The sequence below is a fragment of the Ursus americanus genome, chromosome 33 (genome assembly GCF_024610735.1).
Source record: "Ursus americanus isolate L20-20 chromosome 33, mUrsAme1.1.p, whole genome shotgun sequence".
Taxonomy (NCBI): Eukaryota; Metazoa; Chordata; class Mammalia; order Carnivora; family Ursidae; genus Ursus; species Ursus americanus.
The window spans coordinates 24084486-24197275 of NC_142159.1; the positions used below are offsets into that span (position 1 = coordinate 24084486).

The following is a 112790-nucleotide window of genomic DNA, read 5'->3' on the forward strand; positions in this document are numbered from 1 at the left end:
CAAAAAATCAAGGAAAGCCTCTTCCAGTATTCGAACACGATTATCCAGTTCCGCCAGAAAGTGAAGTCCCAGTAAACATCTTCAGCGCCTCACTTTTCCTTAGTCTTTCGTTGAAATGGAAACATCGGTTAAGCTTCAGGTCAGAATCCCACTCACTCTTCAATCTCATGAACTAGTTCTTCTGCTGAGCTGGGTGGTAATCAAGCATTTGTTTGTAGTAAGATTGATTGACCAATTGATTGATTACTATTTTTTTTTAAGTAGGCTCCGTGCCCAGCGGGGCTTGAACTCAGGACCCTCAGACCGAGACCCGAGCTGAGACCGAGAGTCAGACGCTTCACTGACTGAGCCACCCAGGCACCCTTATTTGTAGTAAGACTTATAATGAACTTACGCACATATATTTATGAGGTCATTGCCCCCCAGAGAACCGGTTGTTAGATATCTAGCAGCACAGCATGGAATGTGAGCCTGGATGTGGACATTCTTCATGCAGGGAGAAGCTTCCAGAGGGTCAGCACAGCCAACAGCCCTGCAGCTGGAGCTCTGCGTGTCTAAGCTGAGGTGGGGACTGGTTCTTACCACCCTGGCCTGGAGGGTCTACTCTCCCTGCCCACCAAGACACCCTGGGTGGGCATCCTTGGGGCTACATGACACACACAGAGGCTGTGTCCTGGGCACAGGTGAGCACTGAGAACCCAAGGTGGGAGCCTCCTGGTTTGGGCGGGTCCAGTGCCTACCCAGTTTGGAAGATGGCCCAGAAGCCCCAGGTTCACCTGGCTGGAGCTGTTGGAACGGGAAAGTGTGAGCGTGGGTGGCCTCTTGGGGTAGGGTGGGGTGGGGGAGGCCTTGAGGGGCACACTCAGAGTCAGTCCAGTCCAGCCGGCAAAATACTGGGCACCAGGTCATTTGTACTGAGTCACTCAGTCATTCAGACAGCATTCAAAAAGTATCTTGTCTCGGGGCGCCTGGGTGGCTCAGTCGGTTAAGCGTCTGCCTTCGGCTCAGGTCATGGTCTCAGGGTCCTGGGATCGAGCCCTGAGTCGGGGTCCCTACTCATCGGGGTGTCTGCTTCTCCCTCTTCCTTTGCTCTTCCCCCTGCTTATGCTCTCTCTCTCTCAAATAAATAAATAAAATCTTAAAAAAATAAAAGTATCCTATCATCTAGCTCATTCATCTTTCTTTCTCTTGGAGAGAAAGTGTTCTGAAGCAGGACAGCCCCAGCGGCTGGCGAGCATGGCTGGCATGGGGGGTGGGGTGATGCCAGCATGGCTAGCTGGGGAAGATGTGTCGCAGTGGCCATTGTAAATAGTAAACTCTAAGTCCAGCGCGCACTTTGCTGCATTACTAGCAAAGCTCATAAGCAAATGTTGGTGGAATGGAAACCATTAGAAGATGGGAAGCTCACACCTGAACTTGTGGGGGGAAGGGGGGAAGACCCTTGAACGTCTGAGAAGCTTCACAAGCTTCATTCTTGGAGGATAAGCCACGTGCGAATTTCAGTGTCTACAAGGATCCCCACCCACCGGCAGAAGCTACAAGGACAATGGCTGGTGCAGGGGGAGTCTTTTCTGAAGACCGTGCACTTCCCGCCTGGCAGGCTGGCATGCGGGTACCCTCGGGGTCAGCAGCACAGCTGAGGGAAACCCCTCACGTTTCACACACCCCCCCCAACGGAGCCAGACTGAGCAAGTAAAATAGGACTCCCAGTTACATTTCAACTTCAGATAAGTGACAAATCGCTTTTTCATCTAAGTATGTCCCCTGCCGTGTTTGTCAACTCTATACCCCCGAGCCTACCTGAACCGGTCTCTGGGCCAGCACCCTTCCCCCCGAGCCCTCCCCTCCGTGCGGGCTGGCTGCTGAGCAAGGTGGGCCGAGCCAGCCCCGAAGCAGGGAGCCAGGGTCATCGGGTCCAGATGCGAGGAGGAGCCCTGGATCCGGAGGACACAGAGAAGCAGAGGGGTCAGGCCAAACCTGTGAGGGCCAAGCTGGACCTGAGCCAGGATCGGGTCTCAAACTCCTTAACTCTCACCTGCTGACGGGTGTGCTGGCACCTAGCTTCTGGGAGCCCTGGTTGTCCCGTCTGTCAGATGCGGAGGACAATACTGCACGCAGGTGCTCGTGAGGCTCCAGGGGAGGGGGGGCACTCAGCACCGCGCCTGGCCTATCCTGAGTGCTCCATCAGTGGTAGGCGTGGCCATACGCTTACCCATTACTATATATATCCTATCATGTCCTTATCAGTCATTATTTACCACAGTAATAAACTACGATTGTTCTAGATTGGACTTTGGTTTTGCTCACTGTTCTACTGCCAGCATCTAGAATGGTGCCTGGAACATGGCAGGTGCTCAACAACTATCATAGGAATGAAAGCTTTGACTCCAGGTGGCCAGGAAGGGACCAGGCCCCCAGCACCCCACCCGACCAAGCCACCCAGCATTGCCCGAATGATAAATAAACTAGACACATGGGAACGTAGAAAACCCAGGCTGAAATGTGCGGCTCCATTTCCTCCGAGTTCTGGGAAGTCAGACCTTTCTGACCCGGGACAGGAGGTGGGAACCCTGGCTCATCATTGCCCTGTGGGGACGGAGCAGGGGGTGATCCCAGCCCTACCCGTCCCTCCGGCAGATGGAGAGGGACCTGGGCAAACAAACACAGGATAGACAGCCAGAGTTTCTGTTCCAGACGTCCCCCCATCTGCCCTGGCCCTCGCCAGGGCCCCACCTCCGTGGCGCCCAGCATGCCGGGCCGGTGCTGCCGAAGGACACGGCAGCCCCCAGCTCAGGTCTGAGCTCAGCGTTCTGGTCTCCTGGTTATTTGGGCGAAGGCACTTGCAAATTCCCGGAGCCCTGAGACACCCCACAAGCTCCAAACTCAGCATGTCTGAAACTGAGCTCCTGACCCATCACTTGGAAGCTGCTTCTCCCCCAGTCTCCATCTCTGATGGTAGCCCCTCCACCCTCTTGGATCTCATGCCAGAAACTAGAAGCTCTCTTATCCCCTCCTTGCACACCGTCTCTCCCCGCATCCAAGTCAGCACCAAGCCCTGTGAGCTCTGCCTCCCAAGTATCTCCTGATTCTTTCCACACCCCCTGCCACCATCCTTGGCCTCCTGCGTCTTGTCATCCGGGGCTCAGCCCAGCCAAGTAATTCCTGCCACCCCCACCCCCGGACCTCCTGGCCCCAGCTTGCTCTCCGTGCAGCAATCCCTGAGCACGAGCCTCTGTCCTGTGTACCCTCTCCCCTGCTTTGCTTAGTACCATACTCCTGCTCAGCCTCCTCGAGGAACACGTAAATATTCAAGTCAATCCCAGACGCAATGACACCTCACTCCTGAATATTTCAACAAGTGCCTGCTAAGATCTTTGGTGTGTCCTGCACAATCAAAATTCCCTTTTCTTTTCTTTTTAAAATATTTTATTTATTTATTTGAGAGAGAGAGAGAGAGACAGCACAAGCAGGGGGAGCGGCAGGCAGAGGGAGAAGCAGGCTTCCCGCTGAGCAGGGAGCCCGACCTGGGACTCGATCCCAGGACGCTGGCATCATAACCTGAACCGAAGGCAGCCGCTTAACCGACTGAGCCACCCCAGTGCCCCAAATTCCATTTTCATACCAATTTAACTTCGATGTGGGAAGAGCGTATAAGGTGCAATGCATGATCTCGTTCTGCAATAGTCCCTGAAACGAATTGCTGTCCTTACTTTGCTTTGATCCAGGGCCCAACCAAGAATCACACAGGATGTCTGGTCGCCCGTTGCACTCACTCGTCTCCGTCACCCCTCAGGCAGCGCCCGAACTTGCCCACCAAAGCCCTCACCCCGCTGCGCGGAGCGGCTTTGGCGATGATCTGCTTTACCTTCTGAGCACGAGCTCCCCGAGTGCAGGACCGAGCCTGGCCCGGGCCTGGAGGTGTCCCCCCTCTCCCCGGAGCTCCTGGCGCACGACAGCGTTCAGCCAGTTTTCTGAAGTTGAATCGAAGAGATGACACCCATGCTGGGTGTCCCTCCGCTGTGGAACCCGCCTCCTGTAGAGGGGGCGCCGCTGAGCACACGCTCTGAACTCAGACTCCCCCGCGGTCTAAGCCTACGGCTGCGAGGGCAGCTCAGTCTTCGCTTGCACGGTGTCCTTGTCTGGCACAGAGGGAGGCGAAAGGGGACACCCAGGTGGGGATGTGGGCAGAAGGGCCAACTGGAGGATCTTTCTGAGGATCTTTTATTTGCACCCAGGGCCATGAGTGCCCGGGAGGCCCAGGAGTGCCTGGTAAACGAGGACTGGCTGCAAGGACCCAGCAAATGCTTCCTGGACGATGGGCTCACTGGGTCACTCTCTCTCCAAGGCCCTCGAACTGGCAGGGAGAGTGACACGCTGGCTAGAATAACAATGGCCCGGACTGGGTCTTTGGAGGGGCAGGAAGGCCTTAATGGCCCTGCGAGACGGAGAGGTCATTCGGAGTCACCCATATTTATTGACACAGCCGTGACTGTTCCTGGGACAGCTGTGAATCAGAGGAACTGCTGGGAATAGCACTCAAAGGCCAGACTCACACTGTCTGACCAGCGGCCGGCCACGTCCCTCCCTCACCCCTGCCCCCAGCAGCGGGGCAGGGACCTCGCTGGGGCCCGTCTTGCCCAGACTCGGGCACGGCCCCTGCGGGCTGGACACAGCAGGACGCCTGCTTCCCTAGCCTCCTGCCCCGTGCCAGGGCGAACATCGTGCCTTTGCTTGCTCCATGCATCATATAGAGCGCCTACTGTATGCCAGACAGGCTTCTAAGCACTGAATTTGGTTATTCGGTCCACATGCTTGAGCGCCTACTGTGTGCTAGGCATGGTCTAGATACTGGGTTCCTGTCATTGGTCTTTTTGTGCACCTACTATGTGTGTGCCAGGCGTGGTATCAGAATGCTTGCCCAGGGCAACTCAAAGCAGTAAAGCCCAGATCCAGGCCCTGCCCTCGCTTCCTTTGGGTCCCAACAGTGCTGCCTGGGGCTGGGGGGAAGCAGTTTTCCCTCAGCCCAGTGGGGATCCATGAGCCCCAAGGTCAGCTTGCTGGGGGGGGCAACCCCTTAAGGGGGCGGCAGGAGTGCGTGGCCCAACTCCAGCTGGGACGGGCATCGTGCCCTGGCCGCTCACAAGACTGTGGCCGCGGCTCTCACCGGAGTGGCCCCCGTTGCTGGGAGACACCGCACAAAACAGTGCTGGCTGTTCTGCAAACCTGGCGTCACCCCCAGCCCCGAGGCCACTGCAAGGAGCCCAATCCCCTAATTAGAACCTGCCGGCTTGGCCCTCAGCCTCTCCAGGCCTGAGCTGACTTCAGTGGCCGTAAAACTTGCAAACTCTTTCCTGTGTGCTCTCTTGGGATACAGCCTGCAGGAGCTTTGGAGGCCAGTCACTTCCCCTGGCCAGGGACGGGGCAGGTGCAGCTGCAGCCTCTGGCCTCCCGGATGGTGGAGGCTGTGGCTCCCGGCTGTGGGACTGGCCCACTGGCCCACGCCTCTAAGGGCCTGGCACTCGGGGGGCACTGGGAAGGGACCACCGCACAAGTGAGCACACCCCTCCCCAAGCCCTGGGAGAGGCCTCCCTCCAGCACGCTCACTGCCCCAGCCCAGCTCCCTGGCCTTTGGGGGTTGGCCCTGGGGCACTCCCTGGGCTCTTCTCTGGGCTTCCATGCCCTCTCTCCAGACATACTGTGTTGCCCGGAATTACTCGAAACTGGGAGACAAAGTTTCACCCGTCTCTGCATCTCAGCACCCACCTCTTGGGTCCTGGCTCCCGCGGGGAGGAGCCACCCCTCTCCTCCAGGGCTCAGAGATATCAAAGCCCAACTTCTCCCTACAGACCCCCAGAGGCTGGAGCAGCCTGGGCCATCAGTGTCTCCAGCCAGGTGGATCGGACTGGTTCCAGCTCAGAGGCAACTTGTGTCCAAGCCCGGGCCGAGGTTTCTACTTGGAGAAGGTCCCCATGGTTGGGCTGGCTGAGGACCAATTCGGAATTTCTGACTAATCCCAGCTGTCCGACCTCTAGTCCCCGAGTGCAAGGGAGCGGCTGGCACTAACCTTCCTCCCCCAGGTTCTCCTCGGCCCTGCCTGTGTGAGAGGTGGCCAGGACCGGGTCAGGGCTTGGCACCCTGCGGTCTTCTGCTTCCCCCTTTTGCACCCCACAGCCCATGTCAGTTTGCAGAAAGCCAGGGTTCCAGCCTCCAAGAACTGTGTGCAGGGGTTTCCAGCAGGGCCAAGCCTGGCTGCAGGGTTTCTGGAAAGATGGCTGCTCTTTTCTGAGCTCTAAGAGGTGTTGGTCCACACCTGTGGGATTCCCTGGTGGGAGGCCCGAGCGAAGGGTGGTCAGCCAAGCTGGGGACTTCAAAGGGCTCCTCTGGACCCCCTGCTTGGGCCTCCAGCTGCAGAATGGGCCGAGCTGCCAGGGGGCAGCTGGCAAAACATGGCTTGTCTTGCTGGAAGCACCAAATCGCAAACAAGGATGGGGCCCTGAGGCGGCTTTCTGATCAGAGTGGCTGTAGGCTCCTCCCGGGGTGTGGGGGACTGAGGGTAGCTGCAGGCTGCAGGCATAGGTGGCATCTCCCTGGGGCCGAGTAGGTGGGATCTGCATTCTCTCCGTGTGTGTGACCCTGGCTGGTCCTTGGCCACGTCTCCCCGGGGGCGGGCAATGATGATTACTCATTCGTGAGGAACCCTATGGGGTCCAAGTGGGAACTCGATGGACTGTGGTCATGACACATAAGGAGGAGAGGGAACTAGAATTTATTAAGCACCAAATGCATACCTGGCTTGGTGCTTGATGTTGGGGATGGAACGAAGGAGACACAGCTCACAGGAGAGAGAGAGGGGAGGATGTGAGTCCAGGCCGTGGGCTGCCTGGGATCAGCTGGGAAGGGGGAGGCCAGGCCCCTGTCCCTGTGGGTGGAGCCGGCCAGTGTGTCCAGAGAATGAGGTCTTCGGTGGGCCGTGGCCCTGGAAGGAGGGAGGGGTGGAGGGGAGGAAGTGGTGTCTGGGCCAGGCTGCAGCTGTACCCTCCTCCCAGCCTCTTTCCAGCTTTCCCTCGAGGCTCCCGGCCCCCTCTCCTCCTGTCCATGTTCCTAGCAGAGGCTGTGGGGGCCCTCCCTCCTCCCTCCAGGCCACCTGCCCCCTGGTGTCAGGCGTTCCTGGGTGACTCAGGAGGGTGGAGAAGCAGCCTGGACGCGTCTCAGGATCCTCGTCCATCTCCTCCCGGCAGGCGGCCAGAATTCCCCACCTTTTCTGTGGGACCCGGATGGCCTGCCCGGCTCCTCGGTCCCACGGAGCACATGGGATTTGAACCCTGTTTCCACTCAGGAAAAACCTGGTACATTCCACTCAGGAAAAACCTGGCTTGTCCATGGGTGTGGCCAGCTGGCCTTGGCCAGGGGCCCGTGCCCGCTGAGCTCCCGTGCCCGGGCTCATGCACCCCCAAAGGGACTGCTGCTCGGCCGCGCTGACTTAACTGAAAAGTCATTTAAAATCTCTCCAGGGGCGCCCGGCTGGCTCTGTCGGGGGGGGGCGAGCGACTCTTGATCTCGGTGTTGTGGGTTCCAGCCCCAGGCTGGGTGTGGGGATTACTATTATTTTTTTAATTTAAAAATAAAATCTTAAAAAAAATAAAATAAATACAATAAAACCTCTCCAGTTGCTGGGTCACTGAGGCCTGGATGGAGGATTCCAGGCTCTGGAATCCGTCCAGGGGCCAGGCCTGCAGGGCTCAGGAGACATCCTCTAGCTCCTGGCCCCCCTGCCCCGGAACCTGTTCCTCCCAGAGGATAGGAGTGGGACAGGCCCTGGCCAAGCCTGGTGATGAGGCTTGCTGGATGCTTCCATCCCCTGCTGTCCAGTGTGACGGCACTCAGGGAGGCCCTGGGCTCGTATGGCGTGGCCCTCAAGGATGGCAGAAGGTCGCACAGCTCTGGGCCTCGGGGCACTGGGACGGGCGGACACTGTAGAGAAGCACCTTCCTTTCCTTCTCTGCTCCCCCCACCGCCGGGGATGGCTAAGACCCTCCCAGGACATGGCCGGTGAGGTCAGCTCCTCGCCAACAAGACCACGGCTAGGCCCTCCAGGCCATGCGGGGGCCTCCGGGATTCTCCTATTATACCAGGCAGCCCTATAGGTGCCAAGCCAGGGGAAAAAAGCTGGAACCCACCCCTCCCGCCCCTTCGTAAATCATTTACCTCTTTTCTTTTTATAAATCTCAGAGGAGGTCTTTATTGGGTCTGAAGTTCTTCCCTGCGTAGGTGGCTATGAGAAAGTGTAGAAAGTGCCTGAGTTCTCTCCCTCCTTGCAGGGACTTCCGGAGAGGAGGGACAGTGACACTCCAGGTCACTTGACTCTCACCACCCACTAGGCTTTTGCTTCTCTGCAACCCCCCCGCCCCCGCCCCGGGTGTTTTTTGGAGAAAGCTCTCCGTGGGCACGGGGCTGAGCGCTGGGCCTGGGTGCAGAGGTCAAAGGTCAGGGGCAGCATGGTCAACTGCAGGACCTACTAGGCTGGCCGAGTCTGCTGTAAGTTAGGGTGGGAAGGTAAGGGCGTTAGGATGAAGGCGAATCCGTGTAGGGGATGTGCTAAATGGACGCCTCTGCCCCCCAGAGCCTGTGACTATGACACTTAGCGTAGCCAAAGGGACTTTACGGATGTGATTAAATCAAGGACCTCGAGGTGGGGAGATTATCCTGGATTATCACAAGGGTCCTTCCAAGAGGGAGGCAGGAGGGTCAGAAAGGGCCGAAATGATATGAATGTGTGTGTCCCTTCAAAACCCCTGCGTTGAAGCCCCAGTGTGGCTGTATTTGGAGATGGGGCCGCTAAGGACATAACGAAGGTGAAATGAGGTCATGGGGTGGGGCCCTGATCCTGTGGAGTCCATGTCCTTTTTTTTTTTTTTTAAGATTTTATTCATTAATTTGAGAGAGAGAGAGACAGTGCATGAGCAGGGGAGTGGGGCAGAGGGAGAGGGAGAAACAGACTCCCCACTGAGCAAAGAGTCTGACGCGGGGCTCGATCCCGGCACCCTGAGATCATGACCAGAGCTGAAGGCAGACGCTTCACCGACTGAGCCACCCAAACCCCCAGTTTGTGTCTTTATAAGAAGGGACACTAGGGAAGCTGTTCTCTCTCCCTCTCTCCCTCCTTCCCTCTCTCCCTCTCTCCCTCCCTCCCTCCTTCCCTCTCCCTCCCTGCTTCCCTCTCCCTCCCTCCTCTTCCCCTTCTCCACCCCCCCCCCCCAGGGCTGTTACCAGGAACTGAATGGGCCAGCTCAGTCCTTGATCTTGGACTTCCCAGCCTCCAGAACTGTGAGAAATAAAATGCTGTCGTTTCAGTCATCCAGTGAATGATATTTTGTACGGCAGCCTGAGGACAAGAGAGGGGGAGGTGCGGGGCGGGATGGAAAAGGGCCCATGAACCATGAACCAGAGAATGCAGGCAGCTTCTAGGAGCTGGAAAAGGCCAGGAATTGGATTCTTCCCTAGAGCCTCCAGAAGTCAGCCCTGCCGACACCCTGATTGTAAGACCTCTGGCCCCCAGAACTGTAAGATAATAAATGTGTGTTGTTTTCAGCCATTTTGTGGTAGTTTGGGACAGGAGCGGCAGGACGCGAACACAGAGGCCGTGAGGTCTGGCCTGCCCTGTCTGGCCTGGCTTCCCCTTCCCCTTCCCCTAGTGACAGCCCCCGGCCCTTCCCCCGGGAACCTCCCACCCTGCTCCCAGCCCATCCCTGAGTTTGGTGTTTGGGTGCAGCTGGTGACCGGAGCAGGGAAATGTCAGAACCGTTCCTCTCCCAGGCCGCAGGGCAGGTGGCCTGGAGTCCGGGACTCTTACGGACACCACGGGCGCAAGAGAGAACGGCTCTTTCCACCGAGGTGGCTGAGGTCATACGAACGTGAGCCTGAAGCCATTGTCTGCCGTCCAGCCACTGCGGTGGAGGCCACACCGGAAATCGGGAACGCAGAACGGAGGGAGGACACCCTAGTCAAGCCCCGAGTGACTTGGACCTTCTGACATAGGAACCACTAGATGCCCTGTTTGGCGTAAACAGGTGGCATTCTGTCCCTTGCAACCTGAAGCATCCGATAATCATGTCACTCACTCCCCACCATCCAAAAGGAGCTCTCTTTTCTCAGCTGGGACAGAAAGGGCTGGAATCACAGCCAGCCCCGTGGGAATCATCCCCACTCGGGTGTGCTTATCTCAACCGCGACCACGTTAGTGTTTGTGGGGGGTAATTACGAACTACCACGCTGGTCCTTGAACAATTTCATTCGGCTTCTATGAAAACCTGAGTCCTGCCTGCTTGAATGTCTTCTACTCGTCATGGTATTGCACGGGTCGGGGTGGGGGAGCAGCCTCTCCCCAGGGGAGCACCTGCTTCCGTTATCCTGGGCGCCCCACTGCACACGGAACCCTCTGTTCCAATGTTTTTTTGTTATTCATTCATTCATTCATTCATTCATTCATTCATTCATTCATTCACTTATTTATGTGAAGGCTCCACACCCAGTGCGGAGCCCAACTCAGGGCTTGAACTGATGACCCAGAGCTCAAGACCTGAGCTGAGATCAGGAGTCGGACGCTTAACCGATGGAGCCACCCAGGCACCCCCTTTTCCAGTGTTTTATTCCATGACAGTCTAGAACAGAGTACATGGGGTGTGGGGAAGAAAGCGCATGTGACTCTGGAGAAAACTCGTGGGTGCACGTGTGACGATGGGCGGAGTAAATGTGCACGCAGGCCAGGGCGATCACTATCAGTGGCAGCACAGAAACGGGGCGGGCTGGGCTCTGTCGAGGTCTCCGTGGCTTCCGTTCTCACAGCCTTGGGACAGAAGAGTCACCGCTTTTGCTTTGGGGTCTGGGTGTGAGGCCACCGTTACACTATTATTTAGTATCTTCCACGGGCCCCTCAGATCTTGGCTCCACTTTCCCCCGCTTCCCGCCTCGAGGCTGCCCTGTGTGCACAAGGGGCTCCATGCCCTCCACCTTCTGGCTGGGAAGCCCCACAGCAGGCTAGAGAGAGGGAGGAGGCTGAGGGCAGGGGATCCACTCTTCCTGGCTCTTTCCATTCTGAGCCTGTGTGAGTGTCCTGGGGTAGCCATCACAAAGCACCCGAGACTGGGGGCTTAAACACATAAATTTGTTCTCTCACAGTTTGGGGGTCATCAAGTCCGAAATCAAGACATGGGCAAGGCCACGCCTCCCTGGAGGCTCTGGGAGCATCCTTCCGGGCCTCTCCCGGTTCCGGGCTGCTTAGGACCACTCACTTGGCCTTCCTCTCTGTGTCTCTCTGTCTCCTCTCCTTCTCTTACAGGGTCACCAGTCAGTTAGGAACCACCCTAAATCCAGGGTGATCTCTTCAGTTCAGGATCCTTAAATAATTCTACCCGAAAAGGACTTATTTCCAAATAAGGTCACATTCCGAGGTCCCAGATGGACGTGAATTTTGGAGGACACTGTTCAACCCGCTGCAAGGCCCTCTGGGACTGGCTGTGTCCTCTGATCGAAGGTCACTGTCCCCCTCAAGGTGTCCTGATGTGCTTGACTCTTTTATTCTGGGCTCGGGTCCTTCAGTGCCTTTGGTGGTAACTGCTGTGCTGTGGCACCAGCCCTGGGGTCCCACGTTCTCTTTACTCCAGGTCCCCCTACACCCCGCTAGCAAATGAAATGGACTCTCCTTGAACGACCTTGAAGTGCCAGCTGCCTCCGGGTGGGATGCTGATGGGCAGACCGACCAGCGCTGGGCACTCGGGCCATCTCCTTCCATCGTCAGGATAGTGTCACTCCCTCCCGAATGAAGAGAGGGACGGTGAGGCTGAGTTCCCGCCCGAAGTTGAGATGGGGCTCAGGTCTGACTCCAGACCTCTGCTCACAACCATTACTCCCTGCCCCGAGTAATGCCCTCCTTCTCTCAGGATCCCCCGAGCAGCCAGTTCTGCCTCTGAGAGGCGTCCTTTGGGGCGTGGCGAGGTGGGGACAGTCTTGTCGCTGCAGGTGAATGGAAACCCCACTCCAGCTGGCTTCAAGCAAAAGAGAGAAACTATTGGCTCATGTGCATGAAAAGTCTGGGGTGGCGGCCTCGCCCGAGGCACCTCTGGATTCGGGTGTGTAAACGATGGCTGAAGAAGGCACGTGTCCCTCCTGTCAGCTCCGTGTCTCTGTGCCAGCTCCATTCTTGGGTGGCTCTGCCTGGGCAGGGTGGGGGACAGGATGGCTCCTGACCGCCCAGCTTCAGGTTACCGGCAGAAAGGGAACTTCCGCCTCAGTGATGCCTGCAGACGTCCCAGGGAAGACCCTGGTGGATTGGGTCACATGTCGGGCAGATGGGGAAGGTGCGCGGAGGTCTTATCTGTCCCCTGCAGCGGTGGCAGAAAGGAGGGGCGGCAGGTGTGGGACTGGGGCTTCTTTCGCCTTAGCAGAGGCCTCGTCTCTAGCCAGAGATTGGGAAGGAAGAGGTGGGTAGTCTGTCTGGGGAGGGGGATGAAGACACTTGGGTGCGGAAGGGCACCCTACCTGGCCCCAGGACTTCACACCATAAGCCCTCCCTAGGGCGGGGGCTGCTGCCTCGGTCTGCCTGGGCTTGGCTGTCCCCAGCCGCTCTCCAGGAAGGCTCCGATAGAGTGAATGAGCAGGATGGAGCCCCACCTGCCACATCCTTGCTGTGTGACCTTGGACCAGCACCATTGCCCTCTGGGCCTCTGTTTCCCTGCTGTAAAAAGGGGGCCTGTTCCCCCTTGTCGAGAGGACCAAAGGAGGACGCGCAGGCATCTGACAAGCGTCCTGTGTGGATCTAGGAGCCCGACCTCCGAGTCTCAACTTCAGGCCCGGCAGTGAGGCCAGCGCGCCTTAGTGTGTTTTCCGGGTCCCCTTCATGTCCCGTCTGGTCATCTTGTGGCCAGGCAGCTTGGGGGCCCACAGAGGCTGGCCGCTGGTGGCCTGCTGTCCTTATCGCCCTCCGTCTCCTCAGTCACCGCTCGCCAAAGACTGACGTGAGTCACGAGAGGCACGGGGCGGGGGGGCGGGGGGCTCCGCCTCCTCCAGGCCGCCCGTGAGGACCAGGTCTGGTGCCAACTTGGTGGCAGGCCAGCACAGGCCACAGAGGAGAAGGGACTCAGAGCATCTCTAGCTGAACCCAGGCCCTGCCTCCTCCCAGCCAGAATCACACTTGGGGCCAGCCTGTCCCTGCGGTGCCTCCGTCTCGGCCTCTGAAGGGAGGACAAACTACCAATCCCAGGGCAGCGTGTCCAGAGCTGAGGGAGGTGGGGCGTGTGTGCGCCTTGCGCGGGGCCCGGTCACTAGGTCGAAGGCGTGGTGGCTAGCTGATCGAGCAGCCGGTGTGGTTTGACTCTGCTCCAGTCACTTGGTCCCCAGCTGTGCTGTCAAACTGTTCTTTCCTTGACTTACAGAATTTCCTTCACTTTCAGTTTTAACAAGCAGAGGCCTGGGTGTTCTGATTCTCTGGTCTCTCTCTTCACTCTCCCCTCTGCCCTGGCTTTGCTCTTCCTGTGTGTTGGGTAGGGGTCGAGGTGTATGGCTTCGATCGCCCTGGTCCCTGCTGTCTCTCTTTGGAACCTTGGCGGGGGAGGGGAGGGGCATCATCTCCCCCATCCTTGCCCTCTGCTCCTGTCCCTGGTGAGATGCACCCTTGATCCCAGACTCCCTCCCTGGGTGTACGATTAGAAAGGACAACCTTTCACTTCCTGTGTCATTTGTTTGACCCCAGTGGGGCCCATGCCCGCCCCAACACCTCTCTTTGACTCTTCCTCTTCTGAGAGGTCCATCTCAAAGTATCAGCCTCTTGGTTCTGTGTAAATCTCCTTCTTTTGCTTGACCACTGACCCCCTGGGATTCTCCAGCCCATACTAGAGGGTGAAATGAAGATTTTACTGATCAAGGAGGGGCCAGGTTTTCTGTTCCAGAGACTCAATCCAGCTGGGCCTGGGGGAAGGGAGGGGAGGTGACACAGGGCTGCCTTGTACAGGTGTTCAGGCTGTGTACTGCACAAGGGGGCCTCAACCTATGAGGACACTGTTGTCAGTGTACACATAAACTGACCTATATGAGGTGTGTGGGTAAGTGTGGGCATGCAGGCCTGTGTTTCTGGGTAGCTGAGGCAAGCCTCCTTTATGTGAACCCCGCATTTTCCTGGACACACTCAGGGAGGCATCTGTACACTTCTGGCGTGTGTGCACACATACACAAATACACACACACACACGTGTGTGTGTGCAGCTGTGCTGTCCCCTGCTGAGCTCGGAGGATGCCTTGAGCTCCCTCCACCTGCTTGCTGCTCTCGCACCCAATCCACACCCTCACTGGGCTCCTCGGGGGCAGTCTGGAGACAGGGTTCAAGGAATAAGTAGAGGCCAAATAAATGCATGAATGAAGGAAGGGACGAGTGACAGGGAGAAAAAGGAGAGGACAAGCCGCTAAGCGTCTGCGCATGTGCCTTTCCTTCCTGGGTTGAACCGCGCTCTGGCCCCTGGCCAGCGTCAGGCTCTATGCTGGGTTCAGGGACAGACTTTCTGCCAGCTTAACCCCAAGCAGCTCTGGGCCTGGGTCTGCAGCCTCTCCTAGACCAGACCCAGGCCTTGGGACCGGTGGGTGGAGCACTGCCCTTGGAGTCTGAAGTGAAAATCCCCTGGCCACCTGGGTGTCCACGGTCCTGCAGCAGCGACGGTGAGCCACGGAGAAAGGGCAGCCCCCACAAAAGGGTAGATGCTTTACCAGGGCCCCAGTGGGCCTCCTTTCTTCCTCCCACATGCAGCATGGGCTGGCTGGCCCCCCTGGGAATGGGGCTGGGGACTGGGGGCAGGGAGCCGGGTGAGCTCTGTCCCAGCCAGCCCTCGGGGAGTCTGCTGGCCCCTCCCTGGGCTCTGGTGAGAGACTGGAACACAAAGCTATTTTTATTTATGATAGTGTCAGTGGGCTGGCCTCCGTCTAGACAGCTGGTGTTATCATTCGAGGCCATCCTGGAATGCTCAGCCCCATTTATTGAGAACAGAAGACAGTGTGCAGATTAAACAGCTCATAAAAATAAGCGAGGAACTGACACTGGGCCGGGCAAACCAAGGTAACCGGCTAGGTCAACTGTCCACGTTGGTTTTGGACCCTGGGATGTTTTCAGAGCAAACAAGCCTTGATGTGGCCTCGGGGGAGCCAGCAGGCTCTGCTGATGTCCCTCAGCAGAGATACACACGGGGAGGCTGCGGGGTCTCCGGAGTCCCCCCGAGGAGCTGGCTGGCAGGCAGGGATGAAGGAGAAGCCGTCTCGCTCAGGACAGGCCTTCTGGGACAGCTGGGACTCTGTCAGCCTCCCCAGGGCCACCAAACACCCAGACCCCCCCTCCGCTGGGGCTTCTGGCCTCAGCCCAGAGGACAGTGCTGGTCCCCCAGTTATCCACCTTCACGGGGAGCCAAGCCCTGGGTGACTGATGGAGGGGACATGTGTGCTGATGCCAGGCTGGCCACTCGCTCACTCGCGCTCACCTGTTTACCACTTCATTGGTTCCTGGGCTCAATCCATCCAGATATGTCCTGGGCGCTTACAAGGTGCCAGGCAGTGACTCAGGTCTTGTGTTCAGGAGGTGTCCAGACAGGCATGGGGGAGACAGACACGAAAACACAGCCTCACATCCTGGAGTTCTGTGCTGGGGACTCACATGATCTGATCCTATCACTACCTCGGTTAAAGGACCACCGACTCTGCCTCTGTGGGAGGCGGCAGCCCGGCCTCATCGCTTGCCAGTCCCAAGCCTGGTCCTGTCTGTGTGTACCCTCCTGCCCAGTGACGATGTCCACCCTCCCCAGGGGCCTGCTTTGCCTCGGAGCCTCTCTTTGGGCTGCTTGCTCTGTTCTGGAAGGTGCTTCCTTGGTCCCCACCTAGGAAAACCCATTTCAGATGCCCCCACCTTGGAGAAGCCCTGGTACTCCCCGCCACCACCACCCAGGCAAGGGTCCTCACAGCTGCATCTGTGGGCGGTAAAGCCTCAACCCCTCCCTCAGCCCTCGGGCGTCCTGGGAGGTTCCCAGAGGCAGCATCTGGGAGCTGAGCACAGGGTGCGTGTGAGCCCGGTGGACATGGCCTGAACCTACCAGTCCCCTCTGGATGGCGCACCTAGCTGCCCCGGCCTCAGTGTCCTCATCTGTAAAATGGGGATGAGGGGCGCCTGGGTGGCACAGTCGTTAAGCGTCTGCCTTCGGCTCAGGGCGTGATCCCGGCGTTCCGGGATCGAGTCCCACATCGGGCTCCTCCGCTGGGAGCCTGCTTCTTCCTCTCCCACTCCCCTGCTGTGTTCCCTCTCTCGCTGGCTGTCTCTCTGTCACATAAATAAATACAATTTAAAAAAATAATAATAAAATAAAATGGGGATGAACACAGAATCTCCATCTCAGGACGAGGACTACGTGGATCAGGGGGAGAGAGAGCTTAGGAGGTGAAAGCTTCGCCAGGTCCCTGCGTCTTTAGCTCAGTTGTAACCACTTTTCCCTTCACGCGTGGAGCCCGGCCACGAGGCTGCCTGGGGAGCTCCCCTCTCTGTTATCATCGTGGGGATCTATGCCTAAGCTCCAAACAGAAATGTCAGTTCCTGGAAAAGGGAAGGGAAAGCAGCAAGAGTGGCCTTGACCCAGCCCTTCCGAAGGGGCAAGGCAGCTGTGGTTGAGGCTCTGATGTGGACACGGTGGGGCCGAGCTGGAGGGGCCCAGGCCTGGGCGGGAGAGAGCTCCAGTGCAGACGAAAAAGGCAGGGACCCAGCTCTGCCCCAGCGTACGATCCCAGCACCCCTCTGAGCCTCGGTTTCTGCTTTTGAGAAATGGGGGAGCTAGTGGGTCCCTTGCAGGCTTGCCTGGGACGGAGCGTGCCCAGTGCTCGGGGAGCCATGGTCGCTTGTGGACACCTGGCTTCTCGTGTGAACAGAGGGCCAGGTACCGACAGAGCGCACACCAGGTAAACCCTGCATGTGGGGTCCTTTGGGTGGGGGCAGAAAGTAAGGGAGCTTCTCCTGCCGTCTGCTGCGTCCCAAGCATGTCCCACCCTCCCGCTCCCACCCTGGCTCTGGGGAAAGTACATGTTTGCTCTCTTGTGTCGCTCCGGAGTCCCCGGCCATTTGACATCAAGGCCTCTCCCTGCGCCTGGAGCCTGTCTGGTCAGAGAGGCCTGTCCTCCTTTCCTTCAGCTTCAGAAAGCCCACTGTTTCTCCTGCTCACCCTTTGAACTTAGTGGGCACCCCGACCTTCAAGAGCGGAGCCTCCGGCCCAGCCTCTTCTTTGCTCAGCCCACACGTGTCTATCGAGCGGCTCCTATGTGCCGGGATCAAGGAGGGAGTCAGACACGGTGCTTGCCCCGCCTCCCCCGTTCCTGTGGCAGAAGAACATCTGGGCCGGGGCCACCCTGTCCCCAGGGGCCACACCCAGGGCCCACTGCACGACTGAGAACCAAGTTCTGCAAAGCCCGCAACCACCTGAAGACAGCCAGCAGGGCGTCAGAGCCCGAGGTGTGGTGCCGGCGAGGGGCTTTGAGTTCCAACTTCCCCACTTCAGCTGTGTGACCTTGTGTGTCGGGGGGTGGGGTGGGGGTGGTCTGAGCAACCAGCGGTGCCCCCCACGGAGGGCCGCCGAGGGCCTAGCTCGCATGAACGTGCGCACGGTGGGTGCTTCGGCTGGGACGTGGAGAGTTCTCAGGCCTGGGGTGTTGACTCGAGGTAGACTTTAAGATCATGCCCACTTTGGAGGGTGGCCGTGGAGGCTCACGGAGGTGGTTTCCTTCTCCCAGGACCACTAATGAGTCTCAGAGCTGCAGCTGGAGCCCGGATCTTTTACCCCGAGTCTTTTTTCGAATCTACTGTCCCCAGGAGGAAGAGGCCCCAGTTCCTGCTGGGCTCCCGCCCAGGAATAACTGAGGAGGAAGGCAGCCTCGATTTCCCGGGATGCGCTGGGGTTCTGTGCATGCCCCAGCAGGCCCCTCGGCCTGGCCGCAGCGTCACCAGGCTGACCGGCTGACACCGTGGAGTGCCTGAGGGACCCGCCACCATGCACGGTGGGCGCGGAGTAGACACCAGAGGGCGGGGCTCAAGGAGCCCCAGGGACCAGCTCAGACCCTTCTCCAGCGCAGGGACTGCTGGTGGGTTTCAAGGATGGAGCCCCGGGGAATTCAGAACCGCAGCCTGGACCAGGAGCTACCTAGAGATGAAAGAACTTCTGGATGTGAGCAGAATACACGAGTCGGGTACTCGAAGTTCTGGGTTTAAGGCTCCTTCATGGGGCAACCTGGGGGAGGCGCTGAGGCTGTGAGGTCAGATGGTACTATGGTCACTGTGACTATATCCACCCAGTCCCTTAAGGGTTCTCACTGTGTGCCAGACACTGTTTCTAGCACCTTATAAAGAGCCACTCAACGAGCAAGTTCTATCCCCAGCTCCATTTCACAGAGGAACCAACACAAATGGGCTCAATTCCCTCCCCTCCGCTGGAAAACTCCCACTTTTCTTTCAAAACCCTGGTCAGGCATCCCTACCCTGATCTCCCGGTGGGGTCCGTCCAGGCCTCACCTGCATCACCTGGAACCCTCTTTTCTGCCCCTGCTGCTCCATGCCTGTCCACCGTGCTCCTTGCTCAGAAGCCTGCTTTTCTTTTTTCTTTTAAGATTTATTTATTCATTTATTTTTTGGAAAGATTTTATTTATTTAAGAGAGAGAGCGCATGAGCAGGGTGAGAGGCAGAGAGAGAGGCAGACTCCCCACTGAACAGGGAGCCAGATGCGGGGCTCGATCCCAGGACCCTGGGATCATGACCTGAACTGAAGGCAGCCACTTAAGCGACGAAGCCACCCAGGTGTCCCTACTTATTCATTTATTTTAGAGAGAGAGAGAGAGACAGAGAGAGAGGAGCCCCAGCAGGGGGAGGGACAGAGGGAGAAGGAAATGATCGCAAGCAGACTCCACACTGAGCTTGGAGCCCGATGTGGGACTCGATCTTATGACCCCGAGATCATGACCTGAGCTGAAATCAAGGGTGGGTCGCTCAACTGACTGAGCCCCTCAGGCACCCCAGAAGCCTGCTTTTCTGAGCCTGAATCCCTGGCGTCTCCATGTGTCTGGCACAGACAGGGGGTCAAGATACGGACAAATGAGACAACAGGGACTGTGGTCCCTCTTCTCTTCATTCCCACAGGCCCTCCTGGAGGAAAAGGTTGCTTGTCTCCCTCACAGGTGGCCAGGATGCCCTAAAGAGCCTGTCTTCCCACGGTGCGTCTGGGCTGGTCTACGGCCCCAGCTCATCCCCAGCTCATCTTTCCAGGAAGCTAAGGGTGGGTGATCCCCGGAGGGGGCCCCCAGCTTCCAGGGACGGCTGCAGGATGCCCGAGGAGAAGCCATGGGACCGGAGGGAGGGGTGTTCCCTTGGAGGGGCAGGCATATCCAAGATGCTTCTCTTTCCCACTTCCTCCTGTGCGGATGTTACAGGACCTTTGGCATGTGTGGCCTTTGCCATCTTTGGAGGCGTTGGCCCCATACCCAGCCCTCATTCAGCCTTTGCAACACCAGGAACCTGGCTGGAAGGTATTGTTATTCCCACTTCACAGAAGGGGAAATCGAGGCTCCCCAAGGTGATATCCAGAGTCACAGACCAGTGACCGGTATTCTGAAGTTCAAACCCCAGCCCTCCTGTCCCCTCGCCTGGGTCTGTCGGCCCTTCTGCAGACGACTGCCGGCTTCACCCTGCAGCGGGCCGGCCGGGGACCTTCTTAAATTCCACCACCATTTCTGGTTCAGGGGTGAGGGCTCCCAGCCTGTGATCTTTGCTCTTTCCGGTTCTCTGGAGCACTCAGAGGTGAGAGGGGGCGCAGGGGCTGGGGCTCGGTGGCAGGGAGGAGTCGGGCTCCGTCGGAGGTTGGGAAAGGCGGGCTGGAGGCGTCCCCTTGCTCCCCGGGGGGCAGGGTCCTGGGGCCCACGCGCTGTTCCTTCTGGGCCGCAGCCTCAGGCCCGGCTCCTCCCGGCGCGGTCCCCGGAGGCAGGTCCTTGGAGGCAGAGCCAAATCCAGCGCGTTAGCAAAGGATGTTTTCCTGCCCAGTGGACAAAACATTTCTGGCGCTTTCAGTTGGGGACTGAACACTCTGTCCACTTTGGCGGCGTTCGGGGTTCCTGGACGGACACGAGTGTGTTTCACATGCAACAAGATTAATCACACACCCTCCCTCCCTCCCGGCTCCTCACCTGCCCCGCCCCTTCCCTTGTCACCGCTCTGCTCCAGAGCAAACTTCTGAGAAGTCATTCCAAGTGGCCTCAGGAAGTGAACACTTGAATCATGTGTCTCCCGCCACAGGCCTCCTCGATGGGGGGAGGGGCTGAGGAGCACCCCCCACACACCGCCCTGAACCCTGCGAACCCCAACCGTGTCACGTTGGGCACATCCCATCGCAACTGGCAGGGCTGGCCTCTGACCTGACACTGGCCTGGATCCAAAGGTTGGTCCTACTGGTGCCTCCCTGGAACGTGCCTGATTCATTTGAATTTCCAGAGGCTTGAGAACCTTCCAGAACCCCCTGGATGAACTGTGGTCCCAACCCTGGTCCCCCGTGTCCTTCCATGCTCCATTGAGAAAGGCTGGCCTCAAGCGGCCGCAGTGAAATCAGTGGGTGGGACCAGGACGGAAGATCAGGCGAGAAAGGAGAGGTCCGTGACCAGTCCTCCCAGGCCACGCCCAGGGCTCGGGGGACAGCCCTGGCTTGGAGGGCCTGCTCCAGGGGATGCCTCATTGCAAAGCTGTTCTCAAAGTCTCAAGGTCTGTTTTAGACCCTGCCTCTCTCCCAGAGGGCCCAGAAGTAAACATCAGATGGAACATTCCACAAGCTCAGGGTGCTGGCAAGACACCCCGAAGTCGGGGCCTCACTGCCACCCCAGGAAGGCCTGATGCTTGGGAAATCAGGCTCCTACCCTGGCTCCGCTTGAGGGAGAACAGGCTCGGGCTGCGCGGGAGGGAGTGGCCGCGCCGCTCTGCAAAGGCCCGTGGGCCGCTGCCAGGGCCCTGAACCCGCTGGGGCAAGCTGAACTCCGGCGGGAGGCAGGCTGCTAACCAGTAAGCAAGCTGTAAAAACCCAGCTCAGACACAACATCTGGCAGCTGCTTCAAATAGTTCTCTGTCTGAAGCTGGAGTTGCTCGCGGCCCTCCAGTAAATCAAACCATGTGCAAAGAGGAGCCCGCCGACCTGAAGCACCCTGCTTGGCCGGGGCCCCAGCCGTGCCTCCAGTCCCTCTCGCTCTTTAAATAGCCTGGGGTTCACATTCCATTTCCTTGTACGATCAATTCGGAGCTGGCCCGGCGGGAGAGGCTGCAGGACGCGAGCTAGCACCCTCGGTCCCAAAGAGAGATGGAGGGAGATGGCACCGCGACTCCATCCTACCCTGGGGCTCAGCCTCTGTCCCTGATGACCTCTGAGCACTGCCCGCCTCTTCCTCGACCCTGGCACCCCTCACTGTGGCTGGCCAGAGGGAGACCCAGGGAGCGCCCAAGAGCTCCAGCCACTGACCAGTTTCACGTTCTCCTCACACCCTGGCCTGAGCCTGGCCCCGCGGCTTCCATGTGCAGCCTGGGTGCCCACCCCGTGGAAGAACGGCCACTAGTCCTAGAGCAGATCTGCTCTGGTGGGACTGGCCGTGAGAGGCGGGGGCAGAAGGGAAATGCTGGGTTAGCTAATGACATGGGCAAGCCTTCCCTTGTGGCCAGCACCCACCCCGGGCCGGGCACTGGGGTATGTTCTCCATACTCCTCATTTCCTACATCCGCATGGTTGGTCTAACAGCGCGTACTCTTATGAGCCCTGTTCTTTTTTTTTTTTTTAAGACTTTTTATTTTTTATGTAATCTCTACACCCACCGCGGGGCTCGAACCCACAATCCCCAGATCAAGAGTCGCACGCCCCACCGACTGAGCTGGCCAGGCGTCCCTATGAGCCCTGTTCTAAAGATTTGTGTAGAGGATCGGACGATGGGCCTCGGAAAGATATAGTCCACATCCTAACCCCAGAACTTGAGAGTATGACCTTATTTGAATAAAGGGTCTTCGCAGATGCCATTGAGTTAAGGATCTCAAGAGGACTTCGTCCTGGGCGGGCCCTAAACCCAATGGTGAGTGTCCTTACAGGACAGACACAGAGACACAGAAGGGACCACAGATGCAGAGGTTGGAGTGACGTGATCGCAAGCCAAGCACCGCCAGGGGCCGCCAGAAGCTGGAAGGGGCAGGAAGGATTCTCACCCTGGAGTGTCTGGAGGGAGGATGGCTCTGTCCACACCTTGATTTTGGGCTTCCGAGCCCCAGAACTAGAAGAAAATAAATGTGTGTTGTTTGAAGCCACCCCGTGCCTGGTGTTTTATTAAGCAGCCATAGGAACCCCATGCAATGTGGAAACTGGGGGTCAGAGAGCCGGAGCGAGTACACATAGCTCTTCCCTGCTTCCTACTCTGCCTCCCTGATGACGAGGCTGGGTTTTAGAACACTGACCTCCTTTCCATGCAGCGGGACAGAGGCGCCGGGGCCCAGGCCATTTCCCTGCAAGATGCCTTCCTGGGAAAGGCTTGTTCACCGACCCCTGAGCACACAAGGGTCTGGGGGAGCCCCGGGCAGTGTGGGAGGTGTCCCACTAGCTGCTGTCCCTGACCGCTCATTCTGGGCCAGGCTTCGATCTAAGCTCTTCCCGGACATGGGCTCCCTGAATCTTCACGGTAACCTCAGGGAGGACATCTCTCTCCGTTTTACAAACGAGGGAAGCAAGGCAAAGGGAAGCCACGGGGGAGGGTGTCGGGAACACCCCCTTGGAAAGCCAATCGGAAGTGAGAGAAGAGGGTCATGGGAGGTCGCATGGCGTATGATGCCCCGATGTGAACAGCGCACGACCTGCGAGTCCACAGTCCGAGGGCAGATTGGCGGCTGCCAGGGGCTGGGGCGGGAGGAGTGGAGAGGGATTGCCAACGGACACAGCGTCTCCCCTGGGGGGATAAAAATGTTCTGGAAGCAGATAGAGGGGTGGTTGCCCGACATCACGAATGTGCTAATGGTGACTGTGATGTTATTTGAGTTTGACCGCGATTTTTTAAAAAGCCGGTCGGAAAAGGGTGAGATAGGAGGGCCTGCACCGAGTGCCTCGATGCACCCCGCTGTAAGCTTCTAGTGTCTCAGCGGCCCCGGGGAGGCCAGTGGGGCTGCCTTGTCACAGACGGGCACAGCAAGGCTCCTGAGATCCTTGCTAGAAATTACCGTCCTGGGTGGGCTGGGGAGCTGGGCGGACCCCCAGGCTGTCCTGGCTCCAGAGCCCGGACACTCTCCGGGGTCCCACAGACCAGCTCCGGGGTGAAGGTCTTTGCTGTTCAGCTGAAGTTTGTTCTCCCTGTGGTTATCACAACCCCGATGGTGGCTTTAACAGGATCAGTGGGAAGGAACTTTCCAAAGTGCTTTGGTTGAAAAGTCTATCAAAAAGTGGGGCCTGGGGTACGGGTGGAACGGAGAATGGTTCGTCTGCTCCTCACGCCATAAAGAGGGGAGACACGGCGGGGGAGAGACATGGTCCTGGGTGGTGCTGAGGTCGTGGGACTATCCGGGGCCCCTCCCGGTGGAAGCCCTGCCGGACGGCGCCGTGGCTTCAAGACCTGCATGGTGGCTCTGACCCGCTGGGTCAGTTTCCCAGCACTCATTTCCTTGGGGAAACTGAGGCTCAGGGGACGATTCCAAGGCTGAGGTTTCCTGACTCCACTCTGGTATTTTTATTTTTTATTTATTTATATTTTTTTGAGAGACGCAGAGAGAGGGAGCACAAGTGAGGGGAGGGGCAGAGGGAGAGGGAGAAGCAGACTCCTTGCTGAGCAGGGAGCCCAACGCGGGGCTGGATCCCAGGACCCTGAGATTGTGACCTGAGCTGAAGGCAGATGCTTCACCGAATGAACAACCCAGGCGCCCCCACTCTGGTATTTTTCTCAGACTGCCTGGCTCACTCTTCTAAGACAAGTGCTTCCTGGCCCAGGGAAGGTGCTGGGGGTGCAGCCCCCGCTCCGCAGGACGTCGGCATGCGCTCTGAAACGCAGGGTAGCGAGAGCTAATTTCCAGGGAATCTCCAGGCTTGTCTGAGTCATGGCCCCCATGAGCCTCCGAAGGGAATGGGAAAGGCCAGGGGTCTGCATGGGTCCAACTCTGTGTCCACCCCAGGGCCATGCAGCAGGCCCCCTCCAGTGTTGCACGAAGCAGGTTCCTGGGCTCTACCTACTGCATCGAAGTTTCTGGGATTTTGCTTTGTCCCCAACATGCCCTAGTGACTCCGATGCAGGAGGTACCTGTGAACTTCAGCCTAGGGTCCCCATGGCAGCTCCTGCTCTCCGTGTGCTTCTGTAAGATACAATCTCAGGGGCGGCTGTAAGGCCCACCCTCATTAGAGTCAGGGGAGGGATAAACAAGGCCTTTGCCTTTCCTGCCTACAAAGGAGACCCTGAAGGGGCTGCAGCTGGGTCGGGTGGGAAGACAGGCCCAGGGTAAGTCAATGCCACCTTCCATCTAGCCAGCTGCCCTTGGCCCCGGCTTTTCCACCAGGAACATTTCCTCTGCTCAGCAAAATCATTATCAGACCGGCAGCAGCAGCTGTGCTCTGGGCCAGGAAGAAAGGTTCCAAAGAAGTGTTAGCTTTTGGTTTTTTTAAAGAAAAAAAAGAAAGAAAGAAAAAAGAAAGAAAGAAAGAAAGAAAGAAAGAAAGAAAGAAAAGAAAGAAAAAGGAAGGAAGGAAGAAAGAAAGAAGAAAAAAAGAAAAGAAAAGAAAAGAAAGAAAAGAAGAGAAGAGAAGAGAAAAAACCAAAGAGAAACAGAGAAAGGTCAGAGCCCCGCAGAGGACACGGAGGTCCGAGGCTGGGGCAGGACTGCGCTGAGCGCACCAGGAGGACCGTAAGGCCAGCCCGCCTGCCAGCGGCTGAGCCCTAAGAAGCCCTCGGAGAGCCATGAGCGGCTTCCTCCGGGCTTGCTAGGCCAGGACATCATTTGTTGATTCTAGAGCCCAATCCCTAGCTCATGATTTCCTCCCTGGTTGCCATGGCCCCGTACAGAAAACACAGCAAACTCCTGGCCCCAGGCAGCTCGTTTATTTCAAATATCCCTTGCAGCTGGACTCCAACCATGTTTGGGTGTCTGGGTTGGAGCATGAACTAATTGCTCTGTCTTCGGCCCCCTCCCCAGCTCCCCCGGCATACTTTATGGTTCAGTAAAGTCCACATTCCTCATCTCGCCGCCGAGGAGGCGCGGGAGGAAGGGTGGGAGTGAAGCCTGGTGCAGGAGAAGGAGGGAGGGCTCTTCCCATCTATGGCCAAGCCCCAGGCCGGCTACCTGCTCGAAGGCAGGGTATTAATTACAGCCACATGGGCCGGTCTGCAAGATGGTTTTATTAAGACTGCTCCCTTCAACGCGAAAGCCCGCTCCCCGAGAAGTCTCCGGGCAGTACAAAGGGCCTTATTTTCCTTCGGTTTCCACACCGCCCCCCCCACCCCCCGCCTGACCCCCTTCCTCCCCCTGCCACCTCTTTCAAAGCCAGCAGAGTTCCCGCTGCAACCCAGACATGAACTCCAACCGAAAAATAATTTCAGGCCACCCCTTTCCTCCCAACGCATCTGGGGAAGGCATCCAGGGCTCCCTTTTCCCCCCTACCCACCTTGATCTTTGGAGACTTTACCCAAGAAGAAAGAACATTTGTCGGGAAGTTGGTTTAGGGGTGTTTGGACCATTCTCAAAGACCAATTCCAGGACCGGAGCGGCTGTTTTCCAGAACAGAAGTGCATGAGCTTTAAAAGCATTCGTTTGCACACTTGCTTGTATGCCGGGCCCTGTTCTAAAGCCTCATTTCACCCTTGCTGCCCTCCCAAGAGATGGGCACAGCGAGGATGGCCATTTGATGGAGGCTCGTCCCAGAGCACACAGGGGGTCAGAGCCAATATTTGAACCCAGGTCTGACTCAAGAGTCCCTGTGCTCGTCGCTGGGCCAACCCACCAACACACTGAAAGAATTTCCCTTTCCTCAGCAACTTGTCCGGAAAAAGAGCTGACACAGTCGCAAACAGTGGTCTCCAAACTCTCTTAGGCAAGGTCACTCGGGGAGTTTGAGAAAACTGCAGATCCCTGGCCTGGCCCCAGAAACGTTGATTCGGTTCATGTCAGGCAGGCCTCTGAAAAAACGTCCATTTTAGCCCATACCTCTCATGGGATGTCAGAGCAGGTGGCCTGAGGAAAGCTGGCTAGGAGGCGGGCAGAGCAAGGGACACGGGACTTTGGTCCGAGGGGTCTTGGGCCCTGAGACCAGGGCACTTTTCGCAGCACCGTGAGATCCTGATGGGCCCACAGGGAGCTGAACCGCATTCTTGCCGATTCTTTGGAAACTAGTCATGACACGCAATCGTATCTAGTAAATGTCTTGACTAGTCACGTATCACTCACCGTTCCTCTGAATAAGCCTGATTTTCCTGTCTTCTCTGCTAGGGGATGGGGGGAACCCTGCCCACAGCAGCGGGCAGAACGGGTTCCCCGGGAAGGCTCACCCGCATCACTGCACGCTTGGCACTGGGAACACGGAGGTGAGTGAAGGACCAGCTCCTTCCACCGAGTGTGCAGAGCCTGGACTCTGAGTGTGCTCCAACGGGCTTCTCCCCTGCCTCTAAAAAGCCGAAGGTCAACTGAAGCTGTAGGACACCGATGAGCCGAAAGCTTTCACCGATGTGCGGAATCCTTTCTATTGGGCTCAGAAAGTCTTAGTCTGGGCTGCAGGCTCACGAACTTCTGTAAAGGGATGGGGACATTCTCGGATCTCCTCTCTCTAGGATTCTCCTCCTCACTAGGGCTCTGGCTGGCCTCCCACCCGCTGCCATGGGCTCCCAGGGGAGCACTGCTTTATCTAGTGAAAACTGGACCCAGGGAGGGCTTGGCCACACCCATTTCCCTTCCCCCCAAGGCACAGAGAGGGACTCAAAGAGGTTTTGTATTTTAATAAACTTTCCTTTATTAGGTTACTGACTATTATTAACCATCATAAAATAGAACGGGAGTTTCAAAACTGTACAGGTCACAAGGTTCTGGGGGGAGAGGAAAGAAGGGTGGGGCTGAGGTTTGGGAAGCCAGGGACAGAGGTGCAGAGAGACGAGCAAGAGCCCACAATCCATCCATCCAGCGTCGGTGGGAGAACGCTGGGTCAAGGCGGTAAGGCTGGGATCTGTGTAAGTAAAACTCTCTCGTGTGCAACATTCATGAGAACATGACCCACCCTGAAACAGGAGTGAGGAAAAGTCTTTAAAAGTCTTACAGGTAAGGTTTCTCCCCCCTCCTTGGAAAAAAACTCAAAATAATAAGGGGGTAATTTACATTCCTCACCCAGACTTGGCACCAATTTTGTGCTTTAAAAAATATACTCCACTGGAAGACTTTTTTTTTTAAAGGTACCCTACAGCAGCTGTTTAAAACATAATTCTTACGGACAAATATATATGTATATATATTAAACATTTAAACAAATAAAGTCATCTATTGTACCTGTACAGAAATGAACAGAAGTCAGATTCTAAGTGAGTTGACTTCAAGATCAAAGAAGTGGTGAGTGCGGCGGCAGGGGCTGGGGTCTGCTACGTGGGGGGGCTGTGGCAGGGCGCGAGGGGCCCTCTTCTGCCGGCCGCCCCGCCCCACCCCGCCCTGCTCCTTGTGTGGCTCTGGGGGGTCGTGATGAGCCGAGGCTGCTCCCCCTGGGCTCAGAGCCTGGACGAGGGCACCAAGTGGAGGCCTGAGCTGGCTTCCTAGGGGCACGACCTCACTCTGGTCTCCCCACCCCGCCGCGCCCCTGGCTTCCCTGGGGCTGGAGACCCACTCGTCCTCCCTTCTTAGTTGAGGCTCTAGGAAGCCAGAGCTTCTGAGGATGCACATGGGAGATCTCAGCTAGGAAAGCAAAAGCAAAAGCAAACCCCCCACAGAAGACTAAAGAAGGAAAACCACGTGCAAAGATAGACGTACGTCTCCTGCCTGGAGACACAGGGAATGCCGCAGCCCTTGCAGGCGGGTCCCCCAAGACTCTCATATTGCCTGTGCTCAGGAACCCAGAGCAGAGCCCCCTGGAAACGGCAGGTCCAGGGACCCACACAGAGACCTCCTTGTGCTCACATGAGGACACACCACAGCCACAGCCCAACGGGAGGGGCAGGTGGAAGCCAAGCCACAGAATGCTCCAGAGAGTGGGGGATGAAACGAGGTTTCCTTTCTACATGGAATAAATAAATGGCTTTTGTTATTGTTAAAAGAATAAATACAGGGTACCGGGGGGGCTGACAGCCGGGGCTGATGCTGGGCGCCCATGTGCCTGTGGAAGGTCCCATCTTGGCTTCTGCCTCGGTGTCCGTGATGAGTTTCTGACGCCCTGAGTGTTGGCTGCTGTGGCGGGGCCCCACTGGCCTCAGCACCGGCCCTCATCCGAGCACCTCTTAGCGCCCCTGGGGTCTGCTCTTGGTGCCGGGGCACCACCTCCCGGGACCTGGCAGGTCGGGGGGATCCCCACGCCACCCCGAGGGCAGATCGGAGCTCAGTATAGGGCTTCCCAGGAGTCTGTTCTCCATGTGTTTTTCCAAAGAGGGACTGGGACGCGGTATGCAGGGGGGCTTCTGCCAATGTCGGGACACGGAACAGAGGAGCCTGTGTCGCGCGGTCGGAGGCCGGCAGGGGCAGCGGGGAGGACGGGGAGGAAGAGCAGGGACTTCCCCCCCGTGGCCGGATGCCAGTCCGAGGCGCAGGGCGCGGCGACAGGCTGGTGAGGTGGCACCAGGTGGCTGGCGAGCTGGTGATGCAGGGGTGGAGTCACTGGTAGAGGAGGTAGGCCTTGAGGGAGGCCGGCAGCGGCAGCGTGTGGATGTCACCCAGACGCTCCTTCCCCAAGGCCAGGCGCACGGAGCGGCGGCAGAGATCCATGAGCGGCAGGGGCTCGGCTGGGGGCAGAGGGGAGAGCGAGGACAGGTTAGCACAGCTCGGGACGGCTCGAGAACGGACAACGCTAACAACAGCCGTCGTAGCGGAATTATAATGTATTGTCATGTCAACACACAATCAGCAGTGAGGCAACTTGACGTTTTAAGTCAACTGTGAATACCTAGCACGGAGAACCCGCTCTGGGCCGGGCACCTCTGTGAGCCCTCCGGAGACGCAAACTCCTTTGACAGTTCGTTATGGTTTGTTCTGAGGGACTTAATCCCAGGGAGGCATCCTTATTATCATCCACATTTTACAGATGAGGACGCTGAGGGACGGAGAGTCCAAATGTCTTGCCCACGGTCACAGAAGGAGAAGGAGCTGGATCTGAACCCAGGCCGTCCCTGCTCTCACCCACCGCACAAGCCTTCACTGCGCGTCTGACCGGGCGCGTGGAAGCCAGCCCGTCCCAGCACAGGCCCCACGCCGGCATTCAGTGTTCGTGGGTCCTGCAGCCGTCCCCCCCTCACTGGTGAGGGCGCTAAAGCCAACGGGGCCTGATGGGTCAAGGTTACACGCTAGGGTCTGAATCCAGGCAGCCCGGGCTCAGCAACCACATCCTTAGCCACCAATGAAGATGGAAGAAATGCTGGTCCAGAGACACACTCTGTAGGAGGCAGGCCCAGCCACCCCGTGGCCTGAAGGCATAGTGTCTAGAGAAAGCCTAGGTCCTTGGGCTTCTTCCCACCTGACAGAGCGAAGCTGAGGGGGCCAGACAAGGGAAAGTGGAAATGCCAGCCCAGCCTCCGCAGCCGGGACCCTCGAGGCTGCCCCAGCCACTGCCAGAGCATCTCACAGCCAGGGAAACGGAGGCCAGGGCTCACGGCGGGGCTGCCTCGGACACCTGAATGTGAGAGGGACTTCCAGCCGCAGCCTGCAAGAACGCTTCTGTCCTTATGTCCCCAGACGGCGCGGACCTGTCTTCCCCCAAGGGAGGCTCCAGGCAGCCCGAGTCTCAGATAGACCCTGCCAGGCCCTGGAGGCCGGCGGGCAGAGTGGGCCTCGCCCTCCCTGCCTCCCTGCAACTGACTCTTCCTGGCTGTCTTCCCAGAAGCAAGGTGCCGGTGAGCACGCCCGGAGATGCTCGGGGCCGCACCACGGCATCACGGGTCTGCAAAGAGCTGAAGGGAGCACATCTGTGGCTTCAGCCAGGATCTCCCTTTGACACGGAGACTCTCCTGTGACCAAAAAACCGAGGAAAAAACCAACCCCAGCATTTCCCTCAAGACCCCATTCCCCCAATGAGAAGTGGATCAAAGTGTGTCTCCGAATATTAAAAATAACATTAAAAAACCTCAATTATTGATGAGCAAACGCTACAGCTGGAGGCGTGGGGGGGGGGGAGACTGCTGAGGAGTGCAGGTTTCTTTGGGGAGCATGAAAGTGTCCTAAAACCGATCGTGGTGATGGCAGCACAGCCGTCATGCGCTTTAAATGAGGAACTAGCGGCCTGTGAATTACATCTCAACAGAGCTGTTATTAGAGGAATAAATCTCAGGCTTGGTAACACATTTACTAAATTCCTGGCTTGAAAAGAAGGCAAGCAACTGCTCTTCATCTCCCACGGGCAGTTAGCCACAGAGAGACGGGAAAAGGAACTGAAATGGTCGATGTTTTTCATGAAAAGCTTTGAAACGGGGCCGTTCCTGGACAGCGCAGGACGATGAAGGGGAGCCCTGCAGGACAATGAAGGGGAGCCCTGCCTGGAGGCAGGAGGATGAGCTAAATGACCTTCTGCCCTTTGGGGGCCAAGCATTCCGGACTCCTGGTGAGCAGGGACGGGTTTCTCCGCCTGCAAGCCCACAGAGCCTGGGTCTCCCTCATCGCAAAGCGCCCTGCACGCGCGGCCCCACATCTGGCTCCTCACTTCCTCCCTGCACAGCAGCCTGACCTCGAGCAGCCCCCTCCCTCTGCCTGGGCCTCAGTTTCCCCCTCTATAAGATGAGGAATCCGGACCAGATGCTTCAGTCTCCTCCCGCTGAGATCCTGAAGGCCAGAAATGCCTCCCAGTGGCTCTCGGCCTGGACACGCTGAGTGGCCCTTCAGCGGATCAAGTGGGGGTTTCGGTGGCCCTTCCTCTCCTCCACTCAGGAGCTCTCTCCATCTGCCACACTGGGCCAGCCCCTTCTCCCTCCAGAATGTGGCTCGGCCCCACGGGGAGGCAGAGGGGCTTCCCCTGGTGGCTGGGGACACTTGAGAAAGTACCAAGAGTCATTGAATGTGGCCAGAGTGCCATGCAGGGCTGCGGAGGGAAGGTTACGAGGGCGTTCCCATCACACCCTCTTAGCTTAATGGTTTCCCAGGCATCCCATGGGGACCCTCACTAAGAAATGTTTCTGAACGGCAGAGCCCTGCACACCCTGCCACTCCAACCCCCGTATTTTGGGTGACAGCCGACCTGAAATTAACATCACAGCACCGGCAGCAGCTCATGGAGCACGAATCGTGTGCTTAGAGGGGACTGTGGCCCCCCTGCAATCTACAGATGGGGCTAGAACACGGATATACACCCGGGGGCAGCCAATTCCATAGTCTGGCTCTTTCTATGCCAACATGAGGAGGAAGCCCCCTGCAGTTTACCCCAAGGGACGAGGACCTGTGGCTACCTCCTTCCACCCCCGCTGAAAGCAGCTGTGTAAGGGGGGGGGGAGTTTCCTCTGTCTGACCATCTTTGGGCCACACTGAATAATCCAGTTAGGGAGCGGGTGGGAACCCAAACGTGTCCTTCAGACATCCCAGATGGGCCAGAACCAGCTGCAGAAGCAGCAGCCAGCAGAAGCAGTGATGCACCATGAGCCGAAGATACGACCAGTCACGTGAGCCTCCCGTGGATGGGTCTGTTCTTGGGGGCCGCAAAGACACAAATAGGTCATGCTCCCCCTGGATCTTGTAGGGGGCAAACGATGATGCACAGGGTCGTGGTCTGCCTGCTTTCCAAAGGCTGGGCAGAGACCAAGAGTGCACTGGCCACGGAACTGGACGTGGGCACCGGGCCTTGGACGATGTCTGTGCTGATTTCCATTAGTCACTAACAGAACCCAAGAAGGCCTCCCCACCTCAACGCTTTTGACAGGCACCCGAAGGCTCTGTATCCAGCTCCACCCACAAAGCCAGGTCCCCACTGAAGTTCCGCTGAAGAAGTTCCCAAACAGGGAAGGCCAAAGTTGATTTGATGACCCATGAGAGGCGCGTCGGCCGCTAGACCTGCCTCCAGGAAGCTGGGGTGCTCGTCCTAAACTTTACATAGTTTATATGAATGGGAGATGGGGGGGAAAGACATGGAGTCCAGCACAGAAATTGGGAAGTGAATCAGGTGCTATTCATGGGAGCTGAGGGACGCGGGACTGCATGGGTCTGTGCGCTAACTTCCACATTTCTAGGAGGACTGATTGCCTGGTGGCCTGTCTCACCATGCACGGCCCAGCTCGCCACCTTGGCTGTCCCGCACTTCTCAGAGAGACGACAACCCAGCTCATGCCTCCAGAGCCTGATGCTGTGCTAGTTGACGGGCTCAGGGAAGGAACTTGGGTCTGTGAGGTCAAGGACAGATGTCTCACGTCATAAGTGCCCCTGATCAGCCACGTTCCCAGTCTCACCCACTGCCCACACGGGTCCTGAGCCTGACCTCACGCTTACTCCTGCAAGTAGCTTACAGTGAAAATGCTCTATGAAATGGATTCTAGAAAGTCCTGGGCGGAAGAGAGCCATTTTGGAGGACCATCAGGATACGTGTGCGTTTCCCCCTTGACATGAAGCGATTCTTACAAAAAAGAACAAAAGGAAACACCGACCCCTTGTCCTCGGCAACCAGGGAAAGATGCCTGACACCCACTGAACCTCTGGCTCCCTGTCCCCCCGACTCTGAGAGCCTGTTGTCTTCATATGATCAGCCTTTTGGGGGATGGGGGTCTAGAATGACCCCTTCCCTCCTAAGTGGCCTCTCTCTCCCCGGAAGGAAGCCCTTGCAGGTTGGGGTGATTAGTGTCCCTGCCTAGACGCTTCCCTGGAGCCCGGCTGGAACGGAGGTGCAGGTAGGAGCCACCGGGTGAGGCGCCCTGGGAGGGCATCCAGGGAGGCCAGGGTGACACCAGGAGGGGTCATCACGTCGAAAGTCTTCTGAGGAAAACAGCTGAGCCCTTTCCTATCCCACAATCAGGAAAAACCTCACCAAATTGATCTGGGATCCGTAAAAGGGAGAATGTGAAAACGGAGGGATGCAGAGAAAAGCCTTGCTTCGTGGGAGACGCAGTCACAAGCGGGGGTGGGGGGGGCGGCAGGGAGGACCCATGGGGCAGGGACTCTCCCTTCTGTGACGGCCAGTCTGCAGCTTGCAAGTAGGTTTTTTCTTTTTGCATCTCCAGGGCGGGAGCACACCCCACCACAGCCGTCTCCACCCCTTTACCCTGGGAAAGAGGAAGGTGACACCACAGTCCCTCCAGCTGCAGCTTCAGCCCCAGAAGGTGTCAAGGCCTGAGGAGTCAGAGCAAGTGGCCTGTGGTCAGAGCTGGCTGGACGGTGGTGGTGGTGGGGTCACACAGGGACACACTGATCACGCTCTGCTCTGCACGGGGGTGGGGGGGGCAGGGGCTCTGCTGGGGAGGGGCTGCCCGGCGCACCGGGAAGGGGGCAGGGGAGCAAACTGCTCCCTGTGGTGAGCACTGTAGCAGCCGGGGAGTGCCGCGCTCAGCGACCTCGGCTGAGCAGCTCTGCAAACCGCTGCTCCCTGCTGAGGTCAGGACCTGGTGGCTGGGGTGGGCTGGGGGTGGGGGTGGGAGGAGGGCGCAGACGACTTCCCAGACAGCCCAGGGAGGGCTCACAGGTCAGACCGTCTCCAAGGCTGTGGCGCCAAGACGATGTCTCTAGCCAGCCCTGGCCAGACTCTCTGCCTGTCATACTGCTCCCCGGGTGGACCACGAACCTGGTCTTGCCCGGACATTCCCCCTTCCTCAGCTACCTTGGAAGGTAAGATAAACCCTCCTGGGCAGAAGACTTAGGCGCCCTTCGACCTCACTCGATGGGTACCCCATCTGACTGCCGTCTCACCTTCCCCTCAGGGGCTGGTTTGGGGGTCTCGTGGGAATGGTCTAGAGTCACTGTCTCCACCTCTATAACGAGGGGGGGGGTTGTGTCCCCCCGTCTAAATTCAGAACCGCCTGGATCCTCAGAACGTGGCCCTCTTGGAAATAGCATCTTTGCAGATGTAATTACTTAAGATGAGGTCATGCTGGAGGAGGGTGGGCCCTGAATCCAATGGCTGGTGTCCCAATCAGATGAGGACAGACACAGGTGGCCATGTGGTGATGGAGGCAGAGACAGGGTAATGTATCCACCAGCTAGAACTGCTGGCCACCAGCGGGAGCCAGGAGGGAGGCCTGGGGAGGATTCCCCTCAGAGCCCTCAGGAGGAACCAACCCTGCTGACACCCCGATTTTGGACATCTGGCCTCCGGGACGGTGAGAGAATGCACTCTGTTTTAAGCACCCAGCTTCTGTCATCTGTTCCAGCAGCCCAGGAATCGAACACACACACCCTTCTGTTCCTCTGTAAACCCACTGCTCTGTCAGGCTTCTGACCCCACCCAACCCTGACGACTTCTGTCAAGGTCACCAGTGATGGCCTTGTTGCCAAAGTTGATGGACAACTCTCAGCCCTCACCGTGCTTGACCTGGCATCGCCTTGTCCTTCTGGAAGTCCTCTCTTCATTTGTTGTCCAGGCCACGACTCTCCCCCCAAAGCCCCACGGCCACTCTGCCTCTTCTCCCCTTCATCCGCCTGACCCCGAAACGTGGACACGCCCCGGCGCTCAGCCTCAGCTCTGTCCCCTCCCTCCCTAGGTGATCTCGCCCAGGGGCTCAGCCATCGGTGGCTACCCCACTGATCTTATCTCCAGATCTGCAGAGCCACCTAAATGTGTGGAGTGCGCATCTCAAACTTACGTCCCCCACCCTGGCCCAAGCCCGGGTCAGGTCACCTCTCCCCTGGACAACTGTCAGGGCTCCTCCCTGGCTTCCCAGCGGCCACTCTCGCCCCCACCGTTCATTTCTACACAGCAGCCAGAGCGATCCTTCTAGGGCATGAGGTGCTCTCAGTACAGAACCGAGGTGTGGGTAAGCAGGTGTGGGTGAGCTAGCGTTTACATCCCACTCTCCGCACGTGCACCGGGCTGAGGACACTGGGTCACCCTCATGGGTTTTCCTATATGGACCCTCCAAAGCCAACTGGCTGTGCAGAATGGGGCCCATTTCGGTCTGACCCGGACTGGAGAAGTCGAGACGGCAAGGGAGCGCCCGGGTATTCCCTGGCATCGAAACCAGTAACCGAGGAGTTCATGGGAACTGATCGCAGCCGCAGACTAACAGCGCAACTCTTTACCCAGACCTTTCCCTTTTGCCTTTCGATTTCCCCGACTCTCCCTTCGGGGAGGAGGATTTGAGGCTTGCCCTCCTGTCTCCGCGTCTGACTGCCTCTCGAGAAATCCTCTCCTTGCTGCGTCCCAGTGACTGTCTTTGCCGCCCGGCGGGGAGGCAGACTCGGCTTGGGCTATAGCATGACATTTCTGGGGACGGAGGGGTCCTCATTATGAATCAAGAGAATCCAACGTGGGTTCGAGCCGCCTGGCACTTGGAGTCTCCACCCAACACCCAGCTCAGAGATGCAACTCTCTGCAACGCGTTCCCACTCCCCTTAATCCCTTTCCATTCCCCCCCACGAGAAAAATTACAAGCGCTTCCCACCTCCCATCCGATGCAGAGCTGACAGGGCATCTATTATTTACAAGGCGCCTGTCCGGGCCTCCGGGACTGTTCCGGCAGAACCTTCGCCCGGCCTTGCCCTGACGCAGCAGAGGGATAATTCTGCTTGAGTGTGCCCTGGCTTGCCACGGTGAACAGGCTAGTGCCCCTCTGGGGACTGTGCTCTGTAGGACAGCTGGCTACGTGAACCGTGAACGCTGATGGACCTGTTCCTGGAGGGGATAGCGGCTGCGTGGCTCTTGTGACACCAGCAGTCTCGGTGACTGGCGACAACGCAGGGAGCCCAGCAATTCCTCTGTCTGCACAGAACGGGCAGGAAACTACCTGGGGCCATGGTCACTCCTCTGCCAGGGTCAGGGCTCCTGAGATCCTGGGTCCTGGGCAGGACGTGCCTGGTTCTCCCAATCCCTGCCCATCCCAGCCTAGGGCAAATTTGGCTGTGGACTTTCTACTACCATCACCGGGGAGACAGACTCACAGAATCTGCTCTGTGGGCTCCTGAGACGGGGTCTGAGCTTACTTCCCAGGGGAGGCTACCTGCTGGACGCACACCTGGCCACCCCTGCCGCGAGTCCCATGACCTAGGGGTACTGGGCTGCACAGGTGAGGTCATGGCCATCACCAGGCCAAAGCCAGAGGCAAGGAGCGAGGGAAAGGGGGGGCGGGTGGTGGAGGCTTCCAAAGAGAAGTGTTTAAGAGTTCCCTCTGCCTCATGTCCCTGGATATCTTCTCTGGTATCTTCCAAAGGTGAAACAGGGATGAGACATGGGAGAAGCGGACGGTTTGGAGGCTTAAAGACCAGAGTAAGCTTCTGTGCTTCTGACCCCACCAGGGGCTTCCCCGACCTCTCACCGGGCCTATTGGGGGGGAGGGGCAGGCCAAACCTTCCCCATAGGGATGGTCAACACTTAGGCGGGCAAAGCTTTCTGCCCCACCCCCTTTCCGTGGTGGGGTCTATAGATGGTAGAAAGGACCAAGAAAGAGTAAGGAAGCACGAGGATGGATAGTTCTGGAACCCTGAGACCTCCTGCCACCGTGGGGTCCCAGCCACGAAGCCACAGAGTCCTCCACCTCCTAAGCTAGGACAGTGTCCCCACATGGGGGCTTTTTTAACACGTGGTCTGAGAAAGGCCACCCCCTTTTCCAAAGGACAGGTGGAAATTGCTGCTGATTCAGCCTGTTTCTAATCCACATGCTCTTCTCCAAAGGCCTCTGACATCATGGCTGAACAAGCCCCTCCTAGGGAACCATGGTCTAAAGGAACCAACTCAGAAGCCTCCAGCACCAGAAGAGAGACACCCTAAGCCTGTCTAACGAGTAAGAGAGGCTATTGGCTTTCATTTATGTAAGAGGCCCTCACACCCCCAAGACTGCAAACCCTAGCTCAATAATATGCTGGCTACTGTGCTAGAATTTGGTCAACTGCAGATCAAAACTGGAGAGAGGTCAACCAGAAACAAAGAGCATCTAACCATCCATCCATCCATCCATCCATCCATCCACTCATCCATCCATCCTTCTGTCCATTCGTCCATCCGTCCATCCATCCATCCACTCATCCATCTATCCATCCATCCATCCATCCATCCATCCATCCATCCATCCATCCATCCTTCTGTCCATTCGTCCATCCATCCATCCATCCATCCATCCATCCATCCATCCATCCACTCATCCATCTATCCATCCATCCATCCATCCATCCGTCCATCCATCCATCCACTCATCCATCCATCCATCCATCCATCCATCCATCCACTCATCCATCCGTCCTTCTGTCCATTCGTCCATCCGTCCATCCATCCATCCACTCATCCATCCATCCATCCATCCATCCATCCATCCATCCATCCATCCACTCATCCATCCATCCTTCTGTCCATTCGTCCATCCATCCATCCACTCATCCATCCATCCATCCATCCATCCATCCACTCATCCATCCATCCTTCTGTCCATTCGTCCATCCGTCCATCCATCCATCCACTCATCCATCTATCCATCTATCCATCCATCCATCCATCCATCCATCCATCCATCCATCCATCCATCCACTCATCCATCCTTCTGTCCATTCGTCCATCCGTCCATCCATCCATCCACTCATCCATCCATCCATCCATCCATCCATCCATCCATCCATCCATCCACTCATCCATCCATCCTTCTGTCCATTCGTCCATCCGTCCATCCATCCATCCACTCATCCATCCATCCATCCATCCATCCATCCATCCATCCATCCACTCATCCATCTATCCATCCATCCATCCATCCATCCATCCATCCATCCATCCACTCATCCATCCGTCCGTCCATCCATCCATCCACTCATCCATCCACGCATGAGGTGCCATCAGGTAATCTGGCAGACTCCAGCTAGAACTCTTCATTTAAGCAGAGGCAGGCAGGAACAGCCTCTGAGGATCTGAATGCGCTGGGATAACTACTTAGAGACATTTTAGTTCCAATGATGTACATTTTTGGTCAGGCACAGCCAGGACCCCGGGACCACAGGGAGTCCGGGAACACTGCCACACTGGACAGAACACAGGACACTTACGGTCGAGTCCATTCAAGTAACGCATGCGGATCTCACAGTGGCCCCAGACGGCGCTCACTACAGGATACAGTTTTTTGCCCTTGAGTCCTCGAAAAGCCACTCCCATGTACTGTCCATCCACAATGAAGCTCAGAGTCCCGTCATCCATGTCCAGGGCCACGAGGAAGGAGTCGGGGACAATAAATGTCTCATCCGGCTCCAAAAAGGCCGGGTAGGTTTTGCTCGGTTGGTTTTTGCCATCGTGATAGAGCCGGTTGCGCCCCAAGTCCCAGCCCCAAGACTCGTGGTTATTCCCCACGAGGGTCGTGTACCCGACGGAGTGCAGGGGGGCGTCTGCTGTCGCCACGCCCACCACGGCGTGTGTGCCCCGCTGCCTCATGGCCCACGTGATCTGCCACACGTGCAGCCCGCGCGTGTACCCGACTTTGCCCCTGATGGCGTCTGTGCTCTGGGCCACCGGATGCCGGTGAAAGATCAGCTTGTCGTCCTCCTTCACAAAGACGTTGAGCGATCGGTCATTGTCGTTCCATGAATGGAGCAGCTGGATGTCGTAGGACACGGGGGGCATGTCCAGCAGCAGGTCCAGGCGGGTGGGCTTGCAGTAGTCCAGGCCCTGGAGCTCCTGCTTCAGGGGCCGGTACGTGGGGTCCCCCATGTCCACAGTCTTGATCCCTCCGGTGACCTTCTGACCCATGTTGGCCTTTGGTTTCACCTCTGCACGGACTCCCGGGGCAAACTCATCAATCGTGGGGCCTCCCGTCCAGGTTCCCGATGAGGCCAAGACAGAAGTCCCAAGGAAGGTGGCAGGTGGCCTCTGGAGACTGCGGAGCCCTCAGTGTTGCCTGATGGAAAGAGAAACAGGAGGCCGGGTGAGCAGCGGGTGCGGGAAGAAGGGGAACACAGTGATTAGGAGTACGAGGCCGCCCACCTGGACATGTCCCAGCACACCCGATGCGGGGCAGACCGCAGCCGTGGCTCTGTCCCCCAGAGTACACTGCTAGGAAGGAGTCGGCACGGAGAGGGGGCTTGGGGGCCGGGCACCATGCTCGAGGGCGTCGGCTGCACGCTCACCGAATACCTAATCACAGTTGCTCAGGGCAGAAGGCCAGGTTGGATGGTTCCCAAACGAGCCCCAAGGCAGTGGGTCTCCTCCCCGGTCAAGCCAACGGGCAGCTTATCTCCCTTGCCTGCAGTCTGGGGGGGAAAGTGAAGCCGTGAGAGGCCGCAGAATCGGCCAGACCCCCTTTCACAGCCCCTCTTCTTTTCCAGCACAACTGCTTCCAGGGGTTCATGCCAGGGAAGGGGACCCCGGTACAGGCGGAAAGCTTGCTTGGGGGTCTGCATGTGCATTCAGCTGGGAGGCCCTAGGGGTCTCCTGGCTTGCTGGTCCCCGAGGCTGCAGCGACCTCTCTAGCAAGTCCTATGTCCCTCCTGGGCCAGGGCCACCAGGGACACTCTGCTCATGGCCCCTGGGCTGGCCACCCCATCCTCAGTGTCCAGCCTGGGATCAGGGAAAAAAACATGCCATTGGGTTCCCTGAGCCTCACTGGAGAAACGCTTCTCTCTGCCATCACAAACCTCCTTGGCCTGTGGAAGGGACTCTTGGCTGCCTGGTTTGGGGGACGGGCTCCTGGGACCGACCAGACAAGAGAGAAGGCAGGCTCCTGGCTAAGTAAATGTAACTGAATGAGCACGTGGGGGAGCCTGGGCAAGAGGCCACGGGCGCCTGGCTGCTGGGAAAAGCAACACATGGGTCCCTTGTTCCAAGGAGCACTGAGGTGCCTCCTTGAAGAGAGTCCAAAGGAGCCCGCTGTGGGGGTGCTGCAGGACTCCCCTCTGCAGGTGGCAGGGAGAGAGCACCTGCTGGGAGAGGAGGGCGGGATGTGCAGGGGAATCTGGGAGAGGGGGGCCAATGGGGCCAGGATGAGGGAAGGGATCTGCAATGGGCTTGCTGTCTCTTGTCGTCGGTCTTCTAGCTGACCCCAAACTGCCTCCTTCGCCTGGGACCACATCTTCAGGGAGGCCAGGCCTCGAGGAGGGTGGCTCTCGGCAGGATAAATGTCCCTGTGTGGGAACACTTGCACGCACCCCCCCCCCCCACCTCATTGAGCACATCAAGCTTCTCGTCTTCCCCTTTCTGCCATGGAATAGAAGGCTCGCTCCCTGAGGCATGGTCATTTCTTCAGAGACAGGCTAGGACCCCTTGTGTCAAATGTACGCAAAGCTAGTATCCTCTGCGGTCCTCTGCGGCTAGAGGACCAACCTGGTTCTGGAAAGTTCTGAGGATATTATGACCTTACGTCCTGGATCCCCCAGGACAATCCCAATTCAAGTCTTCAGGCCCACTGACTCCTGAGAGCCATCGAAACCTCCAGGGCTCTGGCTAGTACCCAGTGACTTCCCTGTGCAGGACCCTGTGGGGAGCTCTCTGGAGGACAAACACGGAGCTTACTTCCTAAGACAGCTCATTTTACTACTTTCTGGAACACAGTGGCCATTGCCCTTCTGTGAGCTCTATCCCAGCATCTCAGCGTAGGAGATCCCACCCCCACCCTGGGCACAGGTGGGGAGTGAGAAGGCGGCTGGGAGTCGGGGAAGACACTGGGCAGGCAGGACATGTGGGAGAGGAAGGTGGTGGGGAGAAGTCCTTCCAACACATTAATTTATCTACTTGGAGAGAAAGGGGTGGGAATGGAGAAGAACAGGGAAGGTGGGGAGAGCCAGGACGAGTCAAGTGGAGCAGGGGAAGGGCGATGGGAGCGAGAAAGGGAGAGAGGGAGGGAGCCCTCAGGCCCCTGAGCTGGGGACCTGTACACGTGTGACTCCCGCATCAGCTGGACCAGGGATCAGCAAACGTCTCGTGTACGGGGCTGGACAATGTTTCAGGTTCTGTGGCCAGGCAGCCTCTGCACAACCACCCAGCTCTGCCCGGGGGTGTGAAAGCAGCCCCGACGGTGCATAAATCAAGAAGCACGGCTGAGTTCCAATAAAACTTTATAAGAACAGGTTGCTCCCTTGTCGGCCAACCCCTGAGCTAGACAAGGGGCCCCGCACATCATCTCCGCTGACAACGAAGTGTTACAGCGGGCGGGCGGAAGATGGATGTGGGAAGGAATCTGGTGGCCGCAAGGTCAGCCCAGCCCCAGAGCGAGCCATTAGAAAAGACAGCATCACCCCACAGGGGCACTCCGGCTGGCTGTTCAGGTCTGTTCCACAAGCTCTCCCCGCTCCACGGCCTCCAGATAAGTCCCTTGTGCCAAGCTCCCACCTTCCTGGGCCTGAGACCCAGGGAACTGTCCAAGAGGGACGATCCTTTCTGGCCCCTGAACCACGTGACCTTGAGCAGCGGGAGTCTACGGAAGGAAGGGGGACAGGCAAAAGTGTGTGCAGCCCTGTGGGGGCTTCCACGCAAGGGCACCCCAGAGCCTGGCCAGGGGCCGTGGCCCACCCACTCTGCTGCTTCTGGGCCATCCCACCTTCAGAGTCACCCCCACGTGGTCAACCACCGTAGCCACCCTGGAGTCACTCTTGACTCACCTGTCACCTGCCTGTTCCCACCCTGCGTGCAGGCTACGGTCAAAGCTGACACTTCCTTCTCGTAGACCTCCTGCCGTCCACACCTAGCCACCTCTTGCCATGCGAGGCCACTGAAGCCATCCAGCTGCCCCCTTCCTTCCTTCTATTTTCAAATGTGGCCACAGAGCTCCACCCTTCTGTGGGTCTCCCGGAGCTCCGCTAGCCCCATCTTGGGGATGGCTAGTAGGGTTCTTCCCCCCCCCACCCCACCCCCCCGTTTGTACCTCCCTACTTTGTTCTCCTCCACCAGCACCGCTCCTGGGGTTTCTAGTCCTGGGGGGAAACTTGCTCAGCCAAACAGTGCCTCGGGCCACCGCCGAGGACTCTACCCTAACTTCCCCGGGGCTCTCTCTGCTCCTCCATTTAGATGGGGGTCCCATGCTTCCTAAGGCCCAACTGAGACAATGTTCCAGAGAAGACCTAGTACAACTGGCGTTTTCCCTGTTGTTTTGATGTTTATTTTCTAGGCTGCGTTCCGTACACTGAACGAAGTTCACAGTCATCCATTTCGTGATAACTGCACTTGGCCCTATGATGGATGCCATCTTTGAGCCAAGACACACAGATCAAATTTAAGGTCCCTTCCAAGCTAGGGGTTGGCAAACGTGTTCTATCAGGGGCCAGACAGTCAATATTCTAGGTTTTTCCAATATAGAAATGAATGGGCATGGCTATGTTCCAATAAAGCTTTATTTACCAAAAACAGACAGTGGACCAGATTTGGCCCAGGGCCACAGTTTGCTGATCCCTGTTCTAAACCCAGGCAAAACGGCCCACACGATCTCCAAAATCTGGATTTGTTGCGCCGTCCCCCAGGTGTGGAGTCACAGAATCACCGGTTTGATCTGTGCGGCTCCTGTCAACACTGGGCCGACGACAGAGTCCCCAGTGGGTACCCAACTTTGGGGAGGAACAGGAAGAAGCAGCATGGGCCCCAGCTCTGGGACCAGTCCCCTTTCTTGCCTTCTGAGAGGCAAATGCCAACGTCCAGGCCTTTCAGGGCCTAGGATTGTCCCGGGAATGTTGGGGCCTGGGATGGCTCAGAAAGTCCTTAGTGAGTCTCCACGAATCGGGAGGACCCAGACCTTGTCCCTCCGGGAGAAACAGAGCTGCAGAGGGTGTGTCCATGGAGTGACCTATGGGGCTAGCAAGGAGAGACGGAGGACAGAGATGGCCCTGCTGCCACCACCACCACCTCCCACCAGTCACACGCAGCCACATGCTCGCTCAGAGCCCCAGCGGTGGCGGCAGGAGGAGCGTCCAAGTCCAGGCAGGGCCGGGCTGTGGCTCCCTCCTTCCCTCTGCGGGAGCTCTCGTTCCGAAAGCTCAGACACACACCAGCCACGGGGCCCCCGAGGTCACACGCGCCTGTACCTGCTCACGGCCGTCCCAAGCCAGCCCTCAAGACGAATTCTGGGGGTGTACCCCTCCCACCCCGCCAACCTCTGAATGCCCAAATATACGCTGTTTCCACTGTCCCCAGTCCCCGGTGCTTCCCAAGGATCAAAGCCACACCTGGAGCAGGGGTGAGAAGGACCCCAGTGTGACCCGAGGCTGGAGATGGGGGCGGGGGAGGCAGGGATCTGCGGACTGGGGGGGTGGGTGGATCGTTGGCCGCCTCAACAGACACAAAAGCAGCAGGATGGGTATCGCGACCAGTAAGAACGCACTGTGTACGTACAAACACACACACACACACCTGTGTGCACAGGCACTGAAGTGAAAGTGAAGTATGTTCAAAGGAGCTCTAACCGTAGGACTGTTCCTCTTGCATGTTACGGGGAGTCAACGCGTCATTCTGGGTTGGGAGCTCCTAGCAACACTTTCCTACAGGTAAAATCAGATTAAAGACCAAAAAGCATCGAAGGAGAAAAAGAACCATAAAAGGGTGGGCTGGAAAGTGCCTGAGAGAAGGACACTCTTAACCCAACTGTCCGAAAGCACTGGAGTCCTAACGCAGAACCGCGCCTTGTTTGGGGTCAGGTCCTAGAGCCAGGGCTGGCGCGGGGCTCTGTGCGCTCAAAGTCGCCGAGGTGGTTCCGGAAATGCCGCGTGGATGGCGTCCTCACCCGGAGTGGCAGGCGAGCTGCGCGCCCCGCTGCACAGCCCTGGCTTCTCCCTTGACAGCCGGGCCACGTTCGCCTGCCCCCGGGGAAGAGCGGCTGGGGTGGGGGCACTGAGACTGAGCGTGCTCCCCAGACGCCACGCTTCACACTCCACTTCCCTCTGCTCCTCGGCTCTCCACTCCGCCGGGTCCCGCCTCCCACTCACCACTCCCCCAAGCCTGGCACAGCGCCGGCCCCGCTGTGCCACAGGGACAAAGAGAGGAGGACCCGCCCCCAAGATCAAAGCCAAGCACGAGGTCGTGAGTGTGCGTCTCGGGCACGGGAGGGCTGGGTGGGGGCGGGGGGAGCACATGGTGCAAGGGAAGCGAGACTCGCAGCCACAGGGCAGGGACGCCCGCGCTTCACACCCTGGCCCTGCAAACAGACTTGTTTTATCCTGAAGAGGGACACAGAGGGACAGGAGCAAACATGTTCTAGAAGCTTCAAGATTTTGTATTTACTCACAGTCCTGTGGATAAGGTTAAAAGCTCTGGGACCAGGGTGGTGGTTGCGGGTGGGGGACTCAGACGGAGTGTCTACTGTCAGGCCAGATGTCACTAAGCCCTATGGTTTTGACTCGGTGGGACCCCTTTCCCTCGACTGAACACCCCTCATCTCTCCCTAATGCCACACACGCATCACCTCCAAGGGGTCGAAAGTCAGTTCATGGGCCACTGCAAAAGGGTGTGCCTCTCAGACCCTCTAATGGGCAAAAGCATCCCACCTAGTGTACCCCACAGCCGCCATGGGATGGGGTGGCCTGTGGCCCCAGGACCCATCATAGCCATCTGTCTATGATGGAATTCCAGGTGGACCCCTGGGCTCGAAGTAGGCGAGCTTCCCAAAGCCTCGTGCTCCCACGGCTGCTACAGAGAGCAGGTTGTCGGATGTGCTGTGTTCTCATCTCACTCTATGCGTCACAGAGTCAGGGGACGCTGGCCGAGTACCATCTGTGAGGGGGGACAGGGAGCCCTGTGGGACGCACAGGGCTAAAAAGGTTGGGGGGAACTAGAGAGAATGTGGTGGAAAGCCACTCACACAGGTGTGGGGGTGTGTCCAGGACACGCCACGTGGCAGCCCCCACCCAGGTGTAAAACACCCAGCAATCTCCCACCAGCTGCTCCTCCAGGAGCTTGTCTAGGAAACCCAAGTGGCCTGCACAGCGACGCGCTCACTGCCCTAAGACCCCACAGCCTTAAAGAGAAGGAGGGAGCCCCTCAGACTGCTGACTTGTAAAATGTAACCTGATGCTGTTACATTTTGAAAAGTAAAGTGGAGAACATTATGCAAAACGTGATCTCATTTCTGTAAGAACAGAATTTAAGAAGATTCTATCGGTGCACATGTATCTGTTTGTAGGCACACAGAAAGGTCTAAATGAATAAACAGCAAACCTTTCACAATGGTTAATCCTGGGGGGTGGGGTGGGAGGAAAGATGTGTTCACTTTGAACTTTTTTTTTTTTTTAAGGAGGCTCCACACCCAGCGTGGAGCCCAATGTGGGGCTTGAACTCACGACCCTGAGATCAAGACCTGAGCTGAGATGAAGAGTCAGACGCTTAACCAACTGAACCACCCAGGTGCCCCGACTTTGAACGTTTTTTTGAATTGAATTTTTTTAAATGCATGTCTTTGGTCATGAAATGATTTCTAAGCACACACAAAAAAGCACACTGAAAAAATACTGACTTTACACTTCCACAAACAAGCTGTTCCCAAAGCAATTCCTAAAGGCTCCCCACTCGTGTCACTTCTTTAAAGCAAGCGCAGATAAATGTTTGATTTACCCGGGGAGAGACAGGAGGGATCCAGAGTTGGCAGGAGGACATTTTAAATAAAGGATGAGAATTCCTGGGTGCAGCCCTGGGACCATCCCAAAGAGGAACATTATTTCTACAATGATTTCTCCCAAGACTTTCAATTACACTGTTTCTAATTCACCATTTTATTTTGCCCAGTAAAAATAGGGTAGCTACGGTCTCCCCTGGCCCCAAACAAGAACAGAACTGCTCTAACCCGAACCCTGAAGCCCACGGCGGCTGGAGAGCGGTTCTGTGCTCGGTGAAGGTCAGGCGAGGAAGGAGGAAGGACCTCAACGGGCAGGGACTGGGGAGGGGCAAGCATTTCAAGCCTTGGTGCATACAGGACAGCAGCCATCAGTTAAAGCCTTCTTCCACAGAAGCACTTTGGGATCCACTGACCCTGGAGCCCACCTCTACTCAAAGGTATCCTCCTATTTTGTTGTTTAAGAAAAAGTCTGTCGAAGGGGCAGTCCTCTCTGACGGAGACATATCCAAGGTGACCGGTGACAGATGGATGCGGGGGGGGGGGGGTGGGCACACGCTGAGGGGGGGCCACCGGAGAGTGGCAGACACACACTCACCTCCTTTTAGCTCAAGTCCCCCTCAGTGTGTCCGATTGACCCCAGAACAGTAAAACCATTGTTTTGACCCAAGATGGGGAAAGAATGAAATTCAGGATGTGGAACAAGGTGACCTATTTATAAAGCCTCCTTTCACCTGAAGATCAAATAAACTCCCCTCCCTCCGCCTCCCCACCTCACACATCGGCGGTTGCAGCCCAGAATTTTGCAAGAGAAGCATGCCCGGAGCGGGCTGTTATTATATCAGAACCCAGCCTCTGCGCCTGGCTGAGTGGCTGCCCCGCTCTGCCCGCTAATTAGGGCTCCGGGCTCCTGGGAGCCAGGACTCGGGAACACGCTTTGGCAGGGAGCGTGCTCGGGGCGTGCTCCCTGCGAGCCTGGCCACGGAGCCCCCGGCAGATGGTGCCACTGCCAGCAGGACGCGCCCCCCCCCCATCCTATCTGCCCGCTGGAGGAGAGATGCCTGGGGAGACCCGGGAGGGCTGCGTTCCTCTCAAACAGGGAGTAAAAGTCTGTGCCCCTAGAACCCATGAAAAGCATCGGTCCCTTCCGGGAAGTTCTGACAAGTGATTTTGGAGAGAAAATCCCGCACGGTCCAGAGCTCTAGCCTCTGACCTCAAAAGACCAAGAACGCACCTGCTGTAAACACCTACGGAAGGACCCAAATTACTCACGGCACTTTCAGAAAGGGCTCAAATCAGTTGAACCCTGCCCCTGGGAAATCAGCGTTACATTCATACAGAGACTAAAAATTAAAATAAAGAGTCACGGCTGCGGCCCCAGGCAAGGCTGTGACGCCATCTACCTGTGCCTCGTTCGGATGAGAAGCCCAGTTCTCGGAGGGCCCTCAGTGACACACAGTGACACCGAGTGACACACGGGGACCTAACCAGCAGTGTACTGAGAGGGAGAGCGGCAGGGGAGCCTACACTGGGGGCTGGGCGTCCATCCGGCTGGGCCTGCCTGGTACCCCAGAGACAGGGCGCGGGAAGGCGGGGCAGAGAGCTGCACCCGGCCAGCTCCGCGGCAGCAGCCCACGGGAGCCCAGGGGGAAAGGCTCGGGTGCGCCGGGCCCTTCTTGCCTCCACCTGGCTGGGGGCAGAAGCCTACGAGCCCCGGGGGAACTGGGTGGCCCAGCGGTGAAGCCTCCCCTCCCTGAGGCGGGTGCCCAGAGGCGTCTCCGCAGGGAAATAAGGGCTCTTGCAGGAGCCCTGGCGCACCTGCAAGACAGCCGCTGGCCAGCTCGCTCCAGAGCCCGCTGGCCTGCAGTGATTCCCCCAGCCACCTGCCTCCATCAGGGAGGCCGCAGGAATAGAAGTCTGACCAAGCCCAGGCTTTTAGGCCCGGAGGCCTGAGTGGGAGCGGGTTACACCCCAGCCTCCTCCGGTGGGATGTGCCAGCTGGGAAAGGTCACCTCTGAGAGTGATCCCTTGAGACTCGATGGGCTGGCTGCCAGGGGAGTTAGAAGGCCGGTCTGCCTATCCCGCCCTACAGACCCAGGTGATGCTCTCAAACCACCCGGGGGACGGGGGGAGAAGGAGGGGAAAGGAGCGCCAAGGATTTCAGTGTGGAATTGAGAAGCCAGAACGCTCGTCATGGCATTGGGTGTGCACAGTAGGTGCTTAATATATGCCACTCCCTGCTTTCTCCTGCCCCCTTTTAACACCGGGGGACACTGATAGAATCTTGAATGTCTAGTGCAAAAGAGCAGTGAGCAGGGAATGCCAATGCCAATACCAGTCACGGCCTTAACCGGCGGCCCGAGGAGCCCAGCCCCGCCAAGGGGGCGTCTTGAGGGCAGCCAGACGCGCAGGCACCCGCCACCATGCTGCAGAAAGAAGGTGAGGAGGCAGGAAGCCCCACGTGAGGGGGAACCACCTCAAGACCTGCAAATGAAATAATGGGGGCTCCTTAGGTCAAGAGCAGGGGCAGAAGTCCCAAGAACTTTCTCCGGGAGGAAGAGGCTGTAGGGATGTTCTCCAATGATTATGCTCACAGGAGTTCTCAAAGTGGGGGTCCCCAGACCAGGAGGTCAGCATCACCTGCTGGAGAAGCAACTGCTTGGGCCCTACCCCTGACCTACTGAATCAGAAACCCTGGGGGGGGGGGCAGCGGTCTGCATTCCAGGGAGCCCACCGCAAGATTAGGACGCTGGGGGTTCAAAGGCCTTACAGCTCAATGTTTTGGAATCTGGAATCCATATGAAAGAAGAACTACTGGGCTCGGATTTACAACAATTTGTAAAGAACTGCTTGTCCTATCTTGATTTGAAATATTTCAAATGTTATACAGGTTCGTAAGAAATCGCAATCCAGAAACATATAAAGTAGAAATTAAAGGGTTCCCCTTCCACTGGGGGTAGTCCACTTAGAGCAAAGGCTCACACCCGCATACCACTCCCCAGTGTGCTTTTTCCGAGTCATCACAGAGTAGCTCCCGTGTCCATTTTATGTGTTAGGAAGCGTACTGTTCACTATGACCATCTCTGTCATTCGTCTGTAGAGACGAACGTGGAGGTTGCTTGCAGCGATGGTCCCCTGTGGGGTTAGGGATCTCTCCACAGCAGGGTGGCCTGAGAACGGCTTCCTCTCATGAGTTTGTGGCCCCGGCTTCCCTCATCACTCTCAAAGTGTTGGACCTCAGAGCCCACACCCCGCTGCCCATTTCTAGCAGAAGATCAAATGTCCAAGCAACCTCCCACTGGACTTCCTGGTCTTTGAACTGGCCCCGGGGGCCGAAAGGTGCTCAGATTTCTGCACGGCTAGCTGGACGGAAGGCTTGTCACCTGGACCTCAGCTGGACCGCAGCCAAGGAACTTGGAAAGGATTCTAAAAGGAATCAGGCCTTGTGTCTCCTTGTGCAACCTAATCACCGTTCCCTGGGTGCGATTTCACGGAACTGAACAGGATGCCGAGGGAGAGGTAAATCCCCACGCCTCACGGGCCGGCCCACAAAAGGACTTAGCCCGACTTCTAAAGCCACGGTGGCTCACAGACTTCCTGCTCTAGGTTGCTGGACCTCCTCCTCCTCTTCTGCCCGCCTGGGAAGTCCTAAACACCCTGGGCCACCAACTGGACAAGAGGGGTCTCTTGTCCAAAGCAAGTCCAAAGGCAGAGACTCAATCGATCCTGAACTTCCAGTCTGCCGAAGAGTCCAGGTGCCAGATGCTCACGGCACCAGCTTGTCACGGGGCGGGGGGTAAGGCAAGGAGGCAGGAAGTGGCCTCCCCAGCTGGGGCTCCTAGGAGTACTACGCAGCCGTCAAAGATGCTGGCTGGAAGGACCACTGTAGGAGATGCAAGGAAAAAGGTTTGCGATGGCAAGTGAAATGGAGGACACCAACTGTATCAGCCCTAAGAGTGAAATCTAGAACATACCATACTGGCATGTACGGGAAGAGAGAGGAAAAGGAAACCAGAAAATTGAAAATGTGTCTGTGTTTCGGGTGATGTGCTTATGAATTTCCCTTTCTTTCAGATTTCCTTACCGTTGTTTTATTACTGTTGCAAAAACATACATGGCTGAACGCCCATGCCCATCGGTGGATGGATGGGTAAACCAACTGTGGATTATACCTACAAGGAACGTTATTCAGCAATAAAGAATAGAGGATTGACACATGCTACAACCTGGACGAATCTCAAATGAAATATCGATGCCGAGGGAAGGAACCGGATCAGGGGCCACAGGTGGTATGAGCCCACTGATACGATAGAGCCAGACTATGTTGACTCCACAGAGACAGAAAGCATATTGGTGGTTGCCAGGGGCCAGGGAAGGTGGGGGGAAGTGGGAGTGACTGCTAACAAGTCAGGGCCTCTTTTGGGGGGGGGGGATAAGAATGCTCTGGAACTAGCCAGAGGTGCTGGCTGCATGGCATCATGAACGTTCTAAATGCTGCTGAATGGTACTCTTTCAAACCGTTGTTATATTATGTGCATTTCACCTCGACAAACAAAAAAACCACACGTGGGAGAAAAACGTCCACCTGTCCAAAATCTACATGGCAGGAGGTGGGTGTGGAAGGGGCTGGAGAGCAGAGCGAGGCCCGGAGCTCGAAAAGGTCTGGCTGGCGGAAGCAGGCCTGTCAGCCAGGCTTCCATGCAGGGACACGGCCAACAACACTCATATGTGGGGAGTAAGGAGTCTTCTAGAGCTGGGCCGCTGGCGCTCAGGGCTCCCCACCCCAACCCCCCTTTCTTTCCTCCACAAGAAAAAGTGCAGAGCTGTGGTTTGGCACCCCCGGCGCCTGGACACGGCACCTGCAGATGGAGTTTCTCTGGCGGGATCTGGAGTGCGTGCCTGCATTTCTGAGCCTGCGCCCGAAATGTGGTGGACAACACACGCAGGAGCGCCCCGGGCTGAGGACGAGGCCACGGAAGGACCCCCACGTCCCGGCGATCACCGTCTGCACACTCCCCGCTTGGCGACCGAGGTTGGGTGAGGAGGGCCACGCTAGAACTCCCAGGCCCCTACTTTTGCACAGAGGCCACTCCAAGTTGGCAGAAGCCCTACTTTGCGATACCAGGAGACCGTCCTCGCGGCGCAGGTCCTGCTCACACCGCTGTCAGCCGCGAAGCCGCGGCACGGGGCTTTGGCCCAGGCTGGCGCGCGGTTGGACTGGACCTGTCGCCACATGAAAACCTGCTCTCGTGGGTTGAGTTTCTGGGTTCTCATGAGGATTATCGCTCACAGACCTGGAGAGACCTAAGCCTCTCGGGCTGGTGCTACCGTCCTCCACTGACCCTCTCTGGCTGGACTCACTCATGGAAAACATGGGAAGTTGGGAAAAACAGGACCACGCGCAAGGCCTATGCGGATACGGCAGGTGCTTACGAAACATCCGGGTTGCATACTCACCCCCTCCCACAAGGACCTGCAGAGCCCTGGTGGGGGGCACGGGCTTCCCAAGACCTTCCTTTGTTCCCTAGTCCCTGAGGACCCCAACTAAGCGGATCGTTCAAAAGTGTGGGCTACACATGGTCGGCGTTTAGGAGAGAAGGGTGGCGTCCCGCCTGCGCGGGCACAGAGCACCCTCCCCAGGTGGAAAGTGGTGAGAACGGGCAAAATCAGCAAGACAGTTGCCTGCAGAAGTGATCCAACCTCAGAGGCGGTCCGGACATCTTCAGCTGATGAGCACTTGGAAAACCCCCAAGTCCAAATAAGCTGCCTTAGGGTTGGCAGTCATCCCAAAACTATTTATTAGGCACCTACTATGTACATACAGGTAGAAATGCTTGCCTCTGTGGAGCTTAGTCTAGTGCGGGAGCTAGATAGCAATCCTTTGGACAATGAATGCAAACTTTGAGGGCAGAGATTTTTATCTGTCGTGTTCACTGCGGCATAGGAGGTGCTCAATAAACAAGAGTTGAATGAACAGATATCTAACGCAGGGTCAACTAATCTGTGTCAAAGAAAAATAAGGCCGAGTAGTGAGGACACAGTAAGAGATGGGAGCAGGTGGTAAGGGAGGGTTTCTCTGATACCGTGAGATGTGGACAGAGACCTGGATGAAGGAGAGGAGAAGAGCACGCGCCTGCTCCAGGGGAAGAGTGTTCTGGGCAGAGGGAGCAGGAGGTGCAAAGGCCCTGAGGTGGCAGCACGATTGGCATGCTGGGAGAATCACAGAGGGGCCGTAGGGCTGGAGCACAGGGAGGGGAGGCTGTGGGAGGAGGAACGGTAAGAGCTACGCAGAGAGCAGGCACACGGGCCTTGCGGGCCAGAGTCAGGACTCTGGGCTCTGTCTTCAGTGTGATGAGAAACCAGCAGAGAGCTTTGAGCAGGCAGAGGACAGGTGTGACTTCAGCTCTAACAGGATCGTTTTAGGCTGCTGTGTTCAGAAGAGGCTGCTGGCGGCCAGAGTGGAAGCAGGGAGCCCAGCTGGGGCATCAATGCAAGGATGCAGCTTGAACCTAAGGGTAGTAGAAGCAGTAGGATCCAGAACGTCACCAAAATGAACTATCACCCAATAGGTGACGTTAGGCCTGTCTAATGAAAGGGCTTATTGAAGAAAGGGCTTGTTTAGAACAGCTAGCGGTGAGCGAGCACACGGACCCAGAGCCCGGGAAGAGGGCGGCCTAACCTACGGACCCAAGAACTCCAGCCCTTGTCGCATCTGCCCTTATGGTCACGGCCAAGATACCAGGTTACGAAACAGGAGGGCCATTCAGCCGGTTTCCCTGAGCTCTGGGTCTGGGCTTCCCATTTGTAGAGGCAAACACCAATCTTCAGCACACTCGACTGTCCTACTCCTTACTGTATGGGAACAAAGTACCTCAGATTTATACCTCAGTCTCTTGTGAGTTTGGTAGCTATCTCTAAACTGTATCAAAATTGGAGATGCTGGGGGAAAATAATCCAGTTCCTGAATCTACAAAATGTGGGTGAACCACAATGACCCCAAGAGCCCAGCTGGCCCCCTTGGGATCATCATCTGAGTAGCCCCACTGCCTCCATCCAAGGCTTCTTGGGACTGAAACAGGATCAGTCAAGGACAACTTGTTTACCAAGCGCCTACGAAGAGGGAGAAGACACAGGCAGTCTGAAGTGGGCCACTCGGGCTTCAGCTTCAGCTCCATGAGCTGGGAGACCCTGGGCAAGTTCTGTACCCTTTCTGAGCCCCAGATTCCTCTTCTACCGGAATCGGGGGATGACTGCTCAACGTCATGGGTTTGCTTTGAAGATGAAATGAGGAGCCCGTAGAGAGCCTGGCACTTAACGACCCAACACGGGTGATGCATTTGTCATTCAGGGCTTTGAGGAGAGGGAAGGAAGGCAGAGAGGGAGGGAAGCTGGGAGGGTTTCTGGAGAGAGCGTCTCTGGTAGCTTTCCAGTGGTGGAATGCAGCCACAGAACAGCCACAGAGAACAGCCGCCCCGAGGTGTCGGTGACTCAGCTCCGTGCTGCCTCTCACCATCTCAGGCTCATTAATGACGGGAGAGGCCTCCTCAGGAAGCCCTCAGGTGCTGAAGTGGCAAGGCCAGCGGAGGGTTTGCCTGCCTCTCCCGACACTGCCTGGTGCCTCCCCACGTCCCCCATGGAGACTGCCCCAGGACGCAGTGGCAGCTGCGGGGGGGGGGGGTGGTCCTGGGGGTCCTGGGCTCTGCTGAGGCCAGGTGGCCGGGACACACACATCTGGAGAAGTTTCTTGGGAAAGCAACTTGGACCTGGGCTGAGTCTATCCCACTTAAAACAACTTCGATCTGGGCTGAGCCACCTATCACATTTGAGAACACAAAAGGGAAAAAGGGAAATTGGCCTGATACCCATTTAACGGGCTAGTCCCAGATGGCAAATCAGGGCAGAGGGAAGAAGAAGCCAGAGTGACTGTGTTTGCTTCTCCAGCAAGCTTGTCAGCACAACTTTGGAAACGTAAGCAAGCCCAGCATCGGCCATTCGGGCTGGGCCAGGTCCCCCCGGTCCTAGGTCCCCATGAGGGGTGCAGGTGCACGCCACATGTGCTCGCCTCGGCACCATCAGACAGACCGCGTTCAGAAAGTTACTTCCTCTGCAAGCCGGACTTGTCATAAAATACAACCGGCAGCAGGGTACCTTCACAGGGAAATGGGGGGCAGAGGACGCACCCCACACCCCCCAACGTCACAGCCACGGGCAGCTCAGACCACAGACCCAGGTGTGGGGACCTCTCTGCCGGCCCCCTCCCGCTGCGGCTGGCCCCGGGACTGCCTGCCTGGCCGGGCAGCGAGTTTCCACAGCTGGAGGAAGACCACAGCTTTTCTCTCCCGCCGAACACACTGGATATTTCTAAGGCCGTCCCAAGTTTCCGTTCCCATATCAAGAGCGCCTCTTTTCTGCTGAGGCAGCGAGACCTGCCAGCAAAACAAGCGGCCGGGACCCACGTTTTCGTAACACAACGCCTTCCCTTGAAACGCGCTGGAGTGAATCACGGAGGTTTAATAGTATCGGCAGCTGGGCCGGTGGAAGGAATCCGTGTGAACGCGGACGGCGCAGCTCGGCCGGTCCCCGCGCACCCTGCCCCAGCCCCCAGCCACATATCCCTCCTCTCTTGATTGACAGCACCCCCTCTCCGGGGCCCCCAAACGGAAAACCAGACAGGACTGCAGTCCTGCACGGGGAGCCGTCCAACTCCTTCCCCGAGAACACAGTCCCTTTCGGGGCCAGGGAACAGATCCCCCTGGGCCCCGCATCTGGTTACGCCTGGCGCTGGCTGGAAATGCAGAGTCTCGGGCCCTCCCCGGGTGACCTGTGCCCAGGTCTCGGGCAGGCTGTGGAGGCAGAGGCCTGGAGGGAACACGCATCAGAAAGAAAACGGAGGGGCGCCCAGCCCTCTCCAGGAAGCAGTCTTGAAACATCACTGGCATCTACCAGACCGAATCCAGAAGCTGACAAGTCTCACAGGAGTAACGGGCAGAGCCTGTCAAGGCCCCGTCCTTCTGCCGGCCCCACCAGAGCAGGGGCACACGAAACAGGCTGTAGACTCCCTGGCCCACACCTTCTAGAAGCCCCCAGTCACTCGGGGTCTGGGAAGACCAAGGTTTTGGTGACACCACTCCAGACCCCTCCTCTGCTCACAGTTCATCAGGGACTCCCTTCTGCCCGCCCTCCAAGGCCTCCTCAGCTCTCCCGATAGCCTCGCCTCCCCAGCTAGCCACGCCAGCCTTACTGCTCTCCGGGGGCCTCACGCGTTCTTGTGGCCACACCTGTTGTGATGCTGACCCTTTCACTTCAAACAACCCCACCCGCTGGAACCCCGTCCCTCTGTCTGTCCTGGCACTCTCAGTCACAGAGCCTTTCCCGGCCAGCCTCACACACACATCTCCTTCTCCCACAAAAACCTCCCCCGGGGTCACCTCCGGACCCTGGGTCCTGCTGGAACCTAGAATGCGGGTCCCTTGTGGCCCCAAGGAGCACCCTGGCTGAAGCCCACAGCCCTGCCCAAGAGCCGCCCCACACGGCCCGCCAGCAAGTGGCCTCATGGTCTCCCGGACACCTACCAGCAGATCCAGAGTTCTGGAATGTTCCGGGCCAGTGCCTGGGGAAAGCGTCAGGAGAGAAGCCCACGGGCCCTCAGGCTGGGGGCAGAACTGAGGAGTGGAAGCAGCCCCTGGAGCCCCGGGAGCAGGGTGCCCTCCCTGCCAGCGGCCAGGCCCGCGGGTCCCCGGGGCCTCCCTTGCCGGGGCTGGATCAGCCCTGGCCTGAGTGAGCTCCACCGTCACCAAGGGGAAGCGGCCCTTGGTTACCAGCAGCCTGGAGAACACAGAAGGCAAAACAAACACCGAAGCCGCTCCTCCATAGGCCCGCTCCCCGCTGCTGGGAACAATTACAAGGTAACAGGCCAGTTTTTAAAAGCCCTCCAGAAGGGAGGCTGTGGGCCCAAGGGGAGGCCACTTTGTAACCCGTTCCCTTCCTCCTGCTGCTGCGGCACCCTCCAAGACCGGGCCACCCTCCCTCTAGCCCCTTCAGGGAAGCCCAGAAAAGCAAGGCTGGAAGTCACAGAGGAAATGGGATAAAGGCAGAACCCCACGCAGACGCTGTACCCATTTCAACAGCCAATAAGTCGAGGTTTCAAAACGACAGGTGGGCCCAGCTTGGCAGCGGTGGAGGTGACGTCCCCGTAGACCCCAGCCCGGCCCGTGGGGGCAGCCTCATGACAGCACCGTTCCCTTTGCTGCCTTCCCAGCCCCCTTCCAGCAATGACCAGCTCTCCTGTCCCCAGACAACTTGTCATGAAATGAACAGAAACTCACCAGCTTCCTGGGCTCCAGGCGGAGCCGGCGGGCAATGGGCCAGGATCACACCCAGGCCACGGCCATTCCCCCCCAAGGCTGTCCTCAGGGGGTGCTTCAGGCCCAGTGTGGGCACTGATCCCCATCTGCTTCCTGTTACAGCAGACCTGGAACCCCAGTTGGGTCTTGCAATCCTTGGCAGTTGGGTCTCCCCCAGGCGGAGGCACCTCACGGCCAGGGCCTCAGCTGTGTCCCACGTCCCCATGAGCAGAAACTGAAGGGGCATTCCCGTGGGAACAGGGTAGGGAGAGAGCTGAGGGACACTCCTCGGCCCCTGTCTCTAGGTGTCCCCCAGGTGGCGGGGGGAAGGGCACATGCAAGGAGAGGTTTTCTGTCCCCCACCGTCCCCCACCTTGGATTTATACCTGAGCCTTTAATATTTTCCAGTACTGATTCAAGCCATGCTTTCTCTCTCCTATTTCCACACCGAGAAGGTGGGGGCTTCCCTCCGTTTCCCCCCAGGGGACAGACTGCTAACTCTGGACAGGGAATGTGCCAGCAGGTCTGAGCCCCCGGCAAAAGGAAGGGCCACTAGAATATCTGTCTTACCTTCTGGAATTACCCCCTCCACCCCACCCCACCCCACCAGACACTCGGGACAAGTTTTCCCCAGTCTTAGTTTAGTCATGGTGGTCTCAGACCAGAAGAGCCCACCCTGGCTTTGGGGGCCTCCTGGGACACAGAGACAGAAGACACAGAGACACAGAGACAGAGACACAAACAGACAGAGACTGAGGAACAGAAAGAGAGAGAGACAGGATGATGTAGGAAAGGAGGCACAAGGAACAGGAGGTGGGAGGCTGGAGGCCCTGAACCCTTAACAAATGTCCACACGGGGACCCAAGTGGCCAGCGTGTCCCCATCAGGAGGGCAGGGCTGAGGATGGGAGTGGGAGCTGCCCACAGAGTGGCTGCTGACCAGGGGACCCTTTCCCAAGCCAGACGGGAGGGTGAGCGCTCGTGCCTGGAGGGGAGAAGGGTAGCAGAGCGCTAGGGTGCACGTCTGCCCACCCCCTTGCCCTGCTCTCTCACCCGCAGTAGAGGGTTTTCCGTCCCCAAACCAGGGAGGTCTTGAAGTTAAAACCTCAGGGACCAGGCAGGCCAGTGTCTCCAGGGCCACAGAGGGGTCTCCTGGCCAGGTGCAAGGTTCCCGCCTGGGCCGTGCTCTGGGCAGAGAGGCGGTACCAGAGGCTGTGGCAGCTCCGTGGGGAGGGCCCGGTGTCTTGAGGTGTACCCCCCCCCTTTGAAAAGAACCCAGTACCTTTGGAGGTGAAGCCCTGGCTCCCCTGGGTATCAGGAGCCAACCTCCCAGTCTCCCTGCCCCACCTGGCCAAGTCCCTGCTTGTCTTAGAGGGACCAGGGGCCAACTTCCGCCCCCACCCCGCCCCTGTCACAGAGCTGCTCTTTTCAGGGGGCAGGGCTGAATGGCAGGGGTGAGTCTCAGATCCCCACTCTGACATGCTGGGAATTGAAATGGAGCATTTCTAGGACAACCAGACAGAAACTACCAGAAAGCTCCCCCCCAATCACTTGAGTTAATGTAGTTTCTTCCAGACCCTCAGGTATGGACTTTATTCCGAGAGGGGGAAGTAAAGGGGCCAAGAATCACTGGACTAAGACCCCAGACCCTCCTTGGAGCCTCCCTTCCTCTTTCTCCCTTGAGGACTCTCCGCCTGGGCAAGGCACCACGGCTGCTTTCCCCAGCAGGAGCGCAGCTAGGGAAGCTGTACTGAGCGGTGTCCTCTGTTTAAAAACCCATAAACTGGCTTTCTCATTGTAGTCTTTCCCCTCACATGGTGAAGGAAAAACGTAAACCATCAGGAAAAAGTAAAGAAGCTTCTTAACGCAGCCTTGCTCCTTTCTAACTACTAATGATCCATCCAGCAAATTCAACAGCCTGCCTGGGCAGGGCTTGGGGTGGGGAGACTGAGGCCACAAGCCACGGGGTCTGCAGCCTCACAGGACAGTCACAGCAGAAGCAGGTGCACGACCTGTGGGGGCTGCGGAGACAGGTGGGGGGCGGGCAGGCTGTGGGTGGAGGAAGGGCTGTGCCCTTCGAGGGGTCCTGACACAGGGCTGAGGCGTTAATAACAGAGATGAGCCACGGGAGGCGGGCAGGAGAGACACTCTGGGCAGAGAACCCGGCCAGCGGTGATGGCGTATTTGGGAACCCAAGGGAGGTCAAGTGATTACAGCGGCAGGGGCATTTAGTGCAAAAACTAGTGAGCATGTGCGTGAGACAGGGTCTGGAGCAGGATGGCCAGGGCCTTGAACCCAGGAAAGCAAGGAGAGAGTAATGAATACGGAGTCTGCAAGAGAGCAGAGAGAAGCAAAGATAATAATCTATGTGATGAGGCCAACATTTCCCAGCGTGTAGTGGGTCCTCAACTCAAAGAGTACCGGATGCTCACATGGACCTCCCCACGAGGGGGACACTTTGGGGCATTTTGCACCTGACACGTATTAATGCATTAGGTGGCATCATAATTATTGCTCACATGATCTTCCGGTGGTCAAATCTCAACTCCAAAGGTCATCTTCCAGCCACTGAGCACAGAACCAGAGAACCACCACCTTCTTTTAAAGCTTCTTAAAACGCTTTGCTTTGGAAAAGGTGCGGCTGCTGTGGTGGGAAGGACGGCGCACCGGCAAAAACTGAAACAAAATTACCAGGAACAAATGATCCAGCAACTCACCGCTGGGCATACACTCGAAAGAATCGAAAGCAGAGTCTTGAGCAGGCATTTGTCCACCCACGCTCATTATTCACGACAGCTACACGGTGGAAGCAAGCCAAGTGTCCGCGGACAAACGGACGGAGCAGCAAAGTGGGGCAGAGCCACACAAGGAACGGCATTGAGCCTTGAAAAGGAAGGATGTTCTGCCACGTGCCGTAACACGCGTGAACCTGGAGGACATGACGTCCAGGGAAAGAATCCAGTCCCCAAAAGACAACTACTGATGACTCCACTTCTATGAGGCCTCGAGTAGCCAGATTCATAGACGGGAAGGGCCACGGTGACACCAAGGGCTGCAGAATGGGGAGGGGCGCTAGTGTTTCACGGGGACAGACTTTCAGTTGGGGAGCACCAGACAGTTCTGCGGGTGGTGGGCGGGGAGGCTGCAGAGCAGTGTGAAGGTGCCACTGAACTGGACGCTGAAAAGTAGTAAAAACAGTAAATTTTATGTTATGTGTATTTTACATAAGAAATACTCTGTTTTAGAGGCACCTGGGAGGCTCAGTTGTTTAAGCGTCCGACTCTTAATTTTGGCTCAGGTCATGATCTCGGGGTCCTGGGATCGAACCCCACTTCGGGCTCCATGCTGGGTGAGGCGTCTGCTTGGGATTCTCTCTCTCCCTCTTCCTCTGCCCCCCCCCCCCGCCTGTGCATGTGCTCTCTCTCTCTCTCTCTAAAAGAAATCTTTTAAACAATGCTTCATTTTATACGAAAATAAGGATGAAAAACCCTGAGGCATGGAAAAATTAAGTGAGGAATGTGGGGTCCCTCCACCCCAAGCTACCACGACACACGCTGAACAAGGCAAAGGCGCGTGGCCAGCCACCCCTGGCCCTGCCCCGCCCGCCTCCCTCTGCCAGCCGTGGCCGAGGTTGTCCGCACATGGAGCTGTCTTCCCAGGAGCCAAGCTGAGGGGGAAATCAGCCCAAGCAGAGATAGAATGTCACCATTTATTTGGCTCACAGTCTCCTCAGACCTCTTGCCAACCTCTCTTCCTCTCAGTTAGAATAGGGAAAAGAAGGGCTTGGCTACTGGCAGGGCCCAGTCTGTGCGGGGAGCGGGGGGCCGGGGGTGGGGGGTCTCACTTGCTATTTCACACCGTGGGTGCCTCACACACCTGACAGGGAGGCAGGACTGGCAGGAGCTACAAGTGGGCTTGAAAAGGAAGATAATTTATGGAAGGCTGAGCCCAAAATGGCTAGGAAGCTGGGACAGGTTGCTGTCCAGGAAATGACTCATGTCTCCCCTGGTCCCTCGGGGCTGCTCTGGGAACAGACACTGCAACAAGGAGACGGAGGTTCTCAAGGTTCTCACAGGAAGGCGGCTTCTGGCAGATTCCGCCCTGGACTAGGGACCTGCGAGACACCTGGGGCGGCTGGTGCCCCGCATGGCCTGCGAGGGCGGCTTGGTCCTTGCTCACGGCCCAAGAGCACGGAAGCCTCGCTGAAGGGCCACCGGCCCAGGGTGCCCTGTGGACTCGTTGCCCTCTGCTGCCACCACCCACACTTCCCGTGGCCTCCGTAACCCTCCACACGCTCAGGCTACAGAATCCAACGACCTGACTTCGGGTCCCAGCCGCTTCAGGAAAGTGCTCTTCTGAAGTCACAACCTCCTCATCAATAAATCGAACAGCCCCAAAGAGCATCTTCTCCATCTCTCAACTGTGCATGAAAATACCGACCACGACCTTGACCTTGAATCATTGGTTTCCTGCTCGGCAAGGCTCCCACCCCAGCTCCACTGCCGGCTCTTCCTCCTACCCCTTAAACACAGATATTCTTGACCAGCCCACCCTCCCTGGGGTCCTCTCCTCTCCTGGCTCTCAGGAGCATCTCCCCTTGACCTTGACACATCCAGCAAATAGCATCACTCTAAAGGCAACCCTGCCCCCAACTCACACGCAGCTGCCCCCACCCCACCCCGACTCAAACGCGGGTCCCTCCCAGCCTCCACATCTCTGCCAATTTCTGTCCTCATCCTCCCAGTCACCCAGATTCAAACCCCTCACTTCCCTGGACTCCTCTTCTTCTTGGCTTCCCACGTTGGCTCCAAATGGTGTAAACTCCTTCCCCCCATAATTGCTCCAATCTGTCCCCACTCTCATGTTTGAGTCACCATCACCGGCAAGGCGACCGCAAGAGTCCCCAGACTGGCCTCCTTGCCCGCAGCAACTCTCCGACCCAGCCCACACAACCCAGCTCCCTAAAACACTCATTTCGACGGCTTTCTTCATTTTGAAAATTTGTTATTCAAAAATCTATACAAGGGACAGATATTTTCAACACCTCAAATGAACAGCTGTCAACAGTTTGTCACGTTTGCTTCTGGTCCTTTTCCTGCACAACGGTCAAATGGCCAGAGGACTTGAATAGGCAATTCGGGGTGGGGGGGGGAGGTAAATGCAAATGGCAAATACACTTGTATGAAGAGATGCCCGACCTCCCTGGTAGACAGAGAGACACAGAACTGAACTAATAATGAGTGATCAGTTAGTACCCCCAGGTTTCTATATAGTCAGTGCAGAAATCATGCCCACTGCTGGTGGGGGGAGAGGAGCGCACGCCCACGTGGCCGGCGCCATCTGAACTGACGCAGCTTTGGGGAGACAAAATCGACACAGAAGTCATCCCAGCAATTGCACTCCTGGGCCCACAAGAACAAAAGCGCCCGTCCTTGGGGCATCCGTGTGGGTGTTTATTACAGAGACACTGCCACTGTCTGCATCTCCAGTTAAGAGTATCGTCACGGATGGAAGAGTCATCCAGTGGACAACTCTGGCACGTCTGTACCATGAACCTTACACAGCAATGTAAAAACAGGGTTCACCTTACAACCCAGCAATTGCACCACTAGGCCTTTATCCAAAGGATACAAAAATAGTGATCCGAAGGGGTACCTATACCCCAATGTTCATAGCAGCAACGTCCACAATAGCCAAACTATGGAAAGAGCTCAGATATGCATCGACAGATGAATGGATCAAGAAGATGTGGTCTATATCTATAATGGAATATTACTCAGCCATCAAAAAGAATGGACTCTTGCCATTTGCAATGACATAGATGGAACTCGAGGGTATTATGCTAAGCGAAGTAAGTCAATCAGAGAAAGACAATTACCATATGATTTCATTCATGTGTGGAATTTAAGAAACAAACAAATCAACATAGGAGAAGGGAAGGAAAAATAAAATAAGATGGAAATAGAGAGGGAGACAAACCATAGGAAACAAACTGAGGGTTGCTGGAGGAGAGGGAGGGGAGGGAGGGGATAACTGGGGGATGGGCATTAAGGAGGGCACGTGATGTAATGAGTACTGGGTGTTATATGCAACTGATGAGTCACTGAATTCTACCTCTGAAACTAATAATACACTATATGTTAACTAAATGGAATTTTAATAAAAATAAAAATTAAAAAAAAACCAAGGTAGAACCACACCAGTGATCCTGGAGGCATTTCCACATGCATTTAGAGAGTAGAGCAATGGGGATACAAAAGGCGAGCCAGTTTTAGTAAAAGAATGCCGTCCCCAAAGATACATGCATGTGTATCACTAAGCAGGCAGGAAGGTATATGGAGCTATTTGGGGCATATTAACCTTCAGTAAAAGGGTTACGTTAAAGTAAAAACAACCAGAGGATAACAGATGTTGGAAAGGATGTGGAGAATTGGAACCCCTGTACTGTCTTGGTGGGAACGTAAACATGGTGTAGCTGTTGCAGAAAACAGTATGGCAGTTCCTCCAGAAAATTAAAAATAGATTTACCGGACGACCCAGCAACTCCACTTCTGGTTATACCCCCAAAAGAATTGACAGCAGGGTCTCAAGCAGATATTTACACACCTGTGTTAACGGCAGCATTGTTCACAGAGCCAAAAAGTGGAAGCAACATAAGCGTCCCTCGACAGATGAACTTGGGATAAGCGAGACGTGGGACACGCACACAACGCAGTACTATTCAGTCTTCAACAGGAAGGACAACCCGTCACACGCCGCAGCGCGTAGGGCCCTTGAGGACATGATGCTTAGTGAAATAAACCAGTCATAAGAAGACGAGTACCGTGTGATTCCACTTACCCGAGGTTTCGCGAGGAGTCGGATTCTTAGGGACAGAAAGGAGAATGGCACTGGGGTGGGGCGATGGCGATAAAACAGTACACTTACCATGATGAAAAATAAATACATTTTAAAAATTACTTTTTAAAATGCTGTTCTATACCAAAAAAAAAAAAAAAAGTGTCGACAGGTACGAAGGAGCCCGGAAGGGGAGACTGCTGCCATCGGGGGTCAGGGCAGCGGGTTCTCACCCACCTCACGCCCAAAGGACAAAGTTCAACCCCAACACAGGTACCCCAGAAGAACCTGGTGGTATGCTGGAAGGCACCAGAGGCCTGCAGATGGACATGGCCAGTGCGAGTGACCCTGTTCACGGGGACCGAGACAGTCCAACTCGACTTCCCTCTTCTCCCTCCCTTCCCCTGAGCCCAGTCGGAAGCCAGCATGGGGCGCGGCAGGGAGTGATCTGAAGGGTGTGGGAGCCCCCAACATAAGCCCCAGGACTATTTCTTTAAAGCAAAGTACAAATATAGTGTGTCACCATTCCAGGGAGAAAGAGAAACAGTGTATTACATGCATGGTTACATAAGCACAGCAGATCCGGATAGACCCCTCCCCAAGAAAATGACTATATTTGACACTCTATGGAGGGGACCAGGGTGTCTGTGGAACAGGAGTCGACTGGGGGAGACTTTTCCCTATCTGCTGTATTATACCTTTGGAATTTTGAACCCTACAAACACTTAAAAGTGTTACAATTTTTGTTTATATTAAAAATTAGAAATAGGGGCACCTGGGTGGCCCACGTAGGTGAAGCGTCCAATTCTTGGTTTTAGCTCAGGTCATGATCTCACGGGTCATGAGATCGAGCCCCGGGTTGGACTCCACGCTCGGTGGGCAGCCTGCTTGAAGATTCTCTCCCTCAGCTCCTCCCCCCACTCACTCTCTTGCTCTCAAATAAATAAATAAATCATTTTAAAAATGAGAAATAAAATAGAATTTTTAAAGGAAAAAAAAGAAATTAGAATGGTGGCTGCCCGAGTTTGGGGGTGTGTGTGTGAGGGAGAGGGAGTCGTTTTTTAATGAGGACAGAGTTTCAGTTTTACACGCTGAGGCGTTCTAGAGACAGATGTTAGCAATAGATGTAAAACCCCGTAAACGTGCCTAACGCTACTCAACCGTACATTTAAAAATGGTTAAGATGTGCCGTGGACTCCCAGGCTGTGTCCCCCAGAAATGCGTATGTTGACATCCTAACCCCCAATGTGATCATATGAGGAGATCAGGCGTTTGGGAGGTGCTGAGATCCAGAGGGCAGAGCCCCACGAATGGGGTTAGTGCCCTTCTAAGAAGAACCCCCAGAGAGATGATTTCTCTCTCTCTCTGCCAGGTGAGTATACGGTAAGACAGCTGTGCACCCGCCAGGAAGAGGGTCTCGCTGCACACCACACCTGCCAGCACCCTGATCTCGGGGTGGGGGGGGTCCAGCCTCGCGAACCGTGAGACACCCGTGTCTGCTGGTGAAGCCCCCGCCTGCCTGCTCTCTCGTAGCAAGCCGGGATGACTAAGACAGATGGTAAAGTCTAGTATGCGGATTTCACCGCAACGTGAAAAAATAGAAGGCTGGGAAGACATGCTCAGGGGTTACCGTTACTTTGGGGCGGGGATGAGAGGGACAAAAGGGAAGCGGGTCGTAGGCAAACGCGAAACACGCTCCCCAACGTGTCTGCCTGAAGATACGAATGTGCGCGTCTCATCAGCCCGGCAGGGTCGGGCGTCGGAAGGTTCGCGTGTCGGAAGGTTCGCGTGGGGACCCCGGGAGGAGGTGATTCGAACTTCTTTGTATTTACATATGACGTATCCCTCAGGGTCTTCGCAATGAGTGCACGCTGTAATAAGCGGGCACGATGAAGCTATTTTCATGATGGAAAACATTACATACAGAAAGCACGGGGGTTGAAAGCACCAAACCCCATCTTTTTTTCTGTGCAGAACTGACGACCGTAAGCGACGCTGATTCAGATCAAGCGGTGTCTCCCGGGAACGTCTTGTGAGAAAAGCCCCAGCAATACGCACATGCCCTCTCGTTCAAACGTGCACGATGTCTGTCATGATGTCCTCACTCTAAAGCCTTCAGTGGCTCCGTCCTGCCTATAGAATCAGGCCCAAACTCCCGAGCTGGGGACCACGGGCTGTTCCCACACTCACCTGAGCCCAGTTTGTCACAGAAAGGCTCGCTCCACTCCTTGGCTTGCTCTGACCAGCTACTCCCACCCCTGCCGCCCCCCATTCGGCTCACACACGTGCCAGTGTCAAGTCAACCCACTCACCTACCTGGGAGGCTGTCACTACAGAACCAGGAGACCCTCCGGAATCGCCTACAAGTTCCACATCACCTTCAACGACAACTAACGAACCAGCCCGCGAACCCCCCAACTACAAGGGCACAGTCCCGTTCTTCTCCACGAGCTCATTAGCCTGTGAAGAAACCCTGGTCTGCCCCGGCCTAACTCAGACACCTAGCAACTGTTCAACAAGCTTTGGTGAGAAGGACACCTGCCTACCCAGAACGGTGGTGTGAGACCCATGCAGACTGTCTGGTTTCTCTTTCTCGGCACAAATGTGGCCACCTGCTCGTGGGCCACTCTGGACCAGCCGTCTGTCGCTCAGGGCAACCTTCCTCCCTAGACTCTGGGAATCAGTCCTGGAAAAGGCTCCAAAAGCTTCATACCATCGAAGTTTCGAGAAGACAATGCCTGTAGAATGACACTACCCACGGAATGTTGTCCACAGCCCTCCCATCAACACCCAAGCTCACTGTCTTTCCAGCTGTTCATCACAGTCTCCCAGACTCCAGCACGGCCTTCTGGTCGGCTGTGGGGCTCACCTTCCAGCACACTCTCCGCCCCACTGTTCCGTGCCCTCCTCGTACATCCCACCCCGTCCCACATCGCCGTTCCTGAACACTCCATCACTCCCTGCCTGCAAGCTCATTCCCCTCCTGCCCTGGCGTGAAGTCCTCTGCCCAGGGCACATGCCCTCCATCCACTCCGGATTTCACCTCTGCCCCGCTCTTCAACTGTGCCTCCCCATCCAGGAACCCCTCAACTGGCAGCACCCAGCCCTAATGCAGCAGGAAACACCCGTGTACCTTCTGGTATCTTCGGGACTCTTCAAGCCTCCTGCCTGGGATGCCTCCGTCGCTGCCCCGCGCCCCCCGGGGATTCTGCTATACCGGTCGGAGCGCCAGCACAAGTTTTCCCCGTGATCAGCGATCCCAGAAAATGCAGGGCCCACACTTACTAGCTTAACGAAGACAGAGCAGTGGTTCTCGACTGGAGTGATTTTACCCCTCAGGGGACATCTGGCCACGTCTACGGACATTTTCGGTGGCTAGGACCAGGGCTGGGAGATGCCACTGGTACCCTAACTATCCTCCAGAGCAAGGATAGCCCCCACATCAAAAAATTATCCTGCCCATAATGTCACCAGTGCCCCAGCTGGAAAGCCAGAGAGGAACGGACGTGGTGTGCCCTGGGACAAAACCACCTTCGTGTCACTGTGGGCACAGGCATAGCCCAGGACACCCGCATCTGTGACTCTATCAGGGCGGGGAGTGGCACCCCAACTCCATGGCTCTCCCGAGCACGTTGAAACTGCATCCCGACCCCATCCCCAGCCCTCTGTGTCGCCCTGATTGAGACATTTGACCGCCGTGGGCCTTAGGTTTCCTCGGCTATAAAGTAAAGTGTCGAAGGAGATTGGCTCTTCAGCAAATGGGGCTGGGCAGATTCCTGAAGCCCTGGAAAACTCGTTTCTGAGTTGGGGGAAATAGGATACGGCCTCCCGGAGTCACAAAGCCCATCAGCATCCTCATGGCTTGGAGACAGTCCTACAGGACGGACAATGGCAGGTGTTGTTTAACTCTGGGGTTCCCACACCCGACAGAAGGGGACATTCTTCCTGCAGCACATTTCCCCACAACACTGCAAGGCACTCCGGTTGGCAGGGCCTCTGAGCCTTACGGCGCCGCTGCTCTGTGAGCCTACGATGAGCAGGGGCCCCGCCTCCTCCCACTGCCCTGACCATCTGGCTTGAGGAGTCGGTGCAAGAACGTGCTGGAGTTGGGGATGCTCTGCTCCGTCAGGGAAAGGGACGCGGACCTGCTCCCGCTCTGCAAACTCTCGGCAGGGTCCACACCCTACCCCCCAACCCCATAGTGTATGTCACTGGAACGCTCGTTTGTGAATGCAAGGTCAGGGGCTCGCTTTTTGGTGGGTGATAGCAGCTAGTTCTGAGCCGCGTTGGGACCCATGCCCTTAACCCAGACCGGGGTTTGGCCAACGATGACCCATGGGCCAGTCTGGACTGCTGTCGGTTTTTGTCAATAAAGTTTTATTAGTACACAGCCATGCCCTTTTGTTGACATACCATCTCTGGCTACTTTCCTCCTCACTACCAGTAGTTGCAATGGAGCAATCACGTGGTCCACAAAGCCTAAATATTTACATCTGGCTCTTAGAGTTTGATGACCCTTGGCCTAGACCTAAGGAAATGTCGTCTACCGTGGAAGAAACAGGCCAAACCTCTCCCCCAAACTCCTCCAAGGGCCCGTTCCTCTAGGTCCAGGCCCCGCGTCCACGTGCACGGGATGACACGATACCCAAGCACAGAGCGGTGCCAGGATGCTGCTGTCTGCCGCACTGTGCCTTCCCACGCCCTCCTTCCCCGGGCACCTGCTCTGGCGTCCCAGGAGCGCTTCCCCACCACAGCCTTCCCTGGGCCCCGGAGATGCCCCCTCCCTTCACAAACCAGAGCCCTGTTCACAGCACCCCATACCAGCCTTTTTTGGTTATGCATTGGATCAGCAAACTGTTAACTATATACCCCCCAAAAGATATATTATGCACACACGATCCTCACCTGTTTCTGTATCGACAGATAACATACATTATGAAACACACATCAAAAACACAGAAATTAAACAGGAAGAGGTTAAAAAAAAATCAAGCTACGAACTTCTTCCCCCACCCTGGCAGACCGTCTCAGGAGAGGTGCTCTGGAGGCTGCGGGTTCCCAGCATCAGCTGGTGCCCGCAGGTGCTTGGGCCTCGAGGTCGGGGGCCTAGGCTGCTTTCCCAACAAGGGCAGCAGCTTGATCCGAGGACGAGCAATCGTCCTGCTGCCCACCCAGCCTGAGCACCTGTCCCAGAGGACCCCTGGGCTGGGGCAGGCTCAGGGTCTCCGAACCCAGGAGCTACCTGGCTGCAGGCAGGAAGCAAAGGATTGGGACCACCCCCTCAACCCAGAGAAGGCACCAGCTCCTCCCTCAATAGCAAACACTGTGGCCCATCCAGGGGGATTTTTGTGTTTTGACTCAGAGGCAGTAAGTCTTTCAAACTAAGCCAACGCAGACTGAACTGCAGTAATGAGGAAAGCCCCTTGGACACAGCCGGCTTGGGGTTCGCGCTTCTGCCAGGCCTGGGAGGGAAGATGGCGGGTGAGTGGGGGCGGGGAGCAAGCTGGGGCTCCCTCCTCGAAGGTGGTTTCTCTGGCACAGCAGCTCCAAGGGGTTCTCAGACCTACCCCCCCGTTCCCACACTGGGCCTCCAGCAGCCCCCGCTCCAGTCCCCCCACTCCCCTTCTCGGCCTTAGCCACTGCTCAAGGGGTGGTCTGGGATGCCCACTTGGATGCCACCCACTGACCTTCCACGGACACTTCAGGGGGCTCCGGGGGCTCCCGTAGGGTCGTCTGGTGGCCTCCTTGGCACAGGCTTAGAAAAGTGACCTGAGCAGCCCTTGGGGAGTGCTGGGACCAAACCCAGGTCTTCCCCAGCAGGCCCGGGGAAAACGCCTCATTCCCCAGGAAACCTCAGGAGGGCCAACAGTCCCCCCGACCAAAGGCAGGGAAGGACAAACTCACCCCCACGGAGAACATTCCTCGTGACCTCTCCAATGCCAGGGGTCAGCCCAGCCACACCCCTGGGGACACACAGAATGCACTCTGACCTCAGGGACCCCAGACCCCTTGTAGCATCTTCTGTCTCCTGGGAGGAGGCAGGGAAGACGCAGGGCAGACGCAGGGACAAAAATACGTCTTCCCTCGAGTTTTATGAAGGAAAAAGTTCAACCGCAGGGAGCTTAGCACCAGCCCAGGAAGCAGGGCCACCCAAGTGAAAAGGCGGCCTGGCCTCACAGGGCAACTGGCTGCTTTTCGAGAAACACGCCCCGCTCATGCGCCACAAACATCAGCCTGCAGCTAAGAAGGAAGCGGAGGCCACGGCTCCCCCGTAAGAGGAGGCCGTGAGGATGCTGGGCTTCAACTCTGCCACCTGAACGAGTCCAGATGGCCTCCCAGGGAGAGGAGCATGAGAGCAAGCGTGGGGACCCGCCACCGAGCACGCAGGAGCAGGGACGGGCCTCCCCGGCCGCGCGCGGAGCCCACGCCTGAGGTCCTGACTGCCCGTGCCCTCCCAGCCGGCCAGCAGCCCAGCCCAGGCCCTGCACCGTGCGTCCTCGAACACTCCTCTCACTGTGCTGCTTCCCTGCTTAGAACCCTCTGGAGGCGTCCACAAAACAGACAGGTCATCGGAGGGAGTTTACTGAGCGACCACGGTGTACCAGGCACAGGGCCACCTCAAAAACAACGGTCAAACTCTCACATATAAGAGCGTTTCATGACCTGGTTCCGACTACCTTTCTGGCCTCATTCCCAATCCTTCCCTGCCACCAGCCCACCCATGAAACAAACACAACCACCCGTTGAAAAGAGGCACAGGGTCCCTAATAAGTTAGGGTGGGGGTCTGACTCCTCTGCCCACACCCACCTTCTCGTTCCGGTGATGCACCTCACTTCTGTCTAGGAGGGCTCCCCCTCCCGCTCCCGGCCCCGGCCTGGGTAGGTCCTGCTCTACTCCAGGCTCTAGGGGTGGGCACCCGGGCTCAGGTGACTGCGTCAGGGCACCACCCACCCCTGTGACAGTGAGACCAGTCAGAACCAATCCTGGGACCTTGGCTTCAATGACCTTCTGAGAACCAGGCCCAAAAGAAAGAAGGCAGATGCTTAGAGAGAAAGGGACTCGTTGATGCCAGGGTCTGAGCCTCTGGATCCAGCTGTGCCTGAAGCCCGCTGACTTTTAGCTAGTCATCCAGTTCAGCAAACCAGCTGCTTTTTGGCTTAAGGCTGTTTGGACTGGGCTGTCTGCCCTTTGCAACTGGGAAAGTCCTAATCGACTCCCAAGCCAAGCTTTTTGAGACCACTTTTTTGCTCATACTGTTTCTTCCACCCAAGCATCCTGGGGTTACCAGGCCTCTTTTCATGGAGACTTTGAAACCAGACTCCGTTCCCTCTGGAAGGCCTTCTGACCCCCCCCCCCCCCGCCATGTCACGTAGATGCCCTTACTGTGTGCCTCTCGGTACCTGTGTGTGCTTTCCCTTCATTCACCGGTTTCTCAAACACATGCTGAGCCCCGGAGCCTGTCCCCTGGTCGGCACGCTCCAGGGGGAGACACTGTGGCTGGTTTTCTTTCCTGTCTCCTCCTCCTTGAAGTAGGGACCAGGCTGCTCTAGCACCCAGCCCAGAGCCTGGCACAGAGCAGGTGCCAGATAAATGTCTGCTGAAGGAGGAAGGAGCAACCCTGAAATCCAAGCTTGTCCGGGAGCAAACCCTGTCCGGCCTGCCTTCAAACCGTCCAGAACGCAGCTATCCTCACCACCTCACTGCCCTCCTCCCGGGCCTCAGCCCCAGCCTCCTCCGCTCCCACTCTCCAGGGGTTCCTCCCACTGAAAAGCAGGTGTCTCACAGTGGCCCGCAGGCCCCCACAGCGCAGCCTCCAGCCTCTCCCCTTCCACACTCTGTCCTGCCTCCCTGGCCTTCTGGCTGTTTCTGGCACAGGATAAGCCCCTACCTCTGGGCCTTTGCACTTCCCAAGCCCTCTGCATAGGACCAGGTGCACTGGGCCTGGGTACCCGGGTGGCTATTCCCTCACTGCCACCAGACCTCTGCTCAAAGAGTGCCTCATCGCAGAGGCCTTTCCTAGCTACCCTACTTTACACGGCAAACATTCTCTGTCCCCAGCACTCCTGTCCCTGTCTCCCGCTCGGCTCTTCCCCATAGCACTTTCCGACGACATTCATTTGGTTAACTGCTTAAGACCTGTTCCCCAACAAGAGTACTTGCTTCCTAAGGGCAGGTGTCTGTTCACCTCTATGTTCCAGGGCCTGGAACAGTGCCTGGTACACAGTAGGTGCTCAATAAATACCTGTAGAATGAGTGAGTAGCTCCTTCCATTCCATGGTGCCACCTCCCACACTGCCAGGCTCCACAGAAATGCCACCTCCACGGACCGCCTTCCGGAATGTGGCATCAGGCAACCCCCTCTTTGTCCCCTATCTGCTCTGGAACTTTCCCCCAAAGGATCTGCAGCTTCCCTGCCCCCACTTGCCTTCCAGGCCCCTCAATCCTTGAGAATCCACGGCAAGAGCTCATCCCTAAAGAGCCCAAACCATCCCTAGTGTGCAGGGCGGGCGAGTGCCCAGACAACAGGAGGCAATCTTGGCCCCTTTTCTCTGCCTGCACTGGCTGCTCTTTCCTGGAAAACTCCGAGTCAGCAGTGGGAGCAGAAGCAGGCTCCGTCAGCTGCCACACACTGAGCCCTGGGGTCCCAACTTCAAGGATCCACACAAGTCCTGCATTCAGGGGTAGCAGCTGGCAGGTGGCCGGGCTTCCAGACAGGACTCCCGCCGCCCCCCACTGCCCGCCTGGCACAGACCCGCTCACAGGGCACCGCCCACCCCAGCCTCGTCCCTACCGCCCCCACCCACTTGGGTTTCCAAGAAAGAATGTCTGGTCTGGATCTGACAATGCTGGCCCCGTGACACAGAGAACAGACTGATTGTCCCAAACACGCCGTCTCGCCAGTGTCGGCTCAGAGAGGTCAAGGATCACAGGAGTTATCATCACAGTGGGCTGTGGCTCCCAGGCGGTCACACCCGTTCCCGGGGAGAGGCTGGGTGCTGGGAGGCGCGGGCCACCCCCTCCTCCCACGGAGCCGTACACAAAGTTCCCTTTATGGGAGCACGGCGGGCTGGGCGCTGGCAGTTTCAGCCTCAGGGAAACCAGGTTTGGGTTTTCTCTGAGGGCACAACCAGGCCTTTGTCTTGACTTTGCCCCATTCCCGCCCGGCTGGCCTCCCTGTCGGGGACACCAGGACCCAAGCCCTTCCAAGCGGACCCTTCTGAGGCTGGGCCCAGAGACACCACAGAGGACGGCAGGGGACGTGCAAACAGCACCGAACACAATCCACGTTCCCTACCAAGACCTCACTGAGGACCTACTACGCAGTGAGCAATGGGGTCGTGGTGGAACGCGCCACAGAGGAGGGTGGCAGATGTGACCACGGCTAACCGGGACACAACTCATTGACGTGAGGAAATGTGCAGCCCCACTGTGTGCTGGCACTGTGCCCACAGTGGGTCCGCACGGTGAAAAGAACAAAGTGCTGCCCACCCGAGCCCATTCCAGCTGCACTGAACACACCAGCTTGCAACTTGCTAAGAGAAGCATGAACGCGTGGTTATCCACCGGGATTGGTCCCCTACTTTGGCACGCATGAAAGATATGCCCTAAAAAACACAGGAAAAAGAAACAGGAAAAAAAAAAAAAAAAGCCCACAAAACCCAGGAACTGTGACTGAATGGAGCAACCAGGGTGCACCAAGGAGGGATTCTGGAGCTGGATTTCAGGTGCGCCCCCCGCCCCCGCTGGTGCGCATCGAGCCTGCACGTGACCCCCCTGCCGCCTTGGGTCTGTATCCTGGTTCTCCTTCCTGCAGGAAAAGTCCCCCCGAACTTCCCACCGGCCACAGGGAGGAAGGAAGGGAGGAGGCCCATAGCCCACGGCTCCAAGGCCCCGTGTTGCACAGTCTGTGAGCCTCGCGGCAGACCCTGACTCCTCGTCCCCTGGACGCCCAGCAGGAGCGTCAGCGGTGTGGACACGGCCTTGTCTCACGGAGGCCGGGGAGCCCTTAGGGATCTGCAAAGGCCACTTCCCCAGAATCTGCCCAGTGGGGCTCAGGCGCCCAAAGATAGAGAGGCAGCCAGCTGTGAGAAGAAACCACCTCCCTGAGGGAAGAAGGGTCTGGTGCTCTCCATTCTCTGCTTTGGGCACATCTGGATCCCAAGCCTAAAAGTTAAGCCCAAATGAAGCTCCACGGCCGACAGGGCTCCAGGCCCAGGTGAGGGGGCAACGCGGCCGAGCACTGCCTTCAGGGCATCCGGAGACGTCGAGAGGGGACCTCTGGGGTCATCCTTGGCGCCCGGCCTATGTGCATCTTCCAGGAGTCACCGTCATCTCCGCCTGCAGGCCCTGAGGGACGGCTCCCCAGGCCAGGCAGGGGGAGAAACGGAAAAACCCCAGTGATTTTTCGGAAGGAACGTCCACCGCTGAGCACTAGCTGAGGAGCTGGAGGGCCAGAGAGGGGCCTGGTGGAGCCGTCCGTCCCCCTCGGCTCCGGCCCAGCAGGAACTAGTCTGTTCCATCTAGACGGTCAGAGCCGCCAGCCCAGCCGGGGCACTGCATGGAGAGGAAAAGGTCGGACGCTCAGACGGAGGGTCAGGAGTGTGGATTTCCCCTTTCCAGAACGGCAGAGGGGAGGAGGGGCTGCCGGCGGAGCGTCCGGCCGGGCTGCTGAGGTGGTGAGGTCCTCGGCGGCCAGAGCAGGGTGGGGCGGGGCGGGGCACCTTGCCCCCAGACATTCGCAGCCCCTCCACAGACAGCATCAAAGAGTGACAGCCAGACACTGTCACCACGGGGAAGGTCACATGTGGGTCAGTGCCGGCAGCACGGGAAGGGAGTGACCTATTTCCAAGGCCCATTCAGGAACCTCCCTGCAAGCCCAGACATCTGACGCAGCCAGACGACAAAGGAAAGGGGGGCTGGGGCGGGGGGCTGGAGGTGTCCGACACGGCACTCCCCCCATCACGGGGGCCCCCACAGCTGCACCTCCACCTTCTGCTGACCATCGGAGTGGCCACAGCAGGGCCGATCAAAACAACTTGCCACCCTGCTCTGGTTCTCCTGGCCCTCTGGAACATTCTACCAATGTTCAGCCTTGGTGGAACCAGGGGTGGTCCTGGCCTCCCCAGAATGTGCCCAGGAGCCCGTAAGCACACCTCTCCCCAAGAATTACACTGTTTCTCATACAGCTTTGAGGAACACTCGTCACCCTGGGCCTTATTCATACACACCTGCTCTCAGTCAACCATTGGTCAGGACTTGGTCAGGTCACCATACGAACTGGGGAGGAATAACCAACACAAATCTATTGAAAACCCGTAAACATCAGAGATCGGTTCAAATCCCAGCTCTGACCCTTCCCCAGCGAGGACCTGAGATTTTCTGGTCCACCGTTTCCCCATCTGCAAAACGAGGACAAGAACCGTAACTGTGTCACAGGGGCGGTTTCAGGGTTAGGCGACGCCGGTGCACATGCTTCCCGGAGCCTGGTCCGTACTAAGTGCTCCAGTACTCCGTACTGAGTACCCGCCACAGAGACGGGTCCGAGGCAAAGAAGGAGCTCAGGCACCAGGGACTAAGCCCCAGGGATGTGGGTCATTACTAAAGAGCCACATAGGATGGGAGCTCAGGGGAGTGTGAAAGCCCCTGCCCGTTGCCATGCCCAGGTGTGCGTTACCTGGGACGGCCTCTGCCCTTCTGCACAACAGACACATCGAGGCTGCTCCCTGATTGGGTTGGAGGCTGCAGAGCCCAGCTGTGACCTTGCTGCCGCTGCTGTTCACTCCCCGGCCCCACTCTGCCCGGAACCGCCACCTGAGACACCCACCACCGCTGAACGAACCTCCCCCACGAACCTGACCATGTCTCTGGCCAGTCCAATGGCCCCGTCCTGTCTCTCATGACTCAGGATGACTCACGTTTAACATCGCCGAGATCAGGCTGGTCCTGGAGCCCACGACACGGTCCAGCGACCATCAGCAGCTTATTTAAAAAAAAAAGGTGACCCTTCCTCTCTGTGGGTCTCAGAGGTGACCAAGTACAGCACTAATGGGCTACCAGTCTGCCTCCCTCACCGCTGCCTCAGCTGCCCCAGTGGCACTCTTACCCAGTGTTCCCTAAAGGTCTGAAGAGCCGAGCTGCCCAGACACCGCCCCAGCAGGTACCAAGGTGATGGCAAAAAGGGCACGCATGTAAACGTCACGCAGGGTCTGCTCTTCCCCCAAGAATGCGCCCTGGGGCTTGGAGGCCACCCCATGCCATCCAGGATATTTGGAATTCCACCACACACATGCTTTCTTTGTAAAGAGCTCTGGCTTCCCGCTCCCTGTACCACTAACCCAGAAACTTGACACTCAAAAGCATCGGCTAAGCCCTAGGAATGCAAACGTTTCAGGCACACCGCCTGGGATGCCTCCGCAGACTAAGCTAGAAAGGTTTAAGGGCTTTTGTCAGGTGTGGGGGCAGGGGCCCCGGAGGAGAAGGTTCAAAGGGGGACAGGACTGTTTCTAGCACCTGTCAGCACACGGATGCCTTTTTCAGCCGAAGTGTGTCACTTGCCTTGGCCTGGGGAGTGGGTCAGAGACTCAGGGAGTCTGAGATGTGAATGGAGCAGAGGAGAAGATGCCTGTTTTAAAGGGGGAGAGGGTCTTCCATTGGAGCCCGGGGGGGACCCCTCCCAGTCACACCAACCTTTCATGAGCAGAGCACCCCATAATTCCATCCCACCTCAACCAGCCCCAAGAGCAGGCATGGCCTCAAAACGGCCAGCGGCCAGCGACAGAAATGAAAAATCCCCCCCACGAAGAAATAAGAGGCACAGAGCCCATCCTCCAGGATACCTTCAAAAGGAAGGTCATGATCAGCCGGAGTTGGAGGGGGGGCGGCCACCTGGGGATGTGGTCAGCCCCACTGGAGCTGGGATCGAGCCAAGTCTGAAGCTCAATCGGCCCATTCAGTCCTGCGTGTGCCAGGCCCTGTCTCAGGCACCTGGGCCGCCAAACAAGGTAGACGGACCCCTATCCTCATGGAGACGGACGGACATCCACAGGCAACCTCAGAAGATGAGCTGATTGGATCAAAGCTGCTAACTTTTCCATTGTTGGTGAAAAGGTCAATGGGCTCATTCATTCATTCATTCATTCGCCGAGTTCCCACTGAGCCCTCATGGTATCCCAGCCACGGTGCTAGGTGGGCACAGGACCCGACAGAGAGGACCAAGGTCTGCCCTGGAGGGTGTTTCAGCGACCCCACTGCCTGGCTTCCTCACAAGCCCGGGGACAGGCCCTGAGCATGGAGACCAGCCCCAGCTCCATATCACCAGCTCCCTCAACGATGTGGGGTGAACCATTTCTCCTGCTCCACTGCCTGAAATCCTTGCAGAGTGGAAGGAGGTGGGTACAGGCTTCCTCCAAGTGTCAAGAAATAAATTAGGAACCCCGAGCAAACCCACTGTGGGTATAAGATGCCCCATCAATCGAGTTCTCTGGGACAACAAGATGCAAAGGGGTCTCCTGGCTCTCTAGGACCTTCCACGGCCTGCTGAACAAGGGAGCAGGGACGCCTGCATCCGTAAAGGGCAGTGGGGAGGACAGGCGAGAGGAGCTTAAAGCCCAGCAGGGGAGGGAGGAGGTGTTGCAGGTAGACCCACAAGACAGAGATGCTCCCCACAGAGGGCAGGCCTCGCCCCAGAGACAGTAGTTAATTATCACTTTCGGGTCTGTCTTGTTTCTTCTGTAAGCCCCCCCCCCCCAAATCAATGGCAGGCACAAAGCGGGTGCTCAGTAAATATTTGCAGAAGGGAGTTTCTGCTATGAAAATTTAAGAGGGAGGCAAAGAAAAACCAAAGTGGGGGGTGGGAGGTGCCCAGAAACAGCGAGAAGAAGGCACCAGCCTGGACACCTGGGATCCCCGGCAGGGGGCTTGGCCCTGTCCTGAGCACGTGAGTCTAGCCGCCACAACGGAAGTCACTTGACCCAGTGGGACTGAAAGTACAATTCCCCTCCACATTTTGGAAAAGGAGAGTGTCCTGCCTCTGACCCCAGGACCAGGCAGGCAGGTGGCCAGCCCACGGCCAGACCCAGTCAGGGTCCTCCCAAGAAGTTTGGGGCTGGAGGCTTGGGGACAGGCTTCCCACCCAAGGCCAGCAGTTCAAGCAACCAAAGAACCAGCAGGTATGGAATCTGGAGCCCTCTCAAAATGGGCTATCTTGTCTCTATCCACCAGGCTGGACAGTATTTTTGAAGCCCCACCCTTTGAGAGGTGGCCCTACCCACATCACCCCCACCCAAACCACACCAGCCACACCTGGGACTGGAAGGATCCCACACTTCAAAGCCACACAAAACCTAACACCCCCTGCCATCCCAATCCAATTCCCCTCTGCCCCATCTCCCCACTGCACACGACCCATGCAGGCCAGGCGGCCTTACCCAGCCTCTAACCCAAGACGGTCTCCGTTTCCTCCTCAACTCAATTCAGTGGGGTCCCAGGGAGGGGGTGGAGCAGGAGGGCCCCCAGGACTGTTTTCCTCCTTCCTGTTGGCCTCTCCTCCTGTCTTTGCACTTCAAGGCTCCAAATGGGGGGTGGCATGTGAGGTGAAGCCCTGATCTGGTGGGGGAGGGGGGCGTGTTCCACGGGCAAGGTGAACGACATGAGGCCCGGCCTCCTCCCGCCCCCTCTCTGGCCAGCCCGCCGGGTCCACACACCAACCTTCTGCCTGCGTGGTATTCCTGGGCTCCCCGCGCTGTCCCCTGGCTCCCACCTCTGCAGTCCCTACCTACTCTTTAGGGCTTGCTGCAGGACGACCCTCCCCAAGGCCTCTTAGCTTTCCCTGCACCGGTCACACTGTGTTCTAATTCCAGCTCGAGTGACTGTCCCCACCACAGAGGGCAAATCCTCCGGGGCAGGTGCCTGCCTTGTCCGGCTGTGTCCCCAGCCCACGCTGAACGGGGTGAGCCACCGGATGGCTGCACGTGCCAGGGAACAATTCTCCCAATGAAGCAAACAACTGTCCACGGGGCAGCAACCACACGACGATTCTGCAAGGTGAGTCTCGTGCCCATTTTTGGAGAAGCGGAACGTGAGACTCAAAAAGGCTAACTTGTCTGGGATCCAGGTCAGAAGCCAGAATCCAGCCTCATGGTCTTCCCAGGACACGGGGAGCCTGAAAGCGGAGGTTGGAAGGGTGGCGCTCAGGAACAAAGAAGAATGTGGCAGGAGTGCGCATGGGCCACAGGTGCAGGACCCTGCCCTCGTTCCTGCCCCGACCCCCACCCCTGCGGCAGCCTGGAGGTGCTGCGAAGACCTCAGGCCCCGCAGCGAGGGAGGGACCAGAGTAGGGGTGGCTGAGCCATGGCTCTGCACGGCTCTGCACGGCAGCCGCGGCCCTGGTACCCTCGCCCACCTTCACCCCTCGCCCCCCCCGGCAGCCCAGGCCCACAGCCCCTCCCTCACCAGGCCACAGGAAACGCCATTCCTCCCCATGCCGCAGCTTCCCAGAACAAACGCCACATCTCCCCAACCTGCCCAGAAAGGGAGTGAGTGCACCGGCTTCCTGTGGTCCCCACCTGGCTGCCAGGGGCCGAGCCCAGCCACCCCGCATCCCCTGGCTCCCGCGGGATGCCCAGTCACCCCATCTCACCCCACCTGGGCTCTCCAGGGCAGGCCCAGGTTACTGGGAAGTTCCAGAAGAGCACGGGCTTAAAAACCCAACGAGGACAATGACACAGGGTCGGGACTCCCCTTCGGTCTTGGCCTGCGTCCGTATTTGCTGTCTGCATGCCCCACTCGGCAAACCAGGGCAGGACAGGGCCCGACACGCAGAGGCCTTCGGCCAATACGTGGGATGAGGGGACGGTGGGAGAAGAAGAAAAAGCACCCATCCAAGAAGGCTGTGGAGCTGCAGGGGCTCCCTCGCCACAGGAAATCAGCTGCATGTGGCTTTGAAACGGTCTTGTCCCACCTGGTGATGCGAAGATCTCCCTCCCATGTACGTACACACCCCCCCCCCCACCCTGGGAAGGCCGTGAGTGTTGATTCTAGCTTCCAGCCTGGACCCTAGACAAATTACTTGGCCTCCTGGAGCCTCAGTTTCCACATCTATAAAAACAGATAGAACTATAAAAATAGGTTCTCAGATACCTAAACTAAAAATCCCGGAGTCCTTGATTTTGAGAATATTTATTAATCATTTACTACATACTGGGTACTATCTGTGCTCCTGGAGGTGTGGGCTATGGACAGCCTCTTCCACCAGTGATAGATCTCTTCCCTTCGTCCTCTCTCTCCAGTTCTTACACATCCTAAGGTTCAGCTTTAACATTACCTCCTCCAGGAAGCCTTCCTGGATTTGCCTGCTGAGAGTAAATTCTGAAACCATCTAAGTACTCCAGAACTCTGCTTGCCTCTCATTGCCTTTATGACCCTCTGCCTAACATGATATTGCTTGAGAGTTAACTGTATTTTTGCCCTCTTTCCTTCTAGAAAGCACATCAAGCAAGTTCTCAAAGGCCGGGACTAAAGATTATAAATTCCAAGGCATGTTCCCTGGGAACAGGAAGGCACATGGGAGGTAAGGCCCCGCCCCATGTCAGGCCTTGAATCCCAGTTATGAGAAGGACAGCACCTAAGTTCACCCATGTCAATGCACTCCATCCATGGGGTACTCTTACACCCCCATTTCACAGATGGGAAACCGCGGCCCAGATCACAGAGGCAGGTATCAGAGCAGGACTCCAGCCACCTCCACCTGACTCCCAAGCCAGGCTCCTGACTGCTCCAGCCCCCACACCCCGACTATACACGGTTTCCCGAGGTAGTTTCCTCCAGAGAAGAAACCCGTGAACCAGAGACATCACACAGGGCTGCGTTGGTGCCCTGGGGCAGTAGGACGCATATGGGCTCCAAGATGCCCAAAAAGTCCCTGAGCTCTTGGTAAACAGCGACTGCCCCGAACCCCCAGGTACCCCCTCCGTCAATCAGCCCCTTTGCCACAACCTTCACCCCCTCACCCTCCAGCAGCTAAAGGGGTCATGCTTGGCACAGCTGAGGCCCCAGGATCTGGCCCAAGGCGGATGCAAACGTCTGCCCTGCGTGGCCAGTGCCCAGGCCAAACCAGCAAGCTCATATTATCTGGTCAAGCCCGTGCGGGAAGACACACCCACACCCGCCCACACCCACCCCTCCTTTGTCCTCTGGGGACCGCCTCTCACCCCTAACGTGCCAGGGCACACCGCCCTCTCCAACTTACCTGAAGTAGGTGGCCTGGCCAGCTGGGAAGCGTCTCCTTCCCAGGCCAGGTCCCCCCGGGGGAGCCCCACGGTGGGCGAGGCCGGCTGTCCCACCTGGCACCGTCCTCTCCTCCCTCCCCCTCCCCTGCCTGCAGGACTGAGTGGGGAAGAGCCCAGGGCCGCTGCACCCCTCTGACCTCCCGCACCTGGTTCCCCGCTTGCACATGACTAAGCAATTTCTCTCTCCGAGTCCGCCTGCCAAGAGGCCCCGCGGGCTGTGGAACCGCACCGGGCCGCCCAGGGCCGCACGCACTAAACCCATAATTGGCGAGCCCTCTTCTTGGGAAAGAAAACCCCCTCCATGTTTTGTTTTGTTTTGTTTTCCCCTTAAATGAAACAAATCCACCCACGTAGTTACTGGAAACTCAAGCATGTGAAACTGAACCGTTTGCAAAGGGAATTAGTCAGCAAGCTCGCGAGCACTGCTGCAAGGTCCCTCTGTGGGCGGGGCCCCCGTGCTCTCGAGGTTCCCGTCCAGGAGGGGAGCGGGTGGCCCGATGTCCCCCACGCTGCAGGTGATGCCCGGCCGCGGCCGAACGCGAGGGCGAGTCTGCTCGCGCCGGGTCGAGGGTGCGATGCGCTCCTCACTCTGTGCCAGTCCCACTTCGTGAAACTGGGCGATGGCAAGCCCTGGCTCAGGAATCAGATCCCACCCATCCAGTTAGCTGAGCCCCTGCGGCTCTCAGTTCCCTCTTCTGTGAAATGGGGGCGACAGAACCTACCAGGAGCACTGTCAGGATCACAGAGACGATCTATGTGTCAGGAGTTGGGTCTGGGGCAGCAACGCGAGCTGACCTGGCAGTAGGCGCCTTTCACCGGCAGCTACGGAGGGTGGAGGACTGCTTAGGCCTCTGTGCCTCCGGGTTCTGTCCCTCTTGCTGCAGTGGAACTGGCTGACTTGGTTCCCAGCCCTGCTGCCTTACCCAGGAGGCGGCCCAGGGAGGAAGAGAGGGGCCAGGCCAGGCGCCCACAAGTCCAGTACCAAATTTCTGAGCCCCGAAGCTCCGTGACCCACTGGGCTCCTTGGCCTTGTCCTCCTCACCTGTACAGGGAGGGCTGAGACATTGTATTCTGTATTGTTTCTTTAAAAAACAAAAACTCCACTAAGTTATTTGCCTACATTAAAAAAAAAAATGCCTGGATTCCTGGCTTCTCTTAGGGGGACAAAGAAACACACACACCGTAGTGCACTGGACTCCACTGCCCTGGGTAGGAGAGGCCACTCCCTGATTCGACACATGCACCTTGCTTTGCCACACTCCTCCCCCCTCCCTATAGCCTTCCACCAGGCGGGGGCGTGGGTGCTTCGTCCGCGCCTCCTTCCCGGCCCTTGGGGGCATCTGAGTTTGTGACCCAGTTTAAAACCCTAATTTTATGTAGGAGCACGACCTCAGCCACTTGTCACTAGAAATATCCACAGGAAGTGTCCCTTGGGAAGGTAATTAAAGTCTGATGCTGTGGGCTGATTTTTCTTAGAGAAAAACAAGACGCTGTAAGAAGACCTCCGCCCCAGTCTAGCCGAGGGCAGCTTGGGAATGAGATATAGATGTTCTGAAATTCTTTCCGTGATTTACTAGACAGCGAGCAGAAGCAAGTGTCCGGGGTCCTGCCCTTACTTCCCTAATTTCTTCCCTCTTTTTCTGCTTATGAACCAAAAGGGCCTCACTCTGCTTCTTAGCCCCCTGGGCGTGCAGAAGATGGGCGGTGGGGGTCAAGATGCTGAGGCGAGGGCCCTTCCGGAGGGGCTCCAGGACGGCGCAGAACCGGAAGCCCCCCAGCTGTCCCAGCTGGCCAGCTCATTTTGTTTATTTGAGGGGGCAGGGGAGGTAGGATTCAGTGGACACAGCCGCATCTACTCGCAGCCCAGCCGAGAAGTTGAAAATGTCAAGTGAGCATTGGAGGGCATTTTCAAGTTGTCTTGGTCACTCCTGAAGAGGAAAACACAAGATCCAGGATCTCCAGTTTCTTGCCTCTCCAATAACATCTCCGTTCAGCCTCCGCTGAGCACCTGCTAAGGGCTGGCCAGTGAGACGCAGCAGGGACAGGCCGATGGGGACCGGTTCTCACCCAGGCTGTGCTCTGGCACCTCCTCCACTTGGGGACTCCTCCTGCACCCTCTCCTTTGCCTGGCTAAGCCTTCTCTCCTCCAGAAAGTTCTCATCCCCCTGGAGCACCCCAGGCACACCCTTATCACATAATTTAACACGGTGTGGCAATCCAGTGACTCCTGCCTTTTGACCCACTGCCCATCCCACCAGATCACGGGCCCCTACATGCGCAAAGGCCTCGTGGGGCAGTGATTCAGAGCACAGACGGGCCTGCATCCAGCCTGGCTTCTTGGCTATGTGATCCCAGGCAAGTTGTTTGACTTTTTGGGGCTTCAGTTTTCCCATCTGTAAAATGGGCATAACCAATGCCTCTCAACAGGGCTCTTGGGAGCAGTACATGAGTTCATGCTTGGGAAGTGCCGAGCATGGTGCCTGGCACACAGTAAGCGCTCAATCAACAGTCAGCAAACTGGTCTAAACCCAGGAGGAAAAGGCGCTCAGTGTGCACCGTCCACCGGGGAAACACACTTATAGCCTTGGCCCGGCTTTGGGCAATCGGCACGCACTACTGCCAGCCCCCTCCCCTTTATTTCCTCCCAAGAGCCCCAAACTCTGCCGGGGCAGCCTTCAACAGGTGCTTTCCAGGACAGTGCTGCTCAGGGAGACGACAAGGCACGAGACAGTCCGATCCTCACAAAAGGCAGTTCAGGAGCTGCTTACCCGAGAACCCTCCGTGACGGTACTGCTTCTACTGGTGCCGGACTCACAGGACTCGAAACCTCGAGCCCCCGACCCCGGCTCCCACCCGCAGAGCACGCTCGCGGAGTGAGACGTCATGAATTTCCAGACGGTGCTGCTGGCTGCCCGACTACAGTCACTAAAAATCATCAGAGTGGACGTTTACAATGGGTGAAGTGCATGGCATGTGAATTTTATCTCAATAAGAATCCTGCATTAGCTCCTGCTGTATACACTCAGAGCCTTGAAGAGACAGTATCCCACTATAATACGCAGAATCCAACTTTTTTCAGCATGCCTTTATCCTGAGCTGTCTAGACACCCCCAAGCGTGACACAGTGCTGAGGAAGACAGCTTGCTGAACCCTGGGGGGGGGGGGTACAGGTGAAGGGAGGGGGGAAAAACACACAAAATACAAAACAGCTCAAATCTGGCCCAATAGGATAGAGCTGGAAGGAGGACATCCCTATCTTTCTGAACACCACATTTCTCCAAAGATGAAGAAATTTGGTTCAAAGAGACCTTGACATTTATACATACTTTATACATAATTAAGTACATTTTACGGTGGTGTTGCCCCTTAGGATGATTCTTCCAAGCTTCACAAAGGCAAGGTGACCTTTCTCATTAGAGCTTCTCAAAATCTCCAAATTGCAAAGACCCTCGGACAAGCAAAAACCCTCACAGGTCTCCCCCTGCCCCCCAACTTCAGAGTAATTATGCAAAGGGCCTCTGATTCCCAGGTCTTCCGGATCTGCCCAGGGGCTTATCCCCCAGAAATCCATGTAGGTGCCCCAAGAACGTGGCACGGGGCCCCTCACCCTGCACAAAAAATGCCACCCTCAGAATCCTGTGTTTGATGTCAGGATCGCATGAGGCTCCGGGGGGGCCAACCTAGCAGGCAGATCCCACCAACGTGGCCCGTTGCCTGTGTGGCCTTCCGACGGCGGGTGCAGGAGCCTCGAAGAGCCTCCCCATTCTCTCACCCCAGGAGAAGCTCAGCTCACGGGTGCAGCCCCACAGGAGCCAAAAACCCCAGCCTTGCTCAGACCTGCAGCCTAACTGCCGATGGTTAATGGTCTGCCGGGAGAGCCCCCAGAGCGTCCAGGAAAAGGACTAGGGCTTGATCTGGACTCCTAAGAGGACCTGGCCAGACTGTTCCATGAAGGAGGAGGAGGCAGATGGAGACAAAAATCTCTAGTTTAGCCGTGCCTCTTAGGAACAGCTTTCGGGGTGAATGGGGCGGGGAAGGGATGCAAGGACACCTCCTACCCACCCCCAGGCCTGACCTTCGAGGTCTCCCCGCTACACAGCAGCCTTCCCGTGATCCTCCTAATGGCCAGTGCCTCCTCTGTGGGGTCACTCTACCTCCCTGCCCCCCCACCACGAGACCCCCACAGCCTAGCATAAACCCTCCTGACCAGTCACAGGAGGCTTGCCGTGCCCACCCGGCACACCTGACAGCTGGCTCGTGTTTCATCACACACCTGTCAGCTCCACCTGCTCCATCACAGACCCCTGAGGGCCTCGGGCTGCTTCGCCCACCGCTGGTGTTAGGCCCGGCGATCAGAAGGGCTAAGTGACCCCCGGGTGTGCAGCAGTCACGGTTGGGAGAGCACAGACTGTGGCATCAGGCCAGCCTTTTATCATCCATGCGGCCGTGTCTCCTTCAGCGACTCAGAAAACGACTCGGAAGCTCACTCCCCTCATTTGGAAAGGGGGAGGTCAGAGCTGACTCCTCGGGTTGTTTGAAGCCTTAGAAACCCATTGACAGCGGTGAGTACAGGGCCTGACCCACAGCAAGCATCTCCTAACGGTTCACACTATTTTTGAAAGAATCATACTCCGAGCAGACAGGAGTCCAGACAGCCTCGATGAAACGTGAGCCAGAGAATGGTCGAGAAAAGGCAGGGGAACTGTCATCAGGGGCTCCAACAACAAAAGAGCCGACATCCCCTGACCTCTCCTGGAGACAGTGGCCAGCTCCGGGTGGCCTGGGGGGGAAGAAGCTCCATGAGTTACTGACCCCCAGCCCCAGAGCCGGTCTGCGTGGGGACACGTGTAGCATTCCTGCTCGAGATGGGGGGTGGCGGCACCACCTGAGCCTGAGACGAGGTCATGTCCCGAAGGCCACTAAGAGCAGCATCACTGTTGGTGGGCTTCAAGAAGGGAGTAGACATCATCAGGTGTTCATTTTAAAAAGATCACTGGAAAAAGTTTAAAACAATGAAAACGATGGCCGGGCAGCAGGACAGTGGCCGGGTCCTCGGTGGCGATGGATACGGAGAGGAAGACAGGTGCTTACAGCTCCAGATGAGCCTTCTAGACGAGCCGTCTGAACGGAGCTGTCCCCACCTCCAAGTGGCCCCCAAGTGAGCCAGGAAGGGAAATCCAGCTTCTATTCAGGAAACACTACAATCTTCCACGCCAAACGTAATTAGCCAGAAGCCAGACACAAAAGGTCCCAGAGTGGATGATTCCATTTATAGGAAATGTCCGGAACAGGCAAACCCATAGAGACAGAAGGCAGACTGGTGGCTGCCAGGGGCTGGGGGAGGGGGCATGCAGAGTGGCGGCTAGCGGGTGCAAGGTTTCAGCCTGGGCGACGGAAACACTGGGAAGCAGGTGGTCACACAGCATTGTGAACGTACTAAGCAACTGCACTGCTCACTTCAGGATGGTCCGTTTCAGGCTCTCCGGAATTCAGCATAGACGAGAGGTGGTCAGGAGCACAGAGCACAGTACGAGGCCTCTCCACCGAGCCACCAATTCCGTTTCTGCTGGGGGTGCCATTGTATCCCCACAAACCAGGGCCCCTTCTGACTCTCACTGACACCCCCCCCCCCACATCCAACGTATCAGGCCACCGCGATGACCGGTCTTCTAGCCTCTCAACACCACTCATTTCCGCTGCTCCCCTTCTTCGTGGCAGAGCTTGGTGGGTAAGGGTGTAGCCCCGGGAGCCAGGCTGCAGGACTGGGATCCGAGCTCCCCCCATTACGGCCCAGTGGCCCCGAGCCTCTGTCTTCTCGGCTGTAAAATGGGGCAGCACCGCCCTCCAGGCCTCGCACACAATATGAAGACTGACGTCATGGGCGTGTAGCGCCTGGAAGTTCACCCAGACCGCCAGCCGCCGAGCGGTAACCGTTGTCACCAGGCTCCAAGCCCAGCACCGTGCCTGCATTTCTGCAACCGGCCCTTCGAAGCTGCCTCGTCTCCACCTGAGCTCTGCACGTGCCCCTCCTCCTCCATTACATCCAAACCGTCCAGCTTGGCTTTTCAGGGCCCCTAAGCCCAGCCCGACTGCCTGAACCCGGGTCCCCAATACTCCATCCCGCTCCACCTCCCCCGTCTGGGCCGGAGCGTGAGGGGCAACCTGCAGGAAAATGAGTTCTTCCCAGCCCCCCAACTACCCCACCCCACCCCACTCCAGCTCGGCTGTGCCCAGAATGCTCTCCCTGGTCAAAACCTGGCTATTTATAGCAAACACATGCTGGGCAAACTACCGCAGGAGGCAGCCATCCCGCTGCAGGGACCCGCGGCCGAGAGGGTAAAGACGACAGACCCAAACGTGCAGTCGCCCCAGAGTTGCCCCTCAGCCATTGCCTCCAGGAGCCCACCTCAGAGCTCAGCCTCCCGGAACATCCTGTGCCCCGGCTCCTCTCCCCACAGGCCCCCTCCCAGTGTCCCCCTGCCCCTCTGCCCTCGCTCCACCCCCACCCAGCCCCACGCCCCACGCTCCCCTCCCACACCTGCCAAGCTTCCACCCGGAATGCCCACCGACCTCCCCCCACCCTCTCCTTGTCAGGCTCTCCACGACAGGCTGGGAAGGTCATCCCTGGAAATGGGCTGATCTCCCCCACTAGGCAGAGAGGTCTCTGAGAGTGACACCCCCCCTCCACTTCATCCTTCGTATCCTCAGCCCAGCAGACTGGCTGCATACTGTAGGGGCTCAATACATGTGTGAATGGAAGAATGAACGCGGAGCAGTCCAAAAATAGCGCAGGAGGGGAGGCCTGTTTTGGACTTCTGGACCTCCCACAGGGTCACGGGGCAGTCGGGTTCTCTGACGGGCGGGTCCGTGGGGAGCAATGCCACCACCCCCAGCACATCGGGACTAGGCACCGCGGCCAGCACTGGAGCACGTCACCTCCCTGAGACCTCACGGCCACCCCACAAAGTGGTTGTCACACTGCACGGTCAGAGCAACAGAGGCTCTGAGGGAAAGCCTGGGTCTGGGCTACAGCCCCGAGCCCAGATTCAGGTCTCTCCAAGCCCCCTGCTCAGAAGCACTACCCGCCCTACCCGCACCCATCTATCCAACAGGTACCTGGTAGGAGCCTACTGTGTGTGCTGAACACTGGGGGCAGAGGGATGAGCGAGACCCACGTGGCCTGGCCCTGCCCACCCCCCAGCCCACAGTCCAGTGGGACACCGGCCAGGCTCCCTGTGGTGCCTCGAGGCGGGGGAGTGTGTGTCTGGCTTGGGTTTCTGGGTGGAAGGTGGAGGCCCGGCTGCCCGCCGCAGACACGCCACGTGAGCCAGGGGGCCAGGGAGGAGGGAGACATGTGTTACTCAGGTTGTAAAAGTTCAGTGAGACGGGCTTGCAGAGCACCCAGGTAGGAATGTGCTGGGCTGGTCAGCATGGAACATGGGGCAGGGTGGGGGTGGGAGGGCAGAGGTGGGGGTCAGCGAGACATAGATGCAGGGGACGGAGGCTATGAGGGACATCAGGAGGTGGGTGGGTGGGAGAGCTGTAAGGACAGGGACGGGGGAAGGGGAGGTGGGGAAGTGAGGAGCAGGGGAGAGGGGGTTGCTGGGAGGGCAGGGTAGGTGCAGAGAATTCTCTAAGCAGGAAGGAGGAGTGATGGCACCAAAGCAGCAGGGTCAGTGAGTATTGGCAGTTGGGCCAGTGACATCCGGGAGCTCCTGGAAAGATCTAGAAGTGCCAGGGAAGTGAGGAAGTGGAGTCCAGTTGTATTGACCTGCGAGTGGGAGGCAGGATGGCAGGCAGAAGCTGGAGAAGCTGCTCCTTTTGCCCTGAGGGCAGCTCTGGGGGCTAAGCGACCAAGGGTAGCCAGAGCCCTGGGGCTCCCTCTACCCCATGACCTAGGCTCCCCGGACCCTGCGAGCTCCCACAGGCAGCCTCACCTTATATCCAACCAACAGGAGGGGGCAGCAGCCTGCGGGGCTGGGCCAGTCGCATCAGGGTGGGGCGGGGGCCCAAGCAGCCTAGCATCGGCGACCCCATTATCCACACTCCCCCCCAGCACCCCGAAGGCCCACAGCGATTCCCCTCCCGGGAGCCTGTGCTCTCAGGGAGTGCCATAAAAAGAGACTAAGGGTACCTCCACGTAAGAATGGATAAATAAAATGTGGTCGACCCATACAACGCACTAGGATTCAGCTTTAAAAAGGAAGGGGATTCGGACACAGTCTACAACGTGCACGAACCTAAGGACGTCCTGCGGGGTGAGGTGAGCCAGTCACAGAAGGACAATGCGTAGGACCCCACGCATCTAGGGACCTAGAGGAGTCAACCCCATAGAGACAGAAGCAGAACGGAGGGTGCCAGGGGCTGGGGAAGGAGAATGGGGAGTTAGCGTCTAATGGAGACAGAGTTTGAGTTTTGCAGCCTGGAAAGAGTCCGGGAGATGGACGTGGCGGCCGCACCCCAGCGCGAACGTGCTTCTCACTGCGGCACGCTTAGCGACGGCTACGATGGGAAATGTGATGTCACATGCATTTTACAATAAAATGAGAGGTAAGTATGAAACCCCTAAACCGAGAGAGGCCTTCCCATGTGGCTCTGGGGCGGCCTGGCACCCACTGTGGGGACCCCACACACACCCCTGCTGTCAGAGGCAGACCTTCCGGAACATGCAGGAGCAACTGGGCCCTGAGGTACAAGAGTCTCTCCCCCCATTCTAGATGAAAATGCCAGAACCAGGGTTCTATTCCCGGGCATGCCTCATCTCATGCCAGATGCTCTTCTGAGAACCCCCTTGGAAAGAAGGGTCCACAGTTTCTGTCTCCAGCCCAGGCTTCTCTCTAGCGCCCCAAGCCTAGCTGCCATCTGGACACAACCATAGACCATTTCTACCTGGGAGAGGCTCCAGGCACCTCCAGGCGTCTGGCCCCCGGCCCCCTCCCTAGGGTCGCCATCCACTCTGATCCCCGAACTGGCCAGGAGGCTCAAGACATTTACAATTCTCTTCACCCTTGTGCACACCCTGTGTCCCAATTCGGCCTTGAAAATGCCACCAGCCTCCGTCCCAACCAGCGGGAAAGAGACGCAGCAGGACGCAGGCAACGTTTTTAAGAATCACGGGCCCGACAGCAGAGCCAGCAGCCGTGGAACCCCGAGCAGCCTGTCTGGCAAGCGCCGTTCACAGCTGGGGCAGCTGTCAAGACCTTGTCACCAGGTAGATCCCGGATCCCTCCCCCCATGGCATTTACATCCCACATGCCCAGACTCTTGGGCCCAAATCACCCACAGGCTCCCTCATTTTCCCAGAGGCACCCCGAGGGTGGCAGGTGCCCCCACATTCCTCCATCCATTACCTGCACCGTTGGGACTTCAATCAAGACGGTTAAGCTTGGGTTTAACCTTGGGTTGGGGACCACCTTGTTAACAAACCACTTCCACATCCCCGGCCGCCCAGGCCCTATCTCGAATGCCCATGCCACCCAAGGCCCAGCCTCGATGGGGGGCAAAGCAGGGCTGCGCCTTTCGGGTCCTCCCCCCATCTCCAAGGGAGGCCCACAGGGAGCCTGGGTCTGTTCTTGATGTGGTCTGTCTCATGACCAGTGGACTCACTTATTTGTAACGTTGAGCAATGAACAGGACTTTAGAACACAAAACAAGCAAGAAGCTTCCCGAAGACTCGGGGGGGGGGGGGGCGTGGTGGTGGCAGCAGCAAGAGAGATCTGCCAATGAGCCGTCCTCCCCTTGCCACAGCCAGGAGGGACCCTCAAGTCCAAGTCAGGCAGAGTGCACTTACCCCAATCCGCCCCCGTGGACTCAGTCTATGTCTTTGAGACGTGAGATTCCGCTTAAATGCTTAGCAAGTACGTACAGATGACCTGATACCACGTCTGAGATTTGCTTCTGAAGAGTCCAGCATGAGTGTGTGCACGTGTGTGTGGACACGTGTGTGGGTGCATGTGAGCGTGGCTGCGTGTGTATGTGTTGACACTTAAAGCTGGTGGGGGAACCTTATACCCTTCTCCCAGCTCTGGTATACATTTGCAATTTTCCATAATAATAAACATTTTTCATTAAAAAAATTAGCACGTGCTTCTTGAAGAAAAGGTCAAGGGGAAAGAGGGGGCATACTGTACTGATTGAGAGAGCTTAAGCACCAAAATTAGGGTCAGAGTTTTGCTCCGCCCCCCGGTAGCAGCAGGACTCTGGCCAAGCCGTGTGGCCACCCTTCCAACCCCAGGAGGAGGAGGATGGAAGGAGAAACTGCTCGCTGCCCTGTGTTCTTAGGAGAAGTACAAGGGTTAATGTGTCAAGGACTCAGATCCGAGCCTGGCACTGGTACGGGCTCTAAAACCATCTCCTACCGCCACCACCACCATCATCGTCATCCAACAATGTCACGCCTGGGAAGCACGGAGCAGGACAGGCCTGACACCTGGCTATGAGCTGGCCTTTTAGTCTCAGAGGAGGAGGGACTCACTCGATCAGCTACCTGGGAAAAGGGAAAGCGCTAGGTGGGAAGTCCAACACGAAGTCTGGATTTCATCAGTCAGGCTCGTGGGGGAGGGACAGGCTTGCACATCCCTAGGCAGACAGAGCACAGCTACACCTGCCCTGTGCTTTTGTCTGCTAAAGATCCTCCTTCTCAAACTCGTCAGACACCAAAATATAAACTGATTATGCCCACGAGCCACAGCCTATTTCTTGGAAAGAGCTGCTGTGAAATTCCTGGACAAAACCCCCAACACCATAGAACCGGAGGTTTTGCTAAATGGGAAAACGCAGCAGTAGGCAAGTTTCTGCTCACCCGAGGAGCGGGAAGGTCCAGGAAGGGGACCAGGCCCAGCCAGGGGAGCACAGTCTCTGTTGTCCTAGTGAGCAGGGCCAGCGAGGGCCTCCACCAGCTAGCCCCCCCGGCCTGTTTGCTGATGGCCCAGGGGCTCACAGCGCTTCAGGAGGCAGCCCCAGGAGCCCCCGGAAGGGTGATTTGGGCCTTGCTAGAACAGCCCAAGGAATGCAGCCTCACCCAGCGACAAAATGACATCACCCAGGGCCCCTGGTGGGACCACTCCTTCCTAAGAGCCGCACAACCCCCAGAACTCACGATCTCCCCATAGCCCCAACCTCCCTGAAGCCGGGTCTGCCCCCCCCTCGGCTGGTGCCTGTCAGGACCACTGTGATCTGGGCGCCGCTGCTTTGAGTCTTTCTGCTTCCCTGGAGGTAGCCAGGCTGGGAAAGAAAAGGATTTGTAAAGTTATTGCTTTGGGCCTCTCCACACCTCTCCACTGGCAAACTCTCTCTCCCTCTCCTGGGTAAAGCACTCTCTGCAGGAGAAAAAGTAATAAGAGAACAAGAAGTGCTTAAAATGATCTAATCCAGTCCATCACCTTACAGCTGGGGAGACATGAGGTGCCTGTCCATGACCTCAGCACCAGAAGCAGTAACGCAGGGCAACAGCCAGGGCTCTGGAGACGGTCCACAGCCCTGGCTCCCCGTCGTGTGCAAGTCAGCCACACTCTCCCGGCCTCTGCCGGGAAGGGAAAGGTTGGCCTACACAGATGCCCTGTGAGTAAGATAGGGCTTCCCTAGCTCCACGATACCTCAGCAGAGGCAAGCCTGTCTACGCCCCTCATGCCAAATCTAGCACCTTCTACCACCCAGGGGGGAGTATCAGAAAGGAATAGGGGAGAGAAGGGATGTTTGCTGTCCTCACACCAGCAACCAGGGATGAAGTTCTGGGCCCCCTCCCCAGCTGTCCTGCCCCAGGAGAGAATTCTGCCAAGGACACCAAACTGTAGTCACCAGGGACGGCGTTTTTACCATCACCACCTGTTAAAAGTCAGCTCATGACCAGTTTGTGATGCTACTGGCTGGAGTGTTTAATTAAATATTACTCACTCAGGAAGCAGCCCCTGCCAACTCACCCCCAAACCCTCCGGTTCATTTTCAGAGAAAAAGAGAGGGAAGGAGAAGGAGACTGTGTTCTCAGCTGGCACTGGCAGGGCAATCAGTCTGCACGGCCCACTTTGGAGAAAGAACCGAGCAAGGGAAGTCAAGTTAAGCAGCTCTGGGGCGCCAGCAACCCCACTGCCGGGTTACCATAGGTGGCGTGGGCACACACACACACACACTCTCCCAGAGATGCATACTCACCCCAGACACACTCACACACACCCCCCAGGCACACATTCAGAGACACACACACTAACTCACCGACAGACACACACTCTCTCTCACACACACACTCACCCCAGACACACACTCACTGATGCCCACAGACACACAGAAACACTCAGAGCTACTCAAAGACACGGAAACACACTCTGCACGCACAATCTCACACAGGCACACACTCAGACATACCACCTTGGCTCGCTCAGACACACCCACACAGGCAGGCTCAGAGACACACAAACACACGGTCACCAGACCTCTCACACACAGACGCACACTCACTCACACACACTTGCGGTCTCCCATCAGGGCAAGCCACCTCGCCAGGGGCCAGTTAGGATTCCAGGAGCCTTTGCCTTGGACTCGAACAGGACAATCACGAAGTCCCCACACACCCCGGCCTCGGGCCGACCCATCCCGCGGTGCCACCGACCGACCCACACTACTCTGGTTTCTCTGTTTTAATCGATCGGCTGACACAACACTCGGCTCCCCCCTGGTTGCCGGGAGAAGCTGCGGCGGCTCCGGGACGGCGGAGAGGGAGGCGCCGCCCGGCGTGTCGGCCCGGCGGGCTCCCCGGGGGAGGCGCGGCGGGCAGGGCGGGGGACTCCCGAGGGGGCCAGTAGGGCCGCGCTGCAGATCCGGGTCCCGACTGGCGGGAAAAGCGAAAGTAACTTCGCGGAGCGGGGTCGCTCTGCCCCCGTGTGGGAGGGGCAGGTCAGCGCCCCCGCCTCGGCCTCTGGGACGGTCTCGGGAACGGAGGCCGGGAGCGCCCGGGCACCTGGAAGCCGGTGGGGGCCGCCGCGCGCCCGGGGTCCCTTCCCCGGGTCTGCAGCAGCCGAGGCTCAACCCCGGGCGCGACGGCGGTGGCGGCTGCCGGGACCCCCGCCCTGTCTCGCCCCCGCAGGTGGGACCGCGGGCCGCCGCGACCCGCAGGCGCCCACAGCCGCAGCGGCGCTGGGCGGCGCCCTGGACCCCTCGGCCGGGACCTGGGGCGAAAGAAGGGTTCCCCGCGGCCCCCTAGCGGGTCCCCGGCGGGACCCTCACCCACCGGGTCCCCAGCGCCCAGCCCCGCGCCCCCCACTCGATCCCCGAGTACCGCGATCCGCGCCCGGACCCCCACCCGCCCTGTGCCCGTGCCCGGCGCTGCCTACCGCGTCAGGGAGGCCGCCGCCGCCGCCGCCGCCGCTCTCCGGGGCCGAGGAGGCCGGGGCGCCCGGGCCGCGCCCGCCGCAGGGAGCGAACTCGCCTCCTCCCGCGGCCCCGGCGCCAGCGCCTGGAGCCTGGTTCCTGCTGCGAGCGCGCGGGCAGCCCGAGCGCAACTTCTGTGCAAAGAAAAAGCAGGCGAAGGCTTTAAAGTGCGGGGAGAGCAAGCGCCGGGGGGCGGGGCCCGTGTGCCCCGCCCCGCCCCGCCCCGCCCCCTCGCCCAGGGCTCCCGCTCCCGCAGCGCCTCCCGCTCCCGCGCGCAGGGTGTGTGCGCCCCAAGGGCGGCCGCGGGGCGCGGGGCGGCGAGGGCGTCCACGGTGCCGGGCGTTCCCTCGGCCGCCCCCTCCTCCGCCCGCGCCGCCGCCCCACCCGGAGGCAGCCGGAGCCCGCGGGGCGGCACCAGAGCTTCGGTCCCTCCGGAGGCGTCTTTGGGAAACGCCGGGCAGCCTCCGTTGGGCGAGAGGCCTAGGTTGCAACACCCGGAGGGCCGCGGCCGTGCGGGGGAGGGGGGCTTACTAATAATAATTTTTAAAATCTCTTGGGAGGGTGGGGGTTGTTTCAATAACCTTGGGAGCAAGGCCTTGCTTGCCTCATCTGAAATTCCCAGCGGTGTAAAGTTCCGTAATTCGAAGGCGCAGGAGAGGAGGATGTAGGCCAGCAAGATAATCCAGGGACTCTCCGCCCCGCCCCTGCCCCCATGCGTTTCCCTTTCGGTACCCACAGGGACTGGCGGGGGTCTCTGAACTCCCAGACCCCCTGGCCCCGGGCTCCTCAGCTCAGAGCACACAGCAGGCGAGGCTCCATGAATGTTTGTTGAATGAATGAGCGAGCGATTGCCTGGTCGGTCCTCCACCAACAGGACTTCTTACAGAGTGTCTTGTGGCTCTTGGCTCCCCAAAGGAATTTTCCTCCGCAGCCCTAGAAACGGAACGTTTTAAAGAAATTAGTGTTGAGGCGCCTGGTTGGCTCGGTGGGTTAAGCCTCTGCCTTCAGCTCAGGTCATGATCCCTGGGCTCCCTGCCCAGTGGGGAGTCTGCTTCTCCCTCTCCCTCTCCCGGACCCCTCTGCTCGAGTTCCCTCTCTCAAATAAATAAAATGTTTAATAAAAATAAATTTTAAAAAAGAAATTAGTGTTTTAAGAGCAAAATCTCCCTGTACTTCTCCACCTCTGTGTGTAGTGTCCATTGAAGGGGGTGGGGAATTAGCATTATTAGAGCTGTAACACGTAAAGTGGTTTCCTGTTATTTCATCTTTACCATGACTCTATGGGGCAGGACTGTTGTTACACTCCTAAAGTGAGAGAGCCCTACCTGTGGGCTGCTGGATCAGAGCCTCTGGACTCTGATATGGTTTCCACTTTCTCACTTCCCTGCGCTGAAAATTTGTTTTGTTTTGTTTTGAATTAAAAACTTGCTAAGGCTGGGGCGCCTGGGTGGCTCAGTCAGTTGGGCATCTGCCTTTGGCTCAGGTCATGATCTTGGGGTCCTGGGATCGAGCCCCACGTTGGGCTCCTTGCTCAGTGGAGAGCCTGCTTCTGCCTCTCCCTCTGTTGCTCCCCCCTGCTTACGCTTGCTCGCTCTCTCTCTGTCAAATAAATACATAAAATCTAAAAGAAAAAAAAATTACTGAGGCTCACTGGCTGCCATGGGACTGGCTGCCTCAGTGGACGTTCTGGTGGCTCGGTTAGTACCCCTGATGCCAGTTGTCTAGGAACCCAGGCTGCTCAGGTGGGCAGCCATTGTCAGCAATGCAGGGGCGGCTGGGATTTAGAGAGAGCCCAGGGCTCCCTTCAGCCACTTTGCAATGTGAGAACTGTTAGTTGTCCCAGAATGTAATAGTGCATGGGAGAGCTATGAAGAAAACATCCAGGATGGCAAGGGGATCTTTCCAAGTGACTGGTATACCTCGGAGTCGTCTAATTCCTAAAAAGTACAGCCACTTCTGTGCGTTGGACCTCTCCCTTGGAGGAGTAAGCGTGGTGGGGTGTGGTATGCAGGAAGTGTATGCCCCTCCCCGCGTGCTGTCCTCTCCTGGGGCTGGGGCTGCAGTCAGCCTCCTGAGTGGGACTCCTCCAGGCTTCACCTCTTATCCTGGAGGAGACCTTCTGGGGCAGACTGGGGCCGACTGCGTGTAATTCAAGTGGCGGCGTCTGTTCACTGAGGGCCAGAGACCCCACCTTTGATGTGAGGGCCCTGAAACAGATGGTTCCCAATTAGAAGTCCTCAGCACTCCCACTCCACCCTCCTTCAGCATTAATCTTGAAATCACAGCTCTGAGCCAGTTGGGTAATTAGATCCTGCTGACCTAAATTTCCCAAAGGAATCTCTGGGGAGTGAGCCTTCCTCTCCACCAGGACTCTGGGCAGGTAGGCAGGACCATGCTGGACAGCTGGTCATCCAGCAGGGACCCACTGCAGCATGGAGCATTGTTGAGCAATCGTGGAGACCAGATTGTGAGAAAGGGGCGTGTACTCACCCTATCAATGCTGATACTATTGTTTGCTACAAAGATACAAAATCTTTGAAATATTGTGACGTCAGCTGATAAACATCCAGGAATTTAAAGACTGTCTCAAGTCTTAAACTAAGTATCTCTGCTCCACAGGGGTGAGTAGGGAGGGGGGGGTTGGCTCAGGGCTCCTGGTGATGCCATCACCCGACTCCACCCCCCCACACTCCCCACACACATTTCATCACTAGCATCGGCACACACAATTTGTTCCCTTCTGTAATCTGTTTCAGGAAAATGACGGGAAGTAATTAGTAGAGAGCCAATTAACATCGTCTGCTTTTTCTGATGATGGAAGATCCGTCCAGAGACGGCTTGGACACCTTTGAGCCCTCCAAGCTCTTGTCTCCCGGGGCACCCATCTTCTCTGGGTCCCTTTTGCTGCATGGAGTGAATGGACGGACAAGGGATTTGGAATAAGACAAACCCCAGCCCTGTCATTCACTGCCTGTAGGACCTTGAGCAAGTGACTTAACCTTTCTGAGACTCAGTTTCTCCATCTGCAGGACAGCTCTATGTGTCCCCCAGGATTTGCTGGGGGGGGGAGGGGCAATCCAACAAATACTGAGCACAACAGGTGCGGGGCAATGTGTTAGACTGAAATCAGAGGAATTTCAAAATTTTGAGGAATTTCAAAATAATAGATGCATTTTAGGTATTATTATTATTGGCAATTAAAAAAAAAAAGCTTTCCTGGTAAAAGCATGAGATCCATAACATGCAAGTGTGGTAAGATCCACCAGAACTGGGAGAACACTGAAGCATATTAATAAAATTAATTAGGGGCCCATTCTGCACCCCTAACATAAGATATACGTATCTCATGAAGTGAAATTGAAATAGAGGGGACCTTATCTTACAGAATTTTATCTTACAGCCTTCGTGAATTAGTACACTGGTTCATTTCTTAGACTCTTGGCCTTAAAAGACTGTGGGTGGCACCCAAGGTCATGTATTGTTAGACAGCGACACCTACTGGCAGAATGTGATATTGCAGTGTAGCTCTATCAGACATTATCAATCATCAGAATAAAGGGAAAGATGCAGAGCTGAGGTTCTGTAGCTTTAAATGAGACACTAGGTGATAACCAAGATTGAAGAGACTCTCTGTGACCTCGAGAAGAGATGATCTTGGGCTTGTGCCACTAATCATTGCAAAGTTCTTCGAGAACACCTTCAAAAAGAGAAGTATAAGTGAGCCCGCTGTGGTCTTGGCTTGTCTGAACTCTTTTTTTTTTTTTTAAGATTTTATTTTTTATTTATTTGAAGAGATAGAGACAGCCAGCGAGAGAGGGAACAGAAGCAGGGGGAGTGGGAGAGGAAGAAGCAGGCTCATAGCAGAGGAGCCTGATGTGGGGCTCGATCCCAGAATGCCAGGATCACGCCGGGTGCCCCAGCCTGTCTGAACTCTTTACCAGAGTCTATCAGTGTATTTTTTTCCTGTGGGACAACATCGTCAATATTAAAGAATTATAAAACTCCACAAGAGAAGTGAAGCGCCCCTCCAAGTGTTTATTCATCTGGTCCTTCAGTATTTTTTTTGGACTGAAACAATGAGGGAGGGACTGAATGAACAGCTGTGCAGCGCAGCGCTCTTCTGCTTGCTGGAGGGAGAAGAGTAGACAAAACAGACCAGGTTCCCGACCTCAGAGAATTTCAAGGTAAGGGGGAGAGACAGACAATAAACAGTAAGTGAGATCATTTCGGATAGTAAGAAGTGATAATCAATAACCACTTTTGGTAAATTTGCTCCGTGGTCTGTTTTTCTTTAGACTGAGATCTGTATTCAGTGACCTCAGTTCGTACTTTCAGACTCTACCTAAAGATTCTAGAAAGGTCATTCTTCTGTTCCCAAATGACAGAGCAGAGGCCTCCAATAGTCAAGGAGTCGTTTTTTCTTCCTGTCCCCCACAGCAGGGCTTGCTGTGTTTGGTAGACACCTTGGGAATGAGTCCAAACCCCCTGGTCCAGGCTATCTGTTCCATCCTCATGTCAGGGTGCCCCAGTCCCCAGCCAGGGGCTCAGCCGCCTCACTCCCTCAGCAAGCACTTATGCGGAAGGAGCTGTGTGCTGCTCTGTGCCAGGAGCTTGTGAAGTTCGCCTTGATCCCACGGGGACCAGTATGAAGACCAGTTTCCATTATGCGTCGCTCCTAGAAAAGCATCTCCAAGAGCTTGGAACATTGGTCCTGCCACCCTTCTGCACAGAGCCCCGCACGTTCTGGCTGGGATTGGTGATGCCTGCTCTGGCTGGGCTGTTTCCTCATCAGGGAAGTCCTGAATCTTTCTCTCCAGGGGACATCAGGTTGGAAGAAGGAAAAATGAAGGTATCCAAACCCATACGATGGCCATATGTATAATATACATGAATATATATATATATATATATATATATATATATATATATATATATTGTATTTTTGTATCTATTTACAAAAGTAAACATTTATTGAATGCTTACACTATGCCAGGAACTGTGCCCTGTGCTCTACATCTCCTAGGGATCATTTGCTATGACCCTCCTATGAGGTAGGCGCTATGATTGCCTACATTTTACAAAGGGGGAAGCCGGGAAGCAAAGTGCTTAAGCAGATCACCCAGCGTTGCCTGGCCAGTAAGTGGCAGAGCCGGGACATGAACCTGGAGTGACCTCCAAAGCCCCAGGTGTATGTTGGCCCAGGTCAGATCGATGTCTGTGAATCCAGGGCGCCAGGAGCACCACGTGGCCGAGAGAAGGGTAAGTGCTGCCCTGTCAGCCTGCGGAAGGGTCAGGTACAGAACAACAGCCAAGTGAGTGGACAGCACCTCCAGGGGGGGCTCTGCAGCCAGGTGGAGGGTCGGCAGGGTGATCGAGAGAAGAGTGAAGGCCCAGATGGCCAGCAGTGGGCCCAGCTCCACAGTCCATTCATTTTACCCCCTAAGTGACTCCCCAGACCGTCTGTTCCTTGTCCCCTCCTCAACACACCCACCCTATGCCATGTGCACTGGGTTGAAGGGCTTGTCCCCCAAATCCTTGCTCAGCCACATATTGTGAACATGACCTTACTTGGAAAGAGGTCCGGAATGTCGTCCAGTGAAGATGAGGTCATCCTGGATGAGAGCGGGTCCTAATCAATGGCAAGTGTCCTGACAAGAACGTGATGTGATGTCCGGGATCAGAGGGATCCATCTACAAGCCAAGGATTGCTGACAGCCACAACAAGCAGCAGAGGCCAAGAAGGATTCTCTCCTAGAGCTTTCCGAGGGAGCATGGCCCAGCTGACACCCCGATCTTGAACTTCCAGCCTCCAGAACTGTGAGAGAATACATTCCTGTTGTTTTAAGCCGCTCGGTTTGTGGGATTTTGTTGAAGCTGCCCTCGGGAACTGACGCACATGCCCTCATCACCTGTCCCCATCCCCTGTCCCCTGGATGGCTGCCACGGTCTCCTCACCCACCTTCCTGCTGGCACCCACGGCTCCTCCAATCCGTTTCCCACTCAGCAGTGAAAGTGATCTTTGCAAGATGCCTATGGCACATGGACCCCACTCACACTCTTCAAACAGCGTCCAGGATTCTTGCCGCGCCCCCAGGCTCTAGGTGGTCTGGCTTCTGCGGCCCCACCAGCCAGCCCTGCCTGGCACTCTGTCCCACCTCTCCTGGCTCCGCTGCTTTCCTCGGAGTCCCGTGCTCTCTCCTGCTGAGAAGCATTGCCCTGCAGCCTCTGCACCTGGAGTTCTGTCCCTTTCCTGGCTCCTCCTTCTGCTCCCAGCTCCCATGCTACCCGACCTGGTCATTGCCTCCTACTGCATACTCCCCCATGCATGCACCACCCCCAACCCTGCACTTGTCACAGGGAGAATTTTACACTTACTTATCTCCGACCAAGGGCATACAGTGGGCCCTTGCAACAGTTAGCCATCGCTGCATAACAAACCAGCCCAGAACTCAGTGGCCTCCAACCGCGATCATTTATGCTCACTCACATTTCTTGGGCGGGTCCTGCTGGACCTGATCGGGTGATGCTGCTTCGGACTCTAGGGCTGCCTGGCTTGGCTCTTCGATCTGCTCTGTCTGTTCATCCTGGGGCTCAGGCTGCAGGGGCCCTGGAAACCCCCGGGGAAGCACCTCTCCTGGCAATGGCAGAGATGCCAAGAAGGAACACACTGCAATCTCTGCTTGAGTCGTGTCTGCTCACCCCCGTGGGTCAAAACTAGTCACCTGGCTGAGCCCGGTCTCGGGGTGTGGAAGCAGCTTCTGCAGTGAGTGGAGTGGGGGACAGTAAATACTTACAAAACAATAACCTAATCTCCTATAGTCCTTAATCACTATTCGTTGACTAAATGCATTTGTTTGAGCAAGATTAGTCATACAGAAAGAAAGCGATCGTCACTAGAAAGAAAGGGACAAGGGACAGAGAATTCCAGAATTCTTGGGAGGGTCCTGGATGCTCTGCTCCGTTGCCGTGTCCTGGCTCTGGTGCTGACTTTCAGGAAAATGTCTCCCGGAGATCCCACAACCGTCAGCATTATGCTCCCGTGGGAGAACGCAGGGCGCCCGCCACCTTCCCCGCGGGGAGAGAAACCCTGGTCCTGCCAGGCCCCGAGGGACGCACTGGGAGAGGAACCTGTCCTCACTTCCTTCCCATGGCCCATCCCTCGGTAACCCGCCCCTCGTGCCTCCAGCCTGTGGCCGCTGTCCCCCACCCCACCTGCACCCAGCAGTGTGACCTGCTTACCTTCCCTCGCCTTGTGGTGAGAGAGCCCCGTGTTCCCCGCCTCAGAGACCCCCTCCCCAGAAGCGACCTCATGTGGCAGGGGTGGCAAGTCAATGCTTTCCTTTGTCACCTGGAAAATTAGCTGGGAGCTTTTGGCTTGCAGCATCCCCCAAGGCCAGCACGGCGGGAAGGGAAGATCCTTGAACACCATGATGGCTGGGTGGGGAAACTGAGGCGTACAGACATAAATGACGAGCTCAAAGTCCCAAAACTAGCTGGCGCAAAAGCCAGAGGTTAACCCCAGAGCTTTAGATTTAAATTCCAAAACTGGAAAAGATTTGTTAAGTCTCTCTTTGTACCAGTCGGAAGTCACCTAGGGGAGCCCTCTTCCTTCCTCCAGAGTGAGCCCCAAGCTTAGCCCCAGTCCCCCGTATAGGGGACTATTATTATTATTATTGTTGTTGTTGTTGTACAGGTAAGTCAGAAAGGCAGGGTGGCCAAGTAGACTGAGGCCCCCAACCACCAGGGTTGAATCCTAGCCCAACCACGACTTGAGGAGAATCACCTGATCCCTTTGCTTTGGGCTCCTCATCTGTGGAAGGGGGATAATGATGGAGATCACGTGAGTGTGTTCCAGCAGAGCCTCCCCCACCCCCGCCTTTGTCTCTTCTGTCTCCAGACCCAGGCATCCCTGGGACACTAACCCAACCTGCTCTGCCGGTGCGCTGGCAGGCTCCCCACGGTAAGCTAGCCTGGACCCTGCATGCTCCTCTGACCTCCTGCGTGGGCCTTGGGAAACCGTGGGACGCTGGCTGGTGTGCGTGTGGACAGCCCAGAGGAGCAGGTGGTCAAGGCCCGTAGGGGCAAACCTTGGCCTAATGGGACATGGGGGCCAAAGGAGAAGTCCTTGTTTCTAAAATGCAATTGTAGGGGTACTTTAAAGAAGGGGACTTCTGAGGACCCATGGCCGACCACACACTCATACTTCTCTGTCTCCCCCGCAGAATGGGGTTTTTCAAGCGGATAGGCACCAAGACAGCTGATGGGGGATGGCCACAGCATTTCAGAGTGGGCAAACGGTGGTGGGCCAGCGGAGCAGAGCCAGTGCCTGCGGGGGGGGGGGGCAGGGTGGTCACCTAGAAGCCAGCTGCCACACCCTGCGGGGCTGGGGGCTCAGGGGGCTCAGGAACTGCGATCAGGTCCCTCCCTCTGCAAGCGGCAGGAGGCAGGAGAGAAGGGGGATCCCTGGTTGAAAGTGCACGTGAAGGACCTGGATTCACAAATCCCTCCTGACGGGCAGCAGCCAGGCTGTTTCCCCACCCACCCTGGGGAAGCCGGTAACCAACTGCAGGTGTCCTGGGTTCCGTTCACTGAAAGTGCACGTGAAGGACCTGGATTCACAAATCCCTCCTGATGGGCAGCAGCCAGGCTGTTTCCCCACCCACCCTGGGGAAGCCGGTAACCAACTGCAGGTGTCCTGGGTTCCGTTCACCAGGGAGAGTGCAGGGGTGTGGGCGAGGGGCGTGCCTCCGGAAAACTACCAGCTGAAGCCTAAGTCTGCCCTTTGAACAGAGACCTCAACCCCACCCCCTTCCCCACTTCCCAGGGCTGCCTCTCCCCCCACAGACAAGAGACCGCCCCCCCCCCCAGGGAACTGTCTTGGGAAACGGACCTGTCCAAGAGATTTGGAGGGAAGGGGCACCTGGGTGGGTTGGTCGGTTAAGTTTCTGCCTTGGGCTCAGGTCATGATCTCAGGGTCCTGGATGGATCCCTGCATCAGACTCCCTGCTCAGTGGGAGCCTGCTTCTCTCTCTCCCTCTGCCCCTCCCCCTGCTCATGCTCTCTCTCTCTCTCTCTCTCTTTCTCTCAAATAAATAAAATCTTTTAAAAGAGAGAGATTTGGAGGGAAGAATTATTAATTGGAAATGAAAAGACAAGGTAGTACTTAACTACAGAAAATACACACACGCACACATGCAAATACCGGAAAGGAAATATAGCCACAGTACACTACAGGGCTGAGCTGTAAACATGGTTAGAGAACCATAATACTGGAGGCAATGACTACCTGGCTCACTCCAACACTGTGGTTTAACTCTATTCTGAAGCTGGGAGGAGAATGCGGGTTCTCATCAGAACGGGGTTATAATATTAATGGCCAGCACTTACTGAGAGCCTGCGTGCCAGGCCCCAAGTGCACGTGCTGGGCTCACGTGGGCCCGGGGGAGGGGGGAGGACTACTGCCCACACTCCAGATAAGGAAACTGAGGCAAAGAACTTGGTTGGGGGTTGCACGTCGTAAGTGACGGAGTCTGTTTTGGACCCCGGTGATCTGGCCCAAAAGTCTGCATCTTAACCATTATTCTGTGTAGTTTCTTAGACTTGAGATATTTAGCTAAGGTCAAAAATGAAAAAAAAAAAATGAAACAGGAGTATAGGCAGGGTATTGAGAAATATGGCAATAAATATTCAAAATCATGGCTAAAAAGAGTTGCAAGTAGTCACCTCTTGGGTGTTACCACTGGGCGTGGGGGGTGGGGCAGGAAATTGCTGGGGTGTTTGGTTTTACTTGTAGCCTTCTGGTATTTTAAAAACTATTTGCATGTATTATTTGGATTCAAATACAAATGAAATCAAGAAAAGGAGCTTCAAATGGCACAAAAGGGACCTCCAGTTTCCCCCACCTTCCCCCAGAGACAAGCCCAGACCTGGCTGGCTTCCTGGGTGTCCTCCAGACCTGCCTTCTGCTAACATGGGGCCGGCACGCCACACGCACCCAGGTCCCCCTCCTGCATCTCTCTCCTTGTCTGTCTTGGAGATGGCTCCCATCCGGGCACCAGGGTCTCTCCAGCGTCCCACTGTATGGTCGTGGCTGCACATCTAGCCAGGTCTGCCAGCCGCAGGGGGCCCTGGTGCCTGAGGACATGTATGGAGTCAGCCACCAAGTCGGGAGCAGAGCCATCAAGCCCGGTGGCCTTTTGTCCCAGGCAGAGTTCAGACCCAGGGAGAGTGCTATCCAGCCACCGGCCACTGTTGGCACAAGCCCACGATGGGGTCTAAGTCAGTAAACTAGGTGTCCCTGACCATCAGAGCTTCCCTGCCCCCTTCTTGTTTTATGGGTCATCTGGCTGCCCTTGTCCTGGGATTTCTGTGTGCTACGGATGCCCAGCGCCTCTCTGGATGAGTGGTGCTCTGGGATATTGGGTCAGCCAAATGCCAGTCTGGTCCTCCCAGCCGCCCCCAGGACTCCCCTCAGGAGCGAGGGAGTCCCCTCCCTGTCCTCTGCCCTGTCATTGCTCCATCCCCCCCGGAGAGAGCGAGGGAGCTGCATCTGCTCAGGATCCAGGAAGTCTGGGTAAGGTCCCCAGAGTGCCCACTCAGAACCCAGAAGGAGGAGGACCGGGGTGGAGTGAGCTGAATTTCCTTTCTATTTAAAGAAAAAAAAACCAAGTCAATATTTTTAGGTGCCAGCTAAGAAATAGCTTCCTTTGCACAGGGTCTTCCTCTGTGGCGTGGCCGGGTGGTAGCTGACCCAGCCTGCAGAGATTGGCGGGGGAGAGGGAGGGAGCAGGCGGGGGTGGGGGTTTCCGTCTCCCTGAGCGGTTCAGGACAGATGCTGACATCTGGTTTTAAGTGAGGGCTCTGTTTTTTCCTCACTCCACCAGTGGGTTTGCCTGGAGCTCCAGAAGAAACCTTCAGGAAATTGGTGGCAATTTCGAACCCAGGCTCCTTCTAGCCTCTGGATTTCGTTCAGATACCAGACCACCCAGGCGGCTGGCACTTAGCGAGAGTGGGCTGAGCCCTGTCTGGAAGCCACATCTGGGAGACACTCCGCAGCAGATGCCTAAATCCAGGGCCATCTGTAGGATTGTCAACCTGTGTTTTTCCGTGCCCAGCGGGGCTGGCTGCAAGAAGGTGCTTATGTGTGTTTGTGGGGGTGGGGGGTGAGGTCAGCTCTGTCTCCCAGGGCAGCTGAGAAGGACACAGGGATAGCGAAGACCCAGAGAGAAGCACTGTGCCCCCCCCCCAGAAGGTTCTGGGCTTTGGGACAGCAGATAGGGAGGCAGAGCCTCAGTTGTGCTGAGGGAAGGCCCGTGGGCAAAGCGAGGGCAGGGGAGAGGCTGAGTGGCCTGCCCGGGCTGGGCTGCCGGATGGACAACTTTGCTGCTGAACCGGGTCCATGGCTACTACTGTGGCCGTTATGGGGACAATGAGAAGACTGTGTCCTCCAAGGGCCCAACACATGCTGTGGGTAATGTGAAATCCAAACAGCTGATTGGTGGCCACCGGGCCCCCTGTCCCTGGAGCCCTGCGGTCCCCTGCCCCACTCACAGCACCCGAGAACACTCTGTTCAGGGGGTCCGAGTCTCCTGAATGCAGGGCCACGTCCCAGTCGCCCCCGTGGGAGACGAATCCCTGCACGAGGGAGATCTGCAAGCATTAGAGGAACAGTCTTGGTGTGTGGGCACGTGGCCCCCGCTTTCCTGTGGCCGTGCCTCTGGCCCCCCAGACATACTGTGGGTCTTTTGTGGTGAGGGCCCCACGGGGGGAAAGCCGTCTCTGCGCCTCCTTCCCGGAAAGCAGGGCTTGTCGTCCTGGCTAACAGAGGAGGACACCGGGCTCACAGTGGTCCAGTCAGCCCCATGGCTCCACAGCCGAATAGCAGGGCCCGCATTTGAACCCAAATCTTTCTGACTCCAGGGGCCAATCCTTTACCTCCCAATGTGCTGTCTTCCTCCCAGGCGTCTTGGCCAAGGACAGTGGGAATCCCGTGTGCTCGCTCCCAACATCCTACTGAGGGGGCAGAGATGAGCGCGGGCAGCATGGAGCCTCTCTGGCTGCCAGGCGCAGCCTCGGGTCTGAAAGGAAACCGTTGTTGGCAGCAGCCCCTCTGAGAGCAGGAGCCGGCGGTGTGGACAGAGCCGCGAACACTGGCCTCTACCGCTGATACAAACACACGGCCACACGGCCTGACGACCTGCTACCAATCCAGTCACTGACAGAGTCAACAAGCACCTACTGGGCGCCAACTGTGTACCAGGCATGGGGGGCCATAGCGATGAGGAGTTGGCCCTTGCTGGGCTGATGGGGAGGGAGCCAAGTGACAGATGACAGCTTGGTGTGGAAAGGGAGGCCCGGCCACCTCCTTCCCGGCCAAGTCCCGACACCCATCGCTATTTGTGGAATGAATGACTCCGGGGGTGAGCTGGTTTGGCAGCTGGGCCGACCCCCTTCTTGCTGAGCCCTCACACCACAGCCAGACCTGGTGGGACCCCTTCCGAGTGAGAAGCTCCTCGATGAGCCCCACTGCCCGGGAAGTGATGCTCAAACTTTCCCCCCAAACCACCCCCACCCACCTCTGGTGGGAATATTTTTGAAGTCTTGTGTTTTATATTGGAAATGGACGGGACTTTGCTTTTTGCCCAGGGTTGGTTGTTTTAGCGTAAAAATAATATTTTTGTTCAACTCTTGCTGCAGGTCTGTTGTTGTTTGTCCCCTAGGACACAGTGCTTTGTTGGTCCTGTGTCTTCGAGTCCTCCCAACTCTGGTGGTGACCCAGTCGGAGAAGCTGGGACCGATCTGGGACAATGTCCATGCTCCTTGGCTGGCTCCAAGGCCTGAGGTCTGGCCTCTGTCACCTCTGCTGTCCATATGCACCACTGGGACGGTCCTCTCCCGCAGCACAGGACCACATGCGGCCCCTCACCCAATTCAGGCTGCTTTAGGCCCCCTGCCTGGGGTTCCCCGGATGGCCCCCCACCTCCTTTCCAGGCCCATGTCTACTCATCCTTCAAGTCTCAACTCAGCACCCCCTCCTGCAGGAAGCCCTCTCAACCCCCAGGTAGGGCTCAGTGTGCTGCCTGTATCTTCCATAATGCCCTCTAGTATTGGGCTTGTTTACGATGATGTTCCTATCTGTCCACACTGTATTATCCAGGACTCTTTCATTGCAAATGACGAAAATCCAATCCGAGTAGTTCAAGCTGGAAAAAAGATGAGATCCGATGGCTCGCAAAACTGGGGAAGGCATGGGAGGAACAAGCCTCAGGGCAACAGGGATGTTAGGACCCTTCTGTGCCTCTTGTCTAACTGGCTTCTTTCTCTGGGCCAGCAGCCCTGGCTGCCTGTTCCCCAGGCAGACAGACAAACAGCTCCTAGTCACAGGAGAAAACACTATTTCTACCGGCTCCAAGTAGAAAAATTCCAGGGACGGTGTCTCGGCCCAGGGGCCAGGCTTTGGGTGCACGCACATTCGGGTAATCTGAGCAGGGCTGTGAAAGAAGGTCTGGGCCCATCGTTCAAACCTCGGGGGCTGGGGCAGGCCTGGGCTGTGGGTGGGGGAGGAGGGCTGTTCCCACCCCCCAGGCCTGAAGGGGAGGGACACACAGGGAGCCCTTGCTGCACCAGCACCGGGACCTTCCTTCAAGGGCGAGGCCACCCTTCGCAGCTGGGGTGACAAATGACCCACCCCACTCTTGTCCTATGAATGGACCCGGCTGGAGCCAGAGCTGCGGCCTGTGCAGACCAACCTCTCAGGGCCTGGATTGGGTGGGAGGAGGCCAGGAAGCCAATGGAGGTGGGAGCAAACAGGTGGAGGGTGGGGGAGCAAAAGGCACCCTGCTGCACCAGCCTCCCCTCGGGGCCTCCCTGGGGCTGCCAAGGGGGCCTGCTGGGCCCAGCCTCCGACATGTGCCCTCCTTCTGGAGCAGGGGGGAAGGGGCGCTGGGAAGGTCAACACCACAGTCCCACAGCCCCTTGGCACACACTGGGCCGCTGGGGTCAGGGCCTGTGGGTGGCCCGCCTCCCTTCGGGCTTTAGCACAGATAAACACACCATGGGCGAGGCTACAGCAAAGCCTGGCAGCGGGGGCAGAGCTGAGAGCGGACATGTCCGGCTGCCTCGTGGGAGGCCTTTCCCCAGGGTGTGGGGCAGGCCCCGGTGTCACTCTGCTGGGCTGGGCCGAGCCACCTGGGGGACCTGCCTCCCGGAGAGGAGCTGCTGAGTGAATTCTGGAATGGGAGCGGGAGGACAGGGCAGCCTGGAGCCCGCTGAGAGAGGAGGGAGGGCAACAAAGGAGTCCCTTGTCCGGACGAAGGAAGCCTATTTCTGGAAGACACACCTGAGCACTGGTTCTCGGGAAGCTTTCCACCAAGCGGCCCTCGGCCGTGGCCCTCAGAGGGGAGGCCGCAGCCCCAGCCCAGCCCATGGCTGCCTCTGTGTCCTCTGAGGTCCAGCCCAGGGAGCTCCCCGCCTCAGGGGACCGGCTGTCCGAGCCGGGAATGTCACCCGGTTCAAGAGACAGCAGCTGCACCTCCTGGGTCCTGGCCCCCTCGCCGCGTCTCGGGCTTTGTGAAAATCGCGCACGGGGTCCCGACGTCTGCAAGGATCAAGCCGCGGCCGAGAAGGGAGAGGCAGCGGGGGCGCGTGTTGGAGGCACTGAGGGTAATTTTAGCAGTTGGCTGGGGGGAGCCGTGTCTGTGTGGGAGACCGGAGGCCACTCCCGGGTGTCGGCCCGTAACTCTGCTCTCGGCGCCGGTGGGCGTCAGGGCAGGCCGCCCGGCGGACTGGGCCTCTAGACACGGCCCTCGGTTTGGGTTTCTCGGGGGATGACGGCTTCTGAAATAACTTTATAATTAGAAAACCTTTCAGGGAGCTGTTTCCTTCTCTGGAACATGGAAAAACTGCAGAAATTATTATTTCTATTAACCAGACTGCCCTGATTTCTAAGGACCGACAGGTACTGAGTGAGACGTGGAAAGCTTTCCAGCACGTGACAGATCCATGTGGGTCTGGGGCCACCCCCCCCACCCCCATCCAGCCGGCTGTTCAGAGAGGGGCCCGACTCAAAGCCCCGTTAGGAGAGACGGGGCAGGAATCTGACCGGGAGAGGGAGCGTGGGCCTTGCCTTGAAGCTATGTCCACGCAGGACGTGACAAAGACTGAGAAAGTCTCAACTCACCACATCCAAGAGGGGGTGCAGGGGGGAGGCTGACAATGGGGTCGGGGGAGTGAGAGCGTTCTCCAGGCACCTCCGGGTGGGGCCACCGCGATGACCCACGCTAGACACACTGAAGTCGTCCCCGGGCCCCCAGGCAGAGCCATGAGCCCCACACCCTCTCTTCCTCTGGCGTCGCAGGCCGTCCAGATGCTGTGACAGGCAGGCAGCCACCTGCCCTCCCAGGACAACCTCCCAGGCACACACAGGAGGGTTGGCCAGGTTAGACCCAAGACACCCAGGTAACTTAGAATTTCAAATAAACAACAGATAATGCTTTAGTATACTGTGTCCCAAATGTTGCATGGGACATGTCTACTAAAACTGTATTTTCGTTCTTTATCTGAAACTCCAATTGGCCTGCATGTCCTGTAGATGTCCCTGCTAACTCTGACGACCTTAATGAAAGCAAGCTGAGCTCGGTGGGCTTCTGGGAGACACGGCCCCGGCTTCCCTGAATCGGTCGTGCTGAGGCTGCTCCCGCTCCGGGGCCTTCCACGGACAGGAGCCGGGCACTTCCTTGTTCTTTCGGATCTGGTCTGATTTGGGAGTAGTGCCGGCAGACGTAGCGAGGAGGCCACTAAGGAATCTGCTAGTGCGGAGGGCATTCGTGCACAGCAGTCTCGGTGTTTGGATGGTGGGAACTGGCAGAGGGGACCGAGGAGGAGAAGGCGCTTCCCGAAGATGGGGTGGGAACTGCAAATAAAGGAGAGACTCGAGAGTACACGGAGCACGGGCTCCATGAAGACAGGGTCTTTGGTCCCTGCGGGATGCCCTGGGCTGGAACAGAGCCTGGCCTTGAGCCAGCAGCTGCTCAGTATCTAAGCCGAGCGCCCCTTCTCAGGGGCCTGGCCCCCTGAGGCTGGGCGGTGCAGGGCTGCGTGGTCAGCCTGCGCCCCCCCAAAAGTGCAGGTGGAGGGTTGCATGCAGCCAGCACACCGTGGAACCCTGGCCTCGATGAGAGGGGGCACAGAGAGGGAGGGTGCGCATTCAGGAGACAAAGGAGACACAGTTATGCCTCCGTATTCCCGGATGGACGGGAGAAGGGGAGTTTGGGCGTCAGAAGTGTGGCATAGCTTGGGAAGGAGCCCACAGGAGGCAACATCAGACAGGAGCCAACTGGGAGAAACAGAGACCCTGGACCATAGCAAGATAAGAATCATAGAGCTACCAAAATCCAGAGCTGGGGGGGCGGGGGGCAGGCGATGGGAAGCTGTGTGAGAGCCGGTGTCTCTACCTGTCGAAGTCAGCAGACCCCCAAATTGAAATTGGGGCACGGAGTTAAAAAGCCACATTAAAACCCAATGAGGACTCCAGCGTCTTAATGTTTTCAGAAACTTTTCGTGTTCAAGAGATGTTTTTGGAAATAGTACGTCTCGTGACGGAGCATTTATGTGGAGTTCAGCAACGCCTTCAATTTCAAGTAAAATTATTAATGCGCTAATGAAATTGAAACGAGCTTTAAGAGAAGGATCCTATCTTTACAAAATCTTTTTATCTCTTCTATCGGTGTCCATGTCTTGCAAGAAGTTCACCTAGTGCCACTGTTGCTCATTTCCAGGGGACTGAACCACAAGGAATTCTTAAAAATGTTTTTTTACATTTCTTTGTGTACTTTTGGGCGCTGTTTTAGAATTCGGTTATAATAAGCATGCGTCATTTTTACAAAAACGTGTGATTTTGTTTTTCTCTCCAAAAAAAGCCAATATGCGAAGATCTTACAGTGGTTAATGCTGAGTGGAGGTGATCTGCGTGGATGAGTCTTCTTACCTCTGCTTCTCTCTATTATTTTTTTCTTTCAGTTAAAAATAAATGCATACGGAGCAGCAGGGAAGGCATAACTGGTAGCATGAACCTAGTTTTGGGACTTTTATTTCCAACGATGCCTCTTCAAACAAAAATGTGATGACAGTGTCCACAGGGCCGCCGGGGCTCGGGACTAGAGAGGGGAGGGGAGTCCTAGCAGGGGTGTCACACATGCCAATGTCCAGTTGCCACACTGACCTGGCCTTGCTCTCCGCCTGCAGTAAGCGACAAAGGCCCAGGCGTGGGGGACAGACCTTGCCTCACTTCTGTCCTGCCCCCATCCCTGTCATCCCAACACGAGTGCTGGGCCCTGTTGCAGCCGCTCCAGCCCGCTGTGAACATGGGAGAGATGCAGTCTCCCCTGGAGGGGATGACACGTGCCACGCTCCCCTCAGCCACGCCTGCCTTGTCCTCTACCCAGCAGGCCTCTCGCATCGGCTGCCCTGGCTTCGAGAAAGTCTGCCAACCGTGCCCTGGGGAAGCCTTGTGGTCCCAGGTGCCGGCCCTGTTCTCCTCTCCTCGCCCACAGACACCCGCCTCCGGGCCCACAGCAGACCGGGAACCTCTCTCAGTGACTCACCCCCAGGCCCCTGCTGGGGTGGCCTCCCTGCGTTACTGAGACGGCCCTACTCAGTAGCTCCCCCAGAAGGAGGCACAAATGTCTGGGCGTCCTGCAAACAGCGACATCTGGGGCTGTCCCTGAACTCTTGCAGCCGTAGCTGACGATTCGCACCCTGCTCTCACGATCGGCCTCCAGCCCGTCGTGTACCGTTTACTGCCCGGAGACACGCGGAGCCTCTGCGGTCTTGGTCTTCAGCGGACAGCTGGGCAGATGGGGGAGAGAACAGAGGGCAGCCAGCGGCGTACAGCCACACTAGCCCCTTCTGTTGGGGGCCCGGCAGGCGCACGGACGCCTTCCAGGGCTCTGGCTGTGGTTCTGCAGGGCTGGGGGCAGACTCTGGAAAAGACATGGAGGCCAGAGCTTTCTGAGCTTGTCCAGCAAGAGCTCCTTCGACCGTCTGCACATCCCTGCCTTCTGCCCTTCTGACTTGCTTTGCCAAAACGTCGGTCAATCAGGAAAATGGTCGAGATGAAGCAATAACCAACAGCCGAAGCGGTATAGCCCTGGGCCCAGCCAGCGCCCGCGGGGCTGCTGCGGCCTGACACAAGCCTGGCCCCAAACGGAGAGATCGGCCCTCCCGACTGGCCTGCAGCCCCCTCTCGGGTCAGCGCCGGGTTTTTGCTGGGCCTCCTGCAACACCCAACAACCCTCCCCCGCCCCCAGCTACGGTGCCTCGTGCGCATTCCCTACCACGGGGGACACCCCTGTTTCCACTCACTGAAGCCCCTGCAAATGAATGGTCAGCAGGCGGAATCCCGGCCTGACTGGACCCTGGGCCTGGACACGACTCCTGGGCTCTGCTCCCCGTGGTGGAGCCCGATTTGACCAACTTGGGCCACAGGCCCCCCGAACCAGTCGCTGCAGCTGTGGGCATTGGGTGTCCTGACCCACCAGGACGCCTGGACACAAGTACCTGGAGGCTCCCCGGGCCAGGGCGGGGGGAGGGGGAGCAGGTACCCGTGACTCCCCGGGGCCGCCTTCACAGAAGCCAGCGGGGCCCCATAGTCTCAGTGTCAGTGGGCGGAGAGCCTGCCTCCCCAGGTCCCTGTAAGGACAGCACCACTGTCCCGGCGGAGAGTGGGAAACCCACACTGGTTTCTCCCAGCTTCGGGTCGCTTCCCCCAGGAAGCCTGTTCTCCACGTGCTTCCCAGGCAGAGGCATGGCCAAGAGCTGACTGCAGTCTCTGGTTTCCAGCCTTCATTACTGCCCACAGTCTTCCCTTCTTCCCCTGGGGACTCTGGCATGTGTCTGTCCCCCGTGCCTCTTGGTCCCTGGGGACATCGCCCCTTCTGGGTGAGCCTGTGGCTCCTGTCACTGCCTTGTGAGGTCACCACCTCTGCTTGGGTCCCACAACCAGCAAATCTCTGGCTCCTCTACCCCCAGGGGTTCTGCAGTTTTATTTGACTCCCCCCCAAATATTTATGTTCCTGGGAACATGACACAGGTGGGAGGTGAGAATCAGGCAGAGGACACAGAGAAGAGCAACAATGGCATCAGGCCCTACGGCTTTCA

The 112790-nt window shown here is 57.2% G+C and overlaps 1 protein-coding gene across 4 annotated transcripts; it reads right to left on the reverse strand.

The window, feature by feature from the left end:
* Positions 1 to 26991: 26991 nt before the first annotated feature.
* SPSB1 (splA/ryanodine receptor domain and SOCS box containing 1) lies at positions 26992 to 93803 on the reverse strand. 4 transcript variants are annotated; one of them, XM_045803604.2, is made up of 3 exons: positions 93599 to 93803; positions 38346 to 39187; positions 26992 to 28990 (listed from the first exon to the last, which is right to left on the reverse strand). In XM_045803604.2, exons 2-3 carry the CDS (start codon positions 39037 to 39039, stop codon positions 28863 to 28865), a joined length of 822 nt encoding a protein of 273 aa, XP_045659560.1. In that variant the 5' UTR covers positions 39040 to 39187; positions 93599 to 93803; the 3' UTR covers positions 26992 to 28862. The 4 variants fall into 4 exon arrangements, with proteins under 4 accessions (XP_045659560.1, XP_087714830.1, XP_087714831.1 ...); XM_087858704.1 differs by lacking the exon at positions 93599 to 93803 and adding an exon at positions 80237 to 80977; XM_087858705.1 differs by lacking the exon at positions 93599 to 93803 and adding an exon at positions 55384 to 55767.
* Between the last annotated feature and the right edge of the window lie 18987 nt (positions 93804 to 112790).

Coding starts and splice junctions, on each gene's coding strand:
- SPSB1 (XM_045803604.2), bottom strand. CDS start 39,039: ATGGGTCAGAAGGTCACCGGAGGGATCAAGACTGTGGACATGGGGGAC. Junction 28,991..38,345: donor TTACTTGAATGGACTCGACC/GTAAGTGTCCTG, acceptor CTCTGCCCCCAG/CCGAGCCCCTGCCGCTCATG.